The sequence below is a fragment of the Ochotona princeps genome, chromosome 11 (genome assembly GCF_030435755.1).
Source record: "Ochotona princeps isolate mOchPri1 chromosome 11, mOchPri1.hap1, whole genome shotgun sequence".
Taxonomy (NCBI): domain Eukaryota; kingdom Metazoa; phylum Chordata; class Mammalia; order Lagomorpha; family Ochotonidae; genus Ochotona; species Ochotona princeps.
In genome coordinates, this window is record NC_080842.1 from 60757249 (window position 1) to 60879144 (window position 121896).

General features: G+C 40.0%; 1 protein-coding gene across 1 annotated transcript; it reads right to left on the reverse strand.

Annotated features, from left to right (window-relative positions):
• Nucleotides 1-21566: 21566 nt before the first annotated feature.
• On the reverse strand, nt 21567-121258 carry LOC101530826 (cytosolic beta-glucosidase). The gene is made up of 5 exons (XM_004579340.2): nt 121201-121258; nt 88028-88255; nt 74549-75345; nt 73716-73839; nt 21567-22171 (listed from the first exon to the last, which is right to left on the reverse strand). Exons 1-5 carry the CDS (start codon nt 121256-121258, stop codon nt 21969-21971), a joined length of 1410 nt encoding a protein of 469 aa, XP_004579397.1. The 3' UTR covers nt 21567-21968.
• Between the last annotated feature and the right edge of the window lie 638 nt (nt 121259-121896).

The window sequence follows — 121896 nt, forward strand, 5'->3', positions numbered from 1 at the left end:
TTTCAGATGAAAAAAAAGACGTAAGAAGCTCAACTCAGCACAGGCCCTTCCTGGAGTACATCGAGGTGGGCGTGCTTTAAACAGGGAGCTGATCGCAGAGACTCTGAGGCAGAATGAGGGGAGTAAATGCGAAATATAGAAGTTAATCTAAATCAATATTGACGATCAAAAATAGCTGTAAAAATTCCAAATTGTCAGAAGATAAATGGAAAATAATAAAATACAGAGTAGCAACAAAATATAAATTTGAAGAAGGGGTGGTCATGGTTAAAGTAATTAGGTCCTTGAATATCTAGTATAATATTAGTTTTTTAAATTATTGATATTAATTAAATCTGCTAAAAGTGTAGGGTAACAAAAGAAAATACAGTGGGCATATAACTCTGAAACATATAAAAGGAAAAATATTAGAAGAGAAAAAAATAATGTTTAGCAAAATAAGTATGTCTCAGAGGAATATATATAATACCGTTTTACTTACATATAGATTAAAGAGCAGTAAAATGAAGCACTATATGTTTGAAGTGTACACATAAAAACTATAAAGTAAATTTAGAGAGTACTTTCAAGATAATTACCCTAAAGAGAAAGCAGGCTGCTAAAGGAGTTAAGGATAAGGAGGAAGTGGGTTTCTATGTTTTAATCTGAATGTGGGGTATCCAGAAATTTGTTCCGTTACTGTTCTTAAAGAGCATAATAGTTTAAAGTGTTGTATTAATGGTATATTTCATTTAAAAATCAAATACACAAACAGGTTTTCAGAAAGCATCGTCTAGCATTTCTAGGTGTCCAAATGCCAGGACTGTCAGTCAGCATGGGTTGTCAGCCCCTGCACGGAGGGAAGGAAAAGAATGCGGAAAAGCAGAGCATCAGTCATTCCAGAAGAGCACTGTGACTCAGCAGAGAGGCACTGAGGGCCCCCTCTGCAGAGGTGAATGTGTGTGAATGTGCGCACCTGGGGAGGCCAGCAGAGGAAGAAACCTTAGGAAAATCTAAGCTCTTGGTCTGACTGTGTAGAATGTCCCTGAGTCTTGGATATGGGTCCATCTAGAACAATGCCTGCAGTGTTGAACAGTGGACTGATAACTGCATGAATACTTCTGTGCTCATTCCTGGGGGGCTGCATCTCTTGCTCTGTAAAAAGCAGAGCATCAGACTATTGTTTGACAAAAGATATGATAGTTAATAAGGCTTTATTCTTCTAAAGTTCCTTGAATAGTGCCTACTCAGCTCCCTGAAGAATGTAGGTTGAAATAATGGTACACATTTAATAAAACATGCGAGGACTTTGAGCATTAAAGCTGCCACTATCAGTATTAGTATTATCAGTAGAAAGTTGTGTACCTAATTCTCCACACAATATGTGAAAAAATTAAAGCATTATGACTAATACAATGTCAAAGACAATGTTAATGCCAAAATTAACTACAGGAAAGTACAAAAGCCAAAGAATGGAATTCTTAAAAAAGAAAAAAAAAACAGATTAGAAAGATGGCAGCAAGATATCTTCAGCTTCTAGAATTAATACAGTGGGTTTTCTAATGTAGAGCTCTGAAAAATGTTGTCTATGAATATTCTACCAAGAGTCATTTGCATTTTCACAAATGATATGCAAAATGACTAGCAGTTAAGCTGAAATATTGACATTAAATTGGTGAGAAATCCACAAGCGAAAATATCCTAGAATGTGTCCATCCAAATTGTCACATTTGGCACACCCCATTTTATCATAGAGAGAGAAAAAATGCAAGATAATGATGATTGCTGAGGGGTCAGGAAACTGATGGCTATGTGGTAGAGTGTGCATAAGTGCTACAGAAACAGCAAGCAGGAGGTAAGAGCTCAGTTGAATCCTGAAGGGCAGACAGGATACTTGTGAAGAAATACTAGGGACAAATGAAAGATTGCACCCCAAGTAGAAGGTGGCATACAGGTAATGGATAATGAAGTCGTGGAAGATCCAGAGCTCCTAGAATGAGTGGGGATGAGGCTGAGAGTTAAATATACCATGATGAGTTCCAACCTCATCAGGGGGATGAGTTACAAGAGGAATACCAAACTGAAGAGAAAGCTGTCATCATCTTCCAGGTCCCCATAATCTGTCAACGAGGAAGCCTAAACCGAGGGGAGCTGGAGGGGAGATACACAAAACCCAGTCAAGAGTTGTGATGAAGATCTGCACAATGGTGCTTCAGAAGTGCAAACGAGTAACACCCAACTCCTGCAAGTCAGGAAAGGCTTCCAGGAATAAGCACCAACTGAATCGCATCCTGGAATTCAGCAAATAAAGGAATATTCTCTGGATTTTAGTTCACAGTGCAGGTCACAGCCCAAGGTGAAGAGGTCATAATCAACTTGGATCCAACTGTGTATAATTTCTGGATCATGGCAAAGTAGAAACACAAAATATAGTCCATTTAATAAACCAATAATGTCATAAGAGCAGATTAAACTGCATCAAGTACAGGAATATTTAATTGATACAGAGAGTGTATACCAAGGGCCAGAACCAAGGTGTCTTCAGGACAATTTAGAACGTGCTAAGAATATTACCAGGGGAATACCACAGTGCAAAGATGTCAGGTCTTAGGTATCTAAGCACCCGTGAGGGCTAAGGCTCCCCGACACCAGAGAACTTAGGAAGTTTATGTCCTAACTGATGAAGCAGGGTTTTCAGGCCTCAGAAAACCAAGGGCTAAACAAGGCTCGGGAAAACACAGGAGGAAATGGTTTGGTTGTAAACTTCCAAGGGTGTGAAAGGTAAATGAAGAAATGAATTCGAGGGCTTCAGGCAGAGGGATCAGGCGAATTCAGGATGTAGACATTAAACAAAACAAGTCTTGCCTCCCTCCCTCTCTTAGCATTCCGTGAGCCTAGAAATATAAAGAAAAACAGCAAAGAGTCTTCACCTGAAGTCATTTACAACTCAGTAAAAGAACTCGAAATGGAGAGCCTCCCACCTCCTCCCAAACAGCATCCTTCTGGAGGCAGAAGTGAGTGCCTCAGTCAGTCAGCCAACAGGTAAGTGCCCAGATTAAGTCCTGAAGAAGCTTGCTGGGCACACCAGGCCAACCCGACATCCAGTGTGGCTTGCTCAGGAAACTGTCGGAGTTGAGTGCTACAGGGGCTTGGATTATGATGCCACAATAGCCCTCAAATCATGACTTCTAAGCCAAAGACTGACCTGACTCAGGGTAGGAAATCACAAGAAATAAGCGTGAATAAGTCATTTAAGGTCCTATAGCTAAAGAACTGCAGATGGACTTCACATAATAACATTTCCTGCGAGTCCTTCAAAACTCTGTTTGCTAAGCAATTTTGCACACTTGAAAGCAATCTGGGTCCGTTTAGGCCTTCTAACTCTCATTTGTGCTACCTGTAATTATTATTAATTAAGGCAGAGGCTCGTGTATATGAAAGGCGCATGGAAATCTACAGGGTTCATTTTCGTATTTGTCAACTTTTATTTGAAAACAGCAGGTGAAATTCAGATTTGAGCAATGTTTAGCCTCAAACTATCATGCAGATTGTTTTGGTGTCTATGTAATTGCAAAAGACTGCTTTGGTGAAAGCTCCTGAACACTTTTTATTGCTAATTTTGGCAATAAACCTGTTAATTAGTTAATTGTGAAACATTAGTGAATCAAGCAAAAAGAATCCATCTGTTTATAAAATTTCAAAGATCTCTTCTGGGCATAACATTTAAAAAACCAGAGCTGGCTTGCACTGTACTGCCTGCTAACCACAAGCAATCTCTTTTGAATATTTGTACAGTCTTCTCTCAGGGCTAAAGGGTTATATTTTAATGCAATCATTTGCAGTACTTTAAGGTAATTTTGTAGGTACATGGAGCTGCATACAATTTGTTTCAGGGACTGTTGCAACCTGGAAAATAGGCAAGGGATATACAACTTTTCATCTGGATCCCAACCTGAACCTTGAAGTAATTAGCCGGGCAGAAAAGCAGCAGAATGGCCTTCTGTACAGAGAAACACAATTATAAAGGCAAAGGGAAAATAAATCAGGGCTAACTGAGAAAACTAAACAAAGAGTGTCCATTTTGTCCCCAGGAGAAGGGCAGCCAGGCAGGTGAAGACCACAATGCCATACCCAGGGTCCCTCTTTCAATTCTACTCCTAAAGTTACAGGAATTCCTTGATAAGCTTCCATCTAGGAAGCATGATGAGACTTTTACTGTTAGCGAACTGAAGAGTCCCAGATTTTCCATTCAGTGTCCAAAGGACTATACCCTGGGGAAACCCAGGAGGAGCCAGGTCCCAGGAAACAGGAGCCAGAGTCCTGGGTTTCAGTCCTCCTTGGCTACTTTTGTGAATGGAGGAACTGTTTTGGGACACACTCAATGTTGGTACTGTACAGTCACTTCTACTTACAGTCAAGTTTTTGACAGGCAGCTGAGCAAAGATTGCCATTGAGAAAACCTTAAAGTGCTGATTAACCTGATGCTATGATAGGAAAGGTACCCGGCTGGAGGTCACAGAGCTAAAGAATGCGTAAGGGGCAGAACACAAGTATGAAGGGAGAAACCAAGACTGAAATGTAAGTTGCAAGTTTACAATTTTCATGAACACCTAATCTGAATGGAAGTTACAGCACTCATTGTAATCTGAAGGTTGCAATTCATCTTTCTTCTTGAAGGCAGAATAGGTTTCTATTTCTCTTATTACTGATCTTCACATCTTTTGTTCTCTATCCTGGCACTGAAATTTTCTCTCGCATCTTTAATAATAAATGAAAAAAAAAAAACCCAGAAGGTACCATTCAGATCTGTCTAAATAGAAATCATTGTTTCTCTTTAAAGTTTCCAAAACATTTAAAAACTTCCCTAAAATGCAATTAAAATGAGGATAGATTAGGCCTCTGAGCAGAAGCACCACGGGGTGTTAAATCTTTCAAAAAATATACCTCTTATTTGTGCTTTCTATTTCTGCAGACTTTATTATGTTTTAATGTAACCAGTAATTTCAACACTCTGAGGCACCTGGGCTCATAGCTTCACCTTTACCATGGTTTACAAGCTTGTAATTATTCAGGATTCTAACTATGTCATTATTTCAAGGTCTGCTTTGTGTTGATATTCTTGGTAGTTCCTAATGGACACCTGTCCCTAAGTAGTGTAATTTGTTCCGGAAGGCCTTACTTCATTACTTTAGCAAAACTTGGAGCAGGCACCAAGATGTGATGAAGCACAGAGAACACTAAAGTGTGTGTCACAAAGCTCTGCATTAAGAAGTTTACCAGCCAGTGCAAAGCACCTTGCAAGCACTGGGATCCCATATGGGTGCTGCTGTGTGTCCCAGTTACTCCACTTTTCATCCAGCTCCATCTTTGTGGCCTGGGAAAGCAGTGGAAAATGACCCAAAACCTTGGGACCTTTGCACCCACACGGGAGACCCAGAAGAAGTTCCTGGGTCCTGGCTTCATATCGGCTCAGCTCCGGCCATTGCAGCCATTTGGGTAGTGAACCAGTGGACAGAAGATCTTTCTCTCTTCTTCTCTGTAAATCTGACTTTCCAATAAAAAATACATAAATAATTTTTTAAAAAGAAGAAATTCAGGACTCCTTTACACACCAGTCTCCTGCATACTCAGCTTCCCCAACAATAAAAACAATAGGATTGGACCAGATATCATTTCAGATTCAATTCATCCCAGTTAAAGTTCCATTTCCCACGCTGCCCTGGGGCACCCTTTGCTTCCTGCTATACCACCAGTCAGGGGCAGAGATGACCAGGGTGGAGAGCTTCCCCTGGTGCCCCAGACGTGCCTTTTGTGTAAGGAGCAAAAGGATCTCATATTCCAGAGCTAACCCAAAATCGCAGATGCCATTTTTCCTTTCCGAAGAGCGAAAACAAAATAGTATCTAAAAATATGCTAGTATAGAACATTCCGTTTGTTTCCATATTGTCTGATTTAAGGATAAAGGTCTTTTTTCAACACTGAATGTGAAACCTTCTAAATCCATCTGGCTTACAGGATCATTTACATTTCTAGGGGAATATTTTATCTGACCAGAATGAAGATGATACAACATTCTTGACTGAGATTAAAAATATATAAGGGTGAAATGTTGATGGCAATACTCAATATAAAGAAGAACAGCCCTTATGATGCTCTGTGGATGTTGATAAGAGCGAAACGTTTCCTAGCTAAAGTGAAATGATAACCTCGAAAGATGTAGATTAATGACAGTAGTTTCCAGGACTGAAAAAGGAGAGGCAAGGATAAAAGAGGAATAAATTTAAGCATTTCAACAAAGGAGGGAGAAATTGAAAGGATAATGTTAATTGAATTATGTGTTGTAACCAGATAATACTCTATTATGCAAAGATGAAAGCCAGAGTGATATCAAACCATCTAGTGGAAAGACATCAACTTGAATCCACAAGGTTTATTTTTAAACTGGCAGGCTGTAATATAAATCTCAGATTTTCAGAGGCATAAATTTTAGTTTAATCTTCTTAATTTGTAATAGTGATAAATGTGGTTGGATTGCTCAGAAAAATCTAGATTTATGGCAACATTGGGATAACTGCATTGTTATCCTATATATATATATTAAGAAAAAGACTTCGATTTCTCAATGGAATGCTTTCTCAGCCACCTGCCCTTTTCTGAGCTACCATAATGATGTAACAAGGAAAGGGAAAGGCCTCCAGCCCTCCAGCCCACAGCCAGTGAGAAAACAGAGGTGTGCATTTCAACAGACCGCAAAGAACTGGATTCTGTCCACAACAAGGTGGGGCACTGACACATCCTCCCCCCACTTTCTCTTTCAGCATAAACACAGCCCTGGCCAACAGACTGCTATGGAAAAGGCTAGGGATAAGTGTTGGCAAGGATGTAGCAAATAGGAAAACCACGCACATTGTCGGTGGAGATATACCTCAGTAAAGTCTCTGCAGGAAACAGTGTGGAGATTCCTCAAAAAATGAATCACTGTACCAGTGATCCTACCTCTGGGTATTTACATAAAGGAAGCCAAGAGGTGTATGTGCTCCTATATTTATTGCAAGATTATTTACAATAGCCAAAATATAGAACCAATCTAAATGACTCCTGATGATACAGTACCTTGTTTTAACTTACAGTGCTCTTTTCATCACTGGTGTTGACCATTTTATCATATACCTACTGGTCATCTTTATTTCAATTTGGATAACAACCAGTTCTTCATACATTTTTAAACCAGATTGTATCTCACTATTGAGTTGCATCAGTTCATTACGTATTTTTTAAATCTTTGATTTGAAAAAGTATACAGAGCAGTTTAATAGCTTGCTCCCATACCTCACTGAATTGCTTTGTGGATATGTGGATTATGCCCATGTGAACTTTGGATAACACTGTTCTACAGTAACATATCTTAACACAAATACTGCCCAAAATTATGAACACAGGACAGTTTCATTTACCTGATCACTATATGCTCTCAAGAGACTCTGATCTCTCTAAAATATTATATTTGTCCAGATATATTGACTTCAGTTTATGCTTATACAATATCTGGGATAAGGGACAACTTGTCACAGATGTCCCCTAAGATGGCTCTGCTTAAGTTTGTATAAAAATTTTCAGATGTCTTAGAAAGTTTGTTCCTGTCTTAAAAGTCATTTGTCTACAGAAGAAAAATGTTAACAGCTGTAGGAAAAGCAATTAGTGTCCATTCTATCCTGATTGACAATTCTGAAAAACGCCCAGTAGCGTGTTCTCTGGTTTTACAAAATGGCGCCCTTCTGTTCTGAATACTCGCTGGCTCTTGAGTTCCGGTACAGCTCTCATCATGCACTGCCTCGTGTGGCTCCCAATTAGGGAACTGAGCCCAATTTCACTCACCAACCAGGATGAAATATAAAAAAGAAAGATAAGACCTTCAGAGAGAGGTATGAACTAAAATTTCAGGCAAGCAGAATACATGAATATCAACTTTCTGGAATAGTCAATTAAAAATGTAAAGGATGCAAAGGCAGAGCTCTCTGAGAAACTGGTAGAGGCTGGATGAAAGCAGAGAGATTAGTGTGGACTCCTCCGTGAATGCACTGCTTTCACACAATGCCCTAATCAGGAGGACAAGTGGCAGTTGTTCTGAAGCAGTAAGATTCAGAACAATGCCTATTCCAGAACAGCAAAACAAGGGGTGCGGACTACACTGACTCAAGTAAGTGAAAATGACTAATTACATCAAGATGCTAGCTAGGCCTGACACCTGGGGAGCCCTCCTGGTCCAGCAAAAAAAAAAAAAAAAAAAAAATACTGAAATTGGAAAGTTGTGGCTTATTTTTATTTTAGCTTCCAGGCTTCGTATTTTTCTCATCATATATTTCATTTTACCCCAATTATCTAAGTAGTGCATTAATATGGAAATAGTATGATCTTCCATTTTTGCTAATTAAGACTATTAGGGAGACATTTTATGCTCTTATTTTTTAATGAAATTCAATTTAAAGTCACTGTATCAGCTCTTATTAGCTGCTACATTATAGCACATAATATTTCATTGGGGGGAAAATACCCAAATCAAAAGATTCAAACATCAAGAATACAAGCTGGAATAGAAACAGTGTCACGGTCCTTTGCATATATTACAACCTGTAAAAAATAAAACATTTCTTATGTCAAATTTTAATCAAGTATGTCCCCAGGAGATTACATGTCATGGAATGTCTTGGAAGAAATTTCACCGTTCCATTTAATATAATGGCTGTCCACATTCAAAAATTGTACATATTTTAAAGGGGTATGGAGATGTGAATAAAGGAGTTGATTGGCACTGTACTGTTTTCAAAAAGGAATAAAATGGGAAATTTTCCTGCAACTCATTCAACAAGTACAAGGAAGGGTTAACCACCTGCTGGGCATGTGGCTAATAACAGACAACTCCAGGGTCTTTCATACAGCAGGTTTTCAACACACATTTCTTAATGTAAGGACAAAGACTTTGTTCTCTAGTGCCTGTGTGAGAAGGTATGGTTAAGCTAATTTTGTAAAGGAAGAATCTGAGGATCTACAAATATACTTGTGCCAGATTAGGGAATTGGGGAAAAAAGGTGACCCTAACTGTGTGATTCTGGAGTCCAAGCTACTTAATCGGACTTGCAGTTCTGACAGCTCACAAGTCATTCTTCTGAGAGCTGAAGTCTGCCTTCAACGGTCTCCTCTTAGTCCTGTAATCCCAGACTATTTTTAATATGTTTTTGTTCCTTCATCTATTATTCTGCCTTGGAAATGCTAAGGAACAATTCAGCCTCCTATGGGAAATGTTGCAGCCATAATTATTAAACCAGAGGTAAACATGTACCTGCAAAGCTTGCAGAAGACCATATTTTAAGTACAATCTTAAAGGCAACATAGCAAATTGCATGGTCTAGACCTATGGCTCAGAACAAACACCATGAGGGTAACTTACAGGCAACAATGCTTTCTTTGTCATTACTGGACAGAACACACCTTTTTCATTAATTTTCTATCACTGCTTAAAAGTGATATACTCTATGAAGTTTAATAGCCAAATAAAGGTTGTCTGGAAACACCATGGAAGATACTCTCAATTTTGCTCTTCTTCCAGAACATCTCACAGATTTGCTTTGAGGACCCATTGATGTTCAAATTTTCATCAAGCTCAGAGTCACCCGTTTCTCTTGGAAAGTGTCCCCTTTACCAGGGCTCAGCGCGAAAGATGAAGCACATGGTAATATTGGAGGTCAATAAAATACAGGGCCACATATTTAACTAATATGGATAGGAAGATTTTCAGAATAAGATTAATATTTTAACCCTTAATACATTTGTATAAAAGAAACAGGGCAATGAAAATGTACAAAAAAACAATACAAATGACAATGAGTTGCACTACACAGCCTGAAATAGCTTCTTGTTTGCATTCAGTACTTAAACTTTTCCATTCATTCTTTACATTCTGTCACTCTTAAAGGAGACTCAACCACAGTTAGCCAGAAAGTTAAACCCATCCACCAAGATTTCTGACAGACTAATTAAATGTACAGATCTGATTTGCAATAAAAAATAAAGAAATGATTACTGAATATAACAATATAACAGAAACTTTCAAATATACCGGCGTTACTTTACACCAAATTGTTTCTGCTGTGTGATCTGTAGCATTTGAATTGTACTTGCTACTTTATTCTCTATGTTGGAGGACAGGGCTTTTTTTCCTACAGCTCCTCCATCCTCAGTCAATTGTGTGGTAGACACCTTATTTAGAGGTAATTAGGGCAGCTTAAAAAAAAGATTTCAATCCCATTTTTCTAGCTTATGAAATGCCTTCAGATATATTGTTTCCTTTCATCCTTGGGTAATACTACAAAAACATGTATAATAACATTCTTGAGCTGAGGGTAAATATTTAGAGAACTTCAAAGGCAAGATTAAGATTATCAGGGCATTTAAACAGTGGAATTGGAAGCTCTACTCAAGTCTTCTGATTCGTATGCCAATCTCTTTCTATAACCCTACAATTATGAATAGGTCACTTGGTAATGTACACTAACTGCTCTCAAAGAAAGCAACAGCAGGTGTAGGAGCACCTGAAAACTTATTAGAAAAGTGAATCCTCAAGGCCCATATCAGGCCACCTGAGTCAAAAACAAGCCCTCCAGAAGATTGAATAACAAGATGATCCTATAATTGATGTACAATTTTGTGTCAAAATTCCCAAGGACCATCCAATATATTTCTGGTGCCACAAATCTGCCCTGAAATAGTTTGTATTTCAAGGCTCCACAAAACTTTCTAATTATGAAGACCAACACATGGCCATTACTTGTAGATTCTCTTTCCTGTAATTCTAGTATTGGAAGATAGAAAAAATTATTTTTACTTCTTGAAATAAAGATCATCTAGCTACTCAATTTTTGTAGGGCAAAACATCTGTTTGTATTCACGTCATTTCTTGGGGACTTTTGATTCCTTCCCATGTGCACAGATGGTGTTTTTGTCCAGCCAAAATGAGTACCTCCCCTCACCTTACCCACTCCAGGCATTGTAAACACCTACCCTTTCAATGACTCTCTCCTGCTCTGGCTTTAAATGTTTGTCTTGGATTTCAGACAGAAAAGAGAAGGGAAGTTAAGGTCCTCCTGTCTGTGCTGTGAAACACTCTGTATTTCTTCTTTACAGTACTCATCACATTTCTAATTACTTGTTCAATGTCACTGCCTAATTGCTTGTTCCCCACATGTTCTCTATTAAGACTTTAGAGGCTCTAAGCTCTGACAAGATAATGGTGTCTTCCTCAACACCAGATGGATTTTGAAATTTAAAAAAAATAAATAAAACTTTAAAATAAGTTTAAGAAATTAAATAGGATTTTTATTTTACTCATCATGACGGTTTCAATGCTTTGCTCCTGATAGCATATGCTAAACTTGCTTTTTATTTTTTAAAATAACTGTGCCTAATTATAGTAGACAATATAATGTTATAGGTTACAGAAAAAAAAAGATTAAAAGCTTATTGTGTTGGTCAAAGTTCGTCAGAGAAATCTAAGAAACTGGAGTGTATATCCATGTACAAACCTTCATTCCTGTACCCTCAGCCCACTACGCACACACACACACACACAAAGAAAATTTGATTCTCACAATTTTATAAAATAATTTCATTTCCAAGACAGCCAATGGTACAAGAAAGTCAATAGTATAAAATTAAATATGAGTTAAAAGGCTGAGACCAGTGTCCCAGATTGAAGACAATCAAGTGAAGAAAAAAAACACCCTTTTATCCTGTAAAGGCTTTAAGTAGATTGCATGAAGCCCACCCAAATTGACTCAATTTACTGATTTAAGTGATAATATCATACCCAATGGTCCCTTTTTTATTAGATTGCCTGAAAGCATTTCGGTTTCACTTAGTTTATCAAAACACAGCTCTTAATTGGTTGATTCTTTGGGTTTTCTTGTTTGCTATTTAACTTATTTCTATTTTAATTTTTAATATTCCCTTCTGTCAATTTTGAGTTTGATCTGTTCTGTTTTCTTCAATTATAATGTTAGAGTTTTTGAGATTTTTTTTTTGCTTCTATAAACTTACCTCTTAGAATTGCTGTTGTTGTTGCCTTTGATAGGTTTCAATAGCGTGTCCCTCAAGAATTTCTCTTTTTTCTTCTACTCGGACCCACTATGTGTTCAGGAGAGTATTATTTAATTTCCACATAGTTGTCAATTCTGCAAGCTCACTATTGCTACTTATCTCTGGTTTCTTACCATTAGGTTCTAAAGTGATACTAGACAGGATTTTCATCTTCTTCGATTTGTTTTGTGGCCTGACATGTAGTGTATACTGTAGACTATGCCATGGGTGCTGCAGAAACATGTGTGTATTCTGCTGCTGTGGGATGGAAGCTCATATGTATCGACTCAGCTGATAAAAAATACAATTCAAGTTGAGCACTTCCTTATTCATTCTCAATCTAGTTGATCTGTCTGTGGTTTTGAAAGTGCTTATTAATGTTCCCAATTTATATGGCATTGCCATTTATACCTTAATATCCAATATTTGCTTTACAAATATAGATGCTGTAATGTTTAATATATCATCATATATTTACAGTGGTTGTGGTTTCTTGAAGAGCTGACAACATTATCATTAAATAATGACCTTCTTTGCCTCTGACTAAAGTTTCCAATGTGAAGCTTACTTTATCATATTATAACCATCTCTGCTATATTTGTGTAATAATTTACATGAACTATCTTCTATCCCTCTACTTTCAGGCTACAATGTACCGTTAAAGCTTGAGTGGGTTTCAGGTAGAACGCATGAAGTTGGATCCTATTTTCTGACCATTCAGCCATTGTGTATCTTGCGGTTGAAGAATGTAGCCCATTTATATTAAAGCTTGTTAGTTACATATAAGGACTTACTCCAACACTTTTATCATTTCTTTAAGTACAACTCCTATAATGTGGATGTTAGTCCAATACTGCCCCAGAAGTGGTGACTCCAGATTTTTGGATGACAGGATTCAGAGGAAGTTCAGACCCTGAGAGGATAGCTATAGCTGCAGTCAGGACCTGGGAATGACAAGATGCAGCTTTGGCATGGCCCAGGGTTGTAGGCACCAGGGTTGTAAGCTCCTCAGATGAGAGTGCCCTCAACAGCCCAGACAAGTGGGTGCTCATTCAGGTACAGGAAGGCAGAGAAGAGTGACTGCACATCCAGAGTTCCAGGAAACAGAACTTGACCAAAGTGCTGACTTCCTGGGGAAAGGCACTGTATTTGTTCAACAGCAGAAAATACAAATTACACAGGTCAGCAGAGCCTCTGCGCCCTTCAGGGTAAGGGGTTGTCAGCAAAGCAGCTCTATTTGCCATGACTAGGAGCTTCTGATGGCGAGGTGTGTGCACAGGACCTGAGGTTATGGACAGGCACAGTACTGCCTCAAATGCAGCACCAGAAGGACCAACATTCAGCTCTGATGTGTCAATCATTCAGTCAGAGCATTACTTAAGGTCAGTTCTAACAGAAGGGTTCAACAGCTGCAAAGAAGGGAACATGGATCAGCCACTCTGAAGCTTGAAGCTAGCAGGTGGCATTGAGTGAAGCTCTGCTCTGTGGTCACCTTCTTTAATAATTTTGGTTGAAATGTAGTTGTTAATATACCATTTGGAAGTTTCTTGTGTGTCGCGGTAAGGAGAAGAGAACCAGGACCTTCTCAATATCCATCTCACCGATGTTCTAAAATTCAATTTCAAAAGGAAAAGCGCAGACCAGTTCCTCATTTGCTGGTGCCTGAAGCATGAACTTGGTCTTCACAGGGAATAAACAGGCACTACTTCCACATAACCTGTAATTTTTCTGAGGACCAAAGTTACGTGTGTCTTTTTCAGTCTGGACCCAGTGCCATGGCAATGACTGAGACAAGATCTGTTCTTCAAAAATGTGATGGAATAATTGAGTCAGTGAGTGAGTGAGTGGGTGGTTAAATGGCAAATGAGCGGATGGAGAAAGAGGAAGAGCAGATGAAGGTAAGAAAGTGGGGCAGGACATGTCAAAGGAGGAAGGGCAAGAAGAAATGACACTAGTTGAATGCTATCCTTATTGTGTGTAGGTAATGAGAGAGACAGTGTGCTGGTACTAAATGTACAGTCCATTGCTAAAGCTCAAAGACATACCTGTTCCATTATACTGTGTGTAATAAATGTTTTTTGCCATTATCCTGTTATAGAATTATGAACTGTGTCCTTATTTACTCACACAGACCAATTTTCAAATACTTGATGGTCTATTGCTTGTGTTGTCTTTGCCATGGAATTAGGGAAATGTAGCATTAGCTTTAAACCTGAGTTCTGCCCATTCAATGAGTGAGGAAGGTCTGCCTGTAGATAAGACTGCGAAATGTGACGTTAGCTATTCAGCAGTTCTAGTCCTCAGGACTTTGGAATTGTGTTACTCTAGAAAATGAAGAACGTTTGTGTTGCCATATTTTTGTGGATTTGCCCCTTTCTAATGAGTCTATTCTAGACTGAGGTATGTATTTAAATAAATTTAAAGCCAATATTGAAACAGCAGTATTAACGGGACTTGTTGCCACAAGAATCTCATGCAAATTACAGAGAACCTACACAGGTAATACATTTAACCAAAATGGAGCTTTGAGGTGACATCAATCTTATGAGATGTCACCACACAGCAATGATATGCAGACCTGATTTCCTACACTTTCTTGATAAGCAACAGTAGTGTTCTTTGGCACAGCATTCCAATTCATCAAATAAGCCCCGAAAGCAGATTGCTTGCACAGGATAAAGTTGAGAAAAGAAGTGCTATACGCATTAAAAAAAATCTGTGACTTTGGGTCCCACAATCCTAATGTGACAAGGATATTATTATCCACTAGAGTAACAAAGCCTTTTATAGAGCTATTTCCCCCCTTAGCCCTGTTATTTTAATTTGTGCGCAGATTTTAACACCGGCAATTTCCCCCTGCAAGGGTTTTGTCACTAATAGAATTATACTGCCTTAGCTCAAAATGGTTGAGCTTTGATTCTTTGTCCACTGGGCTCAAAAGATTATTTTCTTGAGATGGAGAGCCCCCTGTGCCACCCGGAAGCCACCGTTATCTGCACCTAGCACCCTCCTCTGCATCCTTCAAGAGGAGACACAGCTGGGCCCAGCATGAAAACGACAAGCATCAGAGAGCTCCAAGAATTTTTTTCCTCCAGCTGGGCATCTCAGCTTCTGGATTCCTGTCAACGCCATCACAACACATGTCTTCCGATAAAGGGGAGGAAGAGGTGATCCTAACAGGATTAAATGTAATTGAGAGTCAATAAGGAGAAGTTTACCATGGGGCAGAATTACAATAGCATGATCAGAAGGTAGAGAATGTGGAAGATTTTCCAGGATGCAATCCACTGCAAAGAAATGAAACAGAAGAGAAAAACATTCATTCTCAGCCAAACCTTCCAACAGCTTCATATTGCACACAAATCAATTCAGTGTGTTAAAGTAATGAAAACTGTGCACTGTAGTCTGTGCTGAGGCATGGGCAAAGAAAGAGATTTGCAGGAAAACAAGGAACACACTGATTTCTCCAGCAGTCTAGTTCACTGCTCTACAAGTGATAGTACAATGTTTTTAGTTCTGTACAACATGAAATCAGAATACAGAAAAGGCCCATAGAACCCACCACAAAATTCTGTTTAATGCAGGACAATTCTGATATCATCCAACAGGCAGTAGATTTGCAAGCCTATCACCCTTCCATTAGCAGCCCTCTACCTGGTGCTCAGAGTAGATTTGGAAAAGTAATCAAGTCATTTAGCTCTAGATTAGAACTCCAGCTCATCAATGAAAGAAACTTCACTGAAGAATGGATGAGCTATTTTCAATGAAATGGTTGTTTTGTTTCAGAAGGAAGAATAATCATTGCTTTCTTTCAGATAAGGTGGTATGTAGCAAGAATTGACTGTCTGAAACTATTTTCCCAATATTAGAGTGCTTTCACTAAAGTGAGTACATACTACTACTAATAATAGTTACCTCGTAAAGTGTATTACAATAACTGCTTACTGGATAATATTCTAAATTATTATATATATATATTATAATATATATATATCCTCTTACTCAGTTCTAGAGTTCTATAAAAGTTTTATAGAACTTTATAAATGTCAAAAAACAAAAACAAATCAATGATGTAAGTTATTTAGGGTCATACGCTCCACAACATGTGCAGGTGCAAACAAACCCTGTGTTATTTGACACTATTCACATGTTTACCCATCACATATTTCAACTGCTGAGTAACACTGCAAAATTTTAATCATGGAAGAATTTTTGATTGAGAACAATATTACTGCTGAGAAGTATAACAAGCTTATCAGAAAACAGAAATCAAACACAGAAATGTCTGTGTAAGTGCAGAGGCAAGGGAAGTGATGTTCAGTGTGGACAATGGCAGTCTTAGGAAATGAACAAATTACACGTTTCACTCTCTAAAACAAGCTAGCTAGGTAGGGACTATTGGAGATAAAGAGCATCTTCTACTGAAGGGCTGTGGAAGGACCTGTAGGAAGCTTGCATATCAGAGAACGCCCCATGGAAAACTCTAGGAAGTAGGAAACAACATGCCATGCCTGATTCTGCCACAGCTTTATTGGGAAAGAATATAAAGCACACATATATTCATGCCTACTGACAAGCTGTATGGGTTTCCTCACTACCTGACATTTGTAAATACTATAGCTTACACAATTTAGTTATCTCCTCTATGCATCAATCAGCACATCTCCAACACAGGACAAGTACAGGAGACCAACTCTATCTCTCTGCTGAAGTACATGAAACATAAATATTTTACACCATGTATGTATAACCTTAAACCTGGAAGAATGCATATTTTCCAAAAAGACTAGAAAAAATAAATGCTGATGAGGATATGAAGAAAAGAAACTCTTGCACAATGAGGATGGGAATGCAAATGATGACAGCTCTCATGGAAAATGTGACAGAGCTCCTCAAAAGTTAAAGCTGGGACCACAATATGACCCCAAAATCCCATTTCTGGGCATTGATCCAAAAGAAATAGAATAAGTAGCTCAAAGACTTGTCTTCCCACCAATATTCATTGCAGCATTATTCATAATAATCAAGATACAATGTCAGCCTAATTGTCCAACAACATACAAAAGGATAAAGAAAAAGCAGTGCATAAACACACATTCAGTCCTTAAAAGTGTTATTTAGGACAATATGAATGAGTCTGCAGGGCATCGAGTGAAGTGAAACAAGCCAGGAACTAAACAAAAGATAAATACCACATGATCTCATGTAAGAATGACCTCTAAACAAGTGGGTACATAAAGGAGAGGTTAAAACGGGCACTATCAGTGTCTGAAGGTAATTGCAGGAAGGAGTTGGGAAATATTAGCCAAAAAGACATCATCTTGAAGACAGATACATAAACTAGTGCTTGTAGACTAGAAGTAGCCACCAGTTTTAAAATACCTGAAACTGAACATGTGTTTTCAAATATTTGTTGTCATCATGTGCAACCTAGATACAGCAAAGTATATATTGGCCAATTTCTATTGACTATTTAATCACTTCCTTAAACATTTGTTTTTTCATAGACATTTCCTTTACCCAAGCATTCACTGAATACTTTGCATGTTGGAGTTTGTGTTTAAAAATGTCTTCCTAAGCAGTGGAGGATGGCCCAAAGCCTTGGGACCCTGCACCCAAGGGAGAGACCTGGAAGAGGCTCCTGGCTTCAGATCGGCACAGCACCGGCTGTTGAGGTCACCTGGGGAGTGTATCATTGGACAGAAGATCTTCCTCTCTGTCTCTCCTCCTCTCTGTATATATCTGACTTTGCAATAAAAATAAATAAATCTTTTTTTAAAAAGTCTTCCTAATAATGAAACGTTAGCTAAGTATAAAAAATACGTGAAAACGCTATCAAGAAGAAAACTATCTATACCACTCCAACCAGAAGTCATGGGGGAGCCTTTGCCATTGAGGTGGGTGAGGCAGACGGGCAACTAGTGAATCCCAGCTTGGCAGAACAGACACCTTGGCAACAAACCTGCAGAAACCAAAACAGGCACAACCGAGGAAAAGGCAAACTGTACTTGATAAATTGTTAGAGGCTTGCAGTGAATAGATTCAGAGTTACAAATAATGCCTTCCCATAATTGCGCCCTAGGCGTGTTCCAGAAACTTGACGTATCTATATCTGCTGGCTAACTGAATTCTCCCAACAGCCTGATAAGGAAAGCAGTACCCATTGTACAGAGGAGGAGACTGGGGCACCAGAAACCTCAGCAAGTTGCTTGTCAGTTGGTGAAGAAGCATCAGAACTAGAACTGCAACCAAGGTCAATTGGCTTAGGAGCCTGCACTCTTGGTAATGACACTGCGTTTGTGTCATAGATACCAACAGCCACTCAGAAAAGATACCCTAAGCTAGTCATCATCCAGACAGCAAGTAAGCCTGGGAAAACTGGTCCCGCTTGCTCCCCCCAAGAAATATCCCTCACCTTTCCTAAGTGGGAATGGACATTCCCTACAACTCTAACCTGGGGACTTCCACCACACATTTCTTCTGACCTGCTACTGTAATGTAAGAAGGTTTGTTCTCCCTTCCTGTGGCCACAGCTACAGTTCTGAAACTCATCTTAAGGCATCTATGTCAAAACTTCTTGCACTTTTCATTCTTTAAGCTCATCATGCTTTACATTCTGCATCATATCCATCTCAGAACAGCTAGAGCCTAAACTTCTGTATCAGCGAAGAATCTGTGTCCTCAAGCAAGGTGTGCTGCTGGTGACTAAACAATATTAATTTCATCAGATTTGATTGATACGCTGCTGTCTCTCTAATAATGCTCAGAATTCTACTCTCCTGCCCAGCACTGAGTACTAGAAATGGTGTTTAAGGAGTATCATGTAAATTTGCATTTTGGCTAGTGGATGCCTGAAGATTTTGTCAATCTAATACGAATGCATTCATTATTCTCTGGTTTCCAAAAGATTAAAAGATCCAGGCCAAGCACAAATTCCCAGAACATATAAAAATGGACCAGTAACCCCATTGCCAATGCCAAGGTTGCCAACTTCTGAGTTTACAGGTTTCTTAATGAGAAGTTGCACCTTCCTGATCAATAAACAGCTTAGCTGGACAATTCCTCCTGGTATCCTCAGGAGTTATAGAACCGCAACCTACACATCAAAAAGGGAAGTGGCCTGCTCTCAGATTATGCAATTCTGTAATGACTTGCCCTAAGATTACAAACCATTCCAAAAAACTCGTACCATTTTCTTAAAAGTGATTCCCAAGATATAAACAGCATGTGCTCACACTCTCAAAAACATGGTCAAGGGAGGAATAGAGCAAGAAAAACAAGAAGATCCAACCAATCACTGTAATCTCCAGGTTTCACATTTGATAAAACAGACACAGACCTGTGCTTTACACATCTCAACTGACCTCCATGCAAATACAGTGTCTGGATTTTTTAAAGGTATAATTAACAGCTTCTGTTTTTCTGTTGAAAAAAAAAATTGAACTCCTCTTCTTTGAAAGGCAAAAGCCAATCAATCTTTCCCCAAATGCTACTCCAAGCAATTAGAAGTAGCACTAACCAACGTGCAGCAGGGGCTGTGATGGTGTTAGCTGCTGGCATTTTCTTCTGTTTCTTTCACCTGAACCTCCTGGCGATACAAATTCGCAGGATTAATTACAAGGATATGGCTCGTGTGATCCATCTCTGGGACCAAGAGCTGGCCTTTAAAGCCAGCAGAAAACCAGAGAGCTATGAGGACGCTCAGGCACCAGCGGCTAGAATGTTTATTTCACCTGCTAGGCCAAATGTGACAGATTGTTTTATGTGTAAGATGAATACTAATTTTTGAGTTTTGGTAACAAAAATACAGTGCTCATTTGTATTGTTGTAAAGCTTGCAATGATACCCTGTAGGAAGAATAATACTCAAAGCAGCATCCTAATTAAAAGGAAAAGTCAGTTGTCTTGCAAGATAATGCAAGAGGGCACATCAATTGTAAGTAAGATACATGGTAAAAATGAAAAAGACAGGCTAGATAGGAGAGGAATGAAATAAGATTTGGAAATGTGCTTCTTAAATGAACACAAATTGTGAGATAATGTCTCACTGAACAATAAAAATAACAAACCAGTGGCAAAGATGTAATGGAATTTCCTGTGCATATTATCTTAATCTTCATATAATTTTCCCCAGTGCACTCACATTTATTGAACTACTATGACCAATTCTTTTTCACTTTGTTCAAAGTTACCAAGAGAGTGTTCTTTGCTGTAAATAATCCCCTGATTATGAACATGAAAACGATCCAGAAATCGACCACAGTGTATAAAAAAAAAAATGACATAGCGTCTGCTCACAGCCAGAGCCTTACAAGAATGCCGAAGTATGTGCAATATTGTGGGAGAAGCGTAGTAAGAATACAGACAACCACCTTCCCACGTCCTCCTGCGCAAGCTAGCTCCGCAGCACTGCTCCTTCTCGTCAGGATTGCAACAGCCTCCCATCTGCTATGGCCCGGACAGAGCATAGAGTTGCTGTCCAGGAAGGACGGACTAACGATGACTAACATGACCTAAAGGCCTCAGGCTCTCAGTGTGCAAAATAGGCAGAATACTTAACCCTCTAGTGTTAAGCCCATTGCAAACATGGATTTTTAGTCAATACTATTGAAACAGGGCTGCGAAGATCCCAAGTCAACCACCGGGAAAATTTGCTGGAGGCAGATACGAAGTCCAGAGCGAACATTCCACCTGCTACTGACCCCTGGTGGGGAGCCAGGGCAGAACTTCCCATTCTTGCAAGCTCCACACACCAGATATTTCAACAAAGGTTATGAATCCCGACCCCATCTTGACGGATGCTTCTGTTGGCCAACCAGTCTGTGTGTTTTTAAATCTTCTTACGTACCTAAAATTTAAAGAAATGGCCAAAAACAGAAATAATGCCCAATTTCTTATTGGAATTTTTTTCTTGCTGAACATCAACTCTCAAACAATTTTTGGTGAAAGTCTAACATTCTTTATTACTTTTAAAAGCTTCATTAGCCAATAATAAGATGCACTTGTGCAACCACAGGTAAATGTAGGCCTATTGTATGAACAACTACATTACATTAAAAAGGTTGTCAATGAATTATTTTGTTGAAAAGAATACACAACTAAATCACACAACTAATTTTCTTTTTTTTTTTTAAGATTTATTTATTTTTATTACGAAGTCAGATATGTAGAGAGAGGAGAAGAGACAGAGAGGAAGCTCTTCTATCCACTGATTCACTCCCCAAGTGACCACAATGGCTGGAGCTGCGCTGATCCGAACGCAGGAGGCAGGACCCTCTTCCAGATCTTCCACATGAGTGCAGGGTCCCAAGGCTTTGGGCCATCCTTGACTGTCTTCCCAGGCCACAAGCAGGGAGCCTATTCCGCCATCTTGATTCCTTTACACAACTAATTTTCAACCTCAGCTTTTTACTTTTGATTCAGCACTAGAAAAATGATGAATCATGTGACAATTTGTCAACTAAAGTAGTTTAAGTAGTGAAAAGTAGGTTCCTAAGCAAGTATTCCTGCAGTACTTGTAGTTTGTTGTTATAGTTGAGAATTACGAGTATTCTTATGAACTTTGTACTTCCTCTCCTAGAAAAATTTCTAAGTTGAATTTTCCAAATCTGATTTTTAATTAAAAAAAAAATCAATGCAGTTATAACATTCTACTTTTTAAAAAGCCTCATTGATCAAAATACAAATACAGGCTATCACAAAGTACATGCCCAACTACTACAGATTCAGATTTTACAACAACAGATTTGCTGGGAAGAGTGGCCACTGAGATGACAGAGGTAAACCAGGGTTTTCTGAGTGGAGCAGCTCTCCATTCCAACAGCAGGAGCCTCTTCTGGTGGTAGCTTGCAGCCACCCTTCTTATGGCTTTTCTTCCAGGCCATTGTTACGAATGACCTTGGCATACTCCTTGGCTGATGTGTAGGGGACTCGGGGTCTAGCCGGGTCTTCAAAATCAACATGGTAGAGGCCAAACCGTGTGTTGTATCCATCATTCCATTCGAAATTATCCAAAAGAGACCAGGCACAGTATACTTGAACATTGACTTTGTCAACTTGGATAGCTAGAATTTTCAAAAGAGAGAGAAGAAAAGTTAACATTTCTGGGAAGGTTTCCTGGGAACACACACAGATCACTGGTATGTGATGAGGCCTCCTTCTCCACTCAGCAGGGCAGAAGATGAGACCTGTTTAGTTTTTCTCTTTTCCACAAGAAAACAATATGCAAGGTAATGCTTGTGTTAATTAGCTGAATGGAGCTCTTAGAGTACACACAAATCAAAGCATCATGCTTTAAACTATAAATATCTACAATTTCCAATTACTAATTGTAACAGAATTTCTTTTTCTAGTTTTCTGCTTGAATGCATCTTATGTGCATTTTTTTAGGAACTCCCACTTTCAGACACACACCCCCCATACACACAAGTTCTTCTTTAGTACTTAGTTTACTAAGCGAAGACACTGTCTAGAAAATCCCTGTAGATTGGAAGAATGGATATAGCATGTCTGGGGAAGCCCCAGTGTTTACCATGCATGTCCATGGCCAAACTGAGACAGCTTTTGCGATTCTGGAAACAGAATCTCCCTGGAAGGTTCAGCACAAGGCTCAGGCAGTAAATATGCCACACTGCGCAGGGACAAAAGCACAGTGGCATCCCATGCGAGTCAGCTTGAGTTGCTGTAACAGCAAAACTTCACACAGGGTGCTTGTCAACAACAGACATTGACTTCAAAATGGCAACACATTTGATATCTTTAGAGCAGCTGCATCTTTCATCAGAGGTGACCATGTTTTCTTCTTCACGTGGAAGAAGCAGTGACATCTCCTTCGTGTATCTTTTTTAGAAGGGCATGGATCTCACTCACGAGGATTCACGGTGTTTGTTTTTTTTTTTTTTTTTTTTTGCTTTCAAGATTTTATTTATTTTTATTGGTAAGTCAGATACACAGAGAGAAAGAGAGACAGAGAGGAAGATCTTCCATGTCTGCTGATTCGCTCCATAAGTGGCCACAATGACCAGAGCTGAGTCGATCCAAAGCCAGGAGCCAGGAACTTCTTCTGGATCTCCCATGTGGGTGCAGGGTCCCAAGGCTTTGGGCCGTCCTCAACTGCTTTCCCAAGCCACAGACAGGGAGCTGGATGGGAAGTGGGGCCAGTGGGATACAAACCGGCACCCATTTCACCTCTTAATTCCATTGGATCAGAGATAGCAAATTCCTTCTGTCCCACATCCAAAAAAAATGACCTCTAAGTACTTCAAGAGCCAAAGCAATGGGGCCAGGCGCAATGGCTCAATTGGCTAAACCTCCCCATGGATTGGTGTCCTGTCTGCTCTGTCTCCCATCCAGCACCCTGTTTGAGGCCTGGGAAAGCAGAGCAAAACTACTCAAAGCCTTGGGACCCTGCACCCACATGGGAGACCTTTAGGAAGTTCCTGGCTCCTGGCTCTGGCTGTTGTGGTCATTTGGGGAGTGAACCAGAAGATAGAAGTTCTTTCTCTTTGTCTCTCCTCTCTATAACTCTGTCTTTCCAATAAAATAATAAATCTATAAAGAAAAGAGCCAAAGCAATGATCATCTCTTCCCAAACCCATATGTGCCCAAATAAATTTTCTACATCACTTTTTATGGGTGACTCAAGAGCCCGTCCACGGATTTGGGAGTTGATATGTCAAAGTGACAAAGTGCTGTATGCTGCCTTCCATCATTTCCATCCATGAGTTGAGCTCATTTTTCTTCATATTTTACGTTTTGCAAAATTCTGAGGTTATGTAACTCTTTGCATTGAACATGTCCTTTTTAGATCTGTAAGAAGTAAACCTAATCTATGGGAAGGACAAATACTTTCAGTGCAAAAATTAAGTGAAAACACAAGTTTGCTTTACAAGTTATACATATCCTAAGTAAGCAGTGTGGAAATGAACATTCATATGATAAATCATACCTTAATTCTATTGACAATTGCTTTCAACCAAAATGATGCCTCTAGTTAAATGCCTAGCACAGCAAGTTTCACTCTTCTTAAAAAAATTTTTTTTCTTTCATTTATTTACTTGAAAGTCAAAGTTCCAGAGAGGGGAAGAGTTCAGTAAAGTAAGCTAGTTTTCACCTGCTGGTTCACTCTCCAGATGGCTGCGATGGCCAGAGCTGGGCCAGGCCAGAGTCACGGGCCATTAGCTTCATCCGGGTCTCCCACATGGGTGACAGAAACCCACATACTTGGACCATCTTCTGCTTCTTTTCCCGGGACATTATCAGGAAGTTGGATCAGAAGGAGGGCAACCAAGACAGAAACCATGCCTTCACTGGATTCTAGTATCTTGGGTGGCAGCTTTGCAAGCTATACCACAACACAGGGTGCCTCTTAATTTTTCTTCAGTGTCAATCTGTGTTTTTTCCCTACCTGTCTACATTGTTGATCGTGTGTCTTCCGCTCTCTATCAAGGTGAAGCTGGAAAAGGCTGCTTTTCTAACTTATTAAAACCCAGCCTTGAATTCCAGGAGGCCATCCATGCAAGCATCACAACAGTCAAGGTTAAATAGCCACCCCAAAAGAGCTGTTTCCATTGCCTTGTGATTCAACCTGGGTATGTGTGACTGCGTATTTTCTTTCTCATTTGCAGAACTACCTCATGAAGAAGTTTGCCAGGTGTACAGTCAGATAGTTTCTGAAAACAAATACAACCCCTCCTGATCACATAGAAAAGAACTGATTCATGTCCAAAACCAGGGGATTAAAGAACGGAGCCCTGCCTGCCCGGAAAGGAACAAAAGGGAAATCTTGACAATTTCATTGTTAACTGCCAGGAGTTCCATAGCGAATGCTATACTGCCTGAATGACACTGGTAGATGTCTGTGCATTTTCATTGCGGGAACATTCAAGTAGAGAATTACCCAGTTAGGGCCGAGCAACTAGCCTGCTGGAATCCTTCTCACCGTGCCACCCCTGGGAAAAATTACAAAACCACACTGGAACCTACACGCCTCTCCTCTTCCAATCTCCTCAGGAACGTACGGCAACATCATCACATTTCTTGTCACCATGATTTATAAGGTCTCAAGTCTTGGTGGAGAAAAAAATACCACTATGTGACTTCACTTTCTGTCTTAAACCAGAATCAGAGGCCAAATAAACACAGACCAACAGGAGCTTTGGCTGGATGCAAAGTACGCTGGAATAAAATGACATCATTCTAGAATCGCAGATTATAGATTATAAGGCCAGTGGAAAGGGCTTTACAGTCAGTAGGCTGGATGCAAAAATACAAGGACAAAAATAGCTAAGCTTATTGGGACGTTAATAACTGTCAGGTTGTTCTAGTGATCAAAATGCATGCTAGTGTAGTACTCTGCACACGCACACATATATACACCACCAAACTGAAACAACTGAAGACACATTCTCAATGATAAGACCATACCAACTCCAAGTTTAAGCAGTTTCTAACATCATGCTGAATTATGATAATTTCTTAGAAAACTCATGGTGAACTTCCATACTTGTAAGGATATTTTACTATAGGCAAAGACCGAGATAGGCATCAACTAAAGAAACGCCTAAAACAGGGACAGAGAGGTTTGAAACATAAGCTTAGCTTTGGTTTCTACCTTGGAAATTGGAATGCATTTCACTTCTGGTGTTGACATGGGATGAGACACACATTGGCAGCCAGAAAAAGCACACCTGGGCATCAGTGTCCAGCATCACTCCTGGGGGCAGTATTACATTCTGATTAACTGACTGCCTGTGTGAACAAGTACATGTTCCTTGCCAGGTGACACCAGGTGACACAAAGCAACCACTGCAGATCCTCCGGCTGGCCTTCCTGGAATGAGCAGCCACCTCTCTAAGCAAAAATATTCTTACTGAGGATAACAAAGGTTACCTCCCAAGATCTGAGAACAAGGGCCACACCACAATGGAGACAAAGTCAAATTTTTCACAACACACATTTACTTCAGAAACTCACCCCTATTCCAGCTCTTCTGCTGGGGTGTCACCTTAATTCCCTGATAAAGCTCGCTCTCAGCCACAGATCTTGTGCATGCCAGTGGTTGCTCTGATCCAGCCCAGCATAATCCATCACCCAGCTTGGCTTTGGCCATCAGATGCTGTGGCCTGGCCTGGCCTATCCTGCCCCCAGTCCCAACTCTTGCTGGTGGGTGCTACAGCCTATCCCTGCCTAGCCTGTCCCCATCCTTGGCTTTCATGCAAACCAGTAGATGTGATAGCCTAGCCTAGCTCAACCTAGCTTGTACCTTATTCTGATTCCTGCAAATGTTAGTGTGCTTTGGTTTGATCTGGCCCTGCCCAGCCCAGCCCCTGCAGAGCCACGCTGCTACCCTCCCCACCATAACTGGTGGTCCACATGGGCATGCATATCTCTCAAGTATGTAAACATCATAAAAATAAGATTAATTTATTATTTGAGAAAGGAAAGAAAGAAAAAAAACTCATCCTTTCATAGTGCTTCTCTTGCGTTCTGGCTTATGAACCCTGCCTGCTGTGTTTGTCACATTTCAAAGCTCAACACCAAGGTGAAACTTTTACCACAATCCCTAGACTCAGCCTTTGTTTGAGATTGTGCAGGACTTTTGTAAGAGACCCATGAATGAGGCAAGCCTCAAACAAGCCATGTATCCACACTCCCATGCTGCTAAGATAAGAATCAGCGGAACGATTCAGGACAGTGCGAGGGGCACCTGGCTCATAGAAGAAAAACCCCAGGAATGAAACAGGAAAAAATTAATGCTCTAGATTTCTGCAATTAGGTAATGGTCAGTTTCATTATTTGAGCAAATCCCCTAATAAAAATAAGTACAAACTATCACATACTTTAAAAAAAATAAATCTTCCTCAAGACAATGGACAGCTGACAATTTGGAAGAGAATTATGAGGGCAAATGTGAAACGTCTGATACCCATTGACACAGCACTTAATTTTCTGGGGCCTTTTCCAATATTAGGCAATCTGACAAGGAGAAGCACATCTAGGGTGAAGAATATGTCAAACAAAAGCATATTAAATGTGAAATCTAGCAAAAACCTTAGGCACAGAAAAGCAACACCTGCAAGAGACTAATCCTTTCGGTTAACAGTGAGAGTGATCCAGAAACAGAAGTCACTGGAACATCTTAAGTCACATGGTGGTTCAACAATGCTGAGTCCTTGAACTCAAGTGTCCCATTCTGGTGGTACCCCAAGTGCCTGGCAGGTGCATATGCAATTTCTTTTTGAAGGGAGGCACCTCCAGTTATTATTGCAGATATTTCAAAATGTAATCATAGGTAACAATTACGTATTCCTTAACAAACATGGAAGGTTTTTTTTTCAAGTTTAGGGATCTCCAAAACCCAATGTGACATACTTGGAAAAGGAGTCACTACAGGCGTGTACTGTAAATCAGTTGCACCTGTTGCTTGCTGAAAGGCACCTCTTACTTCTGTGCAAAGTAAACTATGGAGACATTCTGGAAATGCTGCTCTGGCCTTCCATGGCTATGGCAAAGGTGAAGTGGATGGCACTGCCCACAGCTCATGGTGGATTTCTGTTGCTTTTTACTATCTGACCCCTGCAGAGAAAGAGTGGGGAGACGGCAGAGATACAGAGAGAGAGGAAGAGACAGAGAGAGAGAGAACACAAGAGAGAGAAGGAAAAGAAGAAGAAGAAGAAAGAAGGGAAGAATAATAAGAACAAGAAGAAAGAAAAAAAGAAGGAAGGGAGAAAGAAAAGGAGGAAAGAAGAGGAGTAAGGGGGGAGGAAAAGGTGTGGGGAGGAGTAAGGGGGGAGGAGACAGAGGAACAGGAGAGGAAGAGGATGAAGAGGAAGAAGAAACGTAGTACTAGCGTGTGAGAGAGAGAGTGAATCAGGGCTGCTTGTGGACAGAAGACAGGCGGTGTGTGGTTGTAGCAAAAAGGTAATTATCTGCAGGGCAATGAGAAGCCACAGGTGAAGCCAAATCACCTGACACTCCGACAAGGGACTTCCAGAAAAGTAAGTCTTCTGGTTAAGCGGACAGCCACAGGGTTTCATTATGGAGTCCAAAGAATCTAAGGCAGATCGGGACCCGAGAGTAGCTGCTTCAGCTCCCTGAGTGATTTCACACCCAATCAAATTTGAGACACAGAAGCTGAGGATAAGCTGTGAGAGATGATGTTTTAGGTATAATTTCCAACCTCAGACGCATCCTTCTTTAATGTTGGAGGATCACCCTCATTCCTTCTCTAACAGTGGTAGGCCAGGAGTTCTGTGCTTAATGATACAGCTGAACATACATAGGAAGAGTCCAGGCTATGCCACTTGCACACATGGATGAACGTCAAGACTCCCATGGGGCTGCTGCATACTCAGGCCACAGCTTAGCTGAAGGCTAGCTTCATGCCTGGCAGATCAGAAGAAGTCCTCTCGATGGAGAAGACTTCAAAACCTGTGAATAAGATCCTATTTGGTGACATAATACTGGTTTTCTTATGGTTAACGGTAACAGTGAGCCTAAATACAAAACGTTGTCCTTAATGAGAAGCAGAGGACACTCAAGGAAGAAGGTGACAGAGCTTGGAGTGATGTATCATCTACATGCCAGGGATCAGCAAGAATTCTGACCAGCCACCAGATATGAGTAGAAAAACATGGAGGAATTTCTCCCCCAAAGCTTCTAGAATCAACTGATCCTGCTAACACTGCAATGTTGAACTCCTGGCATTCAGCACTGTGACAGAGCCCCCTCTCCATTGTTTTAAGTCCCCAGGTTTCCGGTAATTTGTTATGAAAGCCACAGGGAAATAACGCACCATGCTCTTTTGCAGTGGTCACCCACTGGGCTGCAAGTCCCAAACCACCCACCTGATGTTTCTGGGGGCTAATGAGCTTCTCTCTGAGTCTGTCAAGGCAGGCGAGAGAAGGCCTTGCAGGGACACAGTTGGAAGCTGATTTTCTGGCAATTGCCCCCATGCTAACTTTGGAAATGTACTTCTCCACGTTTGGTTGGAATGCACAGGAACATTCCATTTGGAGAACATCTTTAGCTGTATCGCAGTTCCCATAAGAAAAGTGGCACACCGGCTGTTTTCTCCTCTCTTCAGAAAACCAAAATAAAAACATCAGGAAGATCTAAACATAGAAAATGCACCGTAAGCCCCTTAACTCCAGCTGAATACTGGTGGCTGGACAGCATCTGTGAAGATGCCCAAATCATTTCAGCACAGAAGGCCCCAATGCAGATGGGGGCTCCTGGTGGCAACTAGATTTCTCCTCAAAGGGAGTCTTTAACAACCAAAAGCTCATTTTTAAATATTTCATAGGAAAGTGCCAATTAGCCAGAAACGAGCTCCACAGGTTTCTTAATTACGTGTACCATTTTTACTACTTACAGGAATCTGGGCTTGGGAAGAGACTGTAAGTAGCCAGCCATTGAAAGGGAACAAATGAAATACTTCAATTGTAAAGCTGCTCTGAGAATAGGTACACTTCCATGCCATCTTCTATAATTTCTCCATCAATATTACTTTTATAGTTTCTTCTGCTCCAGCAGACAAGGTCTTATGGGAATTAAAATTCTTCTCAGTAAGGCCAGCTCTCTCCTAACCCTGAAAGTTGCTTTCCTTTCCGTTCTCACCTTAACTTTCTCTGCTGCAAAATGAGGGCAGTAGAATCTTCTTTGCTGGATTGTTGGGGAGCATTAAACAAATACATATAAAGCTCCATGAATAATGCCTCTTTTATAGTAAACACTCAATATGCATGACTTTGTCACTGCTATTGTTGTTGCTGGGATTTCACTCAGAGTCTGGGAGGGCACTGAATGAAATCTGTTTTATTTCTTCCTCCCATCTGGCTCCAGACAGCTTTTGGAGGGTGTAGAGTCAGCACTAAAGGCTCCGTGCTGAGAACCAGAAAAATCAGGGCAGGCAGGGGAAAGGGATGCATGTGGGACAGGGTTGTGCTGTGACAATGGGTCAGCTGTGGGTCATGAAAGATCATCAGTGAAACCAACAAGACGCTGCCAGGAACACAGCCTGAAGTACCGCTGCTTTGGTGTGCTGGGAATAAAGAAGGCATCTGTCAAAAGTTCCTGAAATCCTACAATACTCACCCTGTGTTTGTTTAAACATACACTGTGCTAGGAACTGGGTACATAACAATGAATAAAACAAACAGCTCCTCTTGGATAGAGATTACAGCCTATGCGGAAGGCATGTTTCTAATCATCACCCTGTAAGTGCCGAAGGATAGCCTGAAAAGTAGAATGCAAGGAAGCAAGTAGGAACTGAGAGAAAGAACAATGCATCTGCCAACATTTATTGGGCATGTGGGTCCAGTCCAAGGGTTCCGTGTGGGCAGTAATCATTTAATCTTTATGATCAATCTAGGAGTTAGATGTTATGATTGGCCCTGATTTACAGATAAGAGAATCGATACAGAGCAGCAAAGTTAGGTAACCTTGGAAAAATCCATGCATCAAATAAGTAAAGATAAGGGTCCAGCAGGGTTCCTGCTGAGTCACTATGCTACACTATACTACGTCTTGACCACACACTGTAGTGGGAAGATGACTCCTGATCAGCAAAGGTGGGCTAAATGGGATAATAGGGGAGTTTTCTGCAGTGGACTATAACCTGGGCCCAAGGACAACAATAGCCTAGGGTTCTTTCTGAGCTGTAAGCAACAAAAGCTGACCTTGGCCAATAAAGTATCAAAGGGTTCAGACTGAGGAAATGAACACACCTCAACGCAGGTACACAAAATTAAACCATGGGACTGGCTGTCTGAAGCAAGGGCCTCAGCTGCAAACGACCAGTGAGCACTATGCCCTTGCGACATGTCACTGCCAGAATTCATCTTTCTTCTAATGCTGGCAGTCATTAGAACCTTGATTTTTTTCTGTACCAAAAATGACACCACACAGACACTGTAATCCTTAAAAAGTCGATGTCAGCATGTGGTACAGAGGGTTAAGCTTCTAGGCACAACAACAGCAGCCCTCAGTTCAAGTCCTAGCTGCTCAACGTTTGATCTAGTTCCCTCCCCATGCATCTGGGAAAGCGGCATGCCACCCAAATGCAAATCCCCAATGCAGTCCAAGCCTCCTGGCTTCAGCCTAGCCCAGTTTTGTTTGTTGGGAGCAATTGGAGGGTGACCCAGTCAATCTCTAGCAGCCTGTCTATGTATTTCTCTCTTTCTCTCTCATAGTACATCTCTTTTCAAATAAATATGGTTTTTATTTTTTGTTAAAAGTGGGTGTCTGCAGCCTTTCTCTCCAGCACATGGGTTCCAACTTTCCAAAGCTATTCATCTTTGAATTTTGCACTCACACGGATAAGCCGAATCAATGTCTGTGACACTGGTCCAGAGAAAGGCAGGGACTCTCAACCTGTATGTTAGCCCAACAGAACTCTTAAGTCTGGACATTTCTCCAGTGGAACAAGCACATCCAGCAAATATTAGCCAGCCAGAAAGCATGACGTATATCCAGGGCACACAATGAAGATGGACAAAAGCAATACAAGAAAAAACAACAGAGCATGTGCGGAAGCTCAGATGTTTGAAATTTCACACTATGTGAAAGGAACATAAGGACAACTTGATGGGAATCACAAAAAAAGTAATAGGGAAACTCACAAACCTGGGACAGGCACTCCTTACAAAAATGTCACAGATCTTTTTATCTTTATCCAAATACGAAAAATCACTATAGAATCTTAAGCATGGAAAGACCTAAGCTAATTTTCATGTTTGAAAGGCTACCATAAGCTCCATGAAGAATAGATTTGGGTGTATGAAGAGATCAGATTTGACAGCAACTGCAGTAAATCATGAGGACTCCAGGGGGTGCCAGCTCTGGGTGGCATAAGTGAAGGAGGACAGAGTCAGATCCAACAGACACGCGATATCAACAGGCTTTCACAATTCACTGGCCTAACAGGGCTGAAAGAGATGAGCAAGCAAAGTCAGCACAATTTAACGGATCGCACTGTCAATCTTTTAGATACAAAACACTGGACATAGACATGTGTCAGAAGAGTGGTACGGAAGTTAATAAATCAAGCCTTGTTTTTGATGACTTTACTGTGCCTTTTCGGACCTTCAAAGAACTGAAAAGTACTTGGGAAGAGGACACAGAGCTCAGAGTATTTTCTGACATGACCATGTAAATTCTGGATAGAATAACTGAAATCATGGCTGAGGAACGGAATTTGAAGAAAAGAGGCCTTATAACATCCCAACACTCCAGAATAAGCAATAATATGACACCAATAAACAGCCATAAATGCCACATATATCCCAATAGCCTTGGCATGATAAAAAACACAAGAGATACTTTCTGTGGATATAATTTCATAAAAGCCACCCCTCCTATAAAACAATACGAGGAACGGAAGCTAAGGTTATATATGACTGCAAGGTGCATGACCTTTCCATAGGGATGTTACAATAAGATTGTAAACCAAGGATGCAAGCGCTGCATGTGACACTCGAGAGGCAAGGCCACTGTGGAGAGCACACGGCTGGACCACACGGCCGCCACAAAGCGAGTGGATGTAGGAGAAGCACCTGAGCCACGAGCACTCTGAGAACAGAAATCCCGCTAGGATATGTAAGGACCGCCTCGGCCAGGCCCCTGCTCAGGCTCCTCCATGTTTCTGTCCTCTATGAGCACGGTACGCTGGAATTTTTTTTTTCCTTGAAATGTGCTGGGCTTTGCCTTTACACCGACTTCTCCATCGCCTAGACCTTTTCTCCCAGTCATCACCGATGGCTCTTTCCAAGTCCTGACTCAGCTTCACTCCCAGAAGAGTCTTTTTTATTAATCTCAAACATTTTATCCTCAATCACCTTGTTCTCTCTCATGTCATCAGATACTACTTTTTGTGACATACATTATTAAATGAAAATATCTTATTTATGTGTTTACTCATTTTTTAATTGTCTATCTGCCCTATAAAACTGAAAGTCCCATGAAGAAAAAAAAAGGACTTAGTCTATTGTCTTCCAAATGCCTCCCTAGCAAGCATTTAGAAGAGGGAACGAGACACGTGAGGTGGGGAAGAAGGTAGGCTGGCTACGTGAGTTGTCCAAACATATCTGAATGAGACTCTGCTGTCACTCTGTCGTTGTGGGCTTTGGACTGAAAAATGGACACTTCAGTGGCTATGGATTCTGAATTTCCACCCAGCATCTGAATCTGAACAGTAACCTACTCGTGTTTCCACTCATTAGGACAGGGTTTTCCTGCCAGTTTCCCCTGGCTTCCCATTGTGAGGTACTCAACAACTGCACTGGCTGATGACACTGATTTCTGATGTTTCTCCAGGGACCCTCTAGTAGCTGACCACTGGTCAGGAAGTTATCTTGAGGGCTTCCCCTGGATCTGTTAACTCGGAACATTCTAGATTCAGATGGTGCTCCCTGTCACCTCTTTGGGCACAGCATTAAACTTGCATGGTGAGTTTTCGGTTGCAGGAGTCCCCTAGGGTACCAACCTAGAGCGCCTGATGATGAAAGCATCTTAAATCATATAATCTTATCTCTCGATCAAGAGATACACCTTGAAATAGATAGAATTTTTATTTGTAAAAACATTAATCTACTTCTGTTCAGAAATAACCTATCTCTACCCAACCTAGGAATACTGCTTAGGAAGTACTTGTTCCCCAGCTGGAAAAAGCAGAGTTCTATATTCTCATACTTTTGTTAAAGGCTAAGTTCTGGTCCCACCAGTCTAGGAGTAGCAAGAACTCCCATAGGCATATTTTTAAAAAAGAAAAAGCAACACTGAATATAGGGATGAAAGAAAACATCCAGTTTACCTAAAGAACTTATTTTCAGGGGCCCTGTGCTATAGCATAGTGGCTAAAGTCTTCACCTTGCGTGCACCAGGATCTGATATTGACGCTAATTTCTATTCCAGCTGCTGCGCTTCCTATTCAGCTATCTACCTGTGGCCTGAGAAAGCAGCAGAGGATGGCCCAAGGCCTTGGGACCTTGCACCCGCATGGGAGACCTGGAGGAGACTCCTGGCTCCTGGCTTTGGATTGTCTCAGCTCTAGCTGTTATGACCACTTGCGGAGAGAACCAGCTGATGGAAGATCTTTCTCTCTGTCTCTGCTTATCTATAAATCTGACTTTACAATAAAAATGAATAAATAAATCTTTAAAAGTTAATCTTCAGAATGTAACTGTTAAGCTGAACCCTGAATTACTGGACTAATCTTAACACGTTTTTCTCAACTTCTTTTTTCTGGTCCTCCTTTAAACCTACTCGTATCTTGTTTATTACTGTATAAATAGTATAAATACTATTGTACCTATCAGGATAGCTGTCATTTGGGAATGATAAATCCGAATCCACATCTGGGCTCTGCTGCTACACACATTCACTTAATATTCTGGCTTCCTTGTAACAGATAAAAAACTCGGAGCCAATCAGATGTTCCATGACAGCCTTCCACTCTGGGTGTTGAGCTAGCTGAGGCCTTGGGATGTTACACTCCCAAATCTCAGCACAGAGGCTGCTGAGGGACAGTTGCATAATGACCAGATGTACATAAATAGGTAAGATAGTGAACACATTATCAACAACACAAGAATAGATGGTTGGCAGAATGGCTACTGACAGGAAGGAAAGTCAGTGGAATGGCGAGGAGTTGGGAGATGCAGGAAAGTTAGTAACACAGAGTTAAGGAGAACAATGACACCTCTTCAAAATGCTACTGTGTATGTTTTTATATTTTGCTGGCACCAAGTTCAAGCCCAGGTGGGCATGCCTCACCCAGACCGCCTGTCCTGGCCTAACGCACAAGTCTCGCTCGTCTGCCTTTTAAGGACAAGGAAGGACACTGCCTGGTGATACGGCCACAAGCTGTTCAGGGAAGAGACTTTGCTCAGCACATTTCAGCTACTGAGCAAAGCTGGGCTCATTCCAGAGCCACATAAAATAAATAATCAGGCAAAAGCAGATTCATTCTGATAGGGCTCTGACAGCTGCTCCGAGAGGTGGGTCCTTGCAAGCCTATCTTTCAACAATGAACTGACCCAAAGATTCAGGAAAGCTCCAGACAGGACCATATGGCCTGGAATAAAAACATATTTCAAACTCTGTTTATTATGCATATCTTTCAAAGGTTCACTAGTCTGGGATGAAACATCGCACCTGCAAGGCTTTTAATAAACTTTCCAAGCAAGTGCAATTATAACACCACAAGCACCTGAAGAATATGTCTTCTCTTGTACTTTGCCACGCACTGTCCAGTGATGACTGGTCTCATTCATTTTAATTATACAGGTTTACAGTATTTTGTAAGCTGTGATCAATACTTATTTAGAAAATAAAACTTTTATAGCTCTGAGAGTGAGGGCCATGGATTATCTCTCCTTCTCCACCTTGGGGACTTCAGCACTGTTGCTCCCAGTCAGTCTGGAAAGAACGAAGCAGTTCAGTCAGAGGGTCCTGCTAAGACAGGAGAATGGCTGATGTGATTTTAGGCTGGACTTCACGCACCTGTGAGGTTGGGGCAGGGCAGATGGACGTAGGATTCTTCCACAAGCGAGTCCATGACTCCTTTTCCTGGCCAGTGTTTGAGAAACACACCTTGTTCATTAGTTGTTCAGCTAATATTAATTGAGCAACTACTATGTGCCGGGCTTGCTCCTATATGTGAAGACTGAGAGGCAAATTCTGCAGTTTGTGACCTCGGAGTTCACAGACAGGATCATGAGGAAGTAGAATGAAAACTGCGCTGGCTGGGGACTACAAAGGGATGTGGGTTATAGAATACACTGCCCTGACAACAGAATGGATGTTGTGTTTCTCCTGACGAGGTCAGAGAGCACACTGTGAGAGACAGATGTCTGAATAGAAACTTCTAAGATGTGTAAGGTTTTACTGGCAAGTAAAGACAGTGCTATGAATAATTTAGATCCAAGAGAGCTTCTCAAAAAGTTCATAGAAACTATGTATTATGAAAAAAGAAGAAACCACTAAGCATGGCTTTTAAAATATTTGATACCAAATCAAACTCATCTTTTAATTCCACATTTCCATGTCCTTTTCCAAGTTCTTAGATGTGTTTTTCTGTGTATTTCATTGGTGTCTCCGAAGCCCTGTATATGGTGAGGCATGTGGAAGCCCCAAGTCCTCTTGATACCTCTGTTCTATTCAGCTCGGGCCAATAGCCACAGGTATCTGAGACTGTCCACTTGGTGAAATGAATTGTTGGAAATGGATGACATGACATGAGAATCTTTTCAGGGTTCTTTGCTAACATTTCTAAAGTTACAAAAATAGTATAGTTTATAAGTACTGAGATTTTAGAAATGGATTTTATATAAGAAATGTCAGCTTAACCATTATGCACAATGACAGAGTGGTTGAGCCTGGCCTGCTATGATGCTGTCTTATTCACCTTGACCCCATGGTTCAACCTTCAAAGAGTACTTGAAGTGTATCATAAAAAGATTATATCATATTTGGTCTTCAAAATGAGGAATGTAGACTCAATCATTGTAAATCAAGTTTTTAACTATAAAAATTACATGGCAGACATGCAGATACAGTAAAGAAATAACTGCCGCTTACTGGCAGAACTGAAGATGTTGTCAGTAACGGCACACGGGAAGATTAGTTGATGTACACAGGGCACAGGAACTGAACACTTTCTATTTTACTGTACAAACTTGCGGGGGAAAGAAAACCACTGGGCAAAGTAGTTTGTCATCAACAGAGGTTTGCTCCACTCATGCCAAGACTTCGAACCTTTACACGTCTTTATCTTACCAATACTGGCTTTGAATTGGAATAGATCCACTCTATCACGAGCTACTTCACATGAGATGGGAAACTTACAAGCCCCGCCCCCGCTTCCTTTAAACTTTCACTGATCCCCTCTAATGGCCACTTTCTTGAATATTTGAGGGAGATAAAGCGTTATTTCAAAGTGAGAAAGGCAGTACAAATTCACATGCAGTCGGTGTTATAGGTACCAAGCACTGCTTCAAGTGTTATATGAATATTTCATTTATTCTTTCCAACAATCCCAAAAGGTTGATGTTGTTATTATTCCCACTTAAGAAGAAAAATGAGGCAAAGAGATGCTCTGTCATTTGCAATAAACTGTGTATTTGGTAAAAGATTTTAAGTATTGTCTCCTCTACGGAGCAGTGGATTGACAACTTGGAAAAATTTCTTGAAGAATAACTATCTCACCTTAATTTCTTTAAGTATAATATTTATTCTTTCATTCAACCAACACATATTATTTTGGTTCCCAGCTACTGGCAATACATCTAAAAAACTAGGATGTGAAGCCAGTCTTTAAGGGTCTCTCCTGTGGAAGCAAGCTCTCAAATGCGGGGTGGACAGTGGTGGGTGGGCGAGTGGGCAATGCCAGCAGAAGGCTATGTTAGAATAGGTAAAGCAGGAATAACCTCCACAATAGGAAAAGGATGACAAGGATAACAGGCCAGAATGCACAAGTAAGAGCCAGGAATATTGTATTGTTCAGACTTCTCTAGTGCCAAGAAGAGATCTATGTTAAAGACACAGAAAGGGGAATTCCAGCTTCTTTTTTAAAAGAAATATTTTATTTATTTTTATTGGAAAGTCAGATATACAGAAAGAAACAGAAATAGAGAGGAAGATCCTCCAGCTGACGATTCACTCCCCAAGCAGTCGCAACGACCAGAGCTGAACTGATCCGAAGCCAGGAGCCCAGAGCCTCCTCCAGGTCTTCCAGGCTGGTGCAGGGTCCCAAAATCCTTAGGGAAGCCTCACTTCCCATGCCATCAGCAGGGAGTTGGATGGGAAGCAGAACTGGTGCCCACATGGGATCCCAGAGCATGCAAGGCGAGGACTTCAGCCACCAAACTACCAAGGCAGGCCTGCTACTCCAGCTTCTTACAATGCAGACTAGAAGGTAGCAGGTCATGGGTTCCTAGTTCCTGCCCCACACACAGCACAGCCAGATGAAGTTCCAGGCTCTTGCAGGCATTTAGTGTGTGAACCAGCAAATGTGAGCTCCATGTATGCAGGCATGTTCCACTCTCCAATATATAATAAAAAATAAAATTTGAAAAGAGATGTATACAAAGAAAGAAAAAGAGAAAGATTTAGTATACAGAATCAGCTCATCGATTTTAGAAGCTGAGAAATCCCAAATTCTGCAGTGGGCAGGCAGGTAAAGACAAAGGTCTTCATTCAAAGATGGTGAAACAGAGAGAGAAAATTCTTCTTTATTCAACTCCTATGTTCTATTCCTGCCTTTAACACACTGGATGAAGCCAATCTGCTTTGAGAGGCCATTTTTTTTTTTATTCAGTCCACAAATCAGACAGGAATCTCATGCAGGAGAACATTTCCCAAACAGCTGGGCACCCTGCAGCACTTGGTACGACACAGGCACGGAGAAAGACAAAAGGCAAGAATGACAAAGTATATAAAAGCCACGTCATGGATGCCCTTGCCTGCCATGCCAAGAAACTGCAGTTATATACTGCAACCAAGGAGAGACCATTAGAGTTTTAAATAAGGGGATTAGAAGATTGAATTTGTGCTTAGAACAATCATTCTATCAACATACAAGACTGGAGGCCAGGAGGCCAGACTGGAGGCAGTGAAAGCCTTACATTAAGGCAATTACAAGGAGACAAGAGAAAGGGATCCCATCCTAGAGATGATTACCATATCTGAAGAGTTATCTAATTGGGAAAAAGAGCTTAAGCAACTCTGGTTTTACCACTGTGTCAAATAGGTTAATAAGAAAGAGATTTCAATAGAAAGACCAGATTTGAGGAATGAACAGTGATAATGAATATGCACTTTTCCAGTTTTAAAAAAGAAATTCACAGATAAAATGATTTTGTTATTTCTTTTAACACCTGCTAGGAGATGAGTGTGTCTCTCAACTGGCACGAGTTCATGGAGCCTGGAAAGCAAGCAACTTGCTCAAGGTCTCAAAAGTAGTAGAAGAAAGCAACAACACGAACTCTCCAAATTCCATCTTCCTTCCATAACATCATCTAATCAAAACAATAGCAAAACAACAGTGATACAACAGCAGCTTCTCATCTACTTAACCCTGAATAAGCATTCAGCATAATTATCATATCAACTTGATCCTATTTCTCTCCCTGATGGTGCACTGAGTGCCCCTTCAGTGCCATGCAGACACAGACAAGCTGTCTCTTGATTGATATGCCTGAGTGAATTTAGGTCATTCTTGACAAAAATCAACTCAACTCAACGCTGGCTGCCAAATTGTTACCAACTATCAACATATAATTCTTTGAGATAAAAAAACTGCAACCATTGCAAGTTCCAACCATGTTTTGGTGTCAAATTAAACATAGACAAGTCGTGCGATGTCTTAGTAAATTCATGCTGCTGTAATGAAATACCCAAGTCTGACTAATTTCTTTAAAATATCAAACATGCATGATACAAGTACACTGTGGCAGTGTTGTGTGCACTGTTTGCTCAGGCCCAAATATGCAGCCCTTCTATGTGTGTTCCTCATTGAACTGCTTTGCCCATAAGGCTTCCTGTCTGGTGTCTAGTCCCAGAAAAGTCAGGCTTCCAAAACACTGTGGAATGCTTAGGATTCGGTTGTTACTGTGGTTGCTCCATGTGTTGTATTTTAAATATCAAAGATAATTAAACAAAGAAAATCTTTGCTTTTGTGAATAAAGAAAAGCAAATAAATGATCAGCCATGAAGTTGCATGAGCAGAGGACTGGCATTTGGCATCTGGAGAGACACAGCTCATCTCATCCTTTTCTGTCAGAAGAAGACAAGGGAGCCCAGTGATTCCCTTTACACAATCACAGATTGTTCCATGAGTTGTGCCCTCATTTATAGAAAAAGAACAAGTTGATTTGTTTAAAGAAAAAAATGTAAATATCACTTTGGTAAGTATCTAGAGCAATTATATGGAAAACTCAGAGCAATATGCCTGCCGACCTGTCCCAAGAGCTGTCCTGAGGAGAGGGTTAAGTCATTCTTTATAATCAAGTTTCTATGGAAATTCTTCTTTTATTTGAAAGGTAGAAAGAGACCATGACAAACAAAAAGATCTCCCATCCACTGGTTCACTCTCTAAATGCCTGCAGTAGCAAGGAGTGGCCAAGAAGTGGATGAGTGCCTGGGAACTCAATCCAGATCGCCCAGGTGGTTAGCAGGGAGCCGCATCATGAGCTAACACCTGCTGCCTCCTAGGATGCACAGAAGTAGAAAGTTTGATCACGTGTGAAACTGAGACTCCAATTCAAGCACTTCATCACAGAAAGTAGATGCCTCGAGCAACGCCCTAAGTGCTGTGCCAAACTCCTGTCCCTCCACAGAGACATGCGTGCTTTATAAAAGATAAGAAGTTCCTCTGTAGCCATTTTCCTGATCTCACCAACAGAAGAAAATGCAACCTGACTATAGTTAATTCCCAGCTGCATAAAGATTTAAATCCTTGTCTGAAAACCGGACAATCAAATTATGTAGTAGCACAGTAGCCAGAAATAAACCCAGTACATAAATGCAGTTTATTCAACATTATTAACACAAATAAAATTTACACCTACAGTCCTGTGCATTAAAAATAATTTCTCCTACATCATATAGCAATACTTGGCTATGCCAATCAAATTAAACCACTAGAAACATAGGGGAAAATCAATTCTATAAAAAAAAACCTTTGAGAAGTATGATATTTATCATGTTCAAGACAAGTTAATTCTAGCTCTAAAGAAACTTTCCAATTCCGAGTCGGGCTTTTATTTTGTTTTCTTTTCTTTGTTTTGCTAGAAATGTACTCAGTACAAACATTATGTCTACCTAGTCTTCGAGTCTTTTCCTCCTACAGCACATGAATTAAAACAAAACAAAACAAAAAATCAATATATATAACCCTACTAGACCCAAACCAAATTTAAATGTATTGATTTTAGGCAAAAGTAGAACTAAAATCCTATGCCAAGAATGAAAGTCTGAAAATTATGGTGAGCGATGATGATAGAGAAAATCATGTCCCTCGGTTTCCTGTCATCAGCTTCGGCTTCAAAGACTAATTGCAAAATCACCTCAGCAAATCTCCTTGACTAAGGGGAGAGAAGCCATTTTTAATGGCCTTCAAAGCCCAAAACTGCACACAGCTCTGCAGATGCAAACTGAATGCCTCGAGTGGAGCCTTCGTGTGAACACTAAGTGCATCATTCACACCAGCGAAATCGTGTTCCTAAATTAGCAGCCTCTACAGCTGCCACTAGCTCACATCCGAAAGACATAGTCGGGATCCAGTCTTCCAAGCACGGGCCACAATCATCTCATCTGCAAGTTACTGAGCAGGTGAACAATACAGATGAGGCAGAAAGGAACCCGAGTCTGCAGAGAAACACACACACAGAGGAGGATGGAATGGGAAATGATGCTGAGGTCATGTGCTGCAGAGCAAAAAGAGAACCGAGCCCTTTGCCAGGCTGGCTGTGTAGCCTCTATGACATGCATACAGGAGTAAAAATGTGGAATAGAAAATTAGCCTCACTGGCTGAGAAGAAATAAATGCACATGCCCAATGCCTGTGAGTCCCTCTCAGTATCTGGGAAGAGACCTGGTTACGCCTTACAGACACGGAAAATGCTTAACACTGTTAGTCAGGCATTGATTGTGGTCTAGCAATTAAGACACTTTTTGGCAAAGCCACACCACATACCAGAGTGCCTGGTTGAAGTCCCTACTTTGCTTTCAATCTGGTTTTCTGCTAATGAGCCTAGGCAGGTAGCAGAAGACGGCTCAAGTACCAGGGCTCTGGTCACCTATGGGAGAGCTCCAGGTGCACTTTCTGCCTCCTGGCTTTGCCCTAGCCTAGAAGTGACTGATAAAGCCACTTGAAGGATGAACAAATGGATAACATATTTGATAAATATTTTATACCTTCTCTTTCTCCTCCTCCTTTTCCTGTTCCCTCCTTCTGTCACTCTGCCTTTTGAATTAAGAAAATTAAATAAATCTTTGTTTTGAATCTCATGCAAATTATCTTCAAATGGAAAAAGCATATTGAGAAAAACCACGTATGGACTTCAAAACTTTTGCACAATAAAGTCATCAATTAATTCCATTGCCCATGAATTTTTGAAGTATCTACAAAAAGAACATTCCAGGCAGAGGGAGCAGAGTACAAAAACTTCCAGGTGGAAATAATTAGTATTTTCAAGGGCAGCAGGAGCAAAGCCAGGCTAGATCTACCTGCAGAGAAGATGGCCACACAAGTGGCAGACAGGAAGTGGGACCTGTTTCGTGAGTGTCATAGGAAACCGTAAAGGATTTTGGGAAAACTGGATATGATTTGGTGACATGGAAGAACAAATACCTGTAAAGCAGAAAGGTTACTTTGAGGCTATTCTAATAGTCCAAGCAAGAGAAAGTGTGAAACACCTTTAAGTATGGAGCTAGTACGGAATTCTAGACATGCTTTGGAGGAATTGATGACAAGTGACATAGAATTATGTAGCCAGTGATAGCATCATAGTTCACAGTCCAAACAACTAGCAAAATTATCCCTTTGGGGGGCAGTAAGGGCTGTGGGACAACTAAAAAACAACAACAATAAAGATTCATTTATTTTTTTGTTTGAAAGGCAGATTTACAGAGAGGAGAAACAGATCTTCCACCTGCTGGTTCACTTCCCAAATGGACACAAGGGACAGAGCTGAGCTGATTATTTCTGGGTCTCCTACATCAGTGGAGGGACCCAAGAACTTGAGCCTCTACTGCTTTCTCAGTCCTTAAGCAAGGAGCAAGCTCAGAAGTGAAGCAGGTGGGATTAGAACCGGCACCCATGTGGGATGCAAGCTCTACACGTATAGGATTAACCTTGCGAACCACTGTGCCAGCCCTCAGACAATTTGTTAAATTCCTTGGGAACATGTTAATATTTGAGATATCAATGGTCAAGTAGAGACTTTTTGACAGAAATTGTGCAAATTTGAAATTCGGGAAAGAGTTTACAGTGGAGTTACATAGCTGGGAGTCATCTGTTTCTACAGCATTGTCTAAAGTCAGGAGACTGGATGAGAGCATCAAGGCTAGGAGTGTGGCCAGACCACATTTCTGAAGAATGTGATGTGGTGTGTTTCAGTGTTTAAAGAAAATAAAGATGAGGAGGGGAGTACAGAAAAGCTGAGAACTAGAAGAGAATAAATGATGCTTTGGAGACCCTAGGAAGAAAGTGTCTCAAGAGAAAGGGGAACAACTATAGCAAGTCCTGCCTATAAGGGAAGCAAATGCAGACTCAGGGACTGCCACACCACAGGGCCATTAGAGGTCACTGATGCTGTGTGTGTGTGTGTGTGTGTGTGTGTATGTGTTCCTGCACTAGTTGTGTAACTGAAGTAACGTAAGCAAAGGCATAGTAGATGAGTCCAAGAGATCATGAGGCAGGATTACAAAGCTTACATGTTCAGAGGAATCTACACACTACCACAATGAACCCCCGAATGCCCCAATGGAACACATGTAGTACACCCACATGCCCTTTACATCCACACAAACACAATACTCTCCCTCTTTCTTCCTCACACACACACACACACACACACACACAAACGCATTGGAAGTGGGAAAGAGAAACATCACTTAAACTGCCCCATTTGGGGAAAGACTGACAGATGAATGAGATTCCCAAGAGCAAGTCTAGCAGGGAGAGAAACAATTCTTGCAAAGCTTATTGGCCAAAACCATCACCTCCTTAACTGTCTTGGGGCCTCTGTGCTTCCTCTGATGTAGAGCCTACTTTGTGACCAGGATGCAGTTAACTGCATGAGGGATTCCTAATTTTGTACCCATCACAATAAGACCCATAAGGCAATGATCCACTGTCTATGCATGCAGATTCGCTAAGAGCCGAAGGCAACCATGTGATAAAGCTTGCCTGATTCAAGACCTCAGTGGCGCAAGGATTCCTGGGTGGGAGGACGGCCTGTACGCTGGCAGGAGGAGGTCAGATGAAGGCAGGTGTCCCAGGCCAGGAGGCTGCATTGGGTAGGTGTGAAGAGGGCCCTCAGGTTGGCACTCACAGGGACACCCACTGTGGAATAGCATCCATGGAGAGGAAAGCCCATCAAGTGCTCTAAGAGAGCCTCTTAGATATCCATTACCCCAAAACAGTTGTTTCCTTGTAATAATAATAAAACTCCGATGAAAACTCTCTAAAGAATTTACAAACATGATTTTGCATGCCTACAGCTTAGACACTGTCAATGCTCCTTTAAAAATTTTGCATTAAAAAGTGGCATCATGAGACATTCTGATCAAGTGAAACATATATTACCCTTTTCTCTCCCCCTGAGGTGCAAACACTTTATTGAGGAGCCTGAAGGGGTGGTGGAACTCAGAAGTGGTGTTGAGAACAGAGGAAATCCGAAGTCTGCAGTCGGGAGCTTGTTCCCATTACATCTCCGGAAAGCATATTATCCTTTTATAGAAATAATTTCAGCGGCTGGTGTTGTGGCATAGCAGGTTAAGCCACTGTCTACAACATAGGCATCCCATAGCAGAGTGTCTATTCAGCGTCAGCTACTTCAATTCCAGTCCAGCTCTCTGCTAATGCATTTGGGGAAGCTCTGTAAGACTGCCCAAGTGCTCAGCCTCTGCCACTCATGTGGGAGATCCAGATGCAATTTCTAAATCCTGGGTACACGCGAGTGTACACACATCTGAACACAAAAATAATTTTAAAAGTTTATGGAAAATGAAAATTAAAATTATTTTGGTGCAAGAAATTTTAAAATTCATGATTAGCCTTTTTCAAATATGTATTTACAATGAAGTTACAAATATAAATAAATACATATATGTATGTCTGTGTGTTTTTATGTATGGTAGTCACTTCTCTTGGGCCTTTTAAAATTTTCCTTGTAACTACACAAAAGATGAGTTTCAAAACTTAATAATTTTTAAAATCATATTTATGTGTAATCCCCAAAATATTGTGGTCTCTTGGAAGAGCATTAGAATGTTATTAATCTGCCTTTATCTTTTAAATTATGATTTCATAGCCCTGTCACTAGCTTTCCTGAGATTGCCCAGCAAGAAACTGCAATGTTGTCAGTGTCCCTAATCGATGAATTCCTGGTGTTTTGGAGAGGGTACCTCGCAGTGGTTTCTACCTCCTACTGTCTTGTTCCCACCATGGTGTTCTGGAACCTACTCATCAACTTCTCACGGGCATGTGTTGGTTCTGCCTGCCTTGTATCTATGTCTCATCAACACCTCCAATTTTCTTCTGGAGAAACCCCACTACCAATACTAAGGGCAGATGGTTCTGGTGGCATTCATTGCCTCCTCAGAGTTCCATCACAGTGTCTCAAAGCTGAAGTTATTGTAATTGGCCCAAAGATGTTCTCCTCCTCACGGATAATCAGAGCTAAGTCAAGTCTGAACTGGAGAGATGGGAAGACATGTCTTCCCTTGGATCTTGAGCCTAGAGGAGGTAAGGCTTCATATACTACTGACCACAAAACCCCAGAAGAAAATCCACAGAGAAGCAGAATTGAGAAATGGAGAAGAAACGGTACTCTTTGGGACTTGGAGTCCTGAGGACCTAAACCCCAATTTTGGGATTGTTCAATTGGCCTCGTTACCTAAATTAGCTTCTGGTAAGTTCCTTCTACAGTTGCCACAAATGTCAAACTAGACGAAGGAACCGCTGAGCTAAAGCCAGCCCAGTTTCTGGCAAGTTCTTTCTAACTGAAAGAGATGTGTCTGATACACATGGTCTGTGTGTTGAATAATTATCCTGTTGAATACGGAACTACTCAAATATTTTATGATACTTGTATATAATCTGTTGAGTACAGTATAAATTGGTTGAAAACCTTCTTTGTATCCTTAGTTGGGTTTTCTCAATCAATATACAGTAAAGATATGATTAGGAAATGTTGGAAGTTTTGAAACTCTAAAATATTTAAGAGTTTTTATATTATATAGGTCAAGGAATAAGCCTCACATAAAGTGATGAAGAGGACCTTCGTCCTGGGAGACTAATCAATAAGCAGCCGAGTTCCTTTGCTTGATACTGTGAGATGTGACAACATTGAGACATTGATGTTACATTTTCAGTTGTGCACATTAAAGACATGGAAATAAGGTTGTGAATTCTGAGTAAAAAAACGAAAAATACAAATGATGCCTTTCATTTTGATCCCTCCTTTGGTACCAGTGGAGATCTCACACTGGATAATATAAATCACCAATGTGCTAATTAAGCTTTGTTTCCCTCTTTAAGGTCTTGTTGTGTTTTGTTCAAAGTGATAACAAGCAGAACATCATCATTTTTTCTCAGATCTGAGATCACAAAATATCCACAAGCAATATACAAGTTGTGATACAATATCGAGCAAAATAATAACAATAAATTTTTAAATATCATCTACCACAGAATTTGGAATATAAAATGTGAAATTTGCAGAGCATGACTAATGGGGTGATTTCTATTTTTCCAGCAACTGAACACCCAGTCCATGAACCAAGCACATATAATATTTAGAAAATAGTCTTAGAGAAAACTGACAGATATATAGGGTATTTTATCTTGCATTAAGTGATTTGTGGAAGTAATATCAACTGGAAATACCACAAAGCAAAGCATTAAACAAGTGTAAAATAACTAATCTACAAGTATTCGTTAAGTGTTTGCTATATAGCCAACCAAATCCCAGCTGACTGAGGAGGAAATAAGAAAATGACATTAAGGAACCTGTGGAGTGTCACCTGCTAATCACATCCCCTCTTCCATGCCCTTCCCTTTGCAATCACTGTATGTATGACTCCCAGGATCACTGGTTCAAGTACAGTCTGATTCCCTTTGCTCTCTAGTTCAAGCATGTGGCATGTCTCTTTGCTGCCTACTATATGCACAAAGGGCCTCTGGAGTCAGTACTTAGGAGTCCCAACCTATCTCATCGCATCTCCAAGCATCCTCTCCCAGAGACAGTGAATGTAAGAAATCATTTTTTCCTGAGAAAGGGTTTTTCTTAGAATGAATGGAGAAATGGTTACAACCATAACAACAGAGAAAGACAAAGAGGTCAGAGAAGGAGGAAAAGGAGATATGCATTCTTTGGTTACCATGTGTTAACTATCAGCCACATGTGCAGAAGTGAACATCTGTGAATCTCATGGGAACACTGTTAGGTGTGCACCCGTATTATCTCTATTTCTCTACTGAGGTGAAAATCTTACAACTCAAATGGAAGCATTTTTAAAGTGAACACGCATGCTATAATTTTACAATATTCTTCTGTCTGGTTCCCAATTGTCTTTGCCACCACAGAAGAAAAATCTATATCCATTAAGCAAACACTCCTTATTCTCCATTCCACCTAGCCTTTGGGAACCACAAACCTGTCTTCTGCAACTACATCATCCTCATACGCAAAATCAGGAAATGCAGTCTTAAAGAGGTAAGACTACCTTTGTTTTTAATCTCACTAGTGGGGATAATAGAACTTGGATTCTCCCTTCATCCTCGAAACAACTAAGCTCTGGAGCTTTTGAAGATTAAAGAATAAGCTTATCATGAATGCATGGGTTACAGAGGGTTTGAGTGGTGTACCTTGGGGACATAAAATCTACAAAAGAGGCCAGAACCTCTATTTATCCCAAAGAGATACAGGTAGTTGACCCAAGAGATTTTTCTGACAGCTTTCTTACCCCAAATGCCCCTGATTAGAAGCCATGTGTAGCTACACTCCTTACCTCCATTGCTGCCGTAAGCTCTGCTCCATCATTTCTGGTTTCTTCTCCTGCTGTTCCTCTTAATTACCATGAGTAGGGTCTGTGCCTACCCACATTTTACAAATAATAATAAATAATAATAATAATAATAAATGAGTGGCAAGTCAATTACTTTTCCCTTTCTTACTAGGTATATTTGTGCGTAGGTTCTTACGGAGATGTATGCAATTCCTTCCTTGAGATCAAAGTCAACCTTATTTGATGCACATACTATGAACACAGGGATACTACAAAGCTGGCTATAATATATACATGATGTCACCATTAAGGAGGAATTTTTTTTTTGCTTTATTCCACTGTACCCTTGAAAATGATAGCTGAGTATCTTCTCAAACTCTCTCTTTTAAGAACATCAGATACCTAGGCCATAGAACATTGACTTAGCTTGGTAGCTAAAAGTCCAGTGTCATTCTGGCTCAAAGTAAAGTTTGGCTCAGCAGCTCAGAGGGACAATCTAACCAGGAGTCCGGTTTTCCTCTGTCTCTGTTCTGACTTGCATAGTATTTGCTTCATGTTCACAATTATTTCAATGCTCCCCGAAGCTGCAGCCTTTGCTTCCCACCATCACCTCACAGCCGCCAGAATTTTTTTTTCTCCTTTCCATACTACATAAGAAAGTTCCCATGGAAGCAAGGAAACATAACTTTGAGGAAATAGCAAAAATGTCGTCTCGCCTCTCATCACTTCTGCATGGGCTGCAGCCCTTCACATGCCCAATCACAGTGTCTCCGAAATGGGGTTCTAGGCCTGACTTGAAATATTCAGGACTTTTCTCTGGATCTGAGGGTTTAACTTCATTCTTACCAAAAGTAGGTGGCAGAAATGGGGACAAAGTGAACTAGTCAAAAGGAAAAACTGAAATAGAGTTTGAAGAGGAAAAAGATGTCTACTAGCGCAGGGTAAGGCACAAAACTGCTGTTAGCATCCACTACTTTCCCAAGACCTTGGCAGACTCACTGATTGCCTGGGAAGGAGAATTCTCAGAGGGTGTCAGTCACAGTGAATTCTGGAAGCCTGGCTACTTCATCTTCTGCACCGGTCACTAGTACAGCAGCCAAATGCGAGGAATCAAGTCTGTATGTCCCCCACGGGACCAGAAGTTACAAGCACGTCAAGGAGTGAAAGATAAAGAACAAGAAGTTTTGCCTACCTGACAATTTTGTCTTCTCTGTGGGGCACAAGCTGTAGGATGACAGGCTACAAAATGAGCAGAGATTGACTCTGCAAAAACAAGCATACATTATAGCAATTCTCAGATGGGGTGATCCTCCTGGGAATTTTGTTATGTCCTAGCTAATTAGCCAAACAGATAATTCATTATACTCTGGAGAATCCACTTTTCCCTGAGGGGAGAAAATACCCAAGATCTGCAAAAAGAGAATCCCATACAACTGGGAATGTTACTGAACACAAAGCATCCCTCCTCCAGGGCTGAGCCCAGCAAGGACAAAGCAAAGACAAATTATCAGGCTTTGGAAGTAGTCACTCCCCTCAGACTTCCCTCCATCCCCTCCATCCCTTTCCTGTATCCTCCCCAAGCATTTAGGTCTAAAGAAATCTCATGCCATGGGAATGTAGAGTCTGGTAAATAATGTGCTTTGTTACTACAAAAATATAGAGCAGAGAGAATTTTGCAGTATGATGTGGTCACAGCTCAGTGGGAAGAAAAGGCGTGTCCAGAACTCAGGGAGAGACCAATGCATCTCCCATGTAAAAGGCAGGTAAAGCAGACACTGCAGAGATCTCTCAAGCAGCCCAGGTTATCCCAGTGCAGGACAGACCTGACTAGAACCAAAGTGAAAGTGTGGCTGCATCTAAGGCTAGGACGCCACCATGAAGACAGGAAATTGGGCAGCTTGTCACTGTGTATGCAGCACATACAAGGATTACATGCCCTACATAGATAGTACAATATTTTGTGCTCCCAAGAAGAAATAACCATGCTAACATAGCTGAGCGTAGCTTGGTACTAGGCTACAATGCTATTAGTTGTTTCCCAACAGTTGGCTATGACAATGCCCTCCAAAAGGTAATGCCCAAATCTTCCTGTGTACTCCAAATACCACAGGTATGCTCACACCTTCCAGGGGTGGGAAACCTTTTTTATCCCCAAGGGCCATACAAAATCACCAACTTAAAAATCAAAACTATTAAGTTATTGAATTCCAGGAGCATCAGTGTTTGCCTTGGCAGCAGCGAACCAAACGATTTTGTGGGTGTTACATTGCTTATCCAAATTTGTACCAGCAAATCAGATCATCAGGGTCAACTTCACCATGAGGGATCTGCCTCCACTTTGGTTAGGAATATCAAAGAAACCATTGTCTGTACAGATGCCAGGACTTCTTCCTACACGGTAGCCTGGATTCAAGGCACATCATGGAATTGAAGAACTCAATGAGCTCCCATTTCACAGATGGTAACAGAGTCTCAGAGAAGTCAAACTACTCGATTAGAATCATGTATTTATAGTGAAAAATAAAACCCCAAATTCTTAAGTGGAAAGTTTTTTCATTGCATCACAGTGGTGCACCAGGACCACCAAAAATATTATTAGAACCACCAGAAGCCATGGTCCTACATTTTTTTTTTGCAGTAAAAGTTATTGTCAAGTGAATTAAATTTTAAAACACAGTTGAAGCCTCAATCAATATATTCCCTTCACCAAATAGAGAACAAATATTTATTGCATTTCAAGGATAAAATGCTTTGACTAAACTTAATCTGAGGACATACGACAGGTGGAATATATGATGCAGGCCCAAGAGTGCCGAGAGCAGTTTACTCATGACAGAATGATTGCATGATCACTTTTAATTCATAAACCAGGAAGGACAGACTCAACGATTTCCATGGCTCCTTCCAGCTCTAAAAGCCTATAATTTTAAAACATGGTGATGCTTCTTTTCACTAAGATGACAATCATTTTTCTTCCTTAAGACTGAATAGCATATAACACAATTCTCTTATTTATACAAAGCTATTCCAAACCAAGCTGAATTGAGCCACAGGTCTTATAGTTTGCCCATTTTGGAGCCAGAAGAGAAGCAGGAGTAAAGGAATCGCAGTGAACACAGGAGGGTATGTGAGGAAAAGGAAAGCCTACTAAGGAAATAAAGGCATCATCACATGATAAGGGAAATAAATATAAAAATAAAAATGTAATTCCACATCTTGAATATTGAAATAAATGAATCAGTGACTAAAAAGTTAGGGGACAACAAATAGCATGACTGGAACGCTAGCAGAAGCTTTAATTTCCATAGTCTATTATTCGAAGTTCTAGTTTGTACCATTATACTTCACATTTGTCACAATTGCAAAACTCATATGAATCTATTTTGGCCCAGAGATACCCCATAGATCATGCACAGACAGAAAAGGATAATATTTATATTTATTTTCTATTCAGGATATGTCTATAAGATTAAAGTGAAATTTGGCCTACAGTTAAGGAATGATGAAAACAACTTTGTTTTTAATGAGGTAACAAGTAGTGTTTCCATTCATCATGGTCACTCAATTAATTATGGAGTCCATAAAGGGACCATGTCACAGTCCTAGGCAGCTGCAGATGCAAGTCACTTGACTGAGCAATGGAAAAGGCAAATGAAATGACACAAAGGCAGTGAAATGATACAAAGCTGTTGAAGAACTGAAGCAGAAAAGACTACAAAAACTTTGGTTTTTAATGTGAGCTTTATGGAACTATCAATGTGCCATAATTTGATTTTTGTTTTTAGTCCTTACACTCCTCTAGAACCGTGGTCTTTATACTTATTACTTGCTAAATATCATGGAAATGGTACAGTGAGCCTGTGATTATAGATTGGACTGAAATCATGTTTTTGCAAAAATTAAAAAGAAATAAGGAAAAAGGGTTGATGGGGAAAAAAGCACAAGGAAAAATGTGATTATTTTCTTAGAATTGTACCCATTGGAATGCAAGAAATCGGTCCTCTTTATATTAATTTTTTTAAAAGAAGAGACCCAAGCTCCTTTTTCTCACGTCATCCTCTTTTGGATGCCTTGATATGATAACAGCATAACAAAATTTTAACATCTGATTGTCATATTCAAAAATAAGTAAAACCACAGCCAAAATTACAGTGAGTGGTTTCAACATTTACAAACATGAAAGAGTTTGCAGCACGTATCAGAATCATCACTGTGCCTAAAGTATTTCCTGGGGATTGCTGGTATAAATTGCATGTGTTGTTAGTAATTGCTGTTTTCTTAAAGCACATACTAATGAAAAAACTCACAAAATGGCGATAGAACATGAACATACACCTCAGGAAAAATTCAACTCACTAGTAAGTAGTCTTCTTTGTAAGTAAACTGAATTGAAATCAAAATAACAAAAGATACAGGATAAGCTTTTATCATAACAAATTACCAAAATACATGCTATGTGTATGTGCGTGCCTTAAAAAGAACACTCAGGGGCCTGGTACGGTAGCCTAGTGGCTAAAGTCTGGGATCCCATATGGGAGCCAGTTCTAATCCCAGCAGTCCTGCTTCCCATCCAGTTCCCTACTTGTAGCCTGGGAAAGCAGCTGAGGACGGCCCAAAGCCTTGGATCTTTGCACTCACATGAGAGACCCGGAAGAAGCTCCCGCCTCCTGACTTTGGATCAGTGCAGCTCTGGCCATTGGGGCCACTTGGGGAGTTAATCAACGGATGGAAGATCTTCCTCTTTGTCTCTCCTCCTCTTTCCAATAAAAATAAATAAATCTTTAAAAAAAAAAGCACTCAGTTTTAGTTATACTAACAAAAATTAATGAAAATGTGTTAAAAAACAACTTGAACAAATAGATATCTAAAAGCTTTTAGAAGTATATACCTTTGACTGAGTAATTTTCCTTCTAGAACTATATCCTAAGGACATAAACCAAAGCTAAATCAAAATGTATTCTCCAAAGAGTTATCATGACTTTAAATAAGGTGTTGGTACGAACATAAGAATTTAATTCTCCCAATTTCCATATTCCTATAGAACGTCCAAAAAATATACAGCAAGTAAAATTACATTAACTCTAGAAATCATGAAATATTTGAGGTCTCTGGTTAACTGTTAGAGATCGGTAAGTGTAGACAGGAAGCAAGGAGGACCACAGGGCGCATGGACACCAGAACGAGAACATCTCAGGCTGGATTCCTCCCCAGTGCAATGACACTGCTCCATTCAAAGTGAATTCATTTTTAAAAACACTCCTACAAATACACGCAATACTGCATTTTATCAGAGACTTACTGAAATCAAAGTATACATGCTTTGGGAAATTTCCATTCTTTCATCTCAAAAGTGTGTGTATATTGGTGGAATGTACAAAACTAAAGTAAAAAATAATAAAACCAGGAAAGAATACATGAAGAACATAAATTACTAAATCAAGAATAATGACATTGATAGAAATCAGAAAATTGGGTATAGCTGAAAATTAGAAAATGCTGAGTACATTCAAAAATCTCATGGAAGGGTTAAAAAATCTGAATTTAAGTTAAAAAAAAAAACTACATGTTAAAAATAGATTCTGAGATTCTGTCACAGACGAGTAGGCCTAATTATTTAAGACATAATAGAATCGGGCTTGGCAGCGTGGCCTAGTGGCTAAGGTCCTTGCCTTGATCCCATATGGCCGCTGGTTCTAATCCCGGCAGCTCCACTTCCTCTCTATCTCTCCTCCTCTCAGTATATCTGGCTTTGTAATAAAAATAAAAATAAATCTAAAAAAAAAAAGACATAATAGAATCAAAATTTTCCTGAAACTACTGTTGCAAATGACTTTCTTACAGGTTACATGAATGAAAAGACAAAAGTCATTTCTATGCATTTCAGGGATAAACAACTAGATGTTCAACTACCATCAAAGAAACAAAACCCATTCCATCTGCAGACTTATCCAGGACACTAAAGTCCAGAAGGAATGGAAGAAAACCTTTAATTTGAGGAAGGAAAAGAGGAAAGAGTAGTATGAGGAAAAGGAACTCAGTCTTACACACACGATATTGGACTTGCTAAATCGATGTCTTTAATGTCACTTCTCTTGCATTAAATCTTTTTCTTTTTCCTGAGAATCTCTGTATTATTCATTTATTTTAGTTTCACCTAATTGAAGTAGAGCAACAAAGGGAGGGGAAACAGAGGGATGCAAGGAAGGAAGGAAGGAGGGAGTGGTTTTCATTTCACTGATTCATACCCCAAAAGAGCTTAGCAGCTAAGACTGGGGGGAAGGCCATATCCAGAAGCCTAAAACTCCATGTGGGTTCTCAGCTGGATGGCAGGGGCCCTAGTTGATCAGCAACTGCTTCTTTTCAGAATGCATTAAAGGAGTGCTGGGTAGGATGTAGAGCAGTTGGAACTTGAGCAAGGCCCCTCCAATATGGGATGCACTCATTCCAAGTGGTAGACTAACAAGCTGCATCACAACACCAGAATTCTAGAACTTATAAGAACATATTTAAGAAAGGCTATGAAAACAATATACCTGTTTTTTACTCTTCCTGAAGTCTTTTATAACAAATAATCTATCATTTCATAATTACCCAATAGGAATGAGAACACTAAGGTGAAATACCTCTTAGAAATTGACCATTTGTTTGATGTCTACTTTGAATATCAGATCCATAGACAATCTGGGTTTTATGCAAGCAACACTCCATAAATAAGAGTATAGAAGTTTTTAGATTTCTGGTCAACACTAGATCTTTAAATCTATCAAAATATCAGCATTATGGCACATTAGAGTCTCGGGGATGCTTGTAAAAACCCCCCAAACCCAGAAAGCACCCAATGTATTTAAATTAGAATCACTGGGGATGTAATGAGGTGTCATTATGTCCCAAGTCTTCCTAGATGAATCCAATGTGAGACAAGATTAAGAAACAGTGCTCCAAATCTTTGTTTGACATAATGCAGAAAACAGAACATAAAACAACAGCATAGAGATAATGCTTTCTCTCTAGCTAGGAGGTACAGACTAGCACCCTAATATTTGAACTTGCAATAGTGATTGTCCTTCCAGCTAAGATTCTGCTTAAACAACTGCATGCCTTGCTAGATATCACTCAGCAACTCCAAAGCTACAGCTAGGGAAAGCTGTTTTCATCACAGACTCAGCTGTATTGCATTCTGTCCTCAGAATAATCTGAACTAAAGTAAAGAGCATAAGCTTAGCTTGGATTAATTTCAGGACAAAGTGTAGATATTCACAAGGAAACTTCAGCCAATAGAGGAAAAACTAAGTCACCAGACTACATAGAATGGGCAAAAGGGAGAGTAAGATAGGAAGTAGTATGTTCTTAAATTTGTATACACAAAATACATACAATTTGTTCACATTATAGACATACAAAATTATGAACTTCAACTGTTCCAAAAATAAAATTTTAGTTGAAAGAGAGGTACTCAAGTATTTTGCATACTTATCAGTATGATTATGTAAACAAACATTACATATCTTAGACAGCCGCCCACTCAGGATCAAGGTTACTGTGACAGCATGTGGATCAGTGAGCTCCAGGAGGTGTTGCATGCATTAGTGGGACTCCAACACTCTTGTTACTGAAGCATGGGAAAGACAAAGAGGGCTTATCCATGCAGCAGTCAAGGTCATATTTTTGACAAAGGCTCAAGGATTCAAACCAAAATGCTAGACTCAAAATATGATTTCCAGATTTATCTCTAAAACTCTTCCAATCAGATATTTATTTATTAATGTTCTGTTTTGCACAGAAGTCTTCCAAGTCAAACAGTTCATGACAGACTGATTTGGAAAGTCTTGACTTTAAAGAATTAACTGTGCTTACCTATATTTCCACAAATTCTCTACTTTATAATTCATGCTTCAGTCATCAGTGAGAAAAACAGAGATGCAATTCATATACAAAAATATTTACCTTGACAGAGTTTGACTAAGCAAAGCCAACATACATTGTCTTGAGCTCAAAAGTTATTAACTTTCAAGACAAGGGGAAAAATGAACCAAAGAAAAGAAACTATCTTTTTATGTGCTGTAATCTTTGATGACACAAAGCTGAAACGGGGTAAAGAGAGACTTGGTGACAAAGTGGCAATGTGCACCATATTCTCTGTGCTAGTTCAAAGGTAAAGTATTATCATTAGTTTGAAAATGATGTGAAATCATTAGTGGAAATTGCTGTAATGTGGGATTTGTGAAAATTTGATCAAGGTTTTGGCAAAAACTACCTGAGATTTGCAGAATTTAAGATTGGAAGTGAACCTAACCAGACAGCAGCTGTGCCTTCTGTGTTTCTGGATCCACACAGAAATACACCACACCACGCTTGGGTAGTCAGTAGGCATCAGGTGATTGCACACTCTAGTAGAATGACCCAACCCCAGGGAGCAGATGGCCTCTCAGCATCTCTGACGATGGACACCCAGCATCTGCTTCCACATCATCTGTCGGCAGGTACCTAATGATCTCCTGAGGATATTCATTCCCTTTCATGGCCTCTTTAATTGTTAGAAATCTTTGTCTTGTGGGGAACCCCCACTGGCCTGAGTTCTGTGCTCCACAACAACACAGATAAGTCTGTGAAGTGTGCTACCTGTTAGTTCTGAAGGAATGTCAACAAAGACGTGTTCTCCCTCCACAAGTGGATTCAAGACACTGTCTTCAGAGGACAACTGCAAATGTGAACCCAAATGGCCCGCTACCTGCCAGGAAAGCTTCCACGCCCTGGGTGCCAAACAACAAGAGGGATGTAAGACTCAGTTCTTCCTAGAGTTTATAATCCACAGAGGCATATCACAGAACCAATAAACACAAACACATTTCATTTCAAATGAAAGAAGATGAGTGGAAATGGAATGAAAATGGAACCCATACTTACATCCTTTTGGAAAGCTCTATGAGAAAGTGAAATTTAAACTAAGATCTATTTGACGAAAATCACAGACCATAATAAAAGCAGCAGCTTGCATGTTTTAGCTCTCTTCTAATAAGTGTTTTGACATCTGCAAATATTGTCAAATGCAAATCTGAACTGCTTTTCCGCAACCTTTGCCCAAATCATTGATTAAAATATTGTGTTGGACAAGGTCAAGAAGAAAGGAGACTTTAGGCAGCTAGAGAATTCTTACTAGACTGTTTTGTGTAACATCTAATTATAAGGGCTTGGCAAAGCAAATAATATGCTTTCAAAATTCACAAAGAAGGATACAATTTTGCCCCTATCCATCTTACATTCAGCACAGAGACGATGCTGTACTGGCATGCTGTGTGGTGGTATCCCTCCTTTGGCAAAGCTACCTACTGACGACTAGAGGATTTCAAGTAGCTGCTTCTAAGTGAAGCAGACCTTATACCACTAGATGCTGTGGGCTGGAAGCCCTGGAAGCCATTCAGTCTTCCATGCCTTTCCGCAAGTACTTTTTGTTTGTTTGTTTGTTTTTGTAATACATTGTAAAGACCAATGATAGCCTGCAATTTACACATGTCCACACAGAAAGAAGTTGAAGTTAGGATTCTTGAAAGGAATATGGTGGAATAAGGAAAGGAAACTGGTGGATAAGAGCCCCATATCATGTCAGCTGGCCCTACCACTGCTTCTGAGAACTGGGAATTTTTTAAAAATGGAAAGATTTTTCATCCTCCTTATATTCTCCATTTACAACATGGAGAATTTTTTGATAAGCGAAGGCACATTTTCTTCGCCACTGACTTTAGCTTTAAAAAACACCCAAGGTAAAGACAAAGCATGAAGATTTTGTTGGGATTAGTCTCTCACCTGTTAAACCAACTCGCCAAACCCTGTGTCCTTTCACAGCACCCCTACATAGAATGCTCATGATTATGCAGGTTATACTTAGCACAACTCTAGAAAAATCTCTTGATAGGAAGTCATTGCAGACTCACTGTTTGAACCATTTTGGGGAGCACATCAAGTGTTTTCAGGATGGGGAGCCTTGTCCAAAGTTTCAAAGGCATCCTGTGGGTTCACAGTAGGGTTCTTCATAAAGTCTCATGTAAGAAATGCTGTTAAGATTCAGTGTAGCACCAATATAAATTTTTTTTAAATGCAAAGGTACCAAATTTTTACCAACAGAATGAACATATATGATCTGCTCAAATACCAGAATACTGTTGCTCTGGGATTGCTGTAGTGCAGACAATTAAGACACTGCCTGTACCATTAGCATTGGCATCTTACATGGGGTTGCTGACGCAAGACCCATCTGCTCACTTCCCATTCAGATCTTTACCAAAGAACCTAGAGAAGCAGCAGGTGGGAGCCCAAGTGTTCTGGAGCTCAAGTGGGGCATCTGGGAAGTGAACCAGTAAGTGAAACATTCTTCTCTCTCTCTCTCTCTCATGTCACTCTTTTCAAAAAAAAATTAACAATTTAAAATTTAAAAATAGTAATTTTAAAATAAAAAATGTAAAATGTAATAAAATAAAAATATTGTTACTATGATGGAAAGGAAAAACTAGAGATAAAGGCAAATCTCAAAGGATATAATTTTGAAAACAGACACATACCATGAAACACCTTGATCTAAATAGTAAAATGAGAAAACAACACATAAATACATTAAAGATATGCATATAAAATATGTAGGCAAATGTGCATCTAATGCACCATTGGATTCAGGGTGATTTTTAGAAATCTCACAACAATGAATGTCATGAAAAACTACGTCTGCATTTCAATTTTTTGCACTGATATCAATTTATTTTGAATTCAACTTTTCACAAACTTTTTAAATTAATGCTTTCTCAATGTAAAATATATGTGAGGAAACACTAAGGTTTGTCAAATTTAGGCCATACGTATATGGGCTCCTAGAACCTTTTGCATATTTGAAATTTTTTTTCCTAAGGAAAAGAAAAAGGAAGTTCAGTTTCCTTTTCCCAAACGAGTCCCTGTGTTTCTTCCCCTCTGATAATGAGAGCCCTATTATTCAACGGTTCTCCAATTTTTCTTTTTTTAGCAATAGTCCTATTTTCAAATGGATATTTTTCCTGGTTTCTTAATATATGCAACCAGTGAGGTTGAGGTGCCCTGAAGCCCTGCCTCTCCGTCCTCCCTTGGTACAGGCTAACAGAGTCCCCACAGACAGCCCCATGACACACAAGGCTGCTCCAAGGGCAACCTGAAAGCCTGGAGGGTGAGTCTTTCTTGGCGAGTACACCAAGAGGCTGTGATCAGTCTTCAAGCTTTGGGTCAGTAACTTCAGCTAAGACACTTGTGCCTTTTCCCCTTTCTACCATGCTCCTGGCTGACTAGCTGATATTCCTTTTTATCAAGAGCATGGATGTAATGAAATGGACCATCTTCAATAATTGACAAAATTAATACCTCCGCCAACTATAACTGGGATTTCCTGACTGTCCTCTCTTTCATTAATCTCAGTAACAAGGATTTCACACTACTTCTGTGAACCAAAATAATTTTTAAAATAGAAACACTAAAGAGTTTTTAAAGAGAAAAATCTCCATTGAGTAAAAGGAAAGTATAAAATTACTAAGAATATTACTTACAAGGGAATCCAGCATTGGAACTGTCAAAAGTTAAAGACCCTTTACAAATACCCTGCAGCTAATGCCCAAGATACATGTTTAACATAGCATTTCTGGAACTGATCAAGCATCAATGAGAGAAACCTGCTGTACAAATTTTAACTTCAATTTCATGAATCTTCTAAATTGCAACATTTTATATTAGCGTAAATTTATTTGTTCTGCCTGGCAACCATTTGCTATATTTATAAAAATGTCACATTTTTGCTTTAAAAGCATATTCAATAAAGCATTGTAATGAACCATTCAAACCCATTCAAGTTAAAAATCAAGATGCCCAGGTAATTTGAAACAACGCCTTAAAGTAAATACAAATTGTGAAATACAAAATACACTTGCAGCAGTTGCACTGTTTGCAACAGTGAGATAATAGTGCTAACTACAAAACTGAGTTACTGACTTTTAGTAGATATTAACATAAAATGAGAAAAATCACTTTAGGGAGAAATTATACACTATGAAAGGCAACTTAGCTGAACAACTTCAGCTACCCAGTGAGGTCAGTCTCAGAAATGACAAGTTGAGAGTAGTATGTGGACTGTTGCTTCCTGGTCAGGTACCCGGGCTCCCATGTTCTCATGCAGTCATCACCAGGACAGGCTTCCACTTATGGTCAGCAGCTGAATCATACCAAAGCGAGAGTTGCTTGGACTTGCAGGGAAAAATTAACTCTTTACCAGCTATTTTTCCCTTTGCTTCTGCTTCCCCTATAAAGCCTCACTTTAACAATCCCACATAAGTGTTGGAAATGTTACCTGGAATCTTTAAGGTCTGACCAGAGAAGATTGGCAGCTTCAAAAAGGGAAATCAGAAAGGAATGGCAGGATGAAGGAAACAGAGACCAATGAATATCAACGGATACTATCAGGACACTTCAAAAAGCTTTGTGGGAAATGGAAATTAAAAGATATATTTATTTTAGTGCAAACAAAACTTTGTAATCCAGGAGTGTTTTTTTTCCTAATCACCATGTTTTTCATGAACTTTATTAAGATCTCCTATGTTTATCAATGGAACTACAAAAAAAAATTCCAAATACTTGCCTGGAAATGTACCATGAAAACTCAGTTCACAGTAAAACAGTATTAATAAGTTTTTAAGGGACTTGATTTTCAACATAAATTAGATGCTAAACACCTTTTAAAGCAGCATGTGGGATTGACAAAATGAGGGAGACAAGTGGGAAAAGCATGAAAGTTGAAAGAAGAACCAAAAAGTGAGAAATGACAAGGGGAAAGATAATGCAGTCTAAAAAAAAAGCAACAAACAAACAAACAAACAAAAACAGAGAAAAAGAAGTCTGAAGAAGAACCATGTAAGAGTAAGGGTGGATAAAATACCAAGACAGTTTGATTACTAATGTCAATGATGACATATATTTCTAAGAAATTCATAGGAAAAGAACAGACAACCTCAAGGCTGGAAGATGTAGTTACTCATCTGTTTTAAATAAGAAGGGGAAACCAATACTAGAACCTTGTGATCAAAATAACATGCCAAGAGAACCTTGAATAGACAGTCTGCTGCTCCTGGTTATTTAAACATTAAATCTAGAAGGTCCACCAACCAGTGAATCAACATCTTGGCTCTTGGAATGGATGGAAGGTCTGTGTGACATAAATCCATATAGGAGATGCCCACTTTATCCACAGCACAGAGATTAGGTTCCAAAAATATACAATAAACCCTTTATCAGTCAGGTAGTCAGGAAGTGTAGTGCTCCAGCTAATCAAATATTTTTTGTTGATTGTTACACATGCAGAAAGATAAATTTTTAAGGAATGAGAATAAATTAAAATATACTTAACACTGAAACTAAACTGATTATAATTTAATCTTTCTCAAATTATTCAGAATGCATTTCAGGGTCATCAAGCAAAGCATAAATTATCAGTGCTTGATGACTATGCAGGAAGTCACAGTGTTTCTAAAATCCTGGTTAATAGATGCTAGGTAACAAAGAATCTACTGCAATAGTTATCATTTAGAGGATTTATGTGCTAAGCATTTCTTGAGGATATTAAGTTTGTCCTTAATTCTCCCCAAGAATAAATGTTCAGAGATGATACACTGATATTCATAGATGTAGAACAACCTGGCCAAGGCTCTTAGCATGGAAGAATGTCAGGACCAAGTTTTAAACACAGATCTGTCCATAAAGCATACACTTCTTCTGTATGAGAAATGAGCAAATTTCATAAAGAAAAAGTATTCACAAGTTTCCAACTCTATGTTCTAAACTTACACACAATCAAGGGGTCATGTTCTTTGTTGCCCTAAAAGCACTGAAAGCGCTTTCCAAGCCATCCTTGACTTTGCTATCATATGTACACCCATGAGGGCAGCAAAATCTGGCCATGAAATATTTTTGAAGCTTCTTTAAATAATAAAAAAGGCCAGCAGTTTATTCAGGAGATCAACACATAACCTGAACATCTCTAGAAGAAAAATGCTTGTTAGAAACTAAAGCATTCTGACTCAACCACATAAAAAATTACCTACTCATACATGTGCATATCTAAAATAGATTCATTTGCTCATGTTTTGGAGGAAGAGCTAATTTCTGTATTATTCCACTCATTTCTAACTACAAAATGTAGTTGTCTTGTAGTCTGTGTCCCAGCTCCCTACTTGTGGTCCTGGAAACCTCCACCCACATGTAAAACCTGGAAGCAGTTACTGGCTCCTGAATTCAGATTGGCACAGTTCCGGCCGTTGTGGCCATCTGGGGAGTAAATCAGTGGATGGAAGATCTTTGTCTCTCCTTCTCTCATAAAATACGCCTTTCTAACAAAAATAAATGAATCTTTATAAAAAGATTTTGGGCTACACTTAAATGTATTAAAGGAATAAATTCTACCTGTTCTCAAGAGAGAAAAGGAACCATTTCATCAGGAGGTGCCACATGTTCCCCCTTCCATCCTACTTCCATTACCTACACTTTAATTCCCAGGTCACTATTGTTTTCAACTGAATCATTTCTGGTTTCTTGTTCCCTGTGTCACACTAGGACCAATTAAAATTCTCTAGAGTTTCAGTGTTTTTTATTAATTCAACATGCTGTCATTTATCTTTAAAGGAAGAAGCTATCCTTACAATGGACTTTCACAAGCAAAGAGGAGTACATAGAAGAACGTGCGAATAGCACAGAACGGTCTCAGATCATGACATGGTTTCATTAGCTCATCTGATTTATACACAGGAAACTGTCTTATGGCTGATGAGCCTGTTCAAAGGCATTGGTGTCTCTCTTCCACCACTAGCACTTCCAGGTAACTCTGCAGACTCACTTCCCAATCCAAAACAGACTACTTTCATCTTTAGTCTATGCTGATGATTTCATTATTTTGAAGAAAATGCTTCGTAAAAGTAAGTTGGAGTAAAGACAGCTCTGTTTGGAATGTATTTTTTGCTTAGAAAGCACAATTTTAAAAAAGAAAGACAATGAGAGAGAGAACAAAAGAAGAAAAGAAGAAAAAGAAAAAAGTAGGAGGAGGAAGAAAAAGAAGAAGAAGGGGAGGAGGAGGAAGAGGAGCAGGAAAAGGAGGAGGAGGAAGAGGGGAAGGGGAGGGACGGGAAAAGGGAAAGGGAGATGAAAGGAAGGAAAGGGGAATGAAACAAAGGAAGGAGAAAGGGAAGAAAGAAGGGAGGGAGAAAGAGAGAAGGAAGGAAGGAAGAAGGAATGTAGGCAGGTAGGAAGACCTACTAAGCTTTCCCAGTGTGAGGTTTCTACACAGAATCATGGCAGTGGCAGTTGTGAAAATTATGTAACTGGATCTCTCTTAATTCAGGATCTCACCTGAGACAAAGATGTCACACTCAAGTCAAAGTTAAGGAAAGTTAAAATTACTGTTCTGTTAACCGAATTATATTATGCATGAGTGGCAAAGTTTGAGAAATCCTACTTAATTGTCCTACAACTTGATGTATATGCTGTCACTACGTTTTGAAATGTTTCAGTACTGATGACTGAATCAGAGTTGGTCCACTGGGGATTTTACACCAATATTATACCACCCAGTAATTTGCTCACCCACTTCCTGTCTGAAGTTTAATGCTCTCAACATCAACTGCATTAAATGTGAATCTGAGGTGCCTACTAGCTCTGTGAACTCCAAATGATAGCTTGCTCAAAGTAAGAAAAGTGAGCACAAGCTCATTTGTAACGTGTGAGTAGAAAACACATAGATTGAAGGTCAAAAAAGGTGATTTGGAACTTGAATCAGTATCACAAGAAATTGTGTACTGACAAGCAAGATCTAATTTTATGTTCATATAACAAAGCTGTTAAAATTCAAATTAAGTAGCTGGAAAACGAGAATGAAGAAAGTTTTTTTTAAGATCATTAATTATAATTCCTTAGAGTTAATTTTAGACCTTAACAAATTGTTAAGAGTTCTAGTAAGATGGGATCCACGACACACCACCCTAGGAAGACCGGGGGTCACGGATTCTTCAGCTGCCAAGATCCCAAAATATCAAATAGTTCACCCTTTTATTTTTCTGAATGAAGAAACTGAGCTGCATAGATCTTGAAAATAATTATAACAAACAGAATTCAGAAACCCTGGCAAATTGTCACCTCAAAAACAAATTTACTACACAAAGGGCAAAAATCCATGTATAATAACAATCCCCAAGAATTTTTCTCCTACAAACACAATTCAGCACTTCTTTATAAATGAAGTACAATGGTGATGGAAATACAATTTCTTATTGAAATTCCCAGAAGCAATTCAGCTTTCCTGCTCACCTAGACTCAGTCTCGATATCACTCATTAAACACTTACTGAGCATTTACTGAAAACTAAGGACACAGCTCAAAACTCCAGCATTTCATTCCAGTCAGAAATTTGTCTCTCAAAAACAGTGAATAAAATCTTTACGTATGCTGTTTCTTCCCACAAGTGCTTATACCTTTTAATAACTTCCATTTTCTCCTGAAAATGGATTTCGTCCTTCTTTTCAAGGATTCTAACGGGTATCATTTTTAAGAATCAAAGCGTCACTCAAGTTCAATCTATTGAACTGTCTTACTCAACAAGTACTTAATTGTGACAAGCATACAGTAAAGCAGAAATACCATGAAGTAGTTGTAGCACGGATTTTTGTGTTTATGTACATAATATTGCTGTGTTCAGTGTGGTATCAGATTCACTATTGAGGGGGGGAAGACTGAATACAGTTAATCAGTAATTCATACAATGATGAATCTAGGCAAGTTGGTAGAAGCAATCTTTACTTCACAGTAGAGCAGTTAGGCAGCATGGGCAGTCCTGAAGTCATGAAAAAATAAAATAAGAGTGAAAGTAGCCACCCAAGGGTGGGGTCACTACCGTGTAGGGCATGACAGTCAGCACTCTAAGTCCAGAAATTCATTTCTTTTGGACTACACCCCAAGTTTATCCCTACTGACAAATTCAAGATTTTCATTTGCAAAACATAATGTCAACGTATTAATGTTTAATGCAGAAAATCTCTTTACAAGCAGTGGAAAAGGCATGTTAGTTTCCTTGAGCAGGAATGGCTAACACCTGGCACTTAATTTCTCTCTAATCTTTCCACAAGCCTCAAGGGTCCACTAGAGTCCTTAACTCTTTTGTCTGGGAAACCCCTGCCAATCAAATTAAGATCAGATCTGCTACCCTCACTGTGAAGCTGTGCCCTTTCACTCCTGGTAACTGAGAGGCCAGGTGAAAATCAGAATACTTTGGAGATCAGAACATCAGAGCACACGTAGACAGATGTTCGAGGGCCACTTCCTCTATACTCTGGGGCAAAATACATAAATTCACCCTTCCTCGATTCCAACAGTCATCTGAACATCCAAACAGGACTCTCCTAGAACAATTCTTTTAAATCCTGGTTAAATCTGTCCTACATTTTCCTCTTTTCCTAGTTTCTATTCAGTCCACTTAAATATTCAAAAAGATTTCCTCTAGATATACTTCTATTGTTTAAGTTATAGATCTCTTCTAGAATCACAAAAATAAAACTGAGTTTCTGTTTGCTGCTCTATCACACAAAAATCACCAAGAAGATTGTTATGGAACATCTGAATTATCTTATGTAAATTATATTATTCCAATATGGAATTATCTGAATTAGCAGAAAAATGGATTTGCAGTGTTTCTTAAATTCACTGGGCCTGGGACAGTGGGGGACCTGAAGAAATTACCTCACAGAGCAGTTGAAAGTGAAGTAAAAACAAGCCAAAGAGGATGTCCTTCGTCTCAAGATAGCATGGGTATAATAAGGCTAAGACAGAGAATGAAGAATGGTGTCCAATTAGAGGGCAGAAAAATAAATGCTTGGGTATATTATTGATCTGCTTTCTCATAAGGGCAACTGCATGTAACCAGTTCCCTAAGAACACATGCATGTTAAAAAAAAATGAAAGATGAGCTTTTATCTTTTGCAGCAGTATGGATGGCACTCAAGGTCACTATGTGAAAGAAAGCAGACACAGACATGTACAGATGATCTCACTCAGATGTAGAGTATAATAATGTTACTCTCACAGATGTAATGGTGGATGGTGGTTACCAGAGGCTGGAAAAAGTAGGTGTTGAGGGAGAGAAGCGAGTAAGTTGACTCACGGGTACTAATGGATTTCAGCTGTACTATTAGTTATACTCCTTTATTTAGGAGTTCTAGGATTCCATTGCACGGGAGAGATTCTACAGATAACAGTAATGTACTTTACACTTTTTTTTTTGAAAAGACTATTAAAAAATAACTGAATATTTCACTACAAGAAAGCAGTAATCATTTGAGGAGATGGACATGGGAAACCTGACCAAAGCATTGTGTGCATATACCTGCACACAAACAATATCTGCTGTCCCATGGATATGCAAATGTTTATGATTGAAATACAAATCATAAAAAAATATGTGAATGCATATGTGTTTTTTAAGTTTTATTAAGCACTATATTAACAACAATGCATGTTCTTGACTCTAAACTCTGACCTGATTGCACTAAGAAGCAGTTTGATGTGAGCATGGAGCTAAGCATGGGATCTGTGAACTCTAGCTTGCACATCTTGAGCCCCAACCACTTCCCTTGGCAGTGAAGAAAACCAAGATCCAGATGACATATCTTAGTAGAGTGAGAGATGTTCCAAAACAGAAGTGCAAAGGACAAACACCAAACATGAGAATAATAGCTAACATTTTACGGCATTTAAATTGCAAAGACATACATAGCCTCATTTCATTTCCACAACTTTGAGTTAGGCAAAGTAGCAATTAATAAACAGCAGTCTGGTTTTAGAGGTGAGGAGGCTGGCTGACATCAAGAGTCCTCAGGACCACCTAAAGGCAACCACGGCAGCCTAGGAACTCCTCTCCAGACCCCAGCCCCTGAACCCTGCACATTTCCTACTGCCACACTTTCTAGTCTCCAGACTTCAGAGACCAGACAAGAGAGGGGAAACAGTGAGTTTGCCATGGGATAACAGAGGAAGGTCATCTGGTTTTCTCTGCTGACTTTATTGGTTTCATCTTACAGGTGGTCTAAGTGTGTGGGTTAATCAAACACAAACACTGGAATTATTTTCTTCATCACTTTTGAAATTTGGCAAATAGAATTACCATAAAAATCCCACCAGTGCACAGTGAAAATCAAATCAGTCATTATGTTGAAGAGCTGGCTGTATTTTCATGTTCATTAATCATAATATCTGAGATACGGAAACAACCTAAGTATCTATCGAGAGATGAATAAGAAAAATGTTACACAGACACAATTCTGCCTTACAAAGGAGGAAAATACTGCCAGCTGACTCCATGGGGGACCTCAGAGGACATTATGTCATGCGAATAAGCGAGACACAAAAAGACAACCCCAGCATGGCATCACTTACACATGAAATCTTAAAAACTGGATCTTACAGAGGTACAAAGTAGAATGAAGGTTCCCATGGCTGGTGCACGGGAGGTCTGACAGAGATGTGAACCAAAGTATACAAAATTATAAGAAATAGGTTCAACAGCATTATTATATAGCATGATTACTATATCATGTTCTTGAAAATATTATATTCTTGGAAATAAGATGTAAGGGAAGATCTTTAAGTACCTTCAGAAATGTTATGTGAAGTAATATATATTATTGAGTTCAATTTAGCCATCCCAGAATGTAACTAACAATTAGATTTAATTTTTAATTGTCAATTAAAACAAATACTAGCACACTGGCCATTCTTGGGCAAAGCCTTGAACTCCTTCTGCGTTCTCTGGTCTGACCTGGCTCTCCCTTTGATAACAGGATCCAATGTAGCTGGTGCCAGCCTTGGTAGTACTATCAAGTCAGCCTAATCCCACACGCACTGAAAGCCGGACAAGTGTATGTCATGTAGATCCTTGGTAAGCTCTGAGATGAACCGTTTGCCAAGGCCAAGATGATGAGTCTCTCTCTTGAGAAGGAATAAAACAATATTTTTGAAGTGGGACTCCTCATGCAAATCTCTGAGGCTTTCTTTGAGTTTCCAATGGATTTTTAATTGGCTAGTGTTGCTCAAAGGTCAGTGTATTAACTTTTGAGATCTTTGCTTAATTCTTACAGATTTTCTATGCACATTTAGATAAACACAGGTGCTTAACACATTTTGTCCAGTTAAATGGGCCTCTGTGATCTGAATTTGGCATAGGCAGGTGGCTGCCAGGTCTGAACTAGTTTGGGAAATGGATGTATTTCTCCTCTACTGGCTCTCCACAGGAAGAGGGAGGGAGATGCTGACAGACAACAGCAGGGTGATTCTGTGCTCAGCATCTTGTCTTGGTGGTATATCCAAGCTGCAAGATTTATAACCTTCTTGTTACAATGTATCAGCTTCAACACTTCCAGTGAAGTCTTCAATAACTTCGATGACATCTTGCTGAGGGGTTTTGTCATTAAAAGCCTAAAGCTGGTCATTAACAATCCAGCTCTGCGATCATCTCCTGCTGTGCTCACTCAGGCATGGATCTCACTGGAAAGTTGGGCTGCCTCAAAAAACTTTCCAGAAGGTGGCTGCTGCTGCTGCTGCTGCTGCTGCTGCTTTTGTTTTGTTTTTTGGTTTTTTTTTGTTTGTTTGTTTTTTTCTCCTGTGTGGGATATATATTTCTTTAGGGAAAGAAAATACAGCTCCTACTCATGCAATCATTTATTTTTCATTTTCTATGAACCAATCCTCCTCTGATAGACACAAATTCAATGAACTTGTGGACAGCACTAGTTTATTCTAGACAGGGAACTGAAAAATACACATCGGCAGTCTTCAAGGAATTCGTGGAACACCCCAAAATTTAACCATCACTTACAGAATACTTTGTGAAATGCCCAAACTATGTTTAGGCCTCCTAACCACTGGCTTGTTCAGTTTCCATTTTTATCCAGCAGAAGACAAATACTCTTATTATCCCCATTCTAGAGATGGCATGACTGAGCCTTGTCTGTGTAAGCAATTTCCCAGAGCTATTGAGCTTTTAAGTGACACAGCAAGTTCTGCAGTCTACGTCTTTGAACTTATCCTTCCACAGTCATAAATAGCAGGACTAAGGCAAAAGAAGGCAAAAAGTTTGGAATTCCAAGCTGATGAAAGACCGTGTGCTAAACTGAAGCCAACCATGGTGGGGGAGGTGTGTGTGTACATTACTAGGTTGAGCTCAGGCTGGAATCTCCATTAAGGAGAAGCGAGGTCCTGGGCAGAGTACTGCATCTAGGAAGCCACATTCCCTGGCTTCACAAACTTCTTCACCTTCCTAAGAACCCTACGATGGAGGTATCCATTTGCTGACAGGTGAACACAAACTTGCCCACAGGCCTTGGAGTGTCAAGGACTGGTATAAATGTTATAAATATAATGAAATATCATATTATGTGAAAAAAAAACTTATCAGTTTGAATGCCACTGAATTCCAAATTTATACAAAAATGCAAGTGGCAGAACAATGCCTGGTTCCTTGACAGCTGTTTCTGCTGTCAACAATTTGATTTTTCACCGAATCTGCTAACCTCCCAGATGGAAACATTGATTGGAGTTGCCGTGTCTCCTCCAGAGACTTAGACAGCAAATAGCCGATGTTACAACTTCGATTCAGTTTCCTCAGAAACAATGATAGAGAAATTTGGAAACGAGGGAACATATTCTGCTATACCTTGGAGAAAAAACAAGCCTGGGAATGGCATTTTTTTTTAATAAAAAGGAAAATAACTTGGAGGAGATAGACAAATTTTCACTGATGCACATTCTGGAACAATAATGACTGCTACTATTGGTTAAAAGACTAACTCTGTACCAGACAATCACTAACGGGCTTTTACGCAGTGACTCATTCAATAGAATCTAAGACAACTCAGTCAAAGAGAGAGCTATCTGCATTTTCACAAACCAACCAAAGTTTAGAGAGGCTGAGCAATATGTCAATGACCCCTACTGAATCATTTGAAAAGGTGAACTGCAAGCCAAATTATGTTATTTCACATTCCTAGTGTTGTTTTTCTGTAATCAAAATAGAGCCGATGTAAGGAGGGTTTAAACACAATTAAACAATGCCACTATTAAAAAGAGACACTAACTGACTTTTCTTTCTTAAAATGACACTTTCCTCCTTTTTCTGTCTTTTTTTTCTTTCCCAAAAGGAAGCAGAAACGTTAGCTTATTTTTTACTGCTCAATTAATTACTGTGGGATTTTACCTGGTGAGATCAGTAAGACTTGCAGGCCGACGCCATTGATCCAACTATAGTGTCATTATGTGCCTGTCTGTCTGTGCGATGTTGGAGGGAAGGCTTCATCTGTGGGAATCTCAAAGCCATCAACCATCTGACTCCCCAGGTTGTGGTGAGCTCACACCTGCAGTTCTTCTGCAATCACCTTCCTTGGAGGATACAATATTTAATTGCTTCATGGTGTTTCTTACTACTACACTTCTTGCCAGCTAGCACCATAAGGGTTCCCCAGAAAAACCTTAGGAAATCAGTTAGTGAGCTTAGCCCCTGCTCTCCTGAAGAGAAGTGGGATACAGGTGTCTTGGCATTGTCTAAGGTCATACCTATTGGCTCCTTCAGAGCCACTCAGAGGCACTTTCAAAGATGACCAGAGCACTAAACCTAAAGCACATTTCCATGTCATAGCCCAAACAAGCACTTAGACTACAGAAGCCCTGAATTTACAGGTCATACACAATGAACACTAAAATACTTTATCATCATCATAATAAATGTGTTTTGCCTTGCTTCAAAAAATATTCCTTAGTAATTTTGTGCTCAGGAGAATGACTTTACCAACTCAATGCAAGTAATGTCTTCCTATCGCTATCAAGTGTTGAGAATGAAATGAGAAGATGGTATCAATTTAAACTTTCTGTATAAGTGATAAAATCCCAATCAGCATAAAGATAAGCAAAAGGACACTTTATTGTAAATGGAAGAAATGTCCCTGAAGAATACAGCTGCAACTGGATATGAGGCCAGTAACTGGGAAACTCTGAATCAAAACTGGAGCAACTTGGACACAAACCAGTGCCCACATGCAGTGTCACAGGCAGACGCCTAACCCTACACCACAATACTGGCCCGTGAGGGAGAACTGGAAGCACTCGGGTGCCACCTAGATGGTCTTCTTGTTTCCTGTCCCCACTTCCCTATACACATGAGTATCTCCCTTCTCTCTACTGCTAAGCAGAAACTGAGTCACACAATTACACTCCCTTCCACCCAGTAGAAGACACAAGTTAACTGATCCAAGTTCTAAATCCCAGGATAGAACTGTGATTGGCCCACCTCATGTCCTACACCATACATCTAGACTAAACAGTCAGCCATAAGGAGCACTGCTTTATACCACGCTTGGATCTCTGTGGTATACCTGTTGATAGAAAAGGGTTTTACATGGGGGAAAAAGGGGGGAAGGCATTGGTTATTACAAAGAGAATTTTACAACAGAAGAAATAAGCAGGATCCACTAAGAGAATATATGAATATATGATAGCTTTTTCCTATCATAATACCCAATTCAGAATAGATACATTTATGCATAGAATTTTGGCCAAATGTCGATATTTTTTGACATTTTAAATGGCTATATTTATTGAAAAGCATAACAGAAGCAATAGTATGTGCCCATAACGAAGACCCTCTATTTTTAAGGTTCAGAAGACAGATGATATGAATAATGCTTTAGATGTGTATCAATTATTTTCCACCAAGCACTTTAAAGGTACAATATAAACTCAACCAATTGAAAAATAGAATTTTGTTTGCTAACCTGTCTACCTTCCTGTTGCTAAGATACTCGTATCTTACATTTTCCACTCTTCTTGGTTAGTTTTCTGCCTTTCAATCATCTTGGTGTATGGAGCCACCACTGAATTGTTAGCATTGCAGATCTAAGAACCTGAGGCCTTCATTGTTGTGCAGTGGGTTAAAAAACCACTGTAATACCAACATCCCAAAGGAGCACCAGCTCAAGTCGCAGAGGCTCCAATACTGATCCAGGTCCCTGCTAAAATACCAAGGAAAGCAGCAGAAAACGGTACGAGTGCTTGAGGCCCTGCTTCAGCCAGGACTGGCTGTGGCCATTGCATATATCTGCAGAATGAACCAGCTCCTCTCCCTTCCTCTCCTTTCTCCCAACCCACAAATCTACCCTCAAATAAACAAATCTTATTTTTTAAAACCTCTAAGAATCTGTATAAAGTACAGATGATCCCTGATGTTTTACAATGCAACTTACAATTTTCAACTTTATAACAGCATTAAAGTGATACAGATTGTAGAAGCTCTACTTCAACTTTTGGACTTTGGTCTTGTCCCCGGCTAGGGCATGAGCCATGGACCCCCCAGGGGAAGCCACTTGCTCTGCACAGCAGACTGTGTTGAAAGCTGCTTAGGAAGCTGGGAGGAGTTAAGGCATTTCTGACTTAGGATAAGTTCATTGGAACATTAGCCTGTTGTTAAGCCAAGTAGCATCTGTATTTCAAACTATTTCAAAAAATCAAGAAAACGCCCTCGCATGATTAGCACGAAAGAGCACCAAGCTGAGAATAAAAAGCCAATTTCTATTTTCCTCTCTTTTCCCCACAAAACACACAAGAATTGTAGACAAGTCATTTGTGCTTCCTGTATCCACTCATAAGCCTGCCTGGTGGTGATCGGCGCCCTGTGCCGGAGAACATTCGCGGGCTAACAATGAACAGGATCCACACACCGGAAAACACGGGCAGGAATTGGAACACTAGACATCTCTCTCAGAAGGAGCGTCCCCACTAAACAAGAATCCAGTCTGTGTGTAGTACAAAAGAATTACTTTTCTTGGGGGAAACTGTGGGAGTCCACCTGCTCCTTGTCAAGTGAAGGATTCAGTCAAAAGATCTCAAGGTTTGGGAAGAGTGTGTGAATTTCTTCACGTTCCAGAATTCTTTCTGGCTGCTTCTAGTTTAAGACTGAATAATTGAGGTAAGAATAATCCCAGGACTTTTCAATTCAAATGATAAAAGATCAGAGTCACTTTCATTGGAAAAAAAGAGAAAATTGCAAATCTCATTTCACACTGGATTCTGCTGTCACCCTATAAGTCGTATATAGAGAGGAAAAATTAAACTTAGCGAGCATTGATGTTCCAAGAGTTGGCTAAAGGAAGTGGGAGAGCTACCGGTCTAGAAATGTGTGTTACCACTTAGGGATGATTCCTTCACATTCATTTTCAGTCTGAAAAGCGTTCTGTGGAGTGAAAAGTGTTATCATAACAGCAATATTGTCTGGAAATACAGTTCACATATTCTGTATCGCAGGCAAGAAAGGAAAAGGACTGCTCAGTTACAGCTTAAATGAGACAAACACCGACAGAAGACACACACCATGTTGAAGCTGATTCTACAAATACAGAATTCGGGTCTTTTAAAAGCCCTTTCAGTTCATGTCTTGGTAGACAGGACATTAAAATATGCAAATAAGCATGCTATAGTTGATCAGAGTTAATCTTTTTATAATAACTCACGTTCTCATCCAACAGCCACCACTCCTTCTACCCTTGTCACCTTCACCCTTGAGTCAGAATAACAGAGACAGTTACTTTTCACTTGATTTGATTTCAAATGGTTGAAGCTGGGCTAAAACCCTCACACTCCTTTTTCCTAAACAGATTTCTCTCCTGTCCTAATTACATGGCTTTACACTGATTTACATGAATTTCAGCTTTAAAAATCATTGGTCTTTGCTGAATACAAATGGGCACAAGAGAAAATTATATTAAGCTTGTACAATTGATCTTTCATCATTTCAAAGTGTACCTTTGCTCAGTTCCTGAAACGTCTGTCTGAAACACTCCCAGCGCTGAGTGTCATCAAGAGATGGGGGGTCACGCTGGGGGAATCCATTCTCAGTGATGTAAATTACAGGGTTATTATACGTATCCTAAAACAAAAGAGCAGAAGTTTTATGCCAAACAGATGTTTGGGGGAAAAAAAAAAAGAAAAGCTCATCAAATCAGGTGACTTACCCCTATCTTCTCTAAATCACAACCCCAAAACTAGTCTCCATCAAATTGCAGTGACCCTCTTACGACTTAATTTTCCATGTACTGACCTCTTATGACTAACAATGGAAAAGCAAGACTGTATAAATGTCCATGAAGACAGTCAAATGTCTGTTATTGTAACGAGAAGACAGAAATATCTTTCTTCCACCAGCATCTGCCAACTGTCACTGCTCTTTAACCCATTGGTCCTGTAGATAGCTCTACTCTCATACAAGAGGGGGTCCAGAAAGCTGTAACTTCAAATTTTAATTTTAGCTGGACACCATCTACTCTTGCTGAGTCCCAGCGAGGCTCTTGTTACCCAATTCCTTAAAATACCTTTGCATAGGAACAATGCTGACATGAGCATGAAATACAAGCTTAACCTGTTCTTCCACCTACATCTTTAACAGTAAGTCCTAACTCAGACCACTACTTTTCAGACTGCTTTCCTCTCACTAACTCAAATCTGAACCTGGTTTTTCTAAGCCAACATCCGTACACACTGTTATTTAAAATTCATCTTTTAAATTCCCGTATACACAAATCCCAATGTGTGTTTTGCCACCCTCATGTAACTGTCTTTGCACTCAACCATGCAGTTACCTTCACATGTTTCAGTAGCTTACGCAGGCCCCACGGTACCACACAGACCCAATTCTCTCCTTTCCAAGAAGGATCTGTAGAGCAGTCGATCTCCACATCCTGAAGAAAGCCTAGCTCTCCCTTCTTGTTCTCCTTGTGCTTGATCAAGCGAGTTGTATAATACTGTATAGCAAAGAAATCAGCAGTGCCTTTGATCATTTTCTTCTCTTCTTCTGTAAATTCAGGAAGCCTGGATGATGGGTAACCTTGCCTTTGACTCATGGATGCTACCTGGGACTTGACAACTTCAGGATAATCACCATCAATGAATATGGGTTTAGCGAATGTACCCAGCTCAAAAGCAAGGGCTCTCTCTGAAGCTTTCTTGTCAGATGCTGAGTTGGGATCTGCTGGTTCCAACCAGACACTGAAAAATGACAGGGACACCAGGCCTTTCTGCTCTTTCCTGAATAAAGAATTATAGCTGTGCCAGGCTCTGGCATGAGCCTTAATCAAGTTATGAGCTGCCTGATAACCTCCAGTCCCAATGTGGGGCACTCCAGGAGCAAAAAAACCCAAGTCATAAGTCAGAATGGCAAAACCATTAGCCTCATTAATGGTGATCCAATGCTTTACTCGATCCCCAAATGTACGGAAGCAAAAGCAAGCATATTGGTCAAAGATGTCAATGGTTGCTTCTGATAACCAACCTCCTCTGTCTTCCAAAGCTTGAGGCAAATCAAAGTGGAAGAGTGTCACTATGGGTATAATCTTATTTTTCAACAAATCATCAATGATCTTGTTGTAATAGTCAACTCCTAAAAGAAAAAAAAAGGAAAAGTTATTCTCAGCCCATTTATAATACATTGTTAAAGGGAAAGATAAGAAGCAATTTTGAATGAATTTTATTCAAACTAAAGTATGCTACTTCTAGCTACACTTAATGGAAGATGAGTTGGCATTGAGGCCTAGCACATAAAGCTACCGCCTGCGATTCTGGCATCCTACACGGGCACAAGTTCACACCTGAGATGCTCTACTTCCAATCCCACACCTTGCTAATGGCTTGGGAAAAGCAGCAGAAGATGGCCCAAGAAATTTGGCTTCTATTATCCATGTGGCAGACCTGGATGAAGCTCCTAGCTCCTGGCTTTGACTTGATACAGAGACAACTGGCTGTTAGAGACAACTGGAACATGAACCAGTGGAGAACAGATCTCTCTCTATCTCTCCCACTGTATATATAATCTGGCTTTCAAGTAAATAAATAATATTTATTAAAAAGATTAAAAAGAGAAGAACTAGAATTTCAAACAAGACTGAGAGTGACAAAGTAATATGATTTGAAATTCACCTAAAATGAGTCCATTTAGGCAGGCCTCCATCACCTAGCTGTATTTTTTTTAAAGGTTGATTTTTTAAAATTTTATTTATCTTAGAAGCAGAGTTACACAGAGCGGAAGAGAAATAGAAGACAGACATTTCCGTCTGCTAATCACTCTTCAAATATCTGAACCAGTCAAGGCTGGGAAGGTCGAAGCCAAGAGCCTGGAACTTCCAGCTGTCTTCTACATGAATACAGGTTCCCAAGGTCCTGGGAAATCTTCCACTGCTCTTTCAGATACACTAACAGGAAGCTGGGTCAGAAGAGGAGCAACTGGGATTCAACTGGCACCCACATGAGATGCCGGTGTCACAAGAAAATGTTTAGCCCCCCCATGCCACAATGCTAGCACCCTAATTTTGCATTATAGTCACTCCTAGCTGAAATTATTTTATTTTTGTAAACTCAGTTAAATCTTTTCAATTTCCTAAAATACTAACTCCATGATAGCAAGTGTAATATATCCAGTGCATTTCTGGATTTCCAGTCCTGGAAGAATGCCCGATATTTATTAGATGGTAAATACTTGTTGAATGAATGTAAGGCCCTATGCAATAAAAGACTAAATTCAGATGACTCTCTTAATGCTTTTTCAGACGTGTTATTGTCATAGTCTGGAAACACCTGTGGAAAAGATCTCTCCCTCTGTCCCAGTGTGTTCCAAGTTCAGCAGTCCAGAGCCTTGTGGCGTTAAGGGCACCTGCTGCTATTGCCAAGACTACAATAATGCATAGCCATCCCTGGCTCTGGGCTGACTCTACAAAGCTGCACGTGTGCAAGAGAGGAGTGCTTCAGGACTGTTAGACTTCAGAAGCATGTTACTAATTTGAAGATTGTTTTGCACAGACCAAATGCTGGGAAGATACTGTGTTTGACCTAACAATGATTCAGTTAAGAGGTTTATGAAGAAAAGCTGATATTAGTGACTACCATGATCCTATTATTAAAAATATGGAAGCACACACTCTCTCCCTTTTCCTCTCTTTCTCTCTCTCTCTGACCTGTCTCTAAAAATAAACACGGTTGAGAAAATAAATAATTTCTTAAAAAATAATAATAATTCAGACTGTATTTCATTTGATCATTCACTTGTACATTCATTAAATACATGTTGATAGAAAAGCTAGGAAGGAAATGTGAGCATAAGCAAAAACATTTTCATAGATTTTTACTTATTTATTTAAAAACCAGAATTTTTTTTTTCGTATTCACTTGTTGATTCACTTCCAATGCCCATAGCAACCAGGGATGGTGAGCCAGGCTGAAGCCAGGATCCAGAAACCCAATCCAGGTCTCCCATTATGAGTGGCTGGGACACAGTTACTTGAGCCTTCAGTGCTACCATGTTCGCTACATACTAGTAGAAAGCTCAGTCAGAGCACCAGGACTCAACCCCAGCAATTCCAATATGGGACACAGACTTTCCAGTGACTGGAGTGCTGTACCCACCTGTTACCCTGGTAGGCAACGCATCTGTCTTCAAGATTATTAGGAGAGGCTACAGATAAATTCATAAACAATAATATTAATGCACTTCCCATAATGAGAGAACCCTGAGTCTGCATAAAACCCAGGGCATTTGAAAACTCATTCTGAAAATTACGGAGCATAATGGTTTTATCAATGAACTATGATAAAACCTATATTCCAGCACAGTACCTTCAGCTACGAACTCTGTGACCTTGGAAAAGCTACTTGAACCCTCTGAATTATCTTCCCCCATCTGTAAAATGTGGGTAATATTAGAAAGTTACTTCAATGAATTGTCACAACAGTTTAATGAATTGATAAATGGAGCATGCTCAGCATAGCTCTTGGCATTTAGGAAGGACTCAGTACAAACTAGCAATCATTCCAGCAAAAAGAATCTTCATTGCTGATGTAATTAATGAACATCTAAACTGATTCACTAAAAGATAAATACAAGTAATCAATAAAAGACAAGGAGGAAAGAGTAAGTCAGGAATTGAGAAAGAGAATGAAAAGACCAAAGGAGACGTGGGAATCAAGAGCTGCCACTCCCCCTGAACAGGGGAAACTGAATACTTATTTAGAATTTGTTAGAATAAGGAAGTCAGCCACGATCACATATTACTTGGCAGATTCTACACAGGTAGTCAGACAAGAGAAAGGACTCTAGAGCCTGAAAAAGGAGATTTCAGGTATGCTCTGATTGGAACCTATTGGCTGGGAAGATGGAGACAGGGTAATTAGCAGTGAGACCACCTGTGCAATTGCTTCGGGGGGACATGGCTGGCTTTCTCTGATTTGTCTTGAGGTGGAATCAGGGACAACAGGAGAAAACTATGGAGCAGCTGGTGCTTTAGATCACATTCTGGCTATTATGCTGGCTTGCAGAGGGTGCGGGTTAGCTGCCTGGGCTTATTATGTAGGTCAGAGTCTTATTTGACCTGGCCACTGTTTGTATATTCCTTCTCTTAGAAGAGGTTGGAACTTTCAAAAAACTGAAAGGTCTGTTAGCAGAAAAAGTATAACTCATCAGAAGAAAAAGAATGGAAAGAAGGGGACAGGGTAAACAGAAGCCAAATTAAACACAATTGTGTTTCCTACTTAAAAGGGTATTTAAAAACAACAGCTTCTTTATTTTGCAAGCTAGCACATAATATGAAGCAGAAACACTAACTCCAAAACTTGGAAGAGATGTTTGAATGCTAGTTCTCACTCTGGCAGCCATTATAGCTTTGCCTTCTCCCATGGATGTCTAGGGATGAATGTGTTATTACAGGACAAATGGAACTTCACACATGCAATTAAGGTAAGTACTTTGAAATGGGACGATTTCCCCAGACTATTAAAATGAGTCCTTAAAAGTTCAGCAATAAGAAAGCAAAGTGGTTAGGAAAGATTCAACAAGCAGAAAGAGAGGGGTGGTAACTTACGAAGGGCTTAGCCCATCACTGCTGTCTTTGAAGACAAGGAAGGGAATACAAGCCAAGGAACGTAGAATGTCTCTAAAGGCTAAAATGGGCCTCTGCTGATAGGCAGCAAGGGATAAGGATCTCAGTCATGCAACCACAGGAACCAAATTCTACCAACCAGCTGAATAACCCAAGAAGCAGATTTTCCAGAGAATCTTCAGGAAGAATTGTAACCGCAGACACTTTGTTTCCCCCCCCTTGAGGAGAACTGGGTCAGACTCTGCCCTACTGAACTCTACAGCAACAAATATGTTGGTTCAAGCAACTAAGGTTGTGATCATTTGAGGTAGTAGCAAGCAGGAGATATCAAAATTTTTCTCTTACTGAGAGTATTGTAATATCGCATCCCCTGGATGCCCACATTTTGTAATTTGTACGTAAGAAGTGCTAAGATGGTATGATGGAATAATCTTAAGATTTATTTTACTTATTTCATTTATTTGAAAAGGGTTCAATGGGTAGACAGAGGTATCTTCCAATCATTGTTAAGCCTCCTAAAAGCTGGTATCCAGTAGCTGGGAACTTCATCTGCATCTACCATATGATCTGCAAGGCTCCAAGTATTGAGCCATCTTCTGCAGTTTTCCCAGGCACATTGCAAGGAACTGAACTGGAAGTGGAACAGCCAGGACCTGAACTAGTGCTCCAATAAGAGAAGATGGTGTCACAGTCAATAATTTAATCTCCTGTACCTGAGTTGGAATAAGTTAAACCTTAATATGTGTGAAGGTTTCATAACCAACATTTCACTGGGTTTGAACATAAAACATATTACCTTTAATTTACTACAGTCTTGTACTACACTATCAGATGTCACATGTTTTGTTTAACCCTACCACTAAACCCAAGAAATGAGCATTTCGTTCTTATTAAACTTAAGGGGAAACTGAGATTCAAAGCATCCACATCATCAAGTGGCATAGCCAACATTTAACCCCAGTCTGTTCAGTAACAACTCAGAGCTGACCCCACCATAATATACTGGACCACTTCTCTTATGTTCTCATTTCTGAACTAGAAATTCACAACAATTTTTACTATCCTTTACAATCACTCAAACCTTTTCACAGTATCAGATTTTACTTGTTCGTTTCTTGTTTAGCTCTTTGGAGGAATCATGGATTTAGTTTAAATGACAGGATAATCATCAGTTAATTTTTTTTTTAAAGATTTTATTATTATTGGAAAGCCAGATATACAGAGAGGAGGAGAGACAGAGAGCAAGATCTTCCATCCGATGATTCACTCCCCAAGTGAGCCGCAACGGGCCGATGCGCTCCGATCTGAAGCCGGGAACCAGGAAACTCTTTCTGGGTCTCCCACACGGGTGCAGGGTCCCAAGGCATTGGGCCATCCTCGACTGCTTTCCCAGGCCACAAGCAGGGAGCTGGATGGGAAGTGGAGCTGCCGGGATTAGAACCGGCGCCCATATGGGATCCTGGGGCTTTCAAGGCGAGGACTTTAGCTGCTAGGCCACGCCGCCGGGCCCCGTCAGTTAATTTTAAGATAAATTTTCTCTCCTCATTGTGGTCTGCAACAGAACATTGCATAACTAATAGTTAATATCCCAGAGCCAAGTACTTGACTTCTGGTTTGTTCTGTTTGTTAGATGCTGAAATGAAACTTTTCCATATGGCAGCAGAGTGGATTCTGAAGAGCAGACTGGCACATTCCAACAGCTTGGAGGATCCTGTACACATCACTTCATGAGTGCTTGCCATACTAAAAAAGAAGAAATTGTCAACGCCTCATTTAGCTTTGTTTATCAGACTAGAGCAATTCAGTGATAACTAATTCTCAAATTTTCTGAATAGATTTATAATTTTAAATGGCCATCAATGTGGACATCTTGAAACACTGAGCAGACATTTGGATTGTGATCTCCTACTGGATATTTAGGATGGGATTGATTCTCTTAAAGACGGCATTTCTACAGCAGTCTTCATAGTTTCTTCTTTTATTGAGAAGGACAGAAAGCTCACATCTGTTGATTTCTCCCTATAGACCTGTAACAGGTAGGGATGGGCGGAGACAGAAGCCAAGGGTTGGGAATAGGAAACAAGATCCTTGTTCCTGTGTAATAAGAGCACAACTACTTGAGCCAACATTGCTGCCTCCTAGGGTCCCTATTAGCAGGAAGTTGCAAGCAGGAGCAAGAGGCAGAGATCAAATCCACGCCTTAACCACAGGCCAAATACATGCCCCATCTTCTCTTTTAATCAAGCCTGTTTCTATGTATTCAGCCTTGAAAATTTGAGGTATGTTTGAATTAAAGGCATTTTGAATATAGTAAAAAGAAATTAATAAACCAATCCCAGATTCAAGCAAAGAGAAAGCATCAATGAGGACAGTTGGGTGATGGGCAGGAGCACAAGGGTCATCATTTGAAATGAAAGCGAAATGTCCCATCTTTTATTACAGATAACAACTGCAGCTCCAAATCAAAGGAACTTGAAAGCAAAGAAAAACCTTAACTTCTTAGGAAAAAAATTGATATCCCTTCTCCCAGTTCTTTTACATATATATTCCATGCCTTCTCCCTTTCTTTAAGAACTGGTTTTATTTCTGATTTTCCATAGTTTCAAACTGTCCATTCTATCTACCTCAGCTGCTTCCAAGCCCCACTGCCACCCATCAACCAATTCATTGTCACAGGGTCAATTGCAAACATCTTTGTGAGAAGAACTAGGAAAACTCATTTCCAATGAGGTCACAGGGAATGAAGACTTCCTGTTGAACAATCAGCTGTGGAGGGAAGAGAACGCCAAAAAAAAAAAAAAAAGGACAAATTCCCTTAAAAGAGGACATGCATGAAACTTGCAGACATGATATTCATTTTAATCAAGTGTTTGCTGAGTGTCAAGCACAAAAGCACTCTCCCGGTTTATTCCTTTTGAGATTTACATCACCAATGTCTTTAAGTACCCAAGGTCATCTTCCTAAACCGCCTGTGTTAGTTTGTTACTACTGCTCTAACAAAATGTCACAAGCCTAGCAGTAGACCTCATCATAAGTTTATTATTCTACAGTCACAGATTTTAGTGAGCTAAAATCTAGAGGTGACCAACCCTATATTCCTTCTTGAACTTCTCAAGCAGAATTGATGACCTTGTCTTTCCCTGGTGACAGAGGCCTCCTGCATTCCCCTGCTCACAGCACCTTCCTGCACATCCATCTTCAGGCCTCCTCTTTGACCTCTTTCAACCCTTACACTGCTTCTCTCCCATTCTGATCCTCCTGCCTCCCTCGTGTTTGCACCCATGTTATGACAATGTGACCACCAAAAGAAGGTAGGAGAATCTCTTCACTTCAAACCCTTAACTGTCTTAAAAGATGTATTTTACTTTATTTGAAAGAGTTAAGGGAGAGATGGAGAGAGAGAGAAAGAGAGAGAGAGAGAGAGAGAGACCCTCTTTCTGCTGGCTCACTTTCCAAATGGTTGCAATGGCCACAGCTGGCCTAAATCAAAGCTGGGGGTCAGGAGCCTCTTTCAGTTCTCCAACATGGGTTAACAGGCTCAAGGCCTTGGGCCATCCTCCACTGCTTTCTCAGGCCATTACAAGGGAGCTTGATTGGAAGTGGAGCAGACAGTATACAAACTGATGCCCATATGGGATGCTAGCACCATAAGTAGAGGATTAATTTGCTACACCATTGCACTGGTCCCATGAAACTCTTAATTTGACCACATCTGTAAAATCAGTTTTACTCTGTAAACTTACATAATCACAATCTCTAAGAATTCAAAGAGGGAAGGATATGCTTGGGTAGACATTAGTCAGCTTATTATGGTACCCGCCAGAGAAATAAGGTTAGTGCTTGCTTATTTACTACACACATCTTTTTACTTATTTTTATAGAATTATTGACATTTGTCTATTTAAAACTTTGAGATGCCTAAAGACAGGGAAAGAAATGGACAGGCAGACGGAGATCTTCCTTTGGTTTACATATACTCCACATGCATGCAATAGCCAAGGTTAAGACCAAAAACCAGATGTCAAGAATTTAATCTGCTTTTCCCACATGTGTCACATGGGTTCAAATACTTAGGTCATAACCTGCTACTTTCAAGTATCAACAAGAGGCTGGAATGGGAAGCAGAAGGGGATTTGAAGCCAACTACTCCCATCGAAATCTGGCACTTCAAGCAAGGTTTTATCCACTGCATCAAAAGCCCACCCCTTTGTTCACATCCTACTCTTTTAAGTGAAGAGGAAATTCTGTGTAATGATTTATTTTTAAACTTCTAATTCTTCAGTTTTCTACCAAGCATCTGAAATTTACTCCCATGACAGATGAAAAAATGTGCTTGACCATTTGAGAAATGCTGCAATACATGATTTCATAATTTTGGTGACCAGCTCAATCCCTTCTTTTTTAAAGATTGGAAACTTGGCATTTGAAAAACAAAGAGTGTATATAACAATGCCATTTTGTAAAACAGTCTCCCCACATTGGGACATACAATTTTACAGTGCTCTATAAAATGAGAGTCAAGCACAAACACAAAAGGGGTTCATTGCAAAAGACAGTGATGGGAGTTTCTAATACTTCACATGTTCTTTGAGAAAATGTTTAAACAGAAGAAAAACAAATGATGCCCTATCTGGGTTAAAACAGTTTCCATTGCTTCAACAGATCACCGCACAAGAGTGAGCAACTGCTTATTGAAATGCTATCTCCTCAAAGAACCTGGAGTGTCATGTTGTTCAGGGAAAGTCCACTACATTCATCAGCGAGGGCTTTACAAAAGCAGGGACCACGCACAAGAATCGCAGTGCAAGACACGTGGTCACCTCGTGAGGTCTGCATGAGTGATTACCCCAGCTCGCTCAGTGATTCTCCCCAGTCACCCGAGGCCACCACCTCCACCGTGCAGTTTTTCTACTCTCCTGCTCTTGGATTGCTGATCCGCAGTTTGCTCTCAGGACCTCTTTATATCTTAAATTGGTTTCCAGAAGCACGGCATGTTGACACAGCAGTACATGTCCATAATTCTTTATCTGAAAATCTCAGAGGCAAACGTGCTTAGACTTGAAGGTTTTGGATTGGAAACACAGAACATGTACCATACCTAAGAGAACAATTCCAGTGGATCTAGGCCAATACCTCTTAATAGTTCAGCAGTAAAATATACAAATGCTCTCATCAAGTAGAATAAACTGAAAAAAATTGTCAAAAAAAAAAAGACACTGATTCAGGTCAACTTTTTCTAACACTTTTGTTTCACACAAATCCACATAAGTGCCTTTGGAATTGAGAACTTTACATTAGGGATTGTGGACCTATATTACAAGAGAATATTTTGTCGTTGTTAACCATCCAAGTGGAAATTCAGTGAAAACCCCAAACTCATAGGATATTCAGAAGAGCTTTAGTGATGTGGGGGGCTCCATTTAATGTTACCAACAAGGAAATTATAGCACAGAGAGATAAATTGCTAGGCGAAATTGGAAGTGAGCATTAGACTAGATACTAGTCTAGTTCATTAGGTTTGTTAGGTCAGGCAGATTTAAGCTGAAGTCTTCCATAACTAATTCTGTGATTTTAGAAAATTCATCCCTAGCCTTATATCCCAAGTTTCTATTGACTCCTTCTGCTTAGAGAAGCCTGCCATTTGTAGCACTGTTGTGAGCATCAAACTAACAAAAACAAAAACACTGAGCGCAAGAAGCTGCAGACACTGCATGCAGGGTGATGTTTGAGGAGTATTTTGAGATCTAACTCCATCAAATTCCCAAAATACTTACTGCTTCTTTCCCTGTAAGCTAATAGACTAGTTTGTAGGGCTGAGCTAGAACAGTTATAGACTATAAGCAATTTTAAAAATTTCTCTTTTATACCTCTGCTAAAGCTACTTAGTTTGAACCATTTTGTTAGAATTGAATTAAACTCCAAGTGCTCTCAAAACAAGGACAATAATAAGAGTAACAGGGAGAAATGAAACCAAAGGAAAAGATAGGGAAACAAAAGGGCGGGGGGCGGGAGTGGATTTCTTTTGGATTGCAATAAACAAAAGCTTTAATGATGAGTAATCATTTATGCTATGCCTGAATAGGAACCTAGTAGAGCCAGGTGTTCAGACCCTTACAGGCAAGAGGAGAGGCTTAAGCAAATTCTTGCATAAGTGAAAATATGTATGTTCAATTAACCGCAGCTTTATGCATAGGGGATTGCCTGGAGAAACTATACAAGTCAGATGAATGGGAGAAGTGCAGCCCGCAGAACCTCAAGGGTGAGTCAGCATACAATATGAAGGCTTTAAATGGCTAATTTTTTAATTTCAATATTGTTTTGCTTTTAGCAGATGATCCAAACCAATATAATTTGGGCCAAGCTTCGGGAAAATCGCTGTGATGGTATTTTATAGAAACAACTGAAAAGCATAGAGAGAAAGTGGATCAGTGATCAAGGGCAAATCAAAAAGTCCTTTGTGAGAATGGTTAAGAGGAAAAGAGTTAAAACATTCATACAGCAGGCGAAATTTGGCAACCAAAGAAGAATTAAACTTTTAAAAATGAATAAATCAAAGCATTTTTACTTTTCTAGACCATGGGGGATGTTGTTACCAGAGAAAGAAGAGTAAGGTAGGTATGTTTAGGTAAGCAGAGTTCAATTTTAAACTGGAGAGCAAATTACATCCTGTTTTAAAAATAAAGTGGCCAGGGCCCGGCAGCGTGGCCTAGCAGCTAAAGTCCTCGCCTTGATCACCCCGGGATCCCATATGGGCGCCAGTTCTAATCCCGGCAGCTTCACTTCCCATCCAGCTCCATGCTTGTGGCCTGGGAAAGCAGTCGAGGACGGCCCAATGCCTTGGGACCCTGCACCCGTGTGGGAGACCCAGAAGAGGCCCCTGGCTCCTGGGTTCAGATCGGCGGCAGCACCAGCCATTGTGGTCACTTGGGGTATGAATCAGTGTACGGAAGATTTTCCTCTCTGTTTCTCCTCCTCTCTGTATATCTGACTTTACAATAAAAATAAATAAATCTTTAAAAAAAATTAAGTGGCCAGTGGCAGGAAAGAAGTAGGCATTCGATCAAGAGTAATCATGGCAGATTAATGTCTTCAGAATCAAGCAACAGACCAGCTGATGCTGCATTGCTGAGGGGAGGAGGCTACTAGAAGGCTAGGGAACCTGTGGACCCATGCCTTGTACTTTCATTGTCACTCAACTCCACAATGCCACCCCACCTCATGAAAAATAATCCTTGGGAGTACAAAAACCCAGTAAGAATGACTGGAACAGGCTGGTACACATGGCAATTACATAACTTTCCTCTGTATCAGGGAAGTCTCTTCGAGCACAGAGAATAAGAACATGCGGGTGCCCTCCGCCTCAGCTCAGGACGGTGCCCCCCTCCGCCTCAGCTCACGGGAGTGCCCCCTCCGCCTCAGCTCAGGACAGTGCCCCCTCTGCCTCAGCTCACGGGTGTGCCCCCTCCGCCTCAGCTCAGGACGGTGCCCCCTCCGCCTCAGCTCAGGACGGTGCCCCCTCCGCCTCAGCTCACGGGTGTGCCCCCTCCGCCTCAGCTCAGGACGGTGCCCCCTCCGCCTCAGCTCAGGACGGTGCCCCCCTCCGCCTCAGCTCAGGACGGTGCCCCCTCCGCCTCAGCTCTTGGGTGTGCCCATTCTGCTTTATGAGAGAGGAGACAGGCCATCGAAGGTGTTTGCACACCTCACATGTACACCTTTGGCACCTCACCAGCTCACCTAGCCCTGATCCTGTGAATTGGGTAAAAACCTTTCTTCAGAGATAATTTTTCTTTAAGAAGCCATATGTTGCAGCAGAGAGATTGGCAAACTTTTCCTGTGAAGGACCATATAGTAAATATTTTAGGCTTTGTAGGCCATATGGTCTATATCCCAGCTACCCACTTGTGCCGTGACCCTGGGAGGAAGGACTCCTACATGAGTGTAATCAACGGACACAGCTGTGTTCCAATACACAGGTGGTAGGCCAGATTCAGCCCTCAGGTCATAGCTTGCAACCTTGCTATGTGGAATGGACTATTTGGACCTTAGATTTAAATTTCAGATCTACCATTTACCAAATAGGTGGATGTGGACATACACCTAAGTAAAATATATCTATAATACTGTCGCTATTGATAATGAGGATTAAAGAAGGTATGTTTAAAATGCCCAGTAAGTAGCAGCCTGGTCAATAGTCCTCGTAATTACAAGACATATAATCAGAGGCATGTATCGAGGTGCACTGGGTTAACCCACTCCTTGCAGTGCCCATTTCTTCTATATGGGGACCTACTTCAAATCCCAGCTACTCTGTATTTCCAGTGTATATTCCTGCCAATATGCCTAGGAAGGCAGCAGAAGATATCCCAAGTCTTTGGGTTCGTGCCATCCATGTGGGGGACCCAGACGAAGTTCCTGGCTCCTGGCATCCGCTTGGCCCAGCCCTGGCTGATATGCCATCTGGAGAGTAAACCAGTGAATGGAAAATCTCTGCCTCCCTGTTGCTTTACCTTTCAAATGAATAAATCTATCAGTTTAAAGGAGAAAACAATAAGTTATTGTGTGCTTATAATCTGTCAGATACTATGTTAAACATATAGTAAATATATTATTTTAATCTTCCAAAATTCTCAAAAGTAGGTGTTGTCACAGCATTTCTTTCTACTTATATAGAAACTGAGGTATTTGGAGATGCCCAAGATATGTTTATACAAATGATAAGTGATATAGCTGGTATTTAAGTAAGTGGACTCCAGGGACCAAACAGTAACCCTTGTGCTAGGGAATTAGTTCCACTAATTCAGTGCAAACGGTACTGCTCAAAATCATCTGAAGTTCTTTAGGGATGTTCACAAGCCATCACGGCGTTACACAACTGAAAACAGCTTGATACTACAGCAACTTCTAGAAATTCACCTTCAGCCTAACACTCAGATATCTTACATCAGTAAAACACTTATGCCAATCTCCATCCCGCCCAGCTACCCCCACAGCCGAAGAAAGATCTCCACAGCCATGAAAAAGCAAAATATGACTGCAAAGGCTAATGCAAAACCATTTCAAAGAATTCATCCTAAAATCACTCTAAAAACTTGCAGTTTCAAAGCTACACTGCAGAATAGCATCCTGGATTAATTATGCCAGACTGCAGCAATAACCTTGAATTAAAGCTGCAACCTTCTATTTTTAAGAAATACTTGCCTTTCTGGTTGATGAAACCTGTCGTCCCATCAGGTAACAGACGTGACCAGGAAAGAGAGAAGCGGTAATGAGTCAATCCAAGCTGTTTGATACATTTCAAATCTTCCTCCCACAGAGTGTAGCTGTTACAAGCTACATCGCCAGTCTGGTTCTTGAAGATTCTGTCTCCTCCCTGATGGGTGAATGTGTCCCAGACACAAGGGCCTCTTCCATCTGCATCCCAGCCCCCTGAGAAAAGGGAGAAAATGAAATGGTTACACTCCTGACATCAAGAGGCATATGTGGAATGTAAATATTTGTCACCGAAAGAACATACCTCATTAACCCAGTGTACCAAATGTGTAACTTTAAAATATGCCTTTAAAATAACATGCATGAGCAGGTTGTGTGTTTAGTTGTCCTTGATCCTTAAAGCTGAGTAGCGGCAAATGAAAAATTATGGCATACTGCTGAAGCATAGACGGTTTTCACGGTTCGTTATCTGAAGATCTCCCCGCTGGTAAACAGAGGCAGGCCTCAGCTTAGGAAAGTCTGAGCTGAAAACACTCCCTTACAATGGCTATGACCTATTAAAAGCCTTGTCCTTGTGTTTGACAGAGTTGGGGTATTCACCCTGACCCTTGACACTTGAACTCTGGTTTTCCATTATCAGACACCAGAGATTGATGCCCAATTAATTGTGGGAAAAGGCTGGGTTTTACTATTGCTGAAAGGATATTTGTACCAATACTCATCCACTCATTCATATCTCTGTCAATGTTATCTGTCAGGCACCATGCTAAGCCCAGGGCATAACTTGGTGTGTCTCACTTCTTGGGGAGTTTAGCTAATATTGCAAGATAAAATGCAAAAGTTTTTGTCTTTCCAGAAACCAGGGAAGGACATTCATCAAAGATGGGCTGGAGTCAGCAAAAGTCTCCTACTGTTCCATTTTTCTATAACCGTAAAGTTGTTCTAAAATATGCAGTCTACCAATTTAGTCCAAAGAACTCCTATGGTACATTTATTATGTTTTGTGTATTTAAAACATATAAGATGACCGCTTTCTTTTTAGAACATACGCATGTGATACAAGAGTTTAACTACTTGCTTGGGACTGATATAGGTTTAGCTGGGTTACACTGGGGGAGAATGAGAACTAACACCCAGGACAAGGATCTCTCCTGTTTCATTCTTTAGATTAGGAAAAAAGGTAATGAGAGGGCCCGGCGCAGTGGCCTAGCAGCTAAAGTCCTCGCCTTGAATGTGCCCCGGGATCCCATATGGGCGCCAGTTCTAATCCCGGCAGCTTCACTTCCCATCCAGCTCCATGCTTGTGGCCTGGGAAAGCAGTTGAGGACGGCCCAAAGCTTTGGGACCCTGTACCTGCCTGGGAGACCCAGAAGAGGTTCCTGGTTCCTGGGTTCAGATCGGCACAGCACAGGCCATTGCGACTCACTTGGGGAGTGAATCATCGGACCAAAGATCTTCCTCTCTATTTCTCCTCCTCTCTGTGTATCTGACTTTGCAATAAAAAAAAAATAAATCTTTTTTAAAAAAGGTAATGAGAGATTGTTTTGCATGTTATTTTCCATTTTTTTCTGACATAAGGAAAGGGGTTACAGTTACAGTAAAGCAGGAAAAAAACCAGTTACAGGAAGTTTGTGATCTTACTTCTGTTTTGCGCACAGTTCTAAGAGGATGAGGGAGGTCTCCAATCCAACAGAAGGACAACGTGGGAGAAAGCAGCAAGAGCAGGCAAAGAGGCTGCGAGGAAGAGGCTTCTCTGTCAAGAGCAAAAGTAGCCATCGATAGCAAGGTAGTAAGTACCTACAATCAAGTAGACAGCAACAGACAGATCTAAATATTACACATTTTATTTTCTTAGAAGTCGTGAATACTGAAATGTGTTGCATGTTGGAGCCTTGTTGTTACAGAGAATGAAACGTTTTAAACACTCTAATGACTTTCGACACATGTCTCCACAGGTGGTTCAGAGGAATAAGGGTAAACGAGCATGAGTATTTAATCTTAGAAAGGAACAGATATAAATATTAAAATATAAATATTGATATCTAACTTCATTTATGGTACCAATATATTTTAATAATTGATTCAGTAAGTTAAGAAGCTTAATCTCAAAGAGTTTAAGTTATGGTTCACCAGCAGGTATTTACTGGGTTATGTGAACGTATCGTCAAAAAGCTCCTGGAAATGTATAATAGGAAGAAACTAGGCAGAGTTTATTGAATTAAGATAAATTTACATGGCTTTTTCATGTCTTAAGTCTTTTCATATATATAAAACATTTATTTCAAAATTTACTGATTAAAGGATTATAATTCACAATATGTAAATAATAAAGTATACTCCACTCTTTATAGTCAAGGCTATATAATCAATTGATTCTTGTACAATGTCTTTGATGTTTCTCAAACTCTTGTATCAGTAGCTAACCTACTATTACATTCTGACAGAAGTGTGTACTTCTCCAATGGCTATCAGTTGTTAATTTTGCTTGAATTAAGAAATAAATTAAAGCAAAAGAAGATACACTAAATGTTTTTAAACTAATGACATAAGCTACTTCTTGGCTCAACTAGATAACAGATTTTAAATAGTGTGAGAATATTTGCTTAATTATTTGTGTACCTCATCAAGTAACAACTGTAGATATGACATAGTCTTGGGCCAAGCAATTTCTCTATCACTTTCCTAGATCTGAACAACAGCAACAACAACAACATAATAATAATAATAAATTAAATCATGACCAATGCCTGTGATGCCAGCATCCCATATTGAAGTTTTGGTTCATGTATCAGCAGCTCTACTTCTGATACAATTTCCTGGGAAGGAAGCAGATGATGGCCCCAACGCTTGGGCCCCTGCCACCCATGTGTGAGGCCAGGATGGAGTTCTTGGCTCCTGCCTTCAGCCTGGTCCAGATCTGGCTGATGTGGAGTGCAGCAGCAGACGGCTAATCTCCCTGGCTCACTCATTCTCATTGTCTTTCATACTCTCCCTCTGTCACTCAATGTTTGGGATAAATAAATAATTTTTAAAGATAAATCAAACCATGACTGGTAGCACTTTTCAAATTCTGTAGTGTTAATACAATGGGAATTAATGTGGTTCACTGAGAGCAGAGATCAGAGAGCAAAGATGAGCCACAAAGCATCCCGCCATAGAAAATAGCTTCAAGGATGTAGACAATAGTAAGGAGTGGCAAAATAATGTTTGTTAACATAATGCATTTAAGTATTTAAATTTGTAATACAAACTATTTATCTGTAACTTTTTGTTATTTAACAATGCCTAGTTGAATGGTTCATAAAATTGCCCAAAACCGAATAGTAGGCTCTCATGAGCCAGAACAATCTCACTTCACCACATAACTGTAAGTTGCCTAAGACCGGGCAGATAGCATGTGAACACAACAAGTTAGTATGTGGTTCTTAGCCAGAGCTGGGAGATCTTAAAGTGCAAAGGGCTTACACTGGACCATGCTGTTCTTAGGAATAATGACTCTGAAAGATACAAGGGCCAATTGATGTCCATGCTACTCTCTGTGTGTATTTTATTTGGATTGGCTTGTTCAATTCCAAAGACCAGTAAGTCCTAACACCTGCCAAGTATATGCTACAAAACTAAGAAATCCATAAGGTGGAGGCATAATTCTATCTACATATGAAAGCCTAAAAACCAAGAGCAACAAGATCAGAGAGCAAAGAAATGCATGGCCCATCCCAACTAGAGTAAATTTGCTCCTCCTCACTTATGTGTTGTCCTCAGGCCATCCGTGGATTGACCAACACCTACCACATGGGTAAGGGTGGCCCGCTTTCCTGGATTCACTAGGTCAAATGCTAAACTCTGCCAAGAATGTCTTCCCAGACACACTCAGAAACAACTTTTACCAGCTATCTAGGTATACTGAGGGCCAGATAAATTGAGGTATAAATGTAACCATCACTTACTGATTTTAATTTTTTAAATGTGTTATGGAATTTTCAACATGCACAGAAGTAGACTAGAACAATGAAGTCCACATACTTGTCACTCAGTCCCAACCCTTTTCTATATTCTACCCATCTTGTTTCAATTGTATCCCACCCAAGCTTCCTCATTCAAGCTGTGCACTTTTCATCTTGCACCTCTAAGTACCAAGAATACTTCTCTAATTGCGGTAAAAGTACACGTAACATACAGTTTACCATCATCATCACATGTAAGGGATCTGTTCCAAGATGTTAAGTATTTTCCCACTAACATGATGCCAACAACTTTTGTTTCTAAGATCATTTTCATCTCAAAATTGGAATTGTAAGAATTAAACAATGCACACCCATCCTCTATCTCTCTGGTCCCTGGCAGCCACCATCCCTACTTTATACATTTATGAATTATAGCACTCTAGGCATCTCATATAATTGGAATTACTATGGTATTTGTCTTTAAGAGGACTCATTAATTTCACATAATGTCTCAGTTTCATTCCTGTTACAGCACACCTCAAAATTTTATTCTTTCTCAAGGTGGAATAGTATACCATCATAGTCTCCACCACATTTTCTTTTTGCTTCTTTCATAATGGACAGTTGCTTATTCCCAAATTATGGTGAATAATGCTGCAACTTTCATGACGTACACAGCAGCGGTACTTTATTCTTTCACAAGCAGGGCACAAATATTTCTCCTTTTTAACAACATGTCAACATTTTGGTTTCTGGGGTGTTTTTTTTTTGTTTTTTTTTTTCACAGTAGTTATATTAGCTGTAAGGTGGTATCCTATTATGGTTTTTATTGGCAAAAGAAAAGCGAGATGAGAGTTCCTAATACACAGAAACAGCAACTAAACAAACAGTATAAGGACCAGAGAAACAGAAATAAAGCTATCATTACCTAAAGATTGCCTATGAAAAAGATCCAAAAGAATCGATCAGGATAATCGATATAATTGAATAATCACTTGTTATAAAATGAATATTAAAAACCATGCATCCTCCAGACAGTAATAATCATAAAATATCACATTTACTATAGCAACAGAATATTACATAATAAATGTATAATAAAGTATATGAGCTTATTACAGAAAATACAAAATTTTGTTGATATATACATTTAAAAATAGATGTCATATTAATCAGTATATAAATATTTATTAATGCTATCTTTAATGATTACATCTTACATTATACTATCCACTTTTCCCCACGTTATAATCTATTTTGAATTTCACATTAAGTGATATGAATATATCTACCACAGCTTCCTTTGAAAAATTTCACTCCTTAAGGGGAATTGAGTAAACAGAATGGTTTGCATCTAGTGGGGAAGGAATAACAGCTTTAGGTTCTTGTCATGCCTAACAAATTTTAGAAAGAAAACTTAAAGCATCAAGCTCACCTGCATTCCAGAACAGAGTCTGAGAATGCTTTTAGGAATACGAAAATATTCCATTCCAGCAGTGTAGCAAAATACAATTCCAAAATACCAAATGACTGAAACCAATCCCAAAATGGGTGAGGTATTAGAATTACAATCAAAGACATTAAAGCCCTTTTTATATCTGCATTCTACAAGCTCAATACACTAGAGGAAAGATGGAATATTTTAGGTAGACACAACAGGCAGTTTCAAAAATTAACACCAACAGGAAAATACTGGAATACTTAACATGAATAATACACTGGAAAAGGTTATATAGCAAATTGAACACTGCAGAGGGAAAGGTTGGTATGCTTAAAGACATAACAATTGAAATTCACCAACGTGTAATGTGGGGCGGGAAGAGATCAGCTGTGATACAACTTCAGTCAGTCTCACAGACATAGAATCAGAATTCCCAAAGGAGAGATCATGGGTCAAAACCCTCATAAAAACAATAACTGCAGTTTTTAATGAGATTAAAATTGTGAACTAGAGCAAAGGTCAATGAATCCCAAATACCAAATGTCTAAAGAAAAACTACCTGAAAGTCAATGATGGAGAGCAACATCTTGAAAGCCACCAGAAGACAAACACATACTCACATAACACTTAGCAAAACAAAGACAAGAATACAGAAATGCTGCAATTAAGAAAACAATGAAGGAAAAAATCTATCATTGTACACCTCTAAATAACCATCCAAAAGTTAACACTAAATACATTCTACATTCAAAAGATGAAAGACTTCATCACCAGCTGACCTTCACTGTGGGAAATTAAAGGGAGTTCTTTCGGAAAAGGAAATGGACACTGGGTGAAAGTCCTCATAAAGATGTACACAAAAGAATGAAGAAAATCAAACTGGTGAAACCATCAGGATGAAAATGAAAGACTGTGCTATATATTACACATAAGAAACTCACTCTAAATGGAAAGTCACAAAAATACTAGAAGTGATAGCTTGGAAAGATTTACCATGCTGTCACTATTCAACACTGGCGTAGTTCTACTAACATCAATGTACATCTCAGGGCAAGTGTGCCACCAAGTATAAAGAAATTCATTTTGTAATAATAGAGGTATCAATTTACCTAGAGGATTCAATAATTCTAAGTGTTTATGCTCCCAGTAACAGCTTCAGAATGCAAAATCCACAAACTGACGAATTAGATAAAATTCATGAACATATAATTATGTTTGGGTTGTTCATTAAAAGGCCACTAAGAATATAGAAAAATCTCTAAATATGTGAATAGTACCTTCACAAAAACAACACATGATAGTAAACAGCTTCTAATCATGGCTAGCAAACATTTTTTAGCAGTAAGGGATAATTAAACATCTAAGAAAAGCAAAAACAGAATAAAATACCACTGTATACCAAGCATTGGAAAAATTGTTGCTCCACAGGAATGGGTACACAGTTCTAGTGAGAGAAGACAGACACAGTAATATTTTTTTAAAAAATAGGCTCTACAAAAGCACAGTAATTCACATACCCCCACATACCCTCTTCCGTAGGTGGGGGCCAGGAGACTTCAATAACTATAACTGAAAGAATGCAAGAGAAAAAGAAAGAAAAGAAAAAGGGAACCCCTGGAAACAGCATCAACTTCCTGTATCCAGAACATAAACAAGTAAACTACAGAGAATTCGTACCAGGAAAGACTACACCAGGAGTAGGAGTGAACGATCATCTACACATATCGGCATGCTTAAAACACAGAAGGTAAGAGATTGTCACAGAAAATCTGCATGATATACTTCCATTTCTATAATTCCAAAATATTTTTGAAAAAGTATATTTGGCCATATTCCATATTTTCTCATGTGGAAAAATGACAAAGAAAAGCAGGGAATTATTTAATGAAAAATTTATTTTAGTGCATTCTCATGGGCAGAAAACTAGGGAGCTAATCTTAAAAAAAAAACAAAAAAACTGATTTTAAAGTGCATTGTACCAGTTATAGTAAAGGCTCCTTATTGAACACTAGTTCCAAGTCAGTCATATCCCTACAGCTAACTTCAACAATAATGCTTTTTTCATAACAACACTTAGAAGATGCACTATTGTTGTTTAAACAAATATGAAAGTAAGCCATGTGAAAATTAAGTCACTTTTCCAAGACCACATAGCTGATATCTTTAAATAGCAAAACATTATTATCACCAATGGATTAAACCCCTTCAGCATTGTTATTTACAACACAGGTGAATCTTAAACAAACAAACAAAAAATGGAAGAACTAACATTTGACTCAATGTATACATTTCACAAATAACATATATATCCATTTTCTCTTGAGGATCTCAAACTCTAGTTGGTGTAATACAAATAAGGCAAGAATCAGATTTAGATCATATGAAAACATTATTGGGAAATGAACAATTAGATACCCAAAAGTTGGTTCTATCATTGAGAGTCAGATAGACCTACTCAAGAAAAATATTACAGGACTGGTGTTCAAAGATAGTTAAGACTTCACAATAGCTTAGTAAGTTTAATGCTTATTACTTTTAATAAACGGGGAAGCAAATGCATAATTCAGTGGTAGCTTTGAGGGTGCATGTTGAGAGAAAGAACTAGAACTCCAGATATCATTTTGGAACATTACAATATTTTTGGCAAGAAATTTTAAGATTTTGTATTTTATTTCTTGATGATCTGGAAAAAAATTAAATTTTCTTTGAAATCCTCATCCTACTAAGTCACAAGAAACTCCAAATATCCACCAAATATCAAATAATTCCAACATTTCAAGGTATTTGGAAAGAGTAGCCTCTCAACGTTAGAACTCGCTTAGGCGACCTGATGTCCTGACTCCTCCTTCTATGAGTCACATGACTTCTCTGTATGTAAAGCAACAGGAAAACCTTTATTTAATTAGCATCTGATAAAAATTGAATTCACCACAGGAAAAAGGCTTTGCAATGAACATGGAGAAAGTATACACTCAACAAGTGCTATTTCTTTTCTCTCCCTTGAGATCTAATGCAATAAGTACTTAAAATATTTACATAAAATATGACCAGTTGTTATTTAGTTGTTTGTTTTCCTCCTCTGTGGCCTACTGCTGTTATTACAGCTCACAAGCAGACAACACATCAATTAAGAATATTTTCATTTGAAGACCCACATAGGCAACGCATATACTAAGAAAGAATATTTTCATATAGTGTAGTAATTAAGAATCAGTGGCCCATCTTATGTGAACTGGTTTGCGGGGCTTTCAGCTTCCTAATTTCACAGGCAACAAGGCAAATGACACTGCATCACTTTCACTATTGCCATGGCAATGCCCTTGAAACGGTTACAGGTCCAAGTACACCTCATTCCTCTCCACAAATAAATCACATCCAGGTGAAAACATAAATCCAGGAAAGGTGCATTGTGTACAGGAATCTACCTGCACAGTTTCCCTTGAAAATCAAAACAGCTGAAAGTCATCAAGTACATTAGGCCCTGAGTGAACATTGGAGATTGCAGTAAACTAAAAGCAGTGCTCCACTCCCTGAGCTAATCTGGAAAGGACCAAGGTTCAAAGCCACAGGAAAAACCACCATGTCCATGGAAGCACATCCGACTATCATATGACAGTAAAATGGAAGATTCCAGAGGAGGAGGAGAGAGGAGGAGGCAGAGAAAGAAGGAGGGGATGTAAGAGGCAGAAAAAGAGAAGAGGGAACAAATTCATAAAGTATCTGATGTGTTTGAACTTCTTGAGAAGCAATTTACATTTCTGACAGACAGTATGGGAATGAATTAGTGAATGATTCCACACATGAGAAGCCAAGAATAACAGCAGAGAATTATCAAATCCCAGGAGAACAAAGACTATACCAAAAAAGGTAACTGTAACACATATGTGGTTGAGTTGAAATGAATATTTACATTAAATAACATAAAAAATAATATAAATAATGACTATTATATGATAAGCAGGTTGAAGAACTTCATGTAATAAAAAGGAAGTCCGTATGTCATATATTCAACTGGAAAATCAAATAAAAGCTATAAATACATGTTCCTTAGGATCACAGCAATAACCACAAGAAAAAGATAGTGAAAAAACTCAAAAGCATTGGCCTAGAGGAATAAGAAGCTAAAACGAGTGATACAGAAGACATTTTTTTTTTTAAAGATTTATCCATTTTTATTACAAAGTCAGATATACAGAGAGGAGAGACAGAGAGGAAGATCTTCCGTCCAATGATCCACCCCCCAAGTGAGCGAAGACATTTTTTGCTGGGATGTATAACTAACTCTTAAAGTACACTGTTCCAGCTTTTAAGCGATGCATATATGCCACAAAGAAAGCAGTAAAAACTAAGTTGGAAAAAATAAGCATAGAAAGATCGATTCTAGACTTAGACGCTAGGAGGCGAGGGGAAGTGTGCATGTGTCCTCTGGGTTGCCCCATACTGGGTTATTGCTGATGTTGAGTGGCAGGACCCATTTATAAGTGGCCAGTGCACACAGGAGATGGCCAGGCCAATTGTCGATAGTACCTCCACCAACAAACACTGCATTAGATGGGCAAAAGAATAAGTTTCAATATAAGGATGGAAGAAAAAAAAAAACAGGAAAAAAAGAGATGAAAAAGCGAAAGTAAACATCACATTAATATCATGGATGAAAAATAAGCATTGTTGATAAAATTTATGTCATCAAATATTCTTATTTGAAAAAAGGTAATGTGCCGGAGACCAGCTCCGGCTGACTGAGAGCTTACAAAGGATGTGTGGATCGGCGAGATGATAAGAAGAAGAGATAAGACATGGACCACTATGGCATGATGCTCATAATGGACAACTCAGAAAAGTTGCCTTCTTTTTTTATACACAAATCATCACAAGCTTTTTGCACAATATCCAATTGTTTCATTTTTACATCATGGTTAAGAAAATGCAAAAAACAATCCTAAAAAATATTATTTACTTTAAAGAAAACATTTTCAACAAACCATTACTCATTGAAACCTGCAGTCGCCTGGCTGAAGCCAGGAATTCCATGGTTGGCAGCGCATGCGGTTACATAATGACAAGTAGTTTACTTATACTTGAAATCAATTTTTACTAAACACAAACTAACTAATATTGCTTAAAATAGTAAGAGTACAGAATTAAAAGATCATAAATGAAAGGATTTTATAAAAGCATATAAGATAGATTCTTAGCTAAATCTTATAATCTAATCATGCATTAATTACCGTCACCTTCACCTAGTGCTGATTCAATTGTTTTTTGTTCTTTTGTTAAAGGGCAGTGAAAAGGAACCAAGGCAACTCAGCCAATCTACAGAGGGCTTTTACAAGAAACTTCCTTTTATCTTATAAACTGTTTTCTTTCCCTAAATATAAGTGCCAATATAAGATAGAAGTTTTTATAAACTGCTTTCTTTTCCTAAATATAAGTGCCAGCATAAGATTGAGATTTCAAGCCATTTTGAGGGGGTTCACATTTGTTTCCCTTTAGAAGATGCCCCATATACTTTTGCTTTCTGTGGTGAGAAACTAAAATGCATCATATCAAGTGTTATAACAGTTCGAGCACACGGTAAACAAACTCTTTGTACCTCCATGATTGCCATCTGTTCCAAGATATTATCAAGCCATTTCTTAAGGGAAACATTACTTATACTAGGGCAAATTCCAGGACAAAAGTGGGCACATAACAAGATGTTTGGAGACATTGTGGGCTCAATTGTACTATTGTATACTTTTAGCTGTGTGTCATAGCCTTACGTCGCTAAAGATGTTTTTATCATAACATGATTGATCAATTTGAGGTGTCATACCAGTTACAGGAATCACTTCACATTGGCAGAAAAACAACACCACCCTCAGGAGAATTCTATGAAACATCAGAGAGGTGACTGAGTGTCCATACAATGGGGTGAGGCAGCAATGAGGTGACCAGAGACATTCCGCCGGGCCTTGCCTCGCTGCTAGAAACTCCTGGTAACCTTGCTAACCGAGGAGCGGTGCTCATCACACACCCATGCCATCCAACCCAACTGCATGGCTCCCCACAGTAATGGTTAATAGGAAAAAATATTTACCATGTAAATGCTAACAAATAGAAAGGAAATGTAGCAATACTGCTTCAAAATAAACAAAAACAACATGAAATGGTACAAAGTGTAGTATTTCCATATTCATCAAAATAATCATGAAATTTTACACATGTAAAATACAGGGATGAAAATTAAGATTCAACACTAATATAAATGTAGGAATAAATTGAAAATTCCACTAATACAGTGAGAGATTCTTTCAGAAACTAAGGGCAAAAAATCTGTGACAATTTAATTTTTTATTTGTTAGTCAAAAATTACTACACAGAGAGAGGTTCACTCACCGGTTCACTCCCCACATGTTTGCAATGGCAAGGGCTGGGCCAGCCAGAAGACAGGAGCTTTTTCCAGGTCTTCAACATGGGTGGCAGGGACCCAAACATTTGGGCAACATTTTGCTGCTTTTTCCAGGGCATTAGCAGAGACTTGGGTTGGAAGTGAAGCAGCTGAGACACTAACCGGCACCCATACTGGACGCCTGTGTCACACTTGATGCTTAACGTGCTGTGCCACAATGCAGCCACAGAAAAAGGGAATTTGATGAACACCGACTAAAACGTATTCTCTATGGTACATACATCTGGGTCTAAGCACGTAACAAGATGTATGCATGTGGGTTCATACATTCACATCCACATATAAAAGAACAGGAGAGGCAGAAATTGGTACTGAGTAACAAAAATTTTTCTAAAACACCCTTGAAATATTCACAACTATTGGAGTTCATATATGCTATATTGTCTAGTGATTAATCATACAAGAGGACAAAGAAGGAAGGCAATGAGGGAGGGAAGAACGAGAGAAAGAGAAAAGAAAAAGTGAACCAGAGAAGGAAGGGAAAATAACCCCATCAATATCCTACTCCGGTCTGTCCTTCCCTTGGAATTATTTTAATCCTGACTGTTACATTAAACAGGAAAAAAAAGCAGAATTATTTTAAAGGAAGCATGTGTCACTGCCTTAAGAAAAAGCAAACACTTGAAAATCAACATTCTAATGCAACTAAATTTGTTAAAATGGATTTTTCTTAAATTGAAGCATTTATGGTGAACACTTTTAGGAGTTCTGGAATTACTTAAATATGTAGCAGTTCAGCAGACTGAAAGATTCAAAAAAGTATAGGCCCAGTGACTGCATGACTTCCATGCACTGGTTCACTCCCAAATGACTACAATGGCCGGAGCTGAGCTGACCAAAAGCCAAGAGCAACAAGCTTCATCTGGCCTGCTACATGTACGTAGGAGTCCTAGGAACCAGGTCAAGGCCATGCTCTGCTGCTTTCCCAGGCCACAGGCAGGGAACTGGATGGGAAGTGAAGCAGCTGGGACATGAATCAGCACCTACATATTGGATGCCAACACCTACAGGTGGAAGGTTAGCCTGTTCAACCACGACACTGGACACACTTAACAATTCTTTCATGGGTTTGAAATTAAGGTTTTGAGAATTATGCTGAGATTAAATTAAAAATGACACTAACGTGAACAATACTAAGAAATGCTAAATACTGACTGTGGAAATATATACAAATATATAAAATTGTGACATATATACATACATACATTATTTACCCTACTAATATGACACCTACAGCAGATGACAAATGTGATGTCAACTACAACAACATAAAAATGAAGTTTTGGATGCTAGACCAAATTGCACACAGTCGAAATATCATAAGACCATGATCACAACTGCTGAACGTCCCGCACCTCGAGGGTATAAATGTAGCAGCTGAGTGGGGATTAATGAGAATTTTCAAGAGATGTTTTCCTTGAAGAAGAGAACTAGCTATGTGGTGTGAGTCTCATGCCTTGTAGAAGCTGCAAGATAATTACTCACCTTGCATACACTATTGCAAATAGAATTGTGTGATTCTGAAATGTGCATATTGAAGTCTTAACCCCCACGCTTGGAATATAAATATATTTGTAGAGGAACTTTTACAATGCAATTAAGTTAAACTGGGGCTTTTAACGAGGCTGTAAAAGAATAAAACTGGGGAAAAAAAACCAGTAAGACCGGTGTCCTTGTAAGAAGAGAAAACCATTCCATGGATGTATGCGAAGGGAAAAGAGCATTCGAGGACAGTGAGAAGGCAGCCTCGGGAGACAACAAAGCTGCCAACAGCTCCAGTTTGGATGCCCAGGCCTCCACAAACGTGAGAAAATAAACTTCTGCTGCCTTTCTGTGGGCTCATCCCATGGCAGCCCCAGAAGACTAACACAGCACTCGAATGAGCAAGTCAGACTCCCCTGCTGTAGGCTTGACTTCTACTATGAGAATCTAGAACCTAAGAGAAAATGAAGAAGAAAGAAACAAAGAAAATGAGAGGAAAATGAAGTAAACCAAAGCTTTAGCAGGCTGTGCTTGCCCCCAGCCTTGCCCAAAAGGCTCCCGGTCTGAGGAAAAGATGTGCTTGTGTTTCTGGGGCAGGAAGAGAGCAAAGGTGAAGCAGCAGGTGTGACCAAGGCAGAAGAATTTTTTATTCACTTTTAGAGATGCTGTAACAAACAAAATTTATTCATACAGTCCTACAGTGCTGACTTTTTCTATCCACATGTCAACGAGGGTATTTCTTTCTGGAGTCACAGCAGTGAAAATTCACTCCATGCCTCGCTCCTGGTTTCTGCCTGGCAGCTGGCTGCAGTCCTAAGTGTCTCTTGGCTTAGGGATGCATCACTCTGATTCCTGCCTCCATGGTCCCATGTCCTTCCCTTTGTGTCTTCTCCTGTATTTCTCGTACAGACAATCATGAAATTTAGAACCCAGCCAACATCTGATGGCTGCCCAGGGCACTGGAGACGAGGGGCTGGTCTGCTCCGGACCCGGCAGGTCTCCTAGGCTTCAGCCTGGTACAGGAGAGGTCACAGGAGCCAGTTACGTCACCGACATGGCGGGATTCCAGTTGGCCAATGGCACACCTGAATGGTCATTCCTTACATAGTTGGGGCACAGACAGCCCCTTTGCCTGCCCACGTGTCTATAGGAGTGTAAAACTCCTCCACACGTATCTCAGCTGCCCTTTTCGCCTCCATCTTCCTTCCCCTCTGTGCGAAGGGGGCCCAGGAGTAGATTTTCCAATAAAGCTTCCATTACAACTCTGAACAACTTGCCGATATTATTCCACTAGCGGGCAGGCGGTCGGTGATCATCATCTAACAACATCTAGAATTATTTCAACTCAAGAACCATAATTGCATCTGTGCAAGTCGCAGTTCTAAATAAGGTCACATTCACAGGTATCAGGACTCCAAGTGTCTTATCAGGACCATTGCTCAGCCCACTAGGAACTTTATCAGCCTGGAGGTAAAAGTCCTGACTCCAGTTGGACAGAAGTGATGAGCATCATCAGTAGGTGAATCGCTAAGCTCTCCCCCTCCACCCCGCTAAAAAGGAGATCAGAAAAAGAAATATGATCAACTCAGAGTGTGAAGCTCCTTCAAAGGTTGTCTGTGCCATTATCATGCCTTCATCTGTACCAGAAGCCATGGGTAGCACTCATTAAATAAAGGAGCAGGAAGGAAAGAAAGATGACCTCACTGCCTCCTGCCACACAAGAAAGAAAAACTTAACCCTAAAACTGATTCCAAAGTTAAACTATTCTCACAGTTTAATTTACTAAATATCAAAAGGATATGTTTTGAAACATCAAGTGCCTCTATGTGTCAACCAGGGTCTTAGCAAGAAGCAAACAGCACTCAAACTTGGATAATTAAGGAGGGTTTAATTTAAACAAAAGAAGAAGATGATTTAAAATTGTGAGCAGAGTTTGGGTAAAGCCACTGGGATGGTGAGGGACCTAGGTTTGCCACAGCAGGAAGCCATGACTGTCCAGAAAGAGGCCAGAGGCAGAATTGGCCTCCAGAACCCAGAGGGAGTAGCAGTTTGCCAAGGACTGCACCCTGCAGCCTGTGTACATGGTCCATCCACTGCAGCACGGGGGAGATGAAAACAGCAGAGTAAGTGCAATGGCAGCTCTCTCCTCCCACTCTCTGTGACTAGCACTTGATAGTGCTTCTGCCAAGATCAAGGCCATACAGAAGAATTCATTGAAGCTATTTCCATAGGTTGGCTTCCCAGAGCCCAGGGCAGGAGAAAAAAGAGAGTGAATTTGGACAAATTATTCAGTACTTGCTAGGACTTGAGGCTACCAGCAAAGCAGATCCCACCTGCGTTTCCTTCTGAAGGAGAGAAGGCACCACAGTCATTAAGCAGGTGTTGGGGGGCACTGGGGAAAAAATCAGTTACCTCCGTGAACACTGCTCGGGAAGATAACTTGCAGCATGTGCTAGTGTAATATATAACCGAATAGAATTACACTTTAACTTCTGATGTGGCAATTCCAAGAGGTCATAATCTCTATTGGAGTAAGCAGTGAAAGGAGAAACTTGAACTGTTTCTGGGTTGACCTTCTGGACTCCAACTCTGCACTTGTCAATGTTTATTTTGTTTAAAGATTTATTTATTTTTATTACAGCCAGATATACACAGAGGAGGAGAGACAGAGAGGAAGATCTTCCGTCCGATGATTCACTCCCCAAGTGAGCCGCAACGGGCCGGTGCGCGCCGATCCGAAGCCAGGAACCTGGAACCTCTTCCGGGTCTCCCATGCGGGTGCAGGGTCCCAAAGCTTTGGGCCGTCCTCGACTGCTTTCCCAGGCCACAAGCAGGGAGCTAGATGGGAAGTGGAGCTGCCGGGATTAGAACCGGCGCCCATATGGGATCCTGGGGCTTTCAAGGCCAGGACTTTAGCCACTAGGCCACGCCGCCGGGCCCCAATGTTTATTTTCTGATAATCATAATCTCCTTAGTCATAAAGACTTCTCAAAGTCCCTCAGCATTTGCTTCAGTCTTAGCTACTTTCCCCTCTGATATTCTAGTGCAATAGTTCTCTTCTGTTCCAGGTAGTTCTCTTTGCACGCCGTCATTTATGCACTGGGTCACAGGATCTAGTGAAGAATAGTTTCTTCTGTCTTTATGAGAAAGCCTCCGGTCTTCTGGCTATCCCTTCAACACTGTATGACTCTACTCTTGCCTTTGCTTCCATATCTACCATGTGCATCGGAGCCTTCACAGGGAAGGATGGGATGATAGAGTGTGAAAACATTGCATACTGGCAGCTTACACGTGCTGAGTCCACATAATGGCAGCCACCTTGTGAGCATTTTATGTGCTTCAAACTATCATTGATTTTAACATCCTCTTTAAGAGAAATCTGAGTTTCCTTAACTTTAAGGATTTGGAGAAGGTTATAAGAGCCAGCAAATTGTGAAACTAAAATGTATATAGCTAGAAAAGCCTTAGCTTTGTCACACACACACACACACATGCACATTTTTAGGTTATTTTTATTTATTTGAAATGTAGAGATGGAGAAAGGAAACACACAGACTTTGCATCTACTGTTTCAATCTCCAAATGCCTGCAACAGCCTGGGCTGACCAAGTGAACCTCTGGAGCTAGAAACTCATTTCAGGTCTCCAACATGAAGACCCAACCAGCAAACTACCACCAACTGCTGCCTCCTGGGGTACACATTAACAGACAGGAAGCTGAAGTTACAAGCAGAGCTAGGACTTGAACCCATGCATGCCCTATCTCAAGTGGTGTATTATCTGCTCTGCCAAATCCCCAATCCAAAGTCTCATCTTAATTATCGTTTCATAGTCTTTTAATTAATATTTCTACAATTAGCTTGGGATTTTCTTTGGGTTACTATCTCCATGACAGAGAGAATCGACTCCAACTCCACGTCCATGTGCCTTAGTTTTGTCATCTGTAAAATGCAAATGACCATACCTGTCTTTCTACTTATGTTGAGAATACCCATTGGATATATTGCTGATGTATTTAAAACTAGCTGCCCTCACTGAGCATCCCAGTACCAGTCTCTAAGAACCAGCCACAACTCTGGCTGCAAGGGTGCTGCATGGACTGCTTCCACCCATATATCCCTGGGCCTCCTCAACTGGAAAAGGGTATCCACCCTGTCCTACAGCCTGGGCTGGAGGAATGGCTCTGGGACAAAATGTACCAGAAAAGCTGTCCCCAAAGGCAGCAAGTATTTTTCTCAGTGGCATTTTATTTCTGATTCCCTTTAAAAATATTATTATTATTCCCTTACTTATGTAACTATGGGACAAGGGATCAAACAGCAATATTTAAAATGCAAAAAGTGTCCTACATCCAAATCCCTGTAGCCTGGGAGAAGCACCTTTTGCAACACTTAAGTCCTTTAACTTTTTCATGTCACAGACATGAAAACTAAGAAGTGGTACTGATCCGTCGCATCTTGGTAGCATCATGTGAAATGTGAAATGCTCCTTCCTTAAGAAACCCCTATTCAGGAAACTGACCTGGCCTGATTCCTACAGCAAATCAAGTAGAGACTTATATAAGCATAGCTCAATTCCCAATCTTTTATTATCAATCACAGATTTTCATTGTACAATGCAAATTAATCCCCCCAAACTGACTTTTACAATCTATTTCTAAATTGGGCAGCTAGATTGGGGCTGGCATGAGCATCTCATTTTAGATAACTGCTGTGATGCATGTTTTCTAGAATACCTATATAAATTTGGCATTCATGAAAATGTGTTAATGACACATTTTTATGTCTAATGAAAATCACAGGCTTTGGGGGCAGTTGAATTGTTCCTTTGCCATTTCAACAATTATTCATGGAGCACCATGACACATAACTCTGGGCTTTAAATCCTAATTCTTATTTCCCCAAAAGAGAGAAGAACTGAAGAGAGATGGGTCACATACAGATATTAGCATCCCAAAGAATTCTGAACCCACCACCTAATGAGGCAAGAATTCCTGACTTGCTGAAGCAAGAATGTAAGGTGTTTCTTTTTCTCCAATAATTAGGAAAAAATTCTACCACTCCCATACATTAATTCTCCCTAGACAACTTCACTTCTTTGAACCTGTGTTCTGCTCTGTAGAAAGGGAAGAATTATACTCGCCTTGCAAAAATTTTGCAAGTATGTATGTAAAATGTCTGCTCTGGTGACTGGCAAATAGTAGTTGTTAAGAGAAAAAAAAAAAGCAGCTGCTATTGTTATTAGTCCTGCCACTGTCAGGTGGCCCGTCTTTCTACATGTAATTTTTTTTTGTAAAGATTTATTTATTTTTACTGCAAAGTCAGATATACAAAGAGGAGGAGAGACAGAGAGGGAGATCTTCCATCCAATGATTCATTCCCCAAGTGACTGCAACGGTCGGTGCTGCACTGATCTGAAGCCAGGAGCCAGGAACTTTCCTCCAGGTCTCCGACGCAGGTACAGGGTCCCAAAGCATTGGGCCGTCCTCAACTGCTTTCCCAGGCTACAAGCAGGGAGCTGGATGGGAAGTGGAGCTGCCGGGACTAGAACCGGCTCCCATATGGGATTATGGCGCATTCAAGGCAAACACTTTAGCTGTTAGGCCACGGCACCAGGCCCTACATGTGATTTTTATGCTTTCAAATATCTCACTTAGACTTGCACTATATTTAGATCTGTGCCATATATCCAAACGCATTTAAAGTCAGGCTATGTGATAAGGGAATTCTGGCATAGCTTTTGTCTTTTGGAAACATGCTGTTCAGAATCAATGGATGAGAGAAATTAAAAGCACAACATGAGATATAATTGAGTCATAATCTGTTGCCTGAAGGGGAAGAATCCTCCATATCTTGCAAACAGTTATGCATTTTGCAGAATGGGCCTCATTCAGTCTGCATGTCCTTCATGATTTGCTATCCTTGAAATGGTTAACAAGAAGAGGTAGGGGAATCTCGAATGTCATAGCAAGATCATTTTGGCCCACTGTCACGTTTCATGAATTTTTTTGCTGAACCCATTCGGATTAAGCAGTGACCCAATCCAAACAAATTGCTTCTGTGCCTCTTATCTCCGATCACCTGTTTACATTCCAAGACATCTATCTGTATTACATGGCCCAGTAAGATCCATTAAATCCTTGAGAGGTGTTCATGGAAAAATTTTTTATTATTATTATCTCTTTGAAGCTCAGATTTTAAAAATAAAGTTATAGAAAATTACTGCAAATAAAACAATTTTGAAAAATGAAAAGGGGAAAAGAAGTATAAGATATGCAATTTCAGCCTAGGAATTCTCAAAGCCACCCTGTGGATGAGAGACAATCATTTCCTGTAGGTTTTAGGTAAAGATGTAATTTACCATTATTTGCAGACAGAAAACATTACTTGCTATCAATGCCTCCGACTTAAAAATACATTTATGAGATTGAAATAGTTACCCAGAGGCAGACATTCCATTTCAATGTCACAGGTCAAGCAAATTGGCTAACACCCCAGATAATATTGATGTACCTTCAAAATTTAAAATAATGTTTAGATCATTTATTTATTTATTCATATATAGAGCACCCATCCTGAAGTATCTGGGACACTGAACAGGGTTTACATAAATCTGACTGTTTTTCCTCTGGGCCATTTGGCTCAGTGTGGTAGACCATAAATATTCGATAATACTTTACAATGACAAAGCATCTTTTATGCAAACATCGCTAAGCACATTATTCACCAATATTACAATCTCCTTTTTAACCTACTGGTAAAGTCACAGAAACTAATTGACTTTCTTCAAGGTCCCAACGCAAATTGTTTATTTTGTAAATCAGAGTGCAGGTGCCCTGATCCTCGTTATAACTAAAGGGAGGTACAAACAAACAAACACATTGTTAGGTGCTTAAGCTGACGACCTACACTAAATATTTCTAAATGGAATCTATTAGGCAAAATGTCTTCCTTAAAGATGTTAAATGTTGTGATGCATCCAACTGAATTTTATAACTTTTGTTCCACTTTGCCCAAGGCCAGTTACCATTTTCTGAGCCCCAAGAATGACCTATTTTAATTGAATCCTGTTACGAACGCTTAAACTTTTACACTCTCATCAAATCAGGTCTCTAAATAGAAATTAAAGTTGGAGCAAAAAGACAAAACTTTTCATGGAAAGGTCCAATGGAAGCAACAGCACAGGCTTACCAGAATATCCACACAAAACTCAAAGTTGGGCAATAACTGTGAGATTTGGGCAAGTTTCAGATACGTCATGTTACCAAAGAAAAATTAAAACTTGAAGTTATTTATTTTACCAACTTTTCCCAGATGTTAAATGATGTATACAACGAATATAGGAAATTCTAAAAGCACTCCCAAAATGGGAAGACTTCTCGTAGTAACCACAATTCTGTCTGTAACAACTACAAGACTACATTTTGCATATTTCCAATCTCAGAGAATGGACGTGATCGAGATCCCAGCAATGAACCCTGAAAACCCACCAGAGTTTCTGCTGAGGCCACACTTCCCTGGGCCCTTCCAACCCAGAACTGAGTATCACAAAGCTAGAAGGCAATCCTTTTCCTGAAAAAAGTGGGACTTTTCTCATGGGTGATTTTGAGCCAAGAACTCCCAGAGGACCTTGTCAAACTTCTTTCTGAACCAGACAGCAGGCCAAACGTCACGCATACTTGCTTTCCTTCCTTCCTCTCTCTGCACTTGTCAGACGTGCATTCCAGACCCTTTGGCTCTCTTCCCATTTTCTTTCTTGAGCATTTATTTCCTCCCACAAACTTCCTGCATGTTCAATACCACAGTAGTGTCTCTTTCTCAGAAGATACAAATAATATACCCAGATAGCCATGATTGTGAAAATGGTGGTGATAATGATGATAAAGACATTGATAATGATGATGGTGATGGTGATGGAAATTATGATGACAAGGTTTTACATGTACTGAGTTTTTTAAAATATAAAACATTGTGCTGAGATTACCTAAATTATTTCATATTTTACTGCCAATAAATTCTAAATGATAGGTATTACTCAGCTTAAAGAATTTTCTTGGGCTTGGCGGTGTGGCCTAGTGGCTAAGGTTCTCGCCTTGATCCCATATGGCCGCTGGTTCTGATCCCGGCAGCTCCACTTCCTCTCTATCTCTCCTCCTCTCAGTATATCTGACTTTGTAATGGAAATAAAATAAATCTTAAAAAAAAAAAAAAAGAATTTTCTTAAAAAGGATAAGAAATAAAAAGAAGGCACATCCTTTTCAAATTTCAATGTTGGTTTTCCTATGCCAGTAGCATATAGAAGCACTAACTATAATAACCACTAATTTATATCACCTCTCTATATTTATATTTCACATAATAATTCTCCAAGTCTCTTTCTATATATCTTATTATATGGTAGTTGTTAACCCAAAATAATAACTGTAAAAAGTTAAGCCAATTTTGGCAAAGAATCAATTTTAGTTGAACTGTTTAATTACTCTAAAGCTTGCACTTATCCAATTCACTTGGTTATATGCACCTAATCCAATCATTCCAATACTGCTAGCTCATATATTCGAATGAAGTGTTTCCCAGACTTGTGTCACATATACAAACGGCCACTTCATCAACTCTGAATACTTTGGAAGGATTTTTCCAGGTCCTTAAAAGAAACAAAGGTCAATAAAATGAGTCAATGCCAAATAACTAGACAATGGAACCATTAAATACCTAAAACAACAATACTCAGTTTCCAATTTTAGAACTCATCGACACTATTAAATAGATCACTTAATAACAAACCAATAGCTTTCCTAAGTGAAACAATTTGAGCAGTGAAATACACTTAAAAAGATTTACATCCCATAAGCATTCTTTGAAGAAAGAACATTGTCTTGGAACATATAGCAGTTTTCTCATTCAAGAAACAGAGCTTTCTTATGGTAGCAATGCCATTTAGAATAATTTGAGGTTCTTTGACTCAGAAATGAATTGATTTTCCTCAAAATCTCCCAGGAACCATTGGGTCAGTCTTCAGTCTTCGCAGGTTTCTACCAGTTGTCTCAAGACAACTCTGACTGCAGTCTTCCAGGCTCCTTATGTTAAATGTTATTGGAGAAACTACAAATGGTTCTATCATTTGCCAATTGGCAGTATAAAGGAGTGTTTAGTCAGCAACAGAGTATGCATTCTAACAGAAGAATGTACTATTTTGTAATGACACATTAAGACACATTATCAGACATCACCCCAAAACAAGTTGTCTATACAAAGCCCTTTGTTCTGAGAAAAGACTACCACAGGACTGCAGTCTGACTTATTAATGAGTTCCATGATTAAACTTCCTCTCTTACTGGAATTTGGATGGGATCTGAGCAATAACTGCGTGACAAAATATTTATGTCTCAATTTTGCAAACACTGGAGTGATCCATTTTCTTTCCCCAACTCAACTAAAACTGTTACCTCTAGCTTGCTAAATAGGTACAAAGCTAAGTCTCTAAATGTTTTCATAAATCTTGCACCTTGGGAACTCCTTTCCTAAAGGTAACAACTCATAAAAGCATCACCTCTGACCCCTGAAATTTCAAACTGTGCCCCAGTCCTAAGACCCTGAGTCTTGTGTTTCTTGTGGCATTTATGCCATCCACATGTTCTCCCTCTGTCACTACTGACCTGTGCAACACTGATCCCAACGGTCAACCCCTGCAGACCTTTTACAATAGGAAAACTATATTAATGTTTTAAAAAAATATTTCCCAGGAGAGCAAAGAATGGAGCAGAGCCAAGGAAGGTGATGCTGAGTGGGTGAGCATGGTCACATCACTCTCTTTCAATCAGAGAAGTTGTAGCTGAAGTCTTATTTATTAGAGTCCAGGGTGAGAGACCCCTGAAAACCCAGTTCCGTCCCACTAAAATACATGTAAAAGATGTTAGAATAGCAGCTTCCTAAAGTTTTACTAGCCATCCTTTGGTTCATTGAGAATGGCAATTCCAGATGGGCACATTCTGGTTCTTTTGGGCTCTTCCAGTTAAGTTGGTCCACAGCAGTAATTCAAATAAATGGTATTTAATTATTCACATTATGCTAGAGAATACAGGTCTCCAAATACAACGTGGAAACTTTTCTGGATCTTCTTGGATCATTTCTCTCCAAAAGAAAAGTAACCCGTCAACAACTGTGGTTGTTGTTGTCAGTGGCCTTGATCTGAGCCAGGGTGACAGAACTAAGACTATTCTGTACAGACATCTGGCCTCAGCTGTATAACATCCTCTGAACCCCTCATCAACCTACCTACACCAAGCATTTCTCACAATTACCGAGTTTTCTGCTCTTTCGGGAACAAAAGAACACACTGTAGTCCCCAGTAAATCCATCTCCATATCCTGTTCTTCATGCAAACATTAAGAGGTAATGAACAAAGCTCCTCTTGTGAAACCATTCAGTGCCCCATACTCTGTCTCTAACCTGCTCCCACAATCCAGTCCTGGATGGTAGTTTAGAGGTTGTAAGAAGTAATGGACCATCAGGAAAAAATGTTGCTTTTTAAAAAATCCCCAAGTATGCATCTGTGAGATGGACTACAGCATCTCCAAGGCAGATTATTGTCTTTATAGTAAATAATACACTTGTTCCCAAAGTCTCTAAGACTCTATTTAAATGCTTTATAGGCATTGTGAGACACTTTATATGTTAGTCTGACAATTCTCAATGTAAAAACAGATAGTATTTTTAAAAACCTTGCTTGTGTATCACCTGCCCAGAAACTCACCATTGCCTCTTGCCTATGGTCCAAATTCCCAGGCCGACCCTGTTATCTCACTGCCTACCTGAAAGGTTTTCAGTGACTCCTACCCTACCTCTTGATTTACATAATTATTCCTTTGGAAAAAGCCCTCTAAATTCCCAGTCAACAGGCAGGCATGTACATTTCTACCTGCATGGGATGGATGAGAAAGATGAAAGGAGACAGATGAGAAGTGAATGAGGTTAGATATTCCCAGGAATCAGGATCTAGTTAAAACACATTAAAAAATTTTCTCTGCATGCTGGTGTTCATCAGAGATAAACTACTGCCATCACCACTCTCAAGAGAGATTCTCCGAATTTAGAGTGGCTCTCACCCTTTGGCATCTAGTTAAATCATAAACCGGTTGTTCAAAGAATATTTGGCATTGAATTTGAAATTCTCTGACCTCTTGTCTGTATTTTCAATATTCCCCTCTTTTAAGTACACATTGTAATTAGTATACATATAGCATGCTTTACATGAATGCATCATGGGAAATGCTTTCCTCTTGTAGCAATGTAAAATGAAACACATTTACAGTTTCAAATACTTTTAAAAGTTCTTTCAGATTAAGCTAAAACCAATTTTTCTTTTATTTAAATGAATGGGATTTTTAAAATCTCATTTATTTTGTCAATTGGGCCTGCTTAGCATTCTTTAATGCAGTCCACTCTCTAATGTCCATGCTAAGAAAACGGGATCAGTGGCCTGAGTTATCTAAAACAGCAGACAAATTTAAAAGCCCTTGTATTTGGCCCAGGCATACTTTTACAATCAAACTCTGATTATCTACACTAATAAAAGCAAGAGCAGACGCCTTGAGAATGATCTAAAGCCAGAAGAGATCTGTTCAGCTTGTTTAGGGCACCTCCAGTAAAAGGAGCACCCATATAGTGGAAGGGAAACCACCCACACCTTCCAAAGTGCAAACACAAAACAATAATGTTCACATAAACACTCCTCATAGTATAATCATCTTTAGACAAGGATGTTACTTCAAACTGTCCTCGGTTAAAAAGTATGATCCACATGGCTTCAAGGACTTACTACCAGAATAGATTGTCATAATTACTTGCTGGGGAGATTCCCTTCGTGAACACCCAGCCCCACACTGCCACTACCAAGTTCACAATAACACCTTTGGAAAAATCATAGCATAAAGAAAAAAGAAAAAAAAGGTGGAAGGCGTGAATGGAGGACGCTCCACTCTAGATAATAGGGAGTCTCAATCTTCGTCCTTTAGTGGTCTTAATCAGGTGTGCTTTCAAGCACATGTAAAGGTATGTGAAAAGATAGAGACCTAAAAATCATGGAATATATACAAGTGCTTCCTTTCAGTCACTAAAGAAGATACAAATAGAGAAAATAACAGTAGGTCAAACTAGGGCTGTAATTTGAGATGAAATTACAAATTTTGTCTCACAAGAAGTTTAGAAATTAGCATATAGATGTTAAGAACATATGAAACTCAAGTAATCCTTAGGCTTTATTGAACATAAACAGCCTGCCATGTACTCTTCTAAGTATACGCTATCCATAGATATTTCTAATACATCAACCTTGACAAGAGCACTGATACAGCTCCCATCGTACAAATGAAGAAACAAAGGCCTACAGAGCTGAGATGGCTCCCAAAGTCACCAAACTGGAGAATGCTGACATCAGCACTCCAATCAGGCTGATGTCCCAGATCTGGCTCGCTCTCAAGAGCTGAACAAAAGGGAGACTGGAAAAGACCACCCCACCTGTCTGCAACATGTGGCATGGATTGGAGGAGAATGAAGAGGGACATGGACTTGAAGAAGAAAAGAGAAGAAAAGAGACAAAAAGAGAGAAAAGAAGAGATAGACGATATCCTTCAGAAGGAAAGGGAAGGCAATTACAGTGAACAGTGGAATGCGGGAGATTTAGAAGAATTGCTTTAACAAAAGGGAAAATAAGCATTTGGCATGAATTGTGTCTCTAGCTTGGCTCTTCTTGCAACAGTCTGATTTTTTTAAATTTTTAATGTGAGAAACAAAAAGGGCTCCTATCCATTCATTCACTCTCCAAATAACTATAATGAGTGGGCTGGTTTGAAATCAGCAGCCAGGAATACAATCCAGGTCTCCTTTATAAGGCAGGAACTTCCCAAAATGTGGATTAGCAGGAAGCTAGCATGGTGAGCACAGCCAGGACTCCAACCAAGGTCCTCCAATGGGGGTTCAACTGTCCCAGCTGACATTTTAACCGCTAGGTCCAATGTCGGCCTCCCAATTTGGAACAAATCACTTAGTTTTGCGTATCAGTGACCACGGCTGGAACTGAACCTCTAGCACATGAGCAGGCCCAGAAGAGCTCCAGGGCCTTTAGATTTTCCCCGTGTGATGTTCATACCATCATTCAAGCAACCAAATAGCCTATCACTTTTTTTTTCAAATCTAAGTCAGTCTCAAAAAGATAATCATGTTTCCCCTGATTTGTGGTAACCAATATACAGAATACAAAGCAAAATTGACATTTTGAGATTTCGTTACTGCTTACAGCCATTGTCTACACTCCTGAGAAATGGAGTGTTTTCTAGTTGCTTGCTGAATTTTTTATTTAGTGGATGGTTAAGCTTATGATTATAAAGTAAACTGAAAATGTGTAATCGTAAAAATGTAAAGAGAAATAAGGGGCCTGGCGGCGTGGTAGCAGCTAAAGTCCTCACCTTGAACGCACCAGGATCCCATATGGGCACCAGTTCTAACCCTGGCAGCTCCACTTCCCATCCAGCTCCCTGCTTGTGGCCTGGGAAAGCAGTTGAGGACGGCCCAAAGCTTTGGGACCCTGCACCCTCGTGGGAGACCCGGAAGAGGTTCCTGGTTCCTGGCCTCAGATTGGCGCAGCACCAGCCATTGCGGTCACTTGGGGAGTGAATCATCGGACGGAAGATCTTCCTTTCTGTCTCTCTCTGTATATCTGACTTTGTAATAAAAATAAATAAATCTTTAAAAAAAAAGAAGCAAAAAAATTTTAAAAATGTAAAGAGACATAAGAAAGGAACAAAGGAGGATGAGGAAGGAGGAAGGAGGGTAGAGTGGAAAGTATTAATATGTTCTTAAACTTTTATTTATAAAATACATGGAACTTGTTCCCTTTATATAAATGAAAAGCAGGAAAAAGCTATTCTCTTTTATTTGCTTAAAGGGCAGGACTACCCACAGAAAGATTTCCATCTGTTGGTTCACTCACCAAATGGCCACATGAGCCAGGTCTGGAACAGGCAGCAGTCAGGAGCCAGGAACCCCATCATAGTCTCCCACATGGGTGGCAGGCCTGACCACCTGCTCTCTTCACAGGCACATCAGCAGAGCTGGATCAAATTCAGAGGAGCCAGGATTTGACATAACACTCCAACATGAAATGCCAGCATCACAACCAATTTGGTGTGACCACTGTACAATGGCCAAACATCAAACTCTGCTTCTGTCTCCTTAGCATCCACAAAGCTGAATCTCACTAGAAAGTACTAGGTGCCGAGTATAGACTCTGCTTAGGATTCGTGAGATTTTCAATACCATGTCAATTAATTCCATAAAGTTGTAAACTGTTGTTGATGTTATGTTGGGGCTTTTAATTGATCGGGATGATATTTTGCCAGCTCTGCCTTCAGACCAGAGATGGTCTCCCCAAGAAACTGTTGAATTTATCTGGACAATACGATGCTGGACTCTATGCTTGCTATATACTTGCAATGAAAGAATCTTGACTGAATTTGAACTGTAATACTGCAACAAGGTGGAGGAATCCACCATGGGAGGAAGGGTATGGGGAGGGGTTGGAAGAATCCCAGAGCCTATGAAACTATGCTACATAATGCAATTTAATTAATAAAAAAAAGATTTATTTATTTAAAAAAAAAGGATTTGTGAGATTTTCTAGGCCCATTCAACCCTGATCGTATTGAGAGTTACAGGCCCGTAAGAGCTGTAGAACTGGGTCCTAAATGCCATTTTCAGCACTCCCCTATGGCCTACCTGGAAAGCAAACAAAATACCACCGAGGGACTTGCTGCTCTTGTACTGTACTCTCTCCCCAGTGAAACAAAACAGAGGACGAAGACTCACAAAGGGTTAAAATTCGTGAGACTCTTTTGCTTCTTGAAAACACTCGTATTCATGACTGTGTGCATTTTCTTCAGCGCCTCTTAGTCTAACAAATATAGTTTATAGCTTTTACAATGTTCTTTACAACTCAACTAAAACATGTAATTTTCTTCCTGCTTATACCATGTATTTATTATTTGTTTATTAGATTTATATTGTGTTTTCCTCCAAAAAGCTCAAGGCACCACACAGCCAACTCTTATATAATAAACATTAAACTCTTCTTTAAAGTCATAAAAACTGAAGTGCCCAGGGGAGGGGCAGAAAGTGTAGTAGGAAGAACGGCAAGCAGGGGAAGGGGCTGGTGGCACAGCTGGTCTCCACTCAGGACAACCACATCCCATATCGGAGTGCTGGCTTCATTTCTGGCTCTTCTGACTGCTCTGGCTTCCCACCCATGCATCCCTGGGGGCAGCAGGCAATACCGTAGGAGCACAGGTTCCTGTTAGCCACGTGGGAGACCTGCATGGAGTTTGAAAGGCATGGTCCAGCCCTGCCTGTTTTGGCATCTGGGGAGTAAACCAGCAGATGATAGACCAGTCCAACCTCTCTCCTCCTCCACCCCTCCTATCACCCTGTCTTTCAAATATCTATAAATAAATACAATTTAAGAGAATAATAATTACAGATTAAAAACAAAAAGGAGGGAGAAGGAAGCATCTGGTAACACAGGCAATCAAGGAACCAGCATTGCAATGCAGCACGTTAAGCCACCTCTTGTGATGCTGCCATACCATATTAGAGCACTGGTTCAAGTCCCAGCTGCTCCAGTTTAAAACAGCTTCTTGTTAATGTGCATGGGAAAGCAGCAGCAGATCGGCCAGGTACAAGAGCTCCTGCCACCCAGGGAGAATTCCAGTCCTCAGCTTCGGCCTGGATCAGCCCTGGCTGTTGCAGCCATTTGGGAATAAGGCAGCAGATGAAAGGTCTCTTTCTTTGATTCCCTCCATCTCTCTGACAGCTTTTCAAACGAGTAAAATAAACTTTAAATATGTACAACTGGAGTCCAGTGTGGTGGCTCAATTGGCTAACCCCCATCTGCAAGTGCTAGGATTCCATAGATGACAGTTTTAGTCCCAGCTGCTCCACTTCCCATCCAGCTCCCTGCTTGCAGCCTAGGATGGCCCAAAAGCCTTGAGACCCTGCACCCATGTGGGAGATCCAGAATAAGCTCTTAGGTCCTGATTCCTGGCTTTGGATGGACTTAGTTCCAGCTGTTGCAACCACTTGGGGAGTGAACCAGTGGATGGAGGGTCTTTCTGTTTTGCTTTCTTTCTATAAATCTGTCTTTTTACTAAAAATAAATAAATCTCTTTAAAAGTATATGGGCCAAGAAAGAGTCAACATACGGTTTGGATATGGCTAGTCCTCTCAGCATTCATGTAGAAGTTTGGTCCTCAGTGTGGTGATGGTGTTGAGATAGTGGAATCTTTTGGAGATGGGGCCTGGTGCTAAGCGATTATGTCTTTGGAGGCTCTCAGATGTGATTAAGGTAGTTCTCCTGGAGCACCAGTTAGCTCCACGAGCAGGAGTTGTTATAAAAGAGCAGGCTGGCATCCTTACTCGCTGGTTTTCTGACTTCCCCGCTATTCCATCTTGCGCATGCTCCTGTCATCATGCCTTTCAAATAGGTTCCTCCCCACACAAGATCAATGAAATCATGTGCAAAAAAGGAATATGTTCTAATTTGCAACAGTTGAAAAAAAAGGACAATTCCCACTAAATGGGGCAGATGATGTGGCCCTGCTTCTCAAGAAGAGAAAGCAGAAGAGAGAAACAAAAATAAAGGCTTTCATGTTTGTAGCATTCCATTTTCAGGGCCTGCAATGCATTGCCTGAAACAGCCACTTTATAATGAAAAGAGTTTCCATCAGTTCACAGCCCTGGAGGTTCAACAACCCAGCACTGACATGTACTGGGTTCTGGTGATCACATCACGGCAGGAGCACATGTAAGAGGGAGCAAGCACACAGCCAGAAAGGAGACCAGAGGCTCCTTCACCACAGGCTTCCTAGGAGAACAGCCAGAGCTCTCTGAAAACTCCATTCAGTCCTCCTAAGAGAAACACCCCCGAACAACCCAGTAGCCTTTATTAGGCCACACCTCCTAAAGCTTCCAGCACCTCTGAAACTGCCATGTTGGTGACCCAACTTCTGATACATGAAATCGTGGATGGCAAACTATAACCCTGTTAGAATTGGATAGTATCCACTCTAGTATTAGTATTTCAGTATTTGGGGTGTGCTCTGTCCCAGTCCCCTTTGTGTTCCAGTTACATCTGCTAAACTCCTTAATCCCTGGAACAAATCTACAAAATAAGCATGCCATTTTGATTTTTTTTTTTTTGCAAGTAAGGACATTGAGATATAAATAAGCCATTTAAAGTCTTTTAGCTAATAAGTGCTTGCACTAGGCTCCAAACCCAACAGAAAAGGTTAGGTAGGAGCTCGCAGGCTCTGAGTTGATAAAGACAACAGGTTCATGACTGTTGGCACAGTATGTTGGATCAATTCACCAGCCCTAGAAGCTTCTGACAGTTAATAGCACAATGGCAGGTTAAAAGTCAGAGAGTTCTTAACCTAAGACCAGATTGATTGCAGTACAGAAGAGCTTGGGATTACGCTAGTTCAAGGCTAACAGCAAAGGTGCTGCAATTCTGAGGCTGCCTGTGGAGAAGAGAGCAGGCTGCACCAGTTACGTGGCTCCAGGTCCTGGGAGAACAGAGTGGAAGCTGGTAACTGACACCCACATTAACGTCTTATAAAACTGGCTGTCTATTGACTCTAAGTTCCCTGTAGAGTTCTATAATGAGGTATTCTCAGTAATCATTCTGCCATCTCCCAAATATGAATCACACAGTTACTAAGCACTTAAGATGTATCATCTACTGTAAACCTCATATCTATGCGATACAGTAGGTACTATAATTATTCCCATCTTGCAGATGAGGAATGATAATTTTTTGCCTAAAGCAGCATCTGTAACCTAATATCTAAGCAAACAGCAACTTGACAGGCTATTTTCGGAACAAGTAACCGAGTCTCAGTTAAAGCAGGCAAGCTTTTAGCCAATCACAGATTGCAAGCTGTTAGGCTGTTTCCCAACAAGATAAACACTGAGTCGGAACAATCAGCCTATTTCTGTATGTCATTTCCTCTTTCTGGCTGTGAAAGCTGCCTGCCCATCAAGTGTCGATGGAGCTCTCTTCATTGCTCAATTCATGAATCTTTCCTTGGCTCAACTGCTAAACACAGTTCTTCTAAAGCTTTTCTTTTAATATAAGGCATGAAGAAGTTCAGTGCATGTTCCAAAGCCACTAAGCTAGAAGCTAAGAGTCTAAGGGACTTGGCTCCAGAGCCCAGCTCCGCTGCTTCCAGAGCTCGAGTTGGCTTTCTCAGCTCTGGTGCCTGGATGGCCCACTGACTCAATCTGTCACCCTAACCTAAAGAAAACTACCTGGGAGATGAGAGAAAATATTCTTAATGATAAAGTAACATGGATTCCTTGCTAACTAGGTTGTTCTAAAGCGTTCATTTAAGAGTCCCGTATCACCAATCATATATGTACAATACTACATATAATCCTCCTTATGCAGCAGTTTCTACAGACCAGTCATGGCAATTGCTGTAACAGCAATTCCTCGTTCCTATGTGTTCAGGCCCGGCAAACATCAGGAGGCACTGGACTACTCAGCAACATGAGTTACTCTGGGATCAACTTGTGCTGTTTCCAACCTAGAAAGATCACTGCTCTTCCAATGGCTCTCTCCTGCACATTTCTCAAGTCTTAGATGAAGTGACACTAATTTACAGATAGCCACCTTGATCATAGAACCTAGAAGGGCCACTAGCACTTGACCCCTTATCATAACATCCTCCTGACTCTGTAGCACTGATTGAAAGATTTATTGCAATAACTGGTTTGTTAGATTTGGTTGGAGTATTAGATTTTTAGAAGTGCAATCAAAAAGCACCACAGACTGGAGTTCATTGGTTTGCAGGTGCCATTCTCAGCATTCGTTATCACTTGACATTCTATCTCTAGCTGTGTCAAAGTTTCCCTCTTCTTAGAAGTATACCAGCCACACAGAGTTCAGGGCCCTCCATATTCCAGGTGAGTTTATTAGAGAGTTGCTTCCCTTTATAATGCCCCAAAACTCTACAAGAACACCTCTCTGTTGTTGAAGCCTCCTGGTTGGAGGTACGTGGCGACAGCAGTCCTTGTACTCTACTATGGAAGTCTCATCTGGCTTTGTTTAACTCCAGGTTTCATCACTTATTTATCCACACAGGCTTGGCAAATTTTAACAGCCCCTAATCCCATATAAATTTATTTTTTGAATTTATAAATGCCAACTTCCCGTTTCACACATGAAGAAACTGAAGTCAGGGAGCACAGTGGAGGCACATGTGGGAGAACAGGGCCCTGAACCCAGCAGCCTCCACATCACCATCTCCCACTGTTCCCCTGGCCCTGGGCAAGAGGTGACCTCTAGGAGATTACACTTGGCTTTGTGCCTGATAGAAAAAAGCGGGGGCACTTTCCTTAATGAATGAAGGGCCCCTTGAATGATTTTATCCACCCAATATTTCTACAGCCACTAGGAGAAATTACTCTCCTTTTGAGGGGAACTGGGGAATTTTTTTCCAGGAAGCCTATTACAAAAAAAAAAAAAAAAAAAGGAACAGGTCTCCCAGAACCTTAGACTAAATAAAAATATGGCCACAGCTGGACCTTCACCCCCACACTCCATGATCTATGTGCTTAAGGAAACAGTCAAGCAAACAGGAGCCAATCCTGTTTAAAAGGGTGACTGTTTCATGTATATCATATGGCCTCTCCAATCTTTCCCCTTCTTGTTTGCAGCCTCCTCCTGCCACCTCCCAGGCATCCAGAAGGGATCCCTTCCAGCCCTGGGGAAGCTAAGGTGGGCACTTTTCTTACCTTCTATTTGATAAGCCGCAGTGCCAGCCCCCCAGCCGAAGCCTGCAGGAAAAGCCATGGTTTCTGAAGCTGCCAAGTGGAGTTCTCAGCTTGCACAGCCCTGTGGCCTTAGGACAGAGGAGCCAGGCAATTGGGCAGACAATAAGTGATCTCTCAGGTGGCAAATATATATATGCAAATGAGAAGGGAGCCAGATTAAAGGATCCCACTTGACTGGCCACAGCCTTGATAAGAATCCAAGCACTTTGTCCAAGGTGAGCAATTGCACTTTCTTTTCCCACTGCCCCTTGATTAACAGGATTGCATCACCTTAGGTGTCAACTAAGGTGATCTTTTCCCCATGCCTGTCACGCATGGACTTTCACAAAGTTATATAATCCTACTGGAATCTTCTCTTTGCCAACTATTACCAATCTCTGGTCCATTCCCCTGAGAGATTATCACTTCTACTGCTCCAATATTTACCATCATGTTGTTGAAATATTGGGAGACTACTACTACTACTTCTTACATAATTTTTTAATTGTAGAAAACTGACTTCTTAGTCTATCGCTCTCTTCCCCTACTTCCTCAATGCATCCAACATAACCATGCGTTTTTTGTTTAAATAAATTTGGTATTTGCATTACTTTGATGACATGAGGTTCAGAGAAGTAAGCTATGTGGGACCCAAGGCTGACAGGCCGTGTTTTGATT

Excerpts from the sequence above, each read along its gene's own strand:
- LOC101530826 (XM_004579340.2), bottom strand. The coding sequence starts at position 121,258 with ATGGCTTTTCCTGCAGGCTTCGGCTGGGGGGCTGGCACTGCGGCTTAT. Across the intron at positions 88,256-121,200 it reads TGCGGCTTATCAAATAGAAG|GGGGCTGGGATGCAGATGGA; the intron begins GTAAGAAAAGTG and ends CCCTTTTCTCAG. Across the intron at positions 73,840-74,548 it reads AGCTACTGAAACATGTGAAG|GATACGTATAATAACCCTGT; the intron begins GTAACTGCATGG and ends CTTTTGTTTTAG.